Raw genomic sequence first — 142,660 nt, 5'->3', positions numbered from 1 at the left:
TTCCACTCACCTGCTGTTGCCTTTGTTTAGGTACATGGGTTATGCGAGGAGCAGAAGAAGGAATTCAGCCAACATCTTCAGGAGGCACGAGGAGTTCTCCTTGAGCCCCCTTCCCGAGGACCCGGAGCTGCCCACCTACGAGCAGGCAGTGGCCTCTGATGGCCAGCACGCCGTGCCCCCACCCCCTTACCCAGGGCCCCCCAGGCACCCCCGGCTCTTCAGAAAGTCCATGTCCCTCCCTGGCCCCTAGGCACGCACCTGCTGCTGGGCTCGGGGCGGGTTGCTGGAACATAACATGCTTTTGAGAAAAGTGCGCGCTTTCCTTGCATATTGCAAGATGATTTACAGAAATGTGAAAGATCTTCTGGACGACGAGGGAGCAGTGAAGTTCCCGTTTGGGAAAAGAGGGCACCTGGCACAAAGGCTGCAGGACTGTTCTTTGCACAAAGGCAATGTGCCAAGAGGAGAGAATGCAGAAAGAGCAAGTCTTGCAGTGCTGCCCTCTTCCTTATGAGCCATCTCATCAAACTATTGATTCTTCATTAATAGTTTCATCTTCTTTTTCTTCAGAAAGAACAGTATTTTAATTGCTCATATTGACACTAGCTATTTTTTGTGACTTAATATTTTAAACCACCATAGGAAGTCTACTTTGTTGTTTGACATATTCACTTCTTTGCTGGGTGAATTTTCTATTCATTCTTGTAATGGACTTGAGTGCAAAAATTATTTCATGGCTTGATCTGTCAAATATACATATATATATATTTATAGTACTGCTAGTGGATTACACTGGTTTGGTTTAGACATTGCTGGTCACACAACTTAATTGGTTGTATTTTTGTGTGATAATTTTGCATCAAAAGGAAGCACACTGCCAATTCTGGCAAAGCACACTTGCATCAAATTGTTTTGATGTTGAACAGGTCAAAGAGAGGAAATAGAATAGTGTGGGCCAGTGAATGTTGAGCAAAAAGCCAGAGATTTGTCCCTTTTTAAAAAGATACTCAGGTTTCACAGCTAATGTTTCTTTCATGGTTTAAAGACTGAAATGTAAAGAGAAACACTTAACTTTCAAACCAAAGCCCAACCTACCCCCAGAAGCACTTTAATAAATGTGTCTGCCACTAAAGGGATGACAAAATGATTCCTTTAAGTAGAATGAAACATCATATTAGCTCAAAAATCAAGAGTCAAGAACTCCAGGGAGTTATTGGTTCTCTGTGTCAAGACACTTTCTGTATCTACAGCTGTAGCCACCGTGAATTTTACATCTTCTTTTTTCCCCCCTCATTGAGTCAATGCTGACAACAGCAAATTCTATTTCAATTTGGTGCCTACAATCCACTTTATAAGTTAAAGGATTAAGGGTTGAAATGAATATGAAATATTTCACTGAATTTTATTTTTTTAACATACTGGAAGCTACTGTGTTGTTGAGCGAGATGCAGAAATTTGAGATTTTCAATCTGTAAATGTCTTTGTAATGATGGAAACACGTCAAGTCTTGGGATGTAAAGGGGGCACACTGACAGTGCTGCACAATGAAGTCTTCCCCTTGGAAAAACAAGTACAATGCAGTTGGTAGCAGTGCCATTGGTGTTCCTGTTCACAAAGCTTCACCATCCAATTTGGCTTTTGGTGAGTCACAAATCTCTCTCCACCTCCATTTTTTTGTTGAGAGATGGGGGAGTCCCCATGTTGGGATGTTTCAATTCACTTTTGCCCTGCTTGTGAAAGCATTTGGAAGTTCTTGAAGTTCTGTAAGACTGAAATAAATGAATTGTGTGAGGTCACTGTTGATTATCAAAATACAAGGTGATGACAAGCTATGCAATCATAAGCTTGCAAAAACACTCTCCCATATTTCCCTTTCATTTACCTAACAATTTTTCAATTTTTTTAATGTGCATTTTGAGCTCTAGGGCACACTTTTGCCTAAATTTTTCCTGGGACTCAAAAATTACTAACTTACGGAACTGACAGGAGCACTGCAAAGGAAAGGGATTTCACGGGGCTTGTGACCATTCAGAGATTCTGTAATGGTGCTACAGACATCTGGCAAAGGCAAATTTTAAACACACTACAGAAATCGTACAGAATCCCATTCAATCACTGGACATTTGATTTTTCTACTGTTCCTACAAATTATTTGCAGCTGATTCCATCAAATGCAAGAAAAATCTCATCCTTCATAATTAATAAAAAAAACTTAAGAGGGTGTAACTGTTAAACATCAATGGTGTAGTGCTCTGGGCAGTAAAATGCCCTTTCAGTAGAGTAAAACACTCAAATTTACTCAAGGAGTCTGCACCTTAGACCCTGAGAATGTGCAGGACTGACATTCAAACACTGGTTGCACACAGCATGATAATTTGGGAGACACATCCTGCCTTTTGCAAAGAAGGAACAAAGTTTAAAATTTAGTTGAATACAGTGTAAACTTACCTCTCCTTGCAGAGGGACAGAATTCCTTTGAATGCCACTTGTCTGGGTTGAGTTTGTTTTCCTTCTTTCATGCACTGACTCGTGGCCCCCTCTTACCTTGTATCTGGTCTCTCTTTCGAAATCATAATTCAACAGGGTTAACAGAGGCAAAATCAACAAGAGACAGACTATAGGGAGTTATGAATTTAGATTAAAATTCAAATTCATTTATTTTGCCACGCTTGCAAATTTTACATGTAGCTTCTTTTGAAAATGGAGTTGCTATTAGAATACATAAAGCAGCAAATGACCCTGACAGAGACCAGGCTTAGATTGGATATTGGGAAAAATTCCTTTACTGTGAGGGTGGTGCTGCACAGGCTGCCCCTGGATCCCTGGAAAAGTTCCAGGCCAGGTTGGATGGGGCTTGGAGCAACCTGGTCCTGTGGAAGGTGTCCCTGCCCATGGCAGGCTGTCTGGAACTCGATGATCTTTAAGGCCTTTCCCAATCCAAAGCATTTTGTGATTAAGTAGGAAGAGGAGGAGGAAGATTTTTGAGGAGCAAAGCAGCAGCAAGTTAACTTGTATAGAGATTTAAACTGTCAGAGTTTTGATTTTGGTGTTTCTTTCCAGGACCTTTAGGAAAGACAGTGGATTTTAAGTGATTTAACAGAGATCTACTATGACTGTTGGAAACAGAACTGTCTAAACAAAACACTGGTAAACACAAATATTCTGTTTTAAACGTGTCACTATAAGTGCTGTTAGCCATTGCCTTGAACAATTTTCCAGAACAACCTTTTCAGCATCACAGAAGATTACAGCATGCAACATTTTAGAAAACAAGACAGTTCATTAATTAGGGCAAATTATAAGGGTCAGGAAAGTGATCTCTGGCTGTGTCAGTTGAAAAATAAATCATTGAACCTGTTTACTGCTGCAATAATAAAGCCTGCTCTATGTTCTATCAATTATGCATTTATAGGCCAGGGGGTTGTTGGAGTTTTTGTGAATTCATTGGAACAGCAGAACCAAAGTACAACGTGGAAGTGCATTTCCTCACCACAGCTGATGAAAATGTGAGCTCTGAAACATTTGATTCTGGTCCTCTCAAGGTTTTTATTGGCTGCAGCTGAAGTGGGATTAGAGCAAGAAAATGAGATAACTGATCACTTCAGGTAATAAAAAGTATAATGCTCTGCCAAATTCTTTACCACAATGCTGTTGCCAAACCCAGTTCAGAGTATTCTATTGTTATAGTGATGCCCACTTCTATTAACTGGAATGTTTCAGTCTGATCTGCCCTTGAAAGTTATATTTGAAATCTGAAAAGCGTAGCAAAATTCCTTATCATTCCTCAGATTATCAGCTGTGAATAAGATTAATTTATTACCTGCAGCTTAGCAACACTATTTCTAGCTTTAAATAAACCATCAAAGTAATAAAAAAAACCAAAAACAAGCAACAAACCAAACTTTTCTATCCACAGTCTCTCCTGCCAACAGAACTTTTACTGCTGCTATCCTTGCTTGTTCCATGTGGTATAGAGAACAGGAAGGAAATTCTGGGTTTAGAAGCCATTTTCAAACACTTCAAGCACGGCCTTTCCATACTGTAAACACCTTTCAATTAATTCCTGTCACTACAAATTTATCACTATCATTTCCACAACAAAGAACTTGTACGTGTTTTCCTCTCAAAAATCTTAAGCAGGTCTTCTCAAATAACCTGCTCTTTATTTAGCTATTTTTGACTATTTCCAGTAATTTCTGAACTGTATAAACAATTACTTAATCTTATGAACATGTTTCCTTCTACTTGTCTGTCAGAACATTTTGAATGCACTTGTCACTGGCTATATTTAATTCTAACTTTGATTTCAAGTGCTGTCATATTTTGGGTGATGGGTAGCAATATTTTAAACTCTGCTAGTCTCTATATTATTTTGTAAAACAATTTCCAGATAAATGTTTATATAAACTAAGCACAGCAAAAGAGAAAATGCTAATTTAGCCTATGATTAAAAAATGAAAAAAAACTCAGACAACCCTTTTGATTTCTTTTAAATTGAGTTGGTAACAACTCTTCTGAAAGCACCTAAAGGGGGCTTAGAGGAAAATGGAGACAAACTTATTAGCAGGGCCTGTTGTGACAGGCTAAGTGGTAATGGTTTTAAACTGAAAGGGATTTAGACTACATATAAGGAAGGGGTTTTTACCATGAGGATGGTGAAACATTGGCACAGGTTGCCCAGAGAAGTTTAGGATCCATCCCAGTTTATATGGGGCTCCATCCATGAAGATTCTCCTGCCCATGGCAGGGGGTTGGAATTAGATTACCTTTGAAGTTACCTTCCAACCCAAACCATTTTAGATGGTTCTTAGATGATTTCTCATGCCATAGAGAACTTATTGCTAGAGAAAAAGGGCTATGGTTTGTTTTCTTAAACACTGGCAGTTTCTGCTCTGGACAAAATCTTCCTGCTCCACTGCTCTAGTTTAGCTGAGCATCTGAGGTTCATGAACTGCAGGCACTGAAGATGAACTCTTCAAGACTTAACCAGGTGTTAACCCTTCCATCTTCCATGACTTTTGTCAGGCCTTGGGTGAGCAGATTTAACACGATGGTATCACCAAAAAATACCCCTTTCCTAGGGGTAGTGAAGTAAGTGAGATCCCCCCAGTGAGGAGCAGAACAAAAGCAAGGCTGGAAGCAGGAGTTCCTCATGTGGCAATGGCAATTTCAATCTGAAGTGGAGGCACACATGATGCAGTGTGTGTGGAATTCCTCAGAGAGGCAGGAGGGCAGCTAGACAGAGCAAATATGGAGCACAGTGAATTTCATTAAATTAAGCCACTTTTGATTTACCCTCTGGAAAATAATTCAGAGCTGTGCTTTTTCTTCCAACCATACAAGAGGAGCTGAACTCCCCACCGACTACCCAAATCTCCTATATTTGAACATCCAATGAAGCTTTTTAACCAGATAACTGAACTGATATTTGAAATACGGCTGATGGGATAGATGCTTCATTCTCATGAAGTGTCTTGGGACAACAATTCCATCTTTCACTCCATTTATATAAATTAATCATGGCAAAAGAGAAAATACTAATTTAGCCTATGATTAAAAAATAAAAAAAAACCTCTGACAACCCTTTTGATTTCTTTTAAATGGAGTAGGTAACACTTTCTTGCATGCTATAGTTGGTAACACTAGGTGCTTTTCCATGGAACCCAGACTACTGAAGCACTGAAGCATTAAAGGCCATCAGATGCAGGCAAGCATCCCATTCTGGGAGCCCCACACTCTAAAGGGAGCAGACAGACTTCAAAGCACCTGAAAAGATATTTCAATCTAGAAAGTGGTGCAGTTAAACATAAGTTTTGAAATTTTAATTTCTGAAGCAGTGCCTACTTCATTTAAGAAACAAGAAACACCTCTGATTGCTCAGTAGGGCTCAAGCTTCAGTTTAATTTCTCTGAAGATCAGCAAGTATTGAATATATAAACATCCAACATTTCACATTAAACACCCACTATTGATAGGGAAATGGAGGAAAGGAAAGGAAAGGAAAATGTCTTCTAGTAAGAGTTAAAACAAAACACTCTCTATTAAAAATATGAGTTTGTTCAAGATCAAAGGTTTTATTTAGGTTTTTTTGTTTTTCCTATGTGCAATGTCATTGCACATTTCTCCCACTTACCTTATACTTGTTCTGGTCCTTACTGGATCCTTTCATAAATCATCCAGTGAAAACATAGACAACTTTCTCAGGACTGGGTGATTTGAGGCAACACAAGTGCAGTGGTGGCACCTTGGAAGGAGTGGAAGCACATGACCAGGAGGAGGATTGGGATAAAGAAGGAAATAAGATCTTCTCCTCATTGCTGCAATGAGCTTTGCACCAGCTCTCCATCATCTTTTGTCATGTTAGAAGTCAAGCTTTCATAGAGCAACTTTAGCTCAATAAAATGAATTCTGAAGATTTTGCTTAATTTGTTTGTACACATACTCAAGTTTTCAAATAAATGCACAGAGCAATGTAAGTGAAGAAATTCAAAGGGGGGCATTTGCTGTGAGGTTCCAAGACAGAGTGTGCTCTTTGAAAGGCAGCACTCTCTTCCCTATTCACACATATCTTAATGCCTAGCTTCATATTTAAAGAGACCACATGCCAAATTAAATGCAAAATCTAATCTGTTAAAGCAACTGCAATTTTCTGCTTTGGTCAGAAACCCAATTACAACAACAAACAACGCAGCCAGTGATTAATAACAAGCCTAACCAAAACTCATGTTATTACTGCCTATCTGATCTACTCACTCATTCCTGCTCCTGCAGGATACCACAGGCTGGCAGCAGCCACAGCCTGCACAAAGGTGCTGCATCCAGCATGTGTAGCTGTCCAACAGTGCTCAACAGAAACATGTGCTGCAGAAATCTCATTTTGGGCACTTTTCACAATGTGTTGATACATCAGACCCAATTCAGCTTTGGCCTGAACTTCTTCAAACTTCATCTGATTAGATACATTCAAGTCGCTTGATTGTTTTATCTTTGAAACATTAGTTTTTGAAAAAGAATGTCCTCAAGTCTCCAAAACACTGTTTCCAAACAATTGTGAAGATTCATTCTCTCAGCACAAGGCTATTCATTACATTTATTTCTAAATCTTTTGTTGACACATCGTTAGCCACTGAAAGCTAAGCACCAAGGTGTTTGTGTATGTTAGCAAACTATTTATGATACTGTGATAGTTCTAAAATAAAATACTATTATGTGCTGAAATACAATCCTTTTTGTCCACTTGCAACAACCAAGCTGTAATCTCAGACTTGCACCATTAATTGCACGTTCTGCCCTTAACTAATTTCTTCCATCAACAACAGGTGAAGCTGCTGATCCAGCATGTGCATCTGACTATTCTTCCATGATTCTCTTCAGTCCACCAAAAATTGCCCTAAAGCACAATAAGAATTTTGCTGCAAAGCCCAGTTTACAGGTTTAGCTGAAAGCCTCTTAAAGGAAGAGAAAAAATATTTTGGCACAGAAACGCAACGGAAGAGCCAGAACAAGACCAAAAGCAGGCATCATCTGTTATGGAAAAGCAAAGTACAGGAGCAATGCTGTCTGTGAAAGGAGGCACTGGGGATAGAGAGACATTGGAAAAACAGCATAGAGTCAGGTTTGTTGTACCTGCAGTGAAAAGGAAGTCAAAAGCACAGGCACCTTGTGCTGCCAGCCTGGTGCTCTGACACTCATGACACCATTAAAGCTGTACCATACCACGATGTTCTTCTGCAGAGCCAGGTATGGAGGGGCTTGACAGCTGGCCTGCAAGCAAAGCTGAGTTAATGGAAGAAATAACAATTGATGATTTTCCAGTGTATCCACCGCAAGGAAGAAGACAAGGCTGTCAGCATGGAAACAGATTAGAAAAAAAACATGGAAATTTTTGTAAGCTAGACTAAATGCATAAGTAGATGTTTATACATGTCTTATTAAATTTCTCTAGAACTTTTGCCAATTATATTGACATTAATTGCTTTGCACCAATGAATAGAATAAGTTATTGAGATATAGTTAACAACTTAAGATCATGTTTTGTTAAGAGTATATAAGCTGGAGAACACAAATATAAACTTTCTATCTTGGACCCTGATCACATGTGTGTGTCACATCTGACCTAATGGTGACAGCCAGTCTTGTACATCCCATCCTTCAGTGGTTCAGGTGACACTCCTCAAGGACAGGCTGCCATCCAGAGGGACCTGGGCAAGCTCAAGAGGTGGCCCATGGAAATCTCCTGTGGTTTAACAAGGCCAGGGCTGGTGCTGAACCTGGGCCAGGGCAGCCCCTGGTACCAGTCCAGGCTGGGGATGAGCAGATCCAGAGCAGCCCTGGGGAGAAGGACTTGGGGTGCAGGTGGGTGAGAGGCTGGACAGGGTCCAGCAGTGTGCAGCTGGAGCCCAGAAAGCCAATGCCAGCCTGGGCTGCACCCAGAGCAGCCTGAGAGCAGCTGGGGAGGGGATCCTGCCCCTCTGCTCTGCTCAGGGTATCCCACCTGGAGCTCTGCATGCAGCACAGCAAGGACAGGGAGCTGCTGCAGGGAGCCCAGAGCACAGCACCAGGATTACAGGGATGGAGCACCTCTCACAGCAGGACAGGCTGAGGGAATTGGGGTTGCTCAGCCTGGAGAGGAGAAGGCTTTGGGGTCACCCAGCTGTGGCCCTCCAGTGCCTGCAAGGAGCCTGCCAGAGCAGTGGAGAGGGACTTCACAAGGGCATGCAGTGACAGAACAAGGGGGAGCTTTACAATGAAAAAGAGCAGCTTTAAATCAGATTTAAGGGGTAGATTCCTTGCTGTGTGAGTGGGGAGGCCCTGGCACAGGCTGCCCAGAGAAGCTGTGGCTGCCCCATCCCTGGAAGTGTCTAAAGCCAGGTTGGATGGAGCTCTGAGCAGCCTGGGATAGCAGAATGAGCCCCTGCCCATGGCAAAGGAGTTGGAACTGGATGATCTTCAAGGTCCCTTCCAACCCAGGCCATTCCATGATTCTATGCCATACAATATAAAAAACAATCACACTCAAACACTGGCTTACATTTCTTCTGGTAACATATGTAATAATTCTAGCACACTGTGCAACAAAGAAGCTAATAAATAAATATAACAGTTACAAATAAATACATTGATGCCAATCATGAACTGGAGCATGATTTTTGGCCCTGGATCTGTGATTGCTATATTGCTTTAATTATGATAAAATCACAGAAAAGTGCCAACTATTCCTTAGCCTGATCCTGCATTTCATTTGGTATATGTTCACTCTAAACATGTAACCAGACCTCAAAAAGCAATATTGCCATTCAGCCTTGTGCAACAGTGAATGATTTAAAGAGAAGCAGGAAATTTTCCTTAAGGGGCAGTGTGTGTGAGCTCACAGAGTTCTCCAACAGAGCTGGCTTGATTCTGGCTGAAGTGTCACACAGGCAGAGGAGCCCAGCACTGTCTGCAGAGTGCACTCCTGGACTCCAGAGATTCCCATGTGGAATACACCACCAGCCAAGACAACATCTCACCACGAGATGTAAAACTCCCCTGTCATCTCCTCCTGGCTGCTCACTACAGCTGAGCCAGCTGACTCAGCTCAGCAACATTACAGAAAAATCACCTCTGGCAGAAAAAGGTAAAGGTGAAAAAGGGAAGCCAGTGGAGTGAATTCATTACTCACCCTGTGGCCAGAGCCCATCACTAGAAGTGAGAGGGTGAAGAAGGGAAGCAGGGACAGTCAGGCTTTCTTCTTTGAGTTGTCAGCAAGCAGCTGAGGCAGCCCAGCCCTGCTGCCACGCCACATCTGGAGGCAGCAGCACATGGAGATCATTCCTCAGACCTTAAGCAGATGATTCCCATTAAAGTGTAACCTTAAGTACTTATATCTGTCTCCTAGCTATCAAATTATATTTTTGATTCTATAAAGGATTTATTTTTTCCAAGTGGAGACTCATTGTTTAGGGAAAGAAATGAGAAACAAAAAAAATCAGTAGTGCTCCAAGCTGGTACACTGCACAGATTGTGTTACAGTGCTTCAACTTAAGATTTTGGTCTTAAGTAGAGAGAAAAATTGTATTATGTTTCAGCAAGATATTTTATTATATTAGATTCTTGACTTCAGAGAGAAGCACATACAATATCACTACTGGCCACAGGCACTAAATTATGCACTACAGTTCAGAAGGCATTTTCGCCCACTAAAGCTCAGTTTCTAAACAGTAAGTAACAGCTGCATTTGAAACAAAACCATTCCTTATTAAGACAAGATTCCAAGTTTCAGAATCATTAACACACCTAACATGACTACTAAATACAAATTTTAATATGCACACTTTAATCTAAACATTTTAAAAAAATCTAATTAACATGATCTATCAATGGACTTTTTCTATCCCTGAACAGATCCTTCAGAAAAGCTGCCTGTAAGTTTCCTGGGTACCAGGGTATTGTAAAAGTACTTACTCTCAACATACTCTATTGTTGTCTTAGAGAAAAGTGTTACAAAATACCCTTTGTTACAAAAAGATAAAATGCACAAGCTTGGAGGAAGATTTCCTAGACAGAGGACAGCAGCGAGCAGCAGGGGTCAGTTTAATGAGAAAGCCGTGGAAGTCTCCCTGGCTGATCTCAGGACAAGATTGACCTCATACACAGGAAAAGCAAATCACTGGATAAACTGACTTTATCTGATGGTTGTGGACATCAGTGATTAAGCTTTTAGTCTACTACACCTTTATTAAAACCATGTAGAAGAAATTAAACTTAACAACAGCTGTCACAAATTCTGTTTCGCTCAACTTCACTATTTGAATGCCAGCAAAAAGGATCTACTCCAGCAATGCTCAGGGAAGCACAGTGTCTGTGGTTCATTTAGTGGTATGAAGGCCCTGTCTGTATTTCCCTGCCTGCAAATCTGGATGGGTTCTTGTTGTGATTTCTCATGTAACATGATTTTACAGCCATGTACCCACCCCCACATTCACTTTAGAGCAGTTCTGTAATGGAAATAAACAACATAATGGCATTCTTTACAGTTCATGTTGCCATTACTTGAAGAAAAAACCAAACAAGACACTAGCAGTTTTACAATTTATTAACACATCCTTCCAAATTTAGGACAAGAAACTCCACAGCAACATGTTCACTCTAGAAAACCAGACACTACAAGTAGATGGAAAAGGCACTTCCTATCAGTTCCATGTATCACCCTGCTCTCAGCCCCACTTGAGGGAAGCAATGTGCTCTAAGTGTAATAATATAATGGCGATTAGTGGAGATCCTGCAGGGAAATAAAAAACTGTGGGTCCTTCCCCACTGGAAATGGCACTTTCAGCAGCATCAGCAGCGCAAACGCTGCACTATTAGCATACAACTGGAGTCATTTTCTGCCATCAGGCCTCGTTCATATGTAAAACAGCAACCCTCCCGCTTCCCGGGGAGAGAAAGTCTCCCACCCCCCTCACGGCTCCTCCAGCTGCAAGCAACACAGGTGCTAACTTATGCAAACACGAGGAAAACTCACTCTGCTGGTTTCTGGCTTTGGGGAGCTGCTGCTTCTCCCTCCAGCCTCTGCCCTGGCCTCTGGGTGACTTTGCTCCTCTCCTCAGTGCTGATGACTTTCACACTTACCTTTCTTTCCCTCCCCATCCATGGCTGCATTTCTTCCTGCTGCTTCTTGAAATTAGGCATGAGAAAAGCAGAACCTCAGCTTTTCCTCCTTCTCATTTAATACTGATCACTCCGTCTTTTCATTTCAATGTTGAGGTTTTTTGCAGCTTTTTTTTTTAACATCTAATCTGATTGGCTGTAGCCAAATTTCTAAATGCATTTCACTACAGAATTCATTTCAGTCTGTGGTTCAGAATTGCCTGGAGTGCTACAAACTGAATCTTCAAAAGACTTACTCGCTCATTAGCATACACCTTCCTCTTCTGAGCAGTGCCTTCAGGTGCAGTCACCCTCTTTCCAAGAGCATGTTCCTCATCTTTACCTCTGAGGCACATTCCTCCTGCTCATCTCGGCCTGCCTATCTTCAATCTGCAGGGAAAGCAAGACACCGCAGTTCACTCATCATCCTGATGTCTCCTTCGCTGCTACCCTGCTCTGTGCAGTTGGTGCCCGTCTCCCTTATTCATTGTTTTAACAACCATTCACCAAAAGACACAGGAATTCACCATCTACAAACCAGGTAGCTTAGGCTGCTCTAAATAAAAACAAACTGCTTTAGCCAGTCCTAGCTAAAGTAGAAAGTTTTACCATTTAAATTTAGACTAAATAAAAATAAAGAATAGATAGCTATTCTCTCTCTTCTCTTGCTAGCTGGCTTTTGGCATACATGAGAAAGCTGGAAAGAGATTTTTCACAAGGGCATATGGTAATGGACAAGGGGCAATATACAAGGGGCAATATACAAGGGGTAACTGACAAGGGGAAATATACAAGGGGCAATTGACAACGGGCAACGGCTTTAAACTGGAAGGATGTTTAGATGAGATATTAAGATGAGATTATTTACTGTGAGGAGGGTGAGACACTGGAACACCCAGAGAAATTGTGGCTGCTCCATCCCTGGAAGTGTTCAAGGCCAGGCTGGATGGGGCCTTGAGCAATCTGATCTAGTGGAAGGTGCCCATGCCCATGGCAGGGGGATCGGACTGGATGATCATCGAGGTCCCTTCCAATCCAAAGCACTCTGCGATGCCATCATACAATTCCATTCAGGCCTGCGGTGACTTCTCGATGGGGAATGCCCAGGTCTTTGGGAAGCTCTGACATACAGACACATAAAGAGGCGGTGGCTCGGCGCTCCCCGCCGCGGGGGGAGGCGGCCGGGCGCGGGGAGAGGCGTCAGCGCCCGGTGCCGGTGCCAGGGCGGGAGGGCGGCCCCACAAAGCGCCCTACAATGGGGCGGCTGCCGGGCTCCATCTTGGCGGCGGCGGCGGCCCCGGAGCCCGCGGCTGGCGGCGCTTCCCCTCAGCGGGAACAACATGGCCCCGCCCCGGTTCCTCCAACAAAGCGCCAGCGCTTCGCTCCACCGAGGAACCGGCCTCCCCCGTACCCGACACCGCCACCCCGCCCGTCCCCGCCTTCAGCCCCCCCACCCCGCCCCGGTGGCGGCTACCGCCCCCCGCCACGCTCCGCTCCCGCCGCCGCCGCTGCGCTTCCCCCTCGGGCCGCGGCCGCCCGTCCGCGAGTCACAGACCTCCTTCCTCCTCCTCCTCCTCCTCTTCCTCCTCCTGCTGCTCCCGCTCCCCCCGCCGGCGCTGCTGGCGGCGGCCCCAGCGGCCCCTCCGGCGCGGCCTCCCTGCCCCCGGCCACGGAGCCCGTGAGCCCCAGTGCGCTGGCGGGGGAGGAGCATCCTGGGAACGCGCAGCCCGACATGGGTCCGGCGGCCGCGCAGCCCCCGCCGCCGCCCGCAGCTCCGCCCGCCGCCCGCCGCTGAGCGGGAGCGGAGCGCAGGGGGCCGCACGGGGCCGCGGCGCTGCCCGCCCCGGATGAGGCGCCGCTCCCCCCCCGCCCCGCTCGGTCCCCGCCGCCCTCAAAAGCGCAGGGCCCCCGCGGAGCCCCCGCGGCCCCGATGATGGACAGGAACTACCCCGCGACCCCCGGCTTCGCCGAGCCCCTGGCCCCGGGCACCGCGCCGCCCGCCGCTTCCTGGGCCTACGAGCGCGGCGCCGGCAGCCTCAAGCCCAGGTGAGGAGGGTCCGCGGCACGAAAGGCCGGGGGCCGCGCCGGGGCCTGGCCGAGGGCGGCCGAGGGGGCCCCGGCGGCGGGGCAGGGCAGGGCGGGGGGCGAGCGGGGCCCGGCGGCCCCGGGGAGGCCGGGCCGGGCGGGGCGGCGGAGGCCGCGTCCCGGCGGGCGGGCGAGCGGGCGGGCGGGGGGCGGCGGCGGCGCGGGCTCCCCGCTGTCCCCGGCGGCCCGCGGCGCTGGCGGCGGGGCGGGCGGTCTCTCCGCCCCGGAGGCTCGCGTCGGGCTGCGGCGCGGGTTCAAGAGTTCACGCGTCCCTGGCCGGCTCCCGGAGCGAAGCGGGGCCGCGGGCACCGGCGCTGCCCGGCCGAACAATGCTGCCCGCCGGGGCACCGGGCCGGCCGCGCCGCGCCAGCATCCCCCGCGCCCGTCCGTTTCTCCGCCGGTGTGCGCTCCGCTGAGCCCGGCGAAGCTCTTCGCTCTAAAGCGCTGCTCCGGGGCGTGCGGAGCCTCCTCCTCTCAGCCAAAACTTGTGTGGAGCGATTCAGTCCCGCGGAGAGTTCTGCAAAGTTCCGGGAAGTGCGGGGAAAATACGGGATATCTTATTGGCTTCGGGTTGCTTTTTGATTGTGTAACTCTGCCAACTAAAAGGAGTATTCTCTAGGCGATGATATTTTCGTTATCGCCTGCCTTTTATGTCTCTCGCTTGATTTATCTGCAGTTCCCATCTCGACGGCGTTTAAAGGTAAAAGAGAATCTCGGGCTAAAAATATCCCATCAGAATAGGTGCGCTGATAGATGACTTTGCACTTGGTTCTGAAAGTGGTCAGACATGTCTGATGAGATTAATAGATTATCAGGTCAGAAGGACTGTTGCAATCATTTAGTCTGACCTCATCATAATGCAGGCCATAGAACTTTTCTTTTCCCCCTCAATCTGTGTTTGGAAATAGAGTTTACGTTTTAGAAGGTGTAGTTAAAAATTTCCCATGAGCCAAAATTCAGTGCAATTCTTGGTAAAGTATACAAGTGACTGATTTATATTGTATTTCTGATATGAAGAGGGCTGTCTTTAGTTTTTGGCCACCGAGTCCTGTTTATAGCTTCATCAACGCTGAAAATATGTCGAGTATGAATTCTTATGAATTCTAATTAATTTCTTGCTTTACTTATTTTTCTTAATAAAAATAACATAATCTTTTGAAGTTTATTGCCAGAGATTTTTTTCTTTTTTCTCTTTACTTTAGTTATTCTCCCAGATTTCTTTCAGATTTCCTCCAAGTTGTCCATTTCCTTTCCTGAGTTGTGCACTTTGCATTTGAGATGCAGTGAGAAGATCTCAGGAGCTCCCTGGAAAGTGAGTGAGGCGGTACATTCCCTGTTTCACAGAGAATTGCAGCTTTTTGGCCAAACCCTTGCCCCATCAATCCCTTTAGCCAGTTTCTCTGAGGAGCTGCCTGCATGGCAAAGTAAGGTCTCTATATAATTCTTCCCAATTTTTCTTCCTGACCACTGAAGTGCTTTTGGTGCTGTTGCTATGTTGATTTCAGTGGAAGTCAGTGACCTGTCCTTTCTGTATTGCTTTTGCCAGCTCCCATCACCTCTTGAGGGTCATGCCAGCTGTTTGGAGGTGATTTGGATTTCCCAGGTCATTTAAGAATAGGTAGTGCAGAAGCAGAACTTGGATTTTACAGGATTTTCTTTTTTAATATTTAAAATAATCCCCTGGTTTTACAACACATCTTGCAATTTTTTTTAATCGCTACTGTGTTAATGCAGTCTTAAATGTACATTTTGGGAATTCTTTAGGAGCAATGGCATGGACAAAAATCCCAAGACAAGTACCATGCAGAAGCTCATTAGATCACTGCCTGCTGCCTATACCAATCAAATTAGTATTATTGCATCCCTGTATGATATGGCAGTATTTATACTATGCTTCAGGAAACAATGTGGAGAAAACTTTTAGTTCTTTGAAATTTCATCTCCAGGTTCTATACATGGTGACAAATGATGCATTTAAAAATTGTTGGCTGAAACATTTAAACTTTTTTCTTTAACTGTACCAAGAACAGGGAAAATACTGAATAATGAATCCTATTTTGTGCTTGAAATTCTCCTGATGTAGCTTCTTTGGGTTCATGTCATTTTAACAAGAATTAACATACCCTGTCTTTGGCCAGATTTAAAGATATGAACCATGTTGGACACAGAGATGAGTAGAGTCTGGGCTTTAGGTGCTTGTGGATTCCTCTACTGCTGATGATAGCGCTTGTCTTTGTATGGATGGAGTTGCTGAGGAATGGGGATGGAAGAGTCATTCCTGTCACTGCCAAGGCTTGCAGCAGCCTGGAAGGAAATTGTGGAGGTATAGATGTACTGTAAAGGAATATGCTGTCCATGCCCTCGACTTGTGTTACAGATCACATCACATTTTTCACAGTGGTGTTTCTGATTGTGGTTGACAGGTAGTCATCTTAACAGCTGAAGCTGCATTAGCCTGATGTTAAATTAAAAAATGTGTGTCATGTTCATCTGGTACTTGCTTGAAAAGAATTCAGCCTTTAGGTGATATAGATGACAATATTTCATTCAAATCTCATAGTTATGCTCTTGCAGGCTGTGTCGTGGCAGGTTTTGTTCCCTTTGTGTGGAGAGCCATGTTCACAGTCTCAGCTCATCAAAATGATTTCTCCTCCCTACAAGCATTGCTCCTGTCTTCCTATGCTTCACTTCAGCCATCTGGTTTTTATCCTGCTTCTTATTTCTTGCAGGCACTGTTTTGTCTGTGCAATGCCTCTATTCTTATCAACTCAAAGGAAATGTGTGGTGAAGGGTTGCAAAGACATTTCTACCAGGCCTGCTGTGATATAACTCTTGCCATGGAATAGGAGATGGTGGATTGGGATGGAAGCTGATGGAAATCACTGGCATCCCTCTGGTACCTAAGCAGGGACACACTGGGATACTGCAGCCTGGTAGGAGGGGCTGAGGGGATGCTCCTGACCCCCAGACCCCTTACACAGCCTGTCAGCATCAGAAGGAATTGCTGGTGGTTCTAGGAGTGCCCTGCCACTTTTGGCCTTTTACTATAGTGTCAGAAAACCCCACCTCTGTGCTTAAACCCTCTTTCGGCCAAAAGCTCTTGAACAGCAGATAAGGTGTGCCATGCTTACTTGCTGCTTGTTCAGGAATTATTGAGTATTCAGAAACCAGCTGATGTGTAATAGTGTGAGAAACTGTTGTAATTGCTTGGAAAGAGATGTGGAGACACCTGATAATGGATGAGGTTTCTGGTTGAGTTTCTCTGACTTGGGGGTACTCATTTAAAAAAAAAGATTTTTACTAGTGGAAAGATCTCACTGTTCTTGTTCTGTTTTTACCACAGCTCCAAGACTCAAATCTGCTACATGTGATTAAAAGTCAGTCACAATTATTTTGTTGTTGATTTAAATTTTATGGTGATTGCCATGGTCTCTGATGTTCCTTTATGTCTCTATCCATCTCTGTGCTACCCAAGCATATGGGATTTTATGTCATTTAATTCAATATGGTTCTTTACAACAGATAGCTCTGGCATTGTTAGTGTGGCCTGTAACAGCTAATCTAAGATAAAGAGTTAGTTCCTGTGATAGTTCATTTGCAAACTTGCATAAACGGGAGGCTTACACTTATGATAAATGGTTATGATGGGTTTTTAAACTCATTTTTGCATAGCTGTCAAACTAATGCTTATTGTAACAGCTGTGTGATAATTGTGTTTTAGTTAAGGCTCAATTTTAAATTCTAATGGGTTTTTGCATAGCTGTAGGAACTCTGTGAGTGCAGAATATTTTAGAAAAGATGAGAACCCTTTCTTTCATCAAATGAAATTGTTCTGAAAGGTGAAACCAATGTTTGTTGTTAAATACATTCTACAGAAAGTTCCCTATGGCGTAGTATTTCAAGTGTGTGCTCATAATCTGGGAATATACTTAGAAATTTTGTATTAAAAGGCCCAGAAACATTAAATAAATTTTTAAAACATATAAAAAGGTAGGTCCCTTTTAAAATATTACCAAATTTTCTGTCATAGTTTAGATCTGAAACATTTATACATGCAAAATAAACACAGGTAGTCCATGGCATAGTGCAGATACCTGACAGGGACTTGCTGGCTTTTGTTTGGCTTCCTTTCTTTTTGGTTTTTTTTCACCTGCATTCAGCACACACTGAAATCACAGCTGTGAGAAGGTCAAAGATTGGCTGAACAGAAGCTGAATGCATTCTTGCTCTGTGTCCCACAGCTTTTCCCTGGTGCAGATGTGTGGTCATCTTGCAAAATCTTGACTAAAGTTTCAAAATGAGCCAGCCAGGCTTGTTTGGATTTAGATGATGCTTACCTGTGTGAGATTTAATGCCAGCTTTACGTGGAAGATTTCAAGCAGTGTGTGTCATTCTGCTGCAGTGAGAAATGGTGATAAAGAATTATCTGCAGAAGGAGTGAGCTGAGACTGAGTGTGAGGGTGCAGTTACCTGAGAAGGCTGAACTGGCTGCTCAGGCTCACTGCTGCTGGAAGGGGCTCCCTTCCTCTTCCCTTGTCTTTGGTGTTTGTGCAACTGCACAGGGAGCTGGTCCTGTTTGTCAGTCCATGAGAAAACTCTCCTGGCTGAAACAGTGAATGGCTTGAGCTGGATATCTGTGCTGGAGGGCTGGGAGCCAGAGGTGGCACCTGGGGACAAGCAGGGAGCAGAGCTGTGTGGCCTTGGCAGGGATTCTTGCCAGTGGTTCTGGACAGGGTTTGGATGGGCTCATTCTTGCTGTGTCACTGTCTTTGATGAACATCCCACAGAAATTGTGCTGCCTGCTTCCCTGGCAGGAAGGAGCACTTGGTGTCTGTTAGCTGGGTGCCACATCTGTCCTCAGATCACCTACAGTGACATTTCAGATGGGAGCCCTTTCCCATGGAGCCAACATCCTCCACGCAGGATACAGAATACATTGTTCTGCAAGAAGGCGACTTGTATCCTACCACCTATGCAAAAACTGTTTCAGTCCCATGTGTGTATTTTGCCTTTCATCCTGTTAACTTTAATCATAGGTGTGTTTACCTGACCCCAACAGAGAGCAACCTTTTCACCTTGTTTCTTCTGCACTTTTCCCCACCTTTTATTTTTTTCTTGGAGTTGCTGCTGATTCTGGCATAAAGCTGTCATAGGAAGGAGGCTGTTTTTGGAAAAATCCTTGTTCCTGTCAGGAAAAAAGCACCTATGCCTGAACTATAGTAATTCTAAACAATACTTGGGCTCTTATAGAGTGGGTGTATTTTGCATGGATATCTTTGTTATATTTTGTCAAAGCTTTCACAAATTTGCATGTCAAGAAGTTGCTTTGCATGGTGAGTGCCTATTCCATACATTAAACAAACAAAGAAAAGACAAACCAAAACAAAAACCAGTCAAAAGGCAGTACATTAATAGTCTCACTTCAGACTTTCCTTAGCAGCCTTAACTGTGACAAAAATAACTTTGAGCAGCATGCGGAGTTCAGCCTTTCCAGCACAGCATTTCTTGCTGTACCATGCAAGTGGCAGAGAAAAGAAAATTCTTTGAATTTTTAAGCAAAGAGAAATACTTTCTGAGAGGACAGAGTGCATGGTTATTGAGTACTAGATTTATTTGTCTCACTGGGCAGATTTCTTAGGTTTTAGGTTTACTTCTGCTTGCTATTCTGTCATTGTTACATGACTTCTTTTGTTTCATTGCCCTGGACAGACCTGGGGCCAAGTGGACACTTAAATTCTTTAGAGCCTCCTCAGCACCTCTCTGATGATGCTACAAAATGAGGCAGAGAGCTCTTATTCCTGGATTTCTGCACACTTGAAAGTTTCTTATTCCAAAACAATTCAGCAAGAACCTACATATGTTTAGACAAGCTTTTACTTTCCCATATTGCTTTTCTTGTTTTTCATCTTCCTTCTACATGCCTACCTGTGTTGCTTGCTTAGGACTTGGAAAAGTGCATCCAATTATGCTCAGCAGGAAGAAGGCACCCTTAGGCATCCTTATCTTGGAGTAATAGTGTTTACACAGCAGGATACTAAGGAGCATTTATTCCTTAATAATCCTGCAGGAGTTCTACTTAGGGCAGTCACACAGCTAGATTTCATTGGAGATATCCCTCCTTTTTCAGCTGGAGAAGAGTTGGAGGGCTCCAGTCCTTCGCGTAGCATTCCAGATGTCTGGCAAGCTGTTCTGAGAGCTTTTGGTCACCCAGAACGTGCCAGACAAAGGGTCAGAGCCTGGGCCAGGCTGAGTGTGCCAGGCTGTGCTGCACCTTCCATGCTGCCCTTTTTCCTGCCCAGGAAATCCCTCTCAAAAATATGGCAGCTTGGTGTTTCGCACCACATCCTGTTTACTTTCTCTGGTCTTCGTGTCAAAAATTCCAGTGCTAGACAGTGAATAATCCTTCAATCCCCATGTTCGGCCCATTTCAGGATGTTCTGCTGAGTCTGCCAAGAACAGGATTTCCAATAAGTTTTTCTTGAATCTGAACATTTGTTCATTTGCTGTGCAAAGAGTGATTGTAGAAAGCCAACTCCTCCCTGCTCTGAACACAGCCATGTGCTAACCACCTTCAGCTGCTGGCACTGGTGAGCTGGAGTTTGCTGATAGTCAGCACCGCTGGAAAGAGATGGGATTTTCATCTTTTCCCCTTTAAAAAACTCCCTTTTGTTATTGTTTTTAAGTTTTTTCACCAATTAAAGGATATTTTTTTAGTTCCTGTGTGTATGCTGTTTTGATCTGGATTAATACTTGGTTTTGTTTAGACATGATCATCATGAAAGCTCAAATCACTATCAAGGGCATATTCAATGCATTTGCTTAATATAGTGTAATTTTTCCTATCTCAAAGTAAATGCCATGTGGCTGTAACTGTCTTTCTACAGTTTGGAACAATGGTTGAAACATTCACAAGCAACTGGGTTCATCTGGTATTTTCAGCTAAATAGTGACTTGTGGCAAATGAAATGATAGTCAGGGTCCCCTTTGTAAGGTTAAAAATGTAGATTTAAACCTGTTCTAGGATGAGGAGAGCACTTGTGAAGAGGTATAAGCGCTAAATTCAAGAGCTATACTAATTTTCCTTATAAACTTGGTTAATAACACCCTGTGGTGCTTCCTTTAATGTAAAGGACTCTTTGCTGCTGTGTTTTATGATGAACTGTGTTGTTAATATGTTAGATCTTTCCTGGGCACACCTCCTAAATTGGGATGGAAGTGGTGTTAGTCATAGGGAAACTTCTTGTTATGAGTCTGAAGGAGCTCATGTGAGCTGCTTAGCTCTTGTGGTGTGTTGTGGGATGTGGAAAAAAATCTGTGCTGGCCACGTGGGTGTGCTGGGAGGCTTGGAACCCATCTAATGGCCCTGGATTTTTGGCTGTAGGGTGGCAGGATGTGTGATCTCAGATGTGGTCACTGAGCAGCTGCCCCGTTCTGTGCCAGTGGCTGTGGGCCATGAGCCCCCTGCTCTTCACAGGGGTGCATTTGAACTTCACCAAACCTGGAGAAACTGCCTTATTTCAGTACTGGGGACTCAGTGGTGAGGGCTGTAAATCAGAATGGTTATTCCTTGTGCCTGGCTTTCCCTATACTGAAGCACAAAGTATTCCATGGGTGGTGGAACTGCAGAGTGCTTCAAGGTTTGGTGATGAAGGGAACCCACTGACAGCATAAGATGGCTCTGTCAGTGTACAGCACACATGTATCTGCAATTCTTACCTATTTTTGTGACAAAAAGCTCAGCTTCAGCATCATCCTTTCCATAGAAATGGGAAATAAAGGGCTTAGTAAGAAATGGAGTATCAAGTATTCCTGTAGTACCCTAAAGGTACTAAAGCTTGCCACAAAATGCAATGCTGTGATAACTGGGAGGATGAGGGTTGAAAAGCATTTCAATAGGTAAAATGAGTTGTGATTTTATTAAGGCTCTGATGTGGCTAACCCACATCTTGAGATAATGCTCTGCTGATTTTTATATATTGAAATAAGATTTTGTTATTAAAAGTAATGGAATCTTTTTGTGTGTATCTCAGCTGTAATAGAGGATTATGCTGTGTGTTCAACCACTAGTACTGGAATGATCTAGAGAAGAGTTTTGAATATGCCCCAAGTACACTTTTGGCAACAGAATAGCATCACATATCAGAGAAAAAGTGTTAGATTTCCATTTACTGTCTGTTACACAAATCTTTTGAAATTGTAAGTAAAACTCTAGGAGAGAAGTTGTTTTTAAATTTAATTTTTAAAATCACAGCTATTGTCTTTATGCTGGGTAATGCAAAAGTTCTTTCACAGAAGGAAGGTAAGAGAAGAGAAATAAATGTAGTGACAAAATAATCCAGTGTCTCAAAAGGCAAGAAAATAAGATTGCAGATCTTAGAGTGGTGGAAGCTACACAGACCATAATGGGACTTCTGTTTCTGAAGGCACTGATTGAGTGGAAGCTGTCAGGGAAGATGTATGAATCCCCAAAGCACTGCTTGGCAAACAAATGTCTTAAAATTATTTCTGACAATGCATTATAATGCAAATTGGGAGGAATGTGTTACAGTGTCTGTTTAAATGATACTGTCTTAATAAGGACATCAGTTAGTCTTGAATATTCAGAGCAGGAAAGCACTGAAAGCTCCTTTCCAGACCTTGAAATCTTCAAACATGCATCAGGAGCTTTAGACTGACATTGTAGAGTAGTTTAATTTTAATTTCTGTTTCGGTTAAGTTACAAAGTTGTTTTGGTTTTTTTTTGGTTTTTTTTTTTTTGTCAAAGCCAAGAGAAGCGGTTCCAAATTTACCAGTTCTGATTTAAAAAAATTAATTATTTTGTTATATATACTGCATTTCAGCCATAAATAACCTCATAAAGAAAGCTGGTTTAGGTTGCATGCATTAAAAAATGATATAAAGTAGTTTGTCCAGTCACATAGTAGTAACTGGAGTTGAAGTTTAAAAATAGCTTGTTTTTATCTGAATATTAGTTTTCACATACATATTTTCAAGAGAGAGTTTAACTGATTTTTTTTTTTTTAACAGAATTATATTGTCTTTGTTAAGAACTCTGCAGGTTACTTAATCAGACAAGCCAGCACTTGCACTCAGGTATTGAAGTCCCAGTAAGACTATTTTGGCTTTCCTGTTTTTCATTTTTAAAAGGATCAGGCATAAGGAGTTCAGACACATTAACATGGGAATAAAAGGGAGATGGCCCTTTTGTGCCATAAAATCTCTTTATTTCCTTAAGAGGTGATATATATTCAGGTGAAGAATCACAGGAACAGTGTGAATTTTGCTTATTGAGGCAGCTCCCTGCATGTAATTTTCTACCTCAAAATCTATTTCTTAGAAGCTCCTTATCTCTGCTCCTAGAAAGCAAGGAAGTAATGAGAGTTTCCTCTCCCACGTACCTCCAGGCAATCCTTGGCCCACATTGTGGCAGTCTCAGCCACGCTCTTGGTGGCTCTGCCTTTGAGTTGAAGGGGAAAATTAACATTATAACTTCATTTTTAATGAAAGAGCGGAGAGTGATTGCCTTTGGTGTGGTAGGATGGAAAATATTCTATACTGGGTATGTAGTGTGTAATTGCATTAAAAGGGAGAATGTGCCATAACCAACAGACACTGGAGCTTGTCAGTAAAATGCTGCTCCTCTGTGCTTTACTGACTTCCCTCAGTGCTGCAGTCTCATTCTGTATTTCCCATCTTTACAAAAGTATCAGCCTTGAAGAATAATGTTAATAATACTTAAAAATATCAATATCTATTTTTTCTTGCTATAATAGAAGAACAGGCCAGGCAAATGCTAAAGATGTATGCTGTTCTTAAAAGAATGCATTATCTACCTTGAGGTCTTAGTTTGAGATGATTTTCTTTTGATTTTTCAGCAGTGGACTTTATTTTTCAAGTAGCAATTTTTTTTCTTTTTGTTTCTTGTAGTGTGGGGCAAACATATCTGTGTGCAGACAATCTCTGTGTTTTTAAATACAGTTACAAAAAAAATTCCACTCCTTTTCCTTCTCCCCCCTCTTCAGTCTCAGATCTAGGTTTAAAGGCACAAAACTGATTTCTGGGCTGAACAGATGAATGGGGATCAATTCAGCATCATAGAGTCACCCCAGGACACATGGACACTGGATTGTTAAATATTCTTTCTCTTTTTGCTAATATGATGTTAAGGTTTGTCTTGTATAATCTAAAGAGAGGATCAAGGGAATTAGATGCAGGGAGTAGGCTGGTTTCCTATTTTTCTTGAACCTGCCAACATTTTCAGGCTTCAGCCCAAATTTGTGTTTGCACTGTCTTCCCCCTCCCTCCAGTATGTCTGTGGCTGGGAAATAGAAGTGAAAAATCACATATTGTACACATTTAAGAAATATTTTGCACTGAAATGAGTTTCTGGGCTGAGAAGGCATTTGTTTTCCATTGGAATTAATTATTGAGACATTCTCCATTTCTGTTTTCTGTTGTTTTTAAGGGCTTTCTGTGCTTTTAAACTTCCATAAGTGTGTTGGACAGGAGTGACTTGCTGTTACTAATGGTATTGAACTTTCTTCTTGGGCAACTCCCTCCTCTGCTTCTTAGGGTCATGGCTTTTTTAAAATACAAGATTAAACCTATTTCTGGATTGAAGTAATCTACCTGTAACATTGCTTTTAAATTTTAATTTTATTCTGAGCTGCAGATAACCCCTGGGTGCTGAATTACATTCTAGCTTGACTGTAGCAAACAGGGAATTCTTGCTGTTACAATGAGCAGCTGAAGGGCCATATACCCTCCTTTTCATCTGTATTAAATTCAAGTGAAATTTTCAAATAATGCTCTTCCATTCTTTCTCCAGGAGATGTTTGAGTAAAGGCAAAATAACAAAGAGAAGTATTTAAGGAAAGTAATAAACATTATATCTAATATTAAAGCTATTATTCTCATTATATATTATAATATCTATTCGATATATACTGTATATTCTAATATCTGATATTCAAGCTATTAAATATTAATCCTAACTATGTACTTGCCAGCAGGTAATACAACCTGGAACTGCATTTTACACATCTAAAATCAAATACAGTGGACAAAAAGAGATGTAAGCTGTGTGTCAGTTTCTGTATCTTATATCTTGGATGACATTTTTGATATTTAGGAGTGCATTTGTCCGTTTTGTGGCTTTGCTTTCTGTCTCTGAGTGGAATTTGCTGTAGCACAGCTGAATAGCTGGTTGGAGAGAGCCTCCTTTGCTAAGTGTCTTTGCTTTGGGATAGTGAAGGAAGTTTGAGATTTCCCCTATTTCACATGTATCTCAAGTAAGATAAAATGCAAAGTGTGATTTTAAAGGTATTTTCTTGCCAGTATGAAGCTATCACTGTTCTTTTTAATCTCCTTTGTGGTGATTTCATTAGAAGGGGGCTGTGCCGAGTCATCTTCTCACAGGAGCTCTTGTTTTCAGTGAGGCAAAAATGAGATTAAATTTCTGCTCTGCCTCAGATCTGATGCCTCGTGTGCATGCTGGCTTGGTGGCTTTTGTTGTTTGGGCTTGGTTGTTTTGGTGTCAGGCTTGTGCTGGGGCACTGAGTTCCCTGTGCACCCTCTTGTCTTGTAGGTGTCCAGGTTCACTTTGAGCACAGCTCTGGAAGTGCTCTGGGATTTCATCTGGGGGTTTCTGTGGCAGTTTTCCTTTCTGTGAGAGGCAGGAGGTACAAGTGCCTAAGGACAAGGGATTGCACCCTCTGGTCTGCTTTCCATGGAAGCATTGTGTTTCCCTGGGACTTGAATGATCGCTGTTACTAAACTAAACATAACCCAAAAAACCCCCCAGAAAGCACCAAATCAAAATAATCAGTCAATCAGCCTTAAAAATTGATGAGCTGTAATGAGGATTTACCCAGAAAATAAAGTAGAAAAATGAAAAAATTTGCTCAATACCTAAAAGTAAAAGGAGTATCATTACATGGAAAGGGGAAAAAATATTTATGCAAAGTGTTTCTTTTCTGTTTCTGTATTTTATTCTGTGTGGATGCCTAGGAGAGCATGGTTATTTGAAGAAAGTACAAGAAATAAAAGTACTTACTTGTATGTCCAGTGTTTATTGCAGCTAAATTTTGCTTCCATGTAAAAATGATACTTCAATGTGAGTGCGAAGTTGGGAAATGCATCCCTCACTTGTGTGAAGCTTAAACCTGATAATTGCCTTGGCACCTGAGGAGGGTGGTGAGTGCAGTGGGACTGGATAACCTTTTACAGATGGAGACCTGAATTTGTATGGAACTATTGGATTGAAGAATGCTTTTGAAAAGAAATTATTGTGAGAATAGCAATGCAAACAGACGTGTGAAGGGTCCATTCCTGACAGGTTTAATCTGGGCTAACAAAAAGGAGTTGTAAATCAAGGTTGAGGTATTTTAGTAACAATGAGGTGCAATGACTGTACAGTTTTCTTCCAGAAATTTTACTGGAGAAGTAAAAATCTTTTATTAGCCCAGCTGATGCAGTTGAAAAAAAATCAGATTAATACTTGAATCATTTAACTTCCATTGTCATACACACTTTTTGATTGCATTATTACAGCAATGACAAATAACAACAAGGATATCTCTTACATTTTATTTTAGAGTAATATTTATCTTTTCAATGAAAAATACTTTGAGGGAACTCTTTTCCAAATTTGTGTGTCAAATTAATATTATTTCCTAGCAGTAATCACTCCATTGTGCCATTCCCTATGACAGTGGGAGTGGGAAATGACTGTGATAATCAGAGATAAGGGCCAAGTGCTTTTGGAGCAGAGCATAACAAAGTACCGAGTAATGGGAATGTTCCTTCAGTAACTTATCTGACATTTCAGGACAAGTAACAACTTGCACAACTGTAACAAACTTCCAAACAAGAGCATGCAGAGCTTGCTAGCCATGAGGGTGTTTGCCATGCTGGATGTATTTTTGATGTGTGAATTACATGCTGTGTAAATTCATCTGTTTAGAAGTTCAATTTTATGAAAAGAAACCTTAAGGCAGTAATCTCTCAGATTGCAGTGCTTGTTTAGGATAAGCTTATGTAAACTGAAGGCATATATGCAAGGCTTTTTGAGATAAGAATCTACATTCCAGCAAGCAGTAATTATACAATAAACAATTAACTGTTCAAATAAATACAATGTTTTTTATTGAAAGACAGATTCATTTTTGAGGTTGCGGTTGCATTAACTATGAGCTGGGAATTTGTATTAAAAAAAAAAAAAGCACCATCATATACTTAGAGTGTTCTAAGACGCCCAGCATTACTAGAATTTTGAGGTTCTGGTAATTAACAATGTTTCTGAGTGCTGATGTCTAGAGGTTATTTTGTATCCCAGTGCTAATTCTAGCACCCTCCTTGTTACAACGTCTTTGTACACGTTTGTTTTACAAGTTACTTTTATCTTCCAGAGGATTCTGCCTCTGGTCTGCAGGCTCGTGTTATGGTGTCTCGTGGTATTTGTGTGTGCTGTGCCTGCCCTTTACAAAAAAAGGTGTTTATTGTACAGGAGTGAAGAAGGGAGAAATTAATCACAGTCTTGAACAATCAGAATAAATAGAAATTTAAAATAAACAAACAACAAAAACGCAAACAAACAAAAAACCCCTCACAACAATTTTTTTAAATATCAGGTGATTAATTAAAGTTCATCCACTTTTTGCTGATGACTTTCTGCTTTTACAATTAAAGAGGAGGAATGAGGTGAAATTGCTTGATATACTGTACTGGGTTTGGGTCTTGCCTCATCTGGAGGAGCTTTTGGTGCCAAGCATAGCCCCAGTTGCCTGGACACCACCAAAGTGCCTCTCACCTGGAAATACAGAATGGGAAAAGGAAGCTGTGCTGCTGCAGGACTTTAGAGTTTGCCTTTAAAACATCTATGAAAGAGAAGTCAGCACTGCACGCTTTTATATAGGTAAAAGCATTAGGTAAACTTGCAAGAAAACCTAAATACAACCTATTGGTGTTGCAGGAAAGTTTCCACAAGCTCAGCATTTTTGTAAGTGAAGGTAATTTTTGTGAGCAATCTGCCATGCTTCAGTTTAGAAACCTATTTTCTCATGTAGTCCTTTTTTATTTCTTAAAAAGACCTGAAGAAAGCTTCATGTCCCTGAAGTTCTATGTTTGGGGTTTTTTTTCCCCAGCTATGCAAGTTTGTTCTAAAACTCCAAACTACTTTAAAATTTTTCTTGTGAAAATACTTGCACTTCAGTTGGCTGTCTTACTTGCATAATGTTTTGTGTGCAGAACACTGTTGCATTATTTTTTTTTTGTCTGGAAATAATAGAAATTGTTTAATGCTGTAAATAAAAAAAATAATCTACAGTGTCATGCAATCATGTCTGCCAGTTGTCCATAGCAGTGATGCAAATAGTTAGATTTCAGTCAGCATATAATAGAAATCAGTTGCTGATGCATAGAGTTGAACTGCACAAAGATCTGTCCTCTACAGCATAAGCACAGGGATCTGCTGACTCTGAATTTAGGTTTGGCAATTCTCTAAATTGCAATTACTGCTGTGAAAGGTGTTAAAGTGCTAGACAATGAGCACAACTGAGAAAAGCAGTAGCTGAGGTTCTTTGTTTTTTCAAAGGATTTTGGTTCATTCTTTAGGCTTGTGCTGTAGCCTGGCATGCTGACTATAGAGCATTGCTGAAGTGGAAAATCCATCCCCTGATAGTGCATCTCAGGCAGGAAAGTCCTGCACAGACAGGACTTGCTGCTCATGATGTGTGCAGGTCACAATGCTCTAAGAGGCTCATCTGCCTCTTACTGAAAATGAAGCAAAGCCAGCAGTGTTGCCAATTTTTATATTTTTTGGTGTCTTCTATAAAAGCTTCCCATGATGTCATGATTCCTGGCATTGAGAGTTTAATTTTTCCTGGTGCAGAGTGCCTGCCCCTCATCCCCAGGGATGAAAGATAAGGGAAGTCTCCCTTGGAGCAGGCAGCAGGGAGGGCTTTCCTTGTTTGAGTTCTTTTGGCATTTGTTTACAGTTGAATTTTCAATTTGAAGCAGTCTCACATGTGCATTGGAGTAAGTAGCAGCTACCCATAAGCCTGGTGTCCAAAAGCAAGAAAAGAAACAGGTAGATGGTTACTTGGTCATGCTGGCTTTCATTTTCTTCCATTTGACAGGTGGTATGCAGAGCTGAGTCTGGGGAAGCTTGAAAGTTTGGGGGTTTGTTTTGCTTCTCCCTCTGTTTTCTGCTTTTTAAACTGGAAATCATTACAGCTTTTGGCAAGTTCCTAAGGTTGCTTGGTGTTTAGATTGCATTTATTTCTTTTCTGCATTATTGGTTTTGCATGGACCCAGACAATCTATATTTTATGTGTGCTTCCATTAAGCCTGATTGAAACATCATGTTAATTTAGGTGACTCGCTTAAAAATGTTAAATAAAAGCTGGGAATCATTAACTTGCATTTAATGCTAGGAGGTCTGAAGATGGATTTGTCACTTGGTAGTGCTTTCACTGTCAATTCTATTAAATTGTACCAAAAGTACCAAAACCTTTTTAAAACCTTTTGGTCCTACAGCTTCCCAGTCATTTCAGCCTTTTAATTAAATGAGGTCCTGTAAGTTTCAATGGAATTAAAAATGGAAATGTTAAAGTGGGCATGTATTCATAGTTATCTGCTTTGCAGACTTGCTATCAGTAAATCATTACAAAAAGTGCCCAGTGAGTGCTTCTTACAGCTGAACCCTGTCTTTCTGACCTAGTCCTTTATAAACTTTTATGTGGTCAGCTTTGATTTTTGTAAGATTTTTCCCCATCCTAAACCCTTTGGCTTTTTAGGTTTCAATTGTACATTTTTAATCTGCTTAACATTTTTTGTGATATTCTAGCAGAAATAGATCTGTCTGATCTTGGGCTTTTGTTTCCCTGTATTTCTGTAACTTTTTGGCTTATGATTGATACTTCATAACTGTTCTTTATTTCTATAGGTGTACATTTTGTTAATAATGTTTAATTTCTTCCTTAGTTTAAGCTATGGAGGAGGACATTCATCACATTCAGAAACAGACCTTCACAGACAGACATACACAGCTTCTCATCAGCTTCCTGGATACTCAACTACCCAACATCCTGCTGGTAACTGTCCTGATCATGAGAATACTGCTAAAATAGCTACAGAAGAAAAAGGAAAAACAAACCAACTGTAATGTGATTTAGATTAAAGTCAATGAATTTTTATATAATCAAAGGGAGTTTGTCACGTAAGTGGTGGCAACTGGTATTAGAAAAGCTGAGTGTGTAGCAGGAAGTAAACAGTTGTTAGCTTTTTATTAAAATGTTGTAAATAGAAAGGAAAATATAAAGGGAGGTTATGCTTGGTATCTTGTTTTTTGAAACAGCTGTACTTATTTGTTAGAATACAGCTTTTCAGGATTTGGCCTATGTATGAGGGCAAACGTCGTGTACCTTCGAGCCAGTGGCAGAAATGCAAAACAAAAAAGCGAACAGCAGAACTGATGGGAGCTGGAGCATTCTGCTGCTGTACTGCCATGTGCACACTGAGACCCTGCTGGGGAAAAGTTAAAATTCATTGAAAATGTAGCAGTGACTTAGGCTGTGTTACAGCTGCATTGGGGTGGGTCTGTCTTTGATCCTGATGATATCTCTGGATCCCCCAGAAGATGGGGCTTGACCTCTTCATGCTCACTTTGCAACACAGCTTCCAAAGGAAGGTGTTTGAGCTCATGCACTGACGGAGTCTGTATCTCCTGGCCAGGTCCTTGATCAGGGTGATGGAGGGCTGGAATTGCAGTCTGGACATAATCTCAGTTACTCATAGCTCTGCATCTCACCAGGGCTTCCCATTGAGCCCCCTGCTATGGAAAGGTCTGAGCAATGGGAAACACATGGAGGTGTTTGCTGAAACAGGGAATGCAAATCCAAACTTCCATAAGCTGCCCAAAAGGGAGAAACTGGATATAGAAAAGTTGGACATGTTTCAGGAGGAGTTCTGAATGTTTAACCAAGTGAAAACAGAAGAGTGAATCTTCAGCTAAGGGTGTACCTAAGTACTGTTATAAGCATCATATTTGACATACATTTAATAATAGGTCTTAAAATGTGTACTGAAGTTTCAATTTACAGTTGTAACACTGCATAACAGCTAAACACAGAAAAATCAATGTTCTTGACTTTCTAATGTTTTATAAGGTGGGGATTTTTAGTGAATTATGAACATATATCTGTTATTTGATTTTGCTTCTTTGAAGTTCATCTGAATTATCTGTTTTGTTTCATTTCTCTCTGCTATCATCCAGGTCTTTCAGGAATATTTGATACCAGTATGCACAGTGCTGGAGGGAACACTAAGGAAACTTCTTCAGTTATGAATTTTCTCTCTGCTATTGAGTCTCGTACTGCTCAGGCAGTCTCTTCAGGATCTACCCTTTTACCACAATTCAGGGCTCCTTCCTGGCAGACAGGTGAACATTTTCTCTTTAAATAAATTTTGTCATTGTTATATTGGATGTTTGGGAGAATTTGAAACAAAAATATTCTGACTAACTGAAAAGGCTGCATGTTTTCTACTTCTTTTACATCTCCATATTTAACAATTTCAAAATCAATGAAATTATCTTAGCAAAGAATTTAAATGAGCAGAAGTTCTGGTTGTTTAGAAGGAATTTAGATGCATAGGATATTATTCTGTCTGAAGAGTCAAATTTATATCCCCAGTTTTGTTTGGAATTAGTCTCACTAACACTTTAGGCATTTTCAGGCACACTACCTATTCCTTCTAGCAAATCTTTCACTCTCAAACTCTGTTCCCTATGACAGTTTTTCTGTGCTATTAGTACTAAAATCTATGGGTAGCTTTGGCCCCTTTGTACACAGAAGTAATGAGCAAGGTGTTCTCAAAAAGAAGGTCTGAAGTGCATGTCAGATAGAAATAAGGGATCTAATTTACAACTGAACAAATGTGCCATCTCTTTTGGCAGACTGGCTGCCTTCCACAAACCTCCCCCATCTGTCAAGCCTTCTGTGCAGGGCAGGAAACTGCAGATTTTGAGCTTGCTCTAGACAGTCACACCAAGATAAGTGTTGCTGCTGCATCTGTGGGTAGCTTCAAGTTCTGGTTAATCTTCTGGAGTGATTGTGCAGCTGTGCAGTGAATTGGATCTATTCACTGATCTAGCAGAAAATGTTTGAGTGGCTTTTTTCCTTTGGTGGGATGGATTTCCTCTGTATCAGCAGGCTGATCTGTGTCTCAGTGCAGCTGTATGATTGCTGTTCTGATTTGGGGAGGAGGCACAAGGTAGCCAGAGTGGAGCAGTCCTTTTGTTGACAGTTTGCACTCATTCTGTGAAGAGCTGCTAAAAAGTTGAGACTAGAGACTGTGGCTTTTAACTCATCATTGGCAAAAGCATATATGTAGGAGCACAGATGAAGATGCCCACTGGTAATCTGTCAAACAACCTTAGTATAAATCAGTTGTGAGTTTAGAGTTTTGATGGCCCATCAGAATGTCAGCTGGGAAGAAATAATTTTCTCTTTGTCCTAGCATTTCTCCATTGCAGCCTGCCTAACAGTGAATTGTGAAGAAGAAAATTGTGAAGACATGCTGTGGGTCAGGTTTGATGTTGGTACCAATGATTGGGAGACTTCTCTGTGCTCATTACTAAGAGCTCATTAGTAAGCCCATTTTTCACTATTGCCAGTTCTCTGAGCTTTCTGTTGTCCTTTAATACTTTTGCTGCTTTTCTGTGACCCTCGATCCTCCCAAGTGTCTATTGAGAGCTTTATCTTCACAAACTTCTTTGAGGGAAAGCAAGAGCTCTTCACTCTGCAAAGCGACCTGTTTTCAGAAGGGTTTCTTACTTTGGGGTTTTCTCCAAACGCCCCACTGCTGATTTTGGGGGGAAAAAAGAAGAACATTGTTATGTTTGTCCTTCCAAGTGTTCCTTTGATCTGTGTTATCAGGGTTCTGATTTCTTAGGGTTGTGAGGGTGTGTCTGTGCATGCAACTTAGTACTTTTGCCATGCCTTTTGTCTGCTCCTGAACAAATATTAGAATATAAAGCCCAGCAGTTCTGCCATGGTAGTGCTCCTGTGACAGGCTCTTGTCTGGTTTGAGAAGTTAGAGGTATTTGGAATGGTTTTGATTTATGGAAGAAAAAGGTAAAATACAGGTTAGATGAGAAATGAACATCTGCAGTTAAAACAGGTTTAAATTTTACCCTTTCTAAGGGGCTTCCAGATGGCCCTTCCTTTGTGTTAGCAGTAGGTAGCAGTAAAAGAGAACCCAGTTGAACATGATGTTGCAGTTTTTTAGAATGGGGGGAAAAGTGCATTAAAACACTGATTATGCTTTCTCACTCAGAAAGACCTTATTGTTGACTAAGGAAAAATACCTTGGCATTCCTTCACTATCACATCTCTTCATATCAGTTTGTCTTGGGCTGAAAGGGAGAAACAAAGAATTTATTTCTCAGCTTCACCTGAAACTTCAAAAGCAATTGTATGATTAAGTTGCAATCAGCTTAAGAAGACTTACTGTATTGTAAAATTAAATATTTTTTTAACTGAAGTATTTGTTTCAAAACAAGCTTGATTTACTGGGAGTTTTTATTTGTTCTTGAATGATGCTAAGCTAAAAAGTGTTTTAAGAGTGCAAGAAGAATCTAAAAAGGTCAAGTCATTCCACTGATTTTAAGTTTTTTTTCTGATTTGCATACCCTGGTAAATTTCCCAGAGGAAACGGAATCCTTTGCAAAAATTTTAAGCTTCTCTGGGCATAAACTTGTCTTCTTTGCTTTTCTTGGTAGACTTTGGAAACAGTCCACAAACTTCACCAGTGTCTGCAAGTTACAGGGTGAAAAGCAAGGTGAATGATTACAGGGTTACAGGGTGAATGATATGGATCACTGCTCTAAGCCTCAAAGCTTGCAAGGGAGTTTTATACTCCTGTTTCAGCTGGAGTAGTGTATTCTGTTGAGAAATCTTGTTTAAGCCAGGGTGTCATACCCATGGCTGGATGCAAATAAGAAATATGCTTTTCATTTGGATAGTTGTTACTGCACCATGCAGATAATTGCTGTCTGAGGATATTTGGGACTCTCACTTCAGAAAGCATACAAATTATATTTACTGCTTGTACTGAAAGTCAAACCCCTCCTTTAAGAAAATGAATTGCAGAGTGTATAGACCATTAGCTGTCTCACTGTATGCTCTGAAATGTTTCCCATAAAGTGAGTTATAAAATTATTGGTGAGGGTAACTCCAGGAGATGGGATTGCTTCTTAAACTGTGTATGTATTACAACTGCTAAGGTGTAATTTTGCCTTTTTACTTTTTATTAAAGGTGGCTGGGGCTTTTGATCAGTTTAGTATGATCTTCTTTTTAAACTGAAATAAAAACTAGTAAAGAGCCTTCCATTTCAAAGCAGAATTAATCTTGTACAATTTTTTTAATCAACAATTTGCATCTTAAGGATATGAGGTTTCAGCAATTCACTGCAGGTATACAGTTTGGCATTCTAAAAAAACCCCGCATTTCCATTTTGAAAATTACCCATGATAAGTGCCTCCCTATTTATGTTTGGGTTTTTTAAAAGGGTGGTGATTTTAAAGAACGTTATATTTGTAAATGCTGTAAGAGCTTGCAAGAAGAAATGCAATGTTGTTATTTTTAAAGCTCTCTTATGCTCCTTTTTCCTCCTTGTTTTGTTTTTGTTTTTTCCAGGTATGCATTCCTCGACAGCCACAGAACTATTTGTTACTGGAGCTTTGCCAACCTCTGGAACATTTCCACCAACCTCTGCTTTGTCAGCGTATCAGCATCCCAACACCTTCAGCAGCAGAAACTTTGCTACTACCCCTTCTCTTACCCTTCAAGATGCCACTTTCAGTGCTACATCCAACGGTCTCTTAAGTGCCCACGATCCTTTATTGCAGATTAAAACATCCCAAGGCACTGTTCCAACCGCTTTGACATTCGAGCGCCTGGGCAGCTCCGTTCTGAGTACCAGTGTGCCCCCCCAATCATCAACATATCGTTCTGCTCAAGAATCTGCACCCCATCTTTTGCAGCCTCAGTTCAGTTTGTTGCCTTCAACCCTTGGAGGAGCCCAGCAGGTGTCTCAGGCCTACAGCACATCTGTGTTCACTGGTTCCACTGCTTCCATGGACAGAGCACTTCAGCGAGAATGTAGTGTTATCAAACACCACCAGCGGCCTTCGAGTACTCAGTCTGTCCAGCCTCAACTGACTGTTTCACAGCATTCCTTACACAGCTATTTAACAAGTACAAGTGGAGTTAACTTTCAGGATACATCTAGGCACTCGGCGTTATCCTGCAGTCCAGTTGGAGATGTTACTCAGGTGAGCAATGGAGGACCACAGCAGAAGACTTCTCAAGTCACAGTGGAACTCGCTCAGTCGTACACATCTGCAATTCCATCGCCTGGTTTTCCCTCTGCTTCCACTGCAAAAGTGAAAAACTGTTCCATGAAGCAGCCTCCGAGGTCAACAAAGACCCCCAAACCTCAGAGTGTAGCTCCCGCTGTGCAGACACAAAGCTATGCCAAAACTGCACAAAACCAGAGTTCTGTCATTACAGGCCAAGCACAGATCTATTCTACAGCACAGCTCCCCAGCCTCTTGTCCGTCAGTCAGTCCCAAAACTACGTTTCATGCCAGGCTCAGAATGTGCCACCTGTCAGCCACTCACAGGATTTCTCATCCAGTAAGGTTGAGAAGCTGCCCTCACTGTATAAAACGTTGACTTTTTCTGGGCAATCACAAGCTATTACTTCTGACAGTCAGACTTTAAGTTACTCCTCAGAGGAACAGGTATTGACCTCAGTTCCAAATGAGAACTACTCTGGGCAAATGAGGGAACTCTCTTCAGTCAGCCAAGCTCAGAACTACTCTTCTAGTCACTCTCAGGGTTTATCTCCAGTTACCCAGTCCCAAGTTAATTTTTCATCTCAGTCACAAGTTTTAGCAGCTGTTAGTCCTTCAGAAAGCTATTCTTCAGGGCAGTCTTTAACATTAACGTCGCCTTCTCTTTCCTTTAACGCCTCTCCTCGGGTACAAACTCTTCCAGCCTCCAGCCCTAATCAGAGCTATATTTCTTTACATTCTTCTCAGAACTCTCAGTCCCAAGAATCCTCCTCTCCACAGTCTCAAAAGTTTTTGCCATCTGTCCAGTCTCCTTTTGCATCCCCAGCTCACTCCCAGACGCTGCAGAACAACAGACCTTCCTCAGAAACAAAGTCCTATGTTAAAAGGAAGTCTGACTCTAACTTATATGCCTCATCGAAACAGGAGGAGGAATTATCAATGCAGGACATGCAGGCATTGCAACAGCAAGCTGCTCTCGAATCTTCCACTCAAAGCCTAACAGAGGAGGAGATCAATGCTCAGGATGCGTCCTACAGGGTCTCAAAAGCAAATGACAGATACTCTCAAAGTGTAATCAGAAGCAACTCTCGTCTTGAAGATCAGGTTGTTGGACTTACTCTTCAAGGAACAAAAAAAGATGAAAGAATGGTCAGTTCTGTGGAACAGCTTTCCCAACACATTGGCCATATCAGCAGCCTAAGCCATGATATCAAAAAGACAACGAATTTAATGAGAACAACACAGGGAGCTGTGAGTGCTAAGGAACTAAACCAGCAGCATTCCCTTATGCATAAGGTACATGACAGTAAAGCTCAAGAGCAGCAGGGCCAAGTCATTAGCACGCCACCACAGGTGCAGCCTCATGCTTTAAGACATGGTCATCAGCTGTGCTTGCCCAGTGCACAGGTACTGCTGGAGTCAACCTGTGACTTGCAGATCCTTCACCAGTCAATCCTGCAGTCGGGTTTAGGACAAGCAAAGGCATCACCACAAGTGCAAAGAATACAGAGTCCTCAGCAGGTGGCACATGCGTTCCTTCAGATGGATGGTCACGTTGTTCAAAGTAATGGGGGTCATTCTCAGCAGCAGCTTCATAGTCAGAATTCAGAAGTAATGAAAATGGACATTTCTGAGTCTTCAAAACCACTACAGCAGCATTTGACAGCAAAAGATCATTTTACTCAGACAAATCAACATGATGCAAAAAATCAATTTGTTTCTCTTAGTTCGATATGCTTCCCAGAATCTATGCTTCTCAGTGATGAGAGGAATATATTATCCAACGTGGATGACATCTTAGCAGCAACAGCAGCAGCCTGTGGAGTGACACCATCTGACTTTGCCAAATCATCCTCTAATGAAGAGGAAATCCAAACTGTTGAAAATAGTGAGGAGTCTAAAACACAGTTCCGATCGCTGGATTCCAGACATGTGTCTTCTGTTTTCAGTGCCTCACCTACTGTAGTTGGAAAGCCAGCAAGCAGAAATAATATTTCTCTGAATGGAGGCCAAATTACTCTAAATCTTACCCCAGTGTCAACAATACAGACAAAAGCTGTGAACCTGGATCAGCAGCACCTTGAATCTTCTGATCAGACTGTACCAATAAGAATGACCTCTCCCACCCTTGGTCCTGGTCAGGAGGAGCAGGAGGCTGTGCGAGTGAAGAAACAATCCAGCATCAGTCATGAGTCTGAAGAAGATAATGAAGCTTCTGTTGATGGTGCACTGAATGCAAGGGAGACAGATTTTGTTTCAAGTGGTAGGAGCCTAAGTGAGGAAAGTGCTGCTTCAGAGAATGATTTCAGTGTGGGTGGTGATGATGGTACAGTGTCAGGTAACCAGTCAAAGGTTCCATTGCAGCCTCTGTCTGTGCCCCAAAGTTCAGATGGAGCCATTAATAGAACTGAAGAAGAATGCCAAGATTTAACTCAAGGGAACCTTCAGAAGAAAAAAAGCAAAGGAAAAAGCCAAAACAAAAATGCTGCAGAAGATGACAGTGCAACTCAGAAACAGGTAAAAAGAAGTGGACAGTGTAAACGTCAAAATTCAAGAGGAAATGATGCATGTTTCACATACTCTTCTCCTGTTTCTGAAGGTTGTTATGATACTTACCAACATCAGGAAAGAATGAGGCAAAAAATTAAAGAAGTTGAAGAAAAACAGCCTGAAGTCAGAACAGGATTTATTGCATCTTTTTTAGACTTTCTGAAGTCTGGGCCTAGGCAACAGTTTTCCACTCCAGCTGTACGAATGCCAAACAGGACTAGGAGACCAGTCGCACAAATAGTTCGTCCCCCTTGCCTGCAGCCCTCTGCAAAGCCTCAGCCAGCAGCAGCAGCACCTGTGGCTGCTGAGGTCAGTGGAGAAAGTCCAACCAAAAAAGCTGATGAGGAACTTAAGAAAAATTTAGAAACGCTGCCTTCATTTTCTTCTGATGAAGATGATTCTGTGGGTGGTAATCATGATCTTCAAAAGAGCATCTCTACTGCATTGTCAGCCCTGGATGAAACATCTGAGAAAAAGATCAAATCAGGTAAAAGGGTTACTACATATCCATATGTTGAAGGAGATTTTGGTAGCTGATGGGACAAAAAAAAAGAATAATTTTATCTCTCTTCAGGTAAAGGTTTTAATTTGATTTGGTTTTGGTCACAATTAAGAGTTTTCTTCAAAAGATGTATTGACTATGGACTAAAATAGTGTTTTCCCCAATTAGAAAATATGTAAATAAACTTTTTCATGCTACTTAAATAGGACTAATGCCAAAAAGTTATTTTAGCCTGGAGTTGGAATAATGTGTGTGTTCTCTTCGATTCTGGCTTGAAGCACTAAATATGATTTTCATCTGGGAACATCAACAAAACATGTCAGAGGTTCTAAACCTATTTTTAAAAAATTCTAGCAAGGGAATATATTCATAATTGCCATCAGCAGGTGATAAGCTCTTGCTAGGTAAACACCCCATTTTCTGTGACAATGAAGTTGCACTGGATAGATGTGTGGTACAACTTTGGCTCTTGTAAACTGCACTCATTTATTTGTAAACTGCTACTCATGGTGCAAGGTAGGAGTTGTTTGAGCCATATTGATCAAGGGTGTTGTAGTTCAATGTTGATAGGTTACTAACAAAAGAACAAAACCTGGGAAGGACTGGTTTGGGCAGGGAGGGGCAGGCAGCAACCACTGATCACAGCAGTAATTAGTTTTTCCCACACTTTGCAGTTTCAGTTGTGTTACATCCATGCTGTACATCCATGTTCAGAGCTTTTAACTGAGGGTGCTTTGTTTTGAAGTATTTTCAGCATACAGAATGTTTTTGCCTGGACAGGTCTCTTCAGTAAAGATTTATATTTTTTTTCCCCCTCTGGTAAGCAATTAGAAACTATCCAGGCAATCACATAATTGTACTAATTCCAGAGACTTACCATTGTCTTCCAAAATAATCACAGGGAGAAATGAAACATTTCTTTAACTCTTCTGAGGATTCAGAACCCATGACCTGTAAGCTGATTCTCAACAAGAGAGAGTGAAGTAATGGTTTCCCTTTTTAGATTAAAGGAGAAAGGGAGAATTTTTTTTCTCTAGGTGTGACATGAAAAATACGTGGCAAAATTAAACTTGAATTGTAATAATCACATCTAAGATACTGGGAAATCATTGCAGAATACATTGAGATGCTGAACAATGCTTTATCTTAATTACTATTCCGTTTTTTTCTTTGGCTATTTCTATGCAATTATGTTAAGTGCATGCATTTCAAAAAGGCTTTTACAGAGGATGAAGTTCCTTCTGCGTCTTTCACTTGAATATATATTTCAAACAAGAAAGCACTGATTGTTTTTCTTACCAGAAAGCTGAAATCTGGACAGTGCCAAGGCATGAGCCTCTTTCTGAAGTTTGTTAATTTTAGTTAAGCCATTTCTGTGTACAATGTCCAAAGAAATATTTCAATTTTTTTTTTTTTTTTGTTGGGTGAACATTTCCATTAGTGAGCATTTCCATTACTGTTTTATTTGCAATTATTTCTTTTACACTATGATTGTATCTTCTTTGTTATCCATAAGGATGTAAAATTTATGTCATCAATTTCTTGAATTCACCTTCCTGTTTTGTGACATGCAAAATTGTTTGTACAAGATGCTTAACGATGACATCTTTCTTCCTTTCTTGCTGGTGTTTTGCAGGTTTGCTGGTAATACCCTTTTCTGTCTGTTTTTGCAAATAAGTATAGACAGACAAATATTAAAACATGGTCTTTTGTTGATGGTATTAAGTATACATGTACCTTTATCTGCTGTTCTGACAAATATGTAAATATACCTGAGCAACTCATAATGGTGTGGCTAATTAAAGCTGTCAGAGCTCTCTCTCACTGAAGAAATTGAACATATTTCAATAATGTGAGGTCATGTATCTGGAAGAACACATTTCACATTCCAAATTAACAATTTTATTGAATAGATTTAGAGAATCTTCACTTAGTTAGATATATAGCTTTTGTATTGACACATTAATTTGACATTTAACTCATTTGTTTGGAGTCACTTTTGTTAAAATATGTTACATTATCTTTTGTATAATTTTTCAAGTGAAAAAGTCAACAATTAGCAGTGATTGTAACAAAATTGTGAAGTGGTTTAAGTTTCCTGAGTGATATTAGTAATTGTATTATTGTTAATATAACTTGATTTCTTTTAGATCAGCAAGTCAATGTTAAAACTAACACGCATAGAAGATTGTAAAGTAATATCTAAAAAGGATTCTAATTTTTTTCAGGTGGGAAAAAATAATTTTGAAAGGTGGGACTTCTCTTTGGCTCTTTGGAATAGAGAAGGAAAGGAATGTTCTTTTCCCTTCTTTGTTTTGTACCATCAGTTCTCATTGCTCACCTCTGTTAATATTAAAAATCATTAGACTATGGCTAAAGTTTTAATCTGGAACTTCCAGTTACATTATCACAAATAATAATCACACAAATAATCACATAAAAATTATAAATGTCCAAAAGTCACACAGAAAATATTTTCATATTTCATGTGTATTTCTCTTTCTGCAATCCAATTTCAAAATATTTCTCAGCAGATAACAAGATTCAGTGTTGCAACCTTTACTGTTGTATTTGCTTATCGTCACAAAGTACAGCAGTATTACCTGGTGATCGTGTCTGTAACCATCAAATTGTTTTCCAAAGCATTCAGTTTTGTTAATTCCAGATGCTAACAGATGTAGCAGTTTAATACAAACAGAGGTATATTAGCTACAGTATTCTGGTTTTGTTTAAGATTTAGTTGTGGTCAAACACTGCTTCTATTTTAACTCCTAGAACAGGTGTTTTTCCTAGAATAGTTGCTTTTATTATAAATTGTAATAGAAAAGAAGATAAACCTAGCTCCATATTACATTGCTAATCCTTGATAATTTAACTGAAATTTGGATTTTTTTCTTCAGAAACTGAAAAAGTGACAGTTGTTACTGCTGCTGCCACCACCACCAGTGCTGTAGTAAAGCAGGAATCTCCACAGACAGCTGCTCCTGTAGGCAATGTGCAGGAGAAAATGAATCCAGCTGACCCCTTAAAAGTAGCTCAACAGGATGCTGTGACTTCAGAACAATTGGCAAAAATGCAGGAGACTGTTGCAATAGAAGGATGTACTGATGAGGAGAATATGGACAGTGAAGGAGAGGGGATGTACAGAGAACGTGATGAATTTGTAGTGAAGATTGAAGATATAGAGACACTAAAGGTAATCTGAATATTTGCTGGGGGGGAAACACAGCACAAAACCCCTGCATATGAATTTAGCCTCAAGGAACTACCAGAAGAGGAAAGGCTGCAGATTAGTTTTCTCTTTCCATTCTAATATTCCCTGATTGCTGCCAAAAAGCCTTAAAGGTGTCTTTCTAGTGCAGATTACAAACAGGTTTTGAATGTACATGACCCATTTTATGCTACATACATAATAAAGTAAATCTGTGTGCTGGTAACCTCTGTTAGAACTTGGAATTACCTATTTTAATATTAAACAGCATAAATTTTTCAGTCTCTTGACTACTTTTTTTTTTTTTTAAGATAGGAGTAGACTTTCAAATGAAACTTTGCAAAAGAACTTGAATGGAATTGGCTTCTGGTTCTTTGTAAGAGGTTCTGCTTTGTATTTCAACAAGAAATTATTGCCATAAGCAACCAGTACAACTCTTCACATGAGTTTATGTGAATTTCCTTGTTGTCTTTGATTGTTTGGTTTTGTTGCTTCACCATATTTATTATTCTACATGTTGACCTTTCTTTTTGTTGCTATCATAGCCAGCAATGTTCTTACTGTTAGAAAATTTCTAATATTTTTGATTACTTGTCTCTGTGCTTGTCCTCTTAGGGTGCAGTTTTAAATTAAGTAATGCTGCTTTGTCACACAAGACAAGTGTTATCAGTTTGAAATATTCCCTTCTCACTTATCAAAGGGATTAAGGTACATTAGGAGATGTTTTGAATTTTAAGTTTGTTAGTTCAGGAGTCATGAAAAAGTAATGAGTGTTTGACTACATTTTCCAAAAGGTTTATTTGAGTTAGTGGTTTGTTTGTAGGATCTACAGAAAATTCTCATTCAAGCTAATAATTACAAACTTGCCTTGATGCAAACAGAACTTAATAACGATGGTGTTGGAATTTTAAATGACTTCTTTACATTTTATCCTTGGGTTACTTCCTCAAAAACGTGATGCACAAGCACATTCCTGGAAGAAAAATAAGCACTGCTTTCAGCAAACAATTTTTTTATGTTCTTCCAGGTTGCTTTGCAGACAGGAAAAGAGCCTCCAGCTATTTGGAAAGTACAGAAGGCTTTATTGCAGAAGTTTGTTCCTGAAGTGCGTGACGGCCACAGAGAGTTTGCTGCTACTAACAGTGTGAGTCCTCAGAATTCCTTGGGAAGCCTCATGGGAGCTGCTTTCCTTCATGCAAGGCTAGGAGAATAAATTGAATATGATTCTGGCATACATTCTTAGCAATCATCCTAGTGGGGAAAACCTCCTCCAGCTCAAACTCTCCCTAAAGACATCCATGGACTGATTTTCTGCTTTCTAGCATGGGGTCTTTGGTATCATTTTGATATCACTTTGATATCTTTTGTAAAGGAACAAGTTTTCCTGACCAGAATAAAATCAGTGGAAAAAAGCTTGTGAAGGATACAAGAGGGGATACAATTTTAACAGGCAGCCTTTTGCCAGGCAGATAATGCTTTTGGGATAACACATGTGGAGAATAAAATAAAGGAAAAAAAAAAAGAAGCCCAGAGTACCTCCCCTTACCTTATTGTCTTCAGTTTTAATTATTATCTGGAAATCTGATGGAGAATTTTGTTTAAATTATAAATGCTGTAGAGTGGCTTGTTGTATAAACATGGGGAAGATTAAACTGATTTTTTTCTTTACTATTGAAATTTTTACTTGTTAAAACTGACAAATTTTGCTTAACATAAACACTTGTGGTTTGGGTTTTTTTCTTTTTAGTATCTTGGGTACTTTGGGGATGCAAAGACAAAATACAAACGAGTTTATGTGAAGTTTGTTGAAAATGCAAACAAAAAGGAATATGTCAGAGTATGCTCAAAAAAGCCACGAATCAAGCCTGTGCAGTCAGCAAGGTATTTTATTTCAATTTGTTTTTCAATTTGCCATATTGTTTTTGTATTAAGAACACACCTGTTGAAATAAACAAGAGTTATAACTTTCAAGTGTATTAATTGTGCTTTAATATGGAAACTGAGAACTGTCTGGTTTGCTTTAAGAAATTAAATATAAATTACTGCCTTGTTTTCCTTACTCTATTCTGTTCCATAATCAGTTATTTGGGAGGTGTTAGGGTTCTACATGCTGTTTCTATGTCATCCTTTGCCCTACAAGCCTGCTAGAGTGATGATTTTAATTTTCTGTGTGTTGTTTTCTCATATCCTGTGGACTTTGCTAGTTAGGTAGTTTTTTCTGGGTTGCTTTAATGACCATTCTGTCCTGGTATACTGAAGTACCATGCTTTCTTCACAGTCCTGTCAGATGTTCATGACAGTGCTCTTTATTCAGGAAAACACTGGAGTTTTAAGTCTAGTTTGCTCTCAAAGAAAGCAGTGCCATCAGATGATCAATTTGGTGAAATAATCCTCTTTTAGTAAAAGTAGCTGGGACTTTGATGCTCCTTTTTTCTTGGGCTGTGGAAGGCTGTTCCAGTACCTGTTCTTGCAGTGCTCTGAGGCAACCCCCTCTTTTAACAAAACATGATTGTGATGAGCTTGTTATGCTTCTGCTGTTCTCTCAACACAGCTTTTGGCTTTTCTTTGTTTGTACTGCATGTTGTACTTCTGGACAAATCAATCACATCCCACCTCTGTGTGTGTTTCACTGAGCTCATTAAGTGAGGTCTTTCAGCTTCCATTGCTCTCATCCTTCTACTGTCTGTTGTCTCCATGCATTTTGGTTTGAAATCTCCATTTCTGACAGATGTCTAGAATTATTTTCAGTGTTCTAGAAGATACTGGCAATGTTTCTGCTGTACATATCACTGCTTTCCCATCCTGACAGAACTCTAAGATTGCATTCCCTGCCATGCTCTCAAAACTGTATTGTGTTATCACTCCTAAAGTACAGAACTTTGTGTTTCTGATATTAACATTCATGTTTGTTTCCTGTTCTGAGGGGTGGGAAGAGAATGGCGTTGTTTGGTCAAGTGTTATTTCAAAAATATAGTAGTATATAAAATGGGTACAACCTCATACCCAGTTACAGTGAAATAAGTGGATATCATCAGTGGGGAGTATATTCTGGTTAAATAAGATTATAGCTATATTTTATTACTGCTAAAACCTGGGTGGTAATTATATTCATTAACATTCTCCTCATAATATTGCAGAACTATTCACTGCAAACCTAGTAATAGCAACATCAAACCCCCTGATCCACCAACACCAAAACCAGCAGCAACAAAAGTCTCTTCTGTGAAACCCAAAGCTAAACAGCCAAAGGTAAAGGCTGAACCACCACCAAAGAAAAGGAAAAAGTGGAAAGAAGAATTTTCATCTTCCCAGTCTGATTCTTCACCTGAGGCCCAGAGTGAAGAAGATGGTGAGTGAGATACCATTGCTGGCACCCAGGCCCTTTTGAACTGAACTGAGAAGAGTATTATAAAATTAAATTGTTTGATCTTGCACATTTTTCTGTACAAGCCTCAGAAAGAAAATATAAAATCCAACAATGCTGTGCAAAATTAGTTTCTTAAAACTTTTCAGTTGCTGTTTGGTGTTTAGGCAAATGTTTACAACTGAATTTATTTCAAATGTAGTTTATCTAGATGAGTACGTATTTTACCCCTTGCTGTCTGTGTTGGGTATGATTGTAGGAGGAGAAACCAATTTTTTTTTTTAATAAATCTTAAGGGTGAGATTCTTCATTAGTTTTCCATTGCAACTGAATGTCATGTCTAAAATAACATTCCTGAATTGTTTGCCTGCATACAGATGTGGGGAGAATTCAGATGCTGCTGTTCTTTTTTCAGAACCAAGGGGAAGAAACAGTTTTTGGCTGCTCCATTGCTTGTCTGAATGCCAGCTGTTCAAATGTAGCCTGCTGAGCAGATTTGCTATTAAGACATTGGTACAACATTGAGATTCAATGTTTGCAGGAGCTCTCCATAAGAAAAAGGGATTTCTGAAGTTTACAGTGTTTATAGGGGTTACCTTTGCTGGCAGATGTACAGTGCATTTTGCAAGCTTCTATTTCCTGTGTGTTTGAAACAAAGCTGTGTATTGCTCATACTTTATTATTGCTGCATTTCTAAAGCATCCTGGTGACTTTTAAATATAGATACACCATGACTGATGTACTGGCACACTGCTTCTGTGAGGACAACACCTTTAAAATAATTTTCAAGCAAACTTGCCCAAATAACTGTCTCCATATTTAAGAGCTCAAGTAACCTGGTGTGATTATGGTCATCCCTGAGGGAGTTGAATAGCCTTGCTGGCTGAATCACTGCAAAACCCTGGTGTCAGACATAGAGCCTATAAAAAGCTGCAGAATGCTTCATAGTTCTGATGTGCGTGTTAAAATAATTGCTGTCTATGAAAAAATAAAAGCTTCCTCAGAGTAAGCATAAGTATGCCTGTATCTCTTCACCTTTTTTTTTTACCTTTTTTTTTTACCTTTTTTTTTACCTTTTTTTTTTACCTTTTTTTTTTACCTTTTTTTTTACCTTTTTTTTTTACCTTTTTTTTTACCTTTTTTTTTTACCTTTTTTTTTTACCTTTTTTTTTTACCTTTTTTTTACCTTTTTTTTACCTTTTTTTTTTACCTTTTTTTTTACCTTTTTTTTTTACCTTTTTTTTTTACCTTTTTTTTTTTTACCTTTTTTTTTTACCTTTTTTTTTTTACCTTTTTTTTTTACCTTTTTTTTTTACCTTTTTTTAACCTTTTTTTACCTTTTTTTTACCTTTTTTGTGAGTTTAAAATTAGGTGTGATTGATTCAATGGTATGCAGGCTCCTAGATGACATTAGTACTCAGAAATTCTTTTTCCCGTTGGATGACTTCAAATTTTGCAATTTTGGGAGGTCCTTGCCTTGAGGTGAAAGTTAGGGCACTTAGGGTACTTCACTTGACTGAAGTTATAAATTTTCCTGTTTCTGTGAACTTTCATCTACACTAATAGGAAAATGTTTTAATTCCTTAAAATATAATCTAAATACTGATAGTTAAAAATGGAACCATTTGTGCCATATTTTGTGTCTGCCCCTGTTTTTGACTTGTAACTAGTTTATTGCAGTAGAATGCACTGAATTTTCATCTCTTGGGATACCAGTAGGGGTCACTTTTGTTTTAAGAGAGATACCTTCAGTTTTGAAAAACACAAGTGTTTTTAGGATATCGAAGGGGAAAAACTCATTCTATGCTGTTGACTTTTCAGAGGTTGTACCTCCAGCTCCACTTGTTACTCGTTTTTTGAATACAAGAGCTATGAAAGAGACTTTCAAGAGCTACATGGAGTTGCTTGTGAGCATTGCCTTGGATCCAGACACAATGCAAGCCTTGGAAAAGAGCAATGGTACAGTATGTTTAACACTTGTGTGTTCTTACTAGATTTTAAGGTTATTAATCAGTAAAGTAAGTGTTCTTTTTAAAAACACCATTTTTGTTCTTTTAAAAACAAACGTAACAAAATTCGAGTTACACAACCTCAGCTGAAGAATCTGCACGTTATGTGTGTATATATATTTTTGCATTATCTCTTTGAACAGTCAAAGTAACTTGGAAATATTGTTTTATCTTCTTTGCTGCATTAGAACTTTGCTGTGAATGTCAGAATTGAGCTATTTGTTCCTGCAGTTACTGTACTTCAAACCTTAGCAAAGATTTATTTAAATTTAGAGTTTCAAGTCTGTTTGCTTTCTTATGAAGAAATAGGCATATAACTATAAGTAGATATGATTCCTTCTACTATTAAAAATTCAGCTTTTTAAACTCTGAAATCTTGAAATCCTGATCAAAGAAAATGATATTAATGCACACTTTTTCTTTGAAGACAAAATATTTAGATTTGCTTATCTTAGTAGATTCCAGGGTACAAGTCAAAACTCCTATTTCTCAAAATTTAGTAAAACACATTCAAAGATAAAGGTTCCAAAAGATAAATCCTTTCATGTATTTAGTTGCCAGCTGTTGTTTTGTACTATATTCTGTTTGACTGTGTTTTAAAAAATCTTTTCTAGCCTCTCCTCTCCTGCCTCTCCTGATTTGAATGTGCATCAGTGCACCCTTATCTCAAGATTTCAGACCCATGCATTATGTCAGTAGTCCCACTAAAATCAAAGTAATTGAGTTTATTTATAAAATGCTCCATACTGAGCTGTAAATTTTCATTCCTGGCCACATGCCTATGTTCAGCTGTATATTGTTCAATTCACAGTGGTTTATCAGATAACTTTTAGCAGTAAGCACTTCCCTCAAATTTTTTTTTTTTTATTATAAATGCCAGCAGGACCATTTTTTGTAAAATGGAATACCAAATGTCAAAACCACCTACTTGTCTTCATAAAACGGCCAGCTGTATTGCACAGAGGAGGATTATCTAGGAATTGGTGTAAAATTGTCTCTAATATTTCTACTCTGTATTGCTCTATCTGAATTTATCCTTGCAGCAAAGGAAACTCCAAGAAGGAGCAGGATTGCACTCAGCAATTAAACTTCATACTATCAACACCATCTTAGTGGGCTGATCAAAAAGAAAAAAGATTTTTCTCTCACATTTGAAATTAGATTATGTGGCAATTGCTTTATTTTTTACTCTCCACATTGTATGTTAATGGGTCAAAGTTTAGAATTAATATGAATCTCATTATTGTGCATCTCTTAATAATCAGCTACTGTGGGTTTTTGATGTGTCTTTTAGATGAACTGCTTTTGCCTCACATGAGAAAGATTGATGGAATGCTGAATGACAACAGGAAAAGGCTGCTGTCCAAATTGCGCTTGGATCACGCTTTCAAGGTACTCTCTTTCAAATTCTAGGCTTTTAAAAGTGGTGGTTTGGGTAAATCAGTGAATTCATACCATGCAGGAACAGCTTAAAACTCATTTGGAACAGCAGTTATAAATTTAGTGCTTGTATGTGGCATTTGGAGAACATTTTGGGATGGAGAAGTTCATACTTCTCCAAAGGTGAAGTTCTAGTTTTGCTCCCCATGCTTTCTGCTTTGTTCTCAAGCATTTTTTTCCATTAAGGTTTTCCAGTTTGCCAAACAAAATCTGTTTCCTGTCCTTCTAGAGCTTTTGGTTAAGTGATTGTATTGCCTAAAAATAAACTTTTACGTGAAATAGCTATGCTGTGGAGCAGATGTCTGAACCTCTTTGAAGTAGAGAACATGATCAGAGGAGTTTAAAACCAGGACAGAGGGATGCAAGAACAACTCATTTGTGTGCTCTTTCATGTATCTTCAGCATGGAAGGTTGAGAAAAGTGTGGATAACAAGCCCATATTACAGCAGCTTTGGCGTGGTAATAAAAAATCAGGTCTGGATGTGGCCAGGGAAGAGAGAAGCCGTACCATCTCAGTAGAGAGAAGGTAAACAGGAGGATAATCTCTGTGCTTCCCACTGTTCCCACCCACCCTCCAAGCAGCAATGCAGAGCTTGCAAGTGCAGCAAGGTGATTTTCACTCGTGTAGGTTAGAAAAGATCAATTCCAGCTGTTAAACCAGCACTGCCAAGCCCACCACTAAACCCTGCCCCAAAGTGCCACCGCATCTGCTGCACGTGTTTCAGAGCCCTCCAGGGATGGGGACTCCACCACTTCCCTGGGCAGCCTGTTCTGGTACTTCATAACCTTCCTGGTGAGGAAGTTTTTGTAATATCCACTCTAAATATCCCATTTACTCTTGTCCTGCTGCTTGGGAATAAAACATCCTTTTGTCAGTGTCTGTAATCAGACTGATGATTTGTTCTTGTAACAGCTCTGAGGCCAACAACAGTAAAGCAGGCCTGGCTATGAACACCACCACCAAACTTGTTCTTTGCCTGATTTTCCCTGTCCCCCTTTCCTCTGAACTGTCCCACAGCACAGAGACACTTGGAGAGTGAGTGCTGTTCTTTGTACTGCTGTGAGCTCATATCTGACAACTAGGTGAGGAGGGAGATAATAACAGACTTGAAAGTTCTGCTCTTTTCCATCATGAAACCTTTTCCCCCATTCCATGTCTGGTAAATTCTGTGGGACATAAGGGGGCTTTGTTTCAGGGAGGAGACCACCATCAACCAGAGAAACAGCTACAATTCACATGATTCTTGAACTTTTTTAATGTTAGTTATGGTGTTTTCCCAGCAGCTGAACGATTTGTACCTCCTTGAACAGAATTACTTGTGGTTTCTTCCTTACAGTAAAAAGGCCTGGCGAGGGCTGTGTCATTTCAAATGCACAGAGCCTCAAAGAGGTGGCATGTATTAACCCTCCATTTCTTGGGGTTTTTTGGTCATGGTAAGAATTTAGTGTTAATAGTTATTAATATAGATACCTCTTTTTGACCTGCCTGTGCAGAGAAGATACAAATTTGTAGAATTTCAGTTACATGCACAGTACACAAAAAGTGAGAGGTAGTCACACTTGATTTTTTTCCCAGTTTAAGGGGGAAAAGCTACTATAATTCTATGTAATACCAACATGAATTCCGACATGTAATTAAGCTGGAGTTCATAGTGAATACAATAGCTTTGCTTTGTGTTCACTTAGCAGCAGATTATGTATCTCTGAAGTTAACTTCAGACTGTATTCCATCCTATCATCTGCAAGATGTTAATGGAGTTCATGGATGTCAGGAAAGGATCTGCTTGTGATGTCATCTGCAAGACAGAAAACCTTTTCTGTTTTTCATCTGATGTGACAATGCCAACTGGTGCCATCCTTGGGTCGATGTCTTGGATAAAAATGAAATGCCTACTTGTCATCATAAGTGCTTGTGTTGGTTAGGAAAATGTGTTTGATGCTCTTTAAGATACAGAAGGTTTCTGTTCCACCTTTAATGAAATAATCAGTTCAGATATCGGAGTTGAGTGAGACACTGAAGAAAGCAATAGGTTGAAAGTATAATTTGTCATTCACTGATACCATTCAGTTTGAATGTTTTTACTGGTTTGCATTGATAGGCAAGGATGAATTCAATACTGGATACAGTTAATATGGAATATGTTAGCACTGTATTACAAACCAAAGCAGACACTGAAGTTAGCAGTCAGTTGTTTGGTAGTTTTGCCTGTAACATTTTTGTAGTTCTGACAGTTCATTGCATCATTTGGGTAATAGTTGTCACAAACAAAATTATGAAATATTATTGTTGCTTTAGTTGAAGATCAGTAAGTGAAGCATCTCAGCTGAAATGTGTAAACTTCATTTGAAAATAATGAGGTGGCATTTGGGGAACATTTTGGGATGATCATCCAAAAGATGCAGTAATCACTAGTATTTACTTCTTCATTCCAGTTCACTTTTGTCTGGTGTAAGTCAGTGGTGTGGCCACAGAACTGTTCTGGTTCTTAGGAATTCTCCAGAAGGGGCCAGAGCCCCTTGACACTCCAAATCAGCCTTGAGGAAGGCTATTTTAGTGGATCGCAAAACTAAATAATTCAAACCTGTGTAAGTTGTTCCACTTTGGAAGTACTGCAAGGAAGACTGGATATGCACAGATTGGCTGGTCAAGGTTCCTGCTACCACTGTGCAGCTGTTTACTGAGAGGTTTGCTTAATAAAGTAAAAAATGGCTGATATAGATAAAGAGCTAATAAATTATAGGCAGGGGAGGTTGTTGTAGTCAGGTACTGTTTATTAAAAGAAAATATAAAAATGGAGTCAACTTCATATTTTAACCCAATAGTCCCAGTAAGGTCCTTAAGCTGCAGTGATTCATTTTTCCATATGTGTAGTTTTCTGCCTCATGGTGGAGTGTAATACAAAGATGTATGTTTATTTAATGTGAAACATATTGTTCAGGGCCAGATTATGTAGCATAGCAGGACTATTTCAAAGCAGCTGCTAACATAATGCTGTATTTGTTCAACAAAATTGGATTCAAATTTACTCATGCAAATAATATAGAATTGAAGCTGACAGAAATGCAGTTCACGCTCATAAGTTAAAATGTCTTCAACTTGTACTTTTTTGAACGAGCCTTCTACTTCACTGTGCAAACCATTTCTGCGTTACAGATCTGATGATATGCAATTAGTTTGTAATTTGCAAAATCTGGAACAAAACCTATGAAGATATTTAGGCATCCTATCCCCACGTGCCTGACTATGCATGAAATACTTAGAGATCTTCAAGTAACTTAGCCTTAGGAATTCTTGTGTAGAAATGGAATGGAAAGCAATTTAGAAGTTAAAAATTGCCCTGTGGAGCTTTTTTCCCTCCTCTCTTTCTAGTGAGAGAATCACAGATGTTAATCTGATGTACAGTGAAAGGATCTGCTGGTCTTGAAAAATTACAGTAGTCAGGAGCAGGTGGTCATGCTTTCCAAACCAGATTTGGTTGTATAATCTGATAAAGACTTTATCAGGTCTTTGTGGAAGAATAAATTTTTTCCTAATAGGCTGCACTCTAATCTTTTCAAAGAAGGCCAATTTATCACCAATGTGGCCATTCTTGATTTTTTCCTAATCCTTTGTCTTTCTGTGCTCTGTTGAAGAACGCTTTGGAAAACTTTCCTGAACTGACAGTGGTCACTCGGGATTCCAAGACAAAGTGTGGAGGGACATCTGTGTCCAAGATAAAAATGAATGGTAAAGCTTACAACAAGAAAACACTGAGGGCTTCTAAATCAACCACTAAATCAGCACAGGTGAGTGCTCACAGAGTTTGTTGCTGCCACCATTTGACTTGTGCTGTGATAACCATGTTTATATAAAACACTGCTTCACGTGTTAGCTGCTTTGTTTGGTTGATCAAAATGTAAAATCTTTGAGAGAGGTACTTTTTCTGTAGCAAGGGAATGTTAAAAACCAACATTTAAGGAAGTACATTAAATCATTATTATAACTCATATGTGAAAGATGGTTTGTCAGCTTCCTGGGCTGTTGCTGGAGCAGCAACAATTTGCCTTCACCATTGCTGCTGTAGATCATAATAATAAATCATATTATAATAGTAACATATATAATAATCATAATAATAGCTTCTTACACTTGCTGCAAAGTAAATGACACAATGACTTCTAGATCAAAAATTTAGTAAAAATAGTGTTAACCCTGTAAAATTTGAGATCAGATAACACTTCTTAAAAATTGAGCTCTATCTTGTTCCAGTCCTCATTTTCCATGGTGGAATGAAGCTGTGTGTCTTAAATTAAAAAAAAAAAAAAAAAAAAAAAAAAAACAAACAAAAAAAAATCAGAAAAACAACATGGAAAAAATTTGAGAAGCACATATTGTTTATTTCCATAGAATTCCTGGGGAACACTCTAACTAGATTTGGCTTTCTTAGCTTCATCTCCCTGCAGTAAATAGTGGCTTGACAAATGACCTGTACATATAGCTCACACTCATATTTCTGGCCAAATTAACCTAATTTTTAGGTAAGCACAAATCAGCTTTCTCAAGCACAAAGTCTATGTCTTTTGCAATGATAGCCATCAATCTGGTAGAATAATGGTTAAACTTTGGTAGTTCTTGGAGTACTTCTTGAGAAGGGTGTGTCTTACCCATTTTGAGTTTGCAGTGCATTCAGGATGACTGAAAGCATTCTCACATCTGGTTTTGATAAAACAACATGGGAAGTGGAGATAGGAGATAATTAAGATATAAAGGGAATCAGTTTGCCAGGTATGTCACAATCATTATTTGAATGAAGCACTCAATTTCTGAATTGCTGAAAAAAATTGTTTACAGAAGAAAATATCTGTCATGTCTCCTGGTAAATAACATGAATTTGCCTAAAATAATTGTTCTTTTTGCAGGAGTTTACAGTAGATCCAGAAAAAATACAGTTGTATTCTTTGTATCACTCACTCCATCATTACAAATATCACATATATCTAACATGTAAAGAAGAGGTAGGTATTGCTCTCATTCTTTGCATTCACTGAGGGAATTGAGTCCAACTTGAGAGGTTGTTCTGTCATTCTTGGTAAATGAGAAAACAACTATTTTGTTCTCTCCTATTTTAATTATTTTTTTATGGCAAGCAAAGGCTTCACTGACCACATGGGTTGCCCCTAATGGGAGCTGCTGCTTAGAACATTCAGATGTGAGGCTTGCAAGGTTTGTGGGATTCCCTGAAGTGTTCTTCAGTGTTATCCAAAATAAACAAAACAAATATTGACAGTGTATTTAACTCCTTGGATCTAAAAGGGATTTTTTGGTCTTAGAATGCTGTGCCTTTATTTCTTCTGCAAATCCTTGCTGGAAATATTTCAGGTAGCAGAAGTACAAGAGTTGAGCTCTGTCTTAGTTGTTAAGAAATGCATTTTGGGGGGCATTACCCTTGTTTTTAAAACTCAAAGATTTTCTGGCAGAGAAGGTTTATATTTAACTGCAGAATTTTATAAAAATGAAAATTCTCCAATTCTGGCAGCCTAATGTGTGTGTACATCTCTCTCCCCCTCCTTATCTTTTTTGAATAGATTTCTTCTGTTCAGAAGACGAGTGCAGATCTAGGCCAGGAGGAGATCGTGCAGCTGTGCATGAAAAACATAAAATGGGTGGAGGATCTTTTTGAAAAGTTTGGTGAACTCTTGAATCGTGTCCAGCAGAAATGCTCCTAACAGAAATGTGTCCCAAATCCCACATTTTTCTATGGCACTAACCTGATGGAACAGAAAGCTCAGAGAGAGGCTCTGATTTCTTTCACAATGCCAGACTGCATTCTTGTTCGTAGCCATTTTTATTTCTCTTTATGGAACTCTGTGCCTTGGCTCGTGCTAAGGAAAAGTGATGCTGCCAAGGAAATCAGTCCTTTGGAGATGGAACTAAACATAAACCTAACCACATTTTTAACCTGAAGAGTTATTTTCGATTTTGTAAACTATTGGATAACTTAGTTTTATTTTCAGAAATGTTTTTGACAAGTGATGAAGCATGCACTACATATACTTTTTTTTCTTTTTTATTGCTCAACAGATAACAACACTTAAAATACTACAGATTTTTCCATCCCTGACTAAGTGAGAGAAAAATCAGCGTTGGGGCGAACTAATTTATACATGTCTGGCCACCAAATTTAGAGTTTTGTACATTTTGTGAACAGAGCTGGAGTGACATCAGTTTCTGCATACGTATATTGCCATCATAAAATCCAGAAATTTCATTATGCTTTATGGACTCCTTTTACTATTGTCATGTTTGGGAGACCAAACATGGAGTTGGTGCAATCCTATGACTGCTTTTGTGTCAAATTATATTGTAATGAAAGACAATGACCTTAACTATTTTCCCTGTTTTGAAGAAAAAAATATTTTCCTTTATACTGTGGTTTTTTTTTTCTTTTGGAAAAAAAAAAATCAATTGTACATTTTATCTCACTAATAGTTGTATTTTTCACAGAGGAAATATTGTGGTTAAAATTGTTACATGTATCTTTGTAATACACTTCCCATTGTTTTCAGTAAATCCTATTCATTTATATGTTGATTTTATATTGTAAACTATGTATCTCGAGGTAACCCTTTTGTTTATACAGGTTTGCTTCAGTGTTAACCAGAATAATGCATAATGCATACTAGACTAGTTTTGCTTTAAGTGTAGTTGTGTTAGACACTGCAATTATTTCCTGGTATGTGAAAATAAATTTCTTACTGAACTAGCACTTGATTAACTGAGAGTTTAAATGAAGAGCTACTACACTTTATCTTGGTCAACAAAGATTGTTGATTGAAAATAGACTATATGCAGTGTTAAACACAGCTTACATAATTGTTTGTAGAACTGGCAGTTGCAGAGCTGTTCTCTTTTTGGTGCCTTTCAAGTCTTCAGACATCTTTGTAGCTTTTCTCCCCCCTCCAGGTTGTTAACACTTGGTAGTGCCACTAGTCACACTCAGACAATGAATGTAATGGGCTCTGATCAGGAGAACATTTTCTTTGAATTTGCCAATAGAATGCCTTACTGAGTCATTCAGAATGGAGATGTACTCTACTGGCATCCTAAAAAAAAGTCATGGTGGTCTTTTTTCAGAAACTGTCAAAAAACCCCTTCATTCCTTTATCCTTTTACTGCCACTTAGTGCCTTAATTTCAGCCAAGAGAGCAGGGTTCACTATTCATTGGCCAAATGAAGTAATGTTCATTGCCATGTGACCTTTCCCCCATGTTTTGATCCTATTTAGTTGTTAAATATTCATTAGACTGTAGAACTATAAAGAGTTTAATGAATAGATGTGAAAATGAAATTATTTGATCTTGGGTAAGCAAATAGAGGTTTGAATATTAAAGTATGTACAGAATTTTAGCTGGTTAGATTTAGAACCTTGTAGGATGTTTACCGTATTTCCAAAGCTTTTCATCTTTACAAAGCAATAATTCTCCTTTACAATTTGTGTGCAGACTGCTATGAACAGAAATGGGTACGTGCCCTTGCCTTTTTTCAAGCCCCTTCCTGGTGGTTTTGCTTTAAAAAGGGAGGTCACTGTCGTGTTAATGACACATTGTGCTACTGCTGTGTCTGCAGTTATCAAGGAGAGGAGGTGGGTTTGGGGTTAGGCAGAATGTGCAGATGGTTAGAGCAATCATGGAGCTAATTAATTCCCACGGTGCAGAGAGGGGTAGCTGTGGGATTAAGGAATTTCTGTAGTTTCAGTCCTGTGAGTTTAGAGATTGAAACCCAACCAGCAGAGTTAGCAGCCTTGGCAGCAATCAGACAAAATTATTTTAATGTAAATGTGCACACTGGAGTAGAAACGTGCCTGGTACGCTCCTCAATCACCAGTGGGCATTCCCAAATTTCCATCCCTTACTGGGATGGCTGGCAATGCCTGCAGGTTGATGACAGGGAGTTACTTGCCCAGGCAGAGTTCTGTGGTCACGTTACAGTTTGGAAATTCCTAGTCTGTGGTTTTAAAAATCATGAGGACTGAGGGAAGAATGGAATCAGCTCCTTGATGGTGTAGTAAAGAGCTGGTCAGGCTTTGTCTCTCTCACACCCCTTCCTAATGCAGCAGAGAGTTGAGAGGGTTCTCTGTGCTTTCTAGAAGATTACCACTACTGTGTACTTACTCTGGATTTTCTAATCTAGAAGTAGCTTTAGAAAGCTGCTTTCAGTCCTTAGAAGCTAAAAAAAAAAATAAATGAGAGGCTTTTGGAGTAGCTTGTCCCTGTTTAAAAAGGAAGTAATTTTAGCAACAACCATTTAAAATAAAAGGGAGGTGGGGGGCCAGGATGCTCTGCACTGCCATAGAAAGTGACCTGGCTTATTTTTGGCTGTTTTGTTCCCAAGGCCAGTTAAACAAGCACTGTGCCTGTAGAAGACAGGAAAAACTTGTCTTGAATAAAATTAACTGCCCCAGACTATTAAAGATTAATATAATGGAGCTTCCATCTTTGTCTTGGGGTGCAGAAATGGTGGCTAGATTGTTAATTTACCAAACCAGAATAAGTAAAACCAGAAACTCTTGAGTGTGTTGAAGGGTCATAAATCAAAGCAAAGCTTTGTTAGTAGGATTGAACAGGTTTTTTTATACTGAAGCAAACTTAATGAAAAAGTCAATGTACAAATTACTTTTTTTTGCACAAATCCTTTGTTTTGTTGCATTTTAGATAATGAAGTCTGCACCCACACCTCAGATTTTTTCCCCTTGGAGTAACAGTGAGGTCTTCATCCCTTAATATGACAGTGGAAATTGAGCAACTGATTTGACTGCAAGAGAAGATGCACTGGGAAGGAACAAAGCCCTCCTTAGACTATGAATCAGCAGAACAGGAATGAAACAAATTGCATAATCAGTTATTTGGCTTTTAATTCCTCTATTCTATCCTTTAGTGTGGCATCCCAATTTACACTGGGTTTGGTTTTATTCAAATACAGCATTGCCCTTAAAGGCAGGTTTGCTTTGAGATGCTACTCCCAAAGTTTTGCTAGCAAAAAATCAGACACAAATTGGATTGAGAAATTATTTCTGAAAACAGCTAAGGACTTTAGGGTCTTGGAGGTTCTGTGGCATGTAATGTATTCATATATTGTCAAAATGAAATACTGCTTTTTAGAAAGTCAGATCTTACAGGCTGTCTTCCAAGTAAATGATTCCCATAGGAAATATATTTTAAATATTATTTAAATATTTACTACTATTTAAAACAATTTTAAAGCAGGAAAGCTAATACTATGGTCACAAAATGTCAGTGTGTCACCAACCATTTCTTATTTTGTTGCCAGCACTTGACATTTGGTCTCTCTTTACCCTATTATGAACCTGTGCATTCCACAGTGCACATTCTGCCATATTTTATTATTTAAGCTAATATTAACATGTCATTGGTAATAAATGCATGTTTTTCTGCATATCTGTTCTACGTATGGCAAAAATGAAGCTAGGGCTAATTAAGAGACACTATGCATTCTTAGTCCAGATTTTCAGGTGGTCCATAATACAATGTATGGAAATGTGAAAAAGGACAGTTTTGTACCATTCATGATGTTATTAACTAAACCCATTAAAGTGAAAACACTTTTTAAACAAAAACCTTATAATGCTTAGTCATTTGTTATTAAACCACAAGTCTTGAAAAGTCAAGATTGTTGGAAACAAATTGGCAATTTGGAATTTTTCCTATATTTTCTGCTTGCAACATGAAGAAATACAATTCTACGGTTGGGTTTGGTTGTTTTGGTTTTTTTCCATTATGTTGACTGAAGTGAGCATGTCTGGTTGATCTGGATTTTTTAATTCTGGGTTCTGAATTAATTCTTAATTCTGAATGAATTTGTACAATACATCTGCTAGGTCTTCCACTGCTGTGGTGAGTGAGGAGCCTCACTGTTGGGGCAAGAGAGAATCTGCTGCTGTGATTCAGGTGGGGTTTACCTGAACTTCACTCTTCTCATTTGTTCTCTTTCTTGCTGGATTAGGATGTCATCTCTGTGTGCCTTAGAAGAAAAGGTGCTCACAGAGTTGTGGGATTTTTGCCCGCAGCCACAAGGAATTACCCTGGATATTCTTAGCACTGCTTTTCCCTCACACAGAGGGCTGAACCCCCATCCCACGCTGTGGATATTGGCCATAAGATCCACAGCAGCCCTTCTCTGGGCAGCTTGTTTGCAGAAAAAGGAGCTTCTGGAGGCTGGAATATTTATTTTTTTTTTCATGGCTCTCTGTATAAGCTTCTTCCCAAACCAAGATGAATATAAAATGAGTCATTTTCCCATGAAATTGATTGTTGTTTTCTCCAAAAAATACTTTGGGAAGCAGGTAGGCAGAGAATGTCCGGCTGCAATCCTGAAGATTTTAATGCTGTGTTTCTGATACGGCTTTTAATTTCTGAAGATTATTTTTTTTTTTTCAAAAAGAATAAGGAAGAAGCTGAATGCACACAGCTTTTTAAGAAAGGAAAGCAGCTCCTACTATCAGCAGTTTGTGGGTAAGTATCTTAGGCAATCAAAATTACGTGCTCTGCATTAGCTATATGCCTTTTCCATAGATAACCTAACAAATCTGTTTCGTTTCTAGAAACTGAAGAAGAGAAAACCATATTAAAATTCTTTTCATTTGATTTCTTAAAAGAATACAGGACAAATACAGAGAACAAGCTTTTTATAAAGGAGCAAAATAAACGGTGAGTCAGGGAAAACAGCAACAAACATTTCAGGGCTGTATTCTCTCATTTGTCCTGAGTATGTCTTGGGTTCTTGCTTTTAAAAGTTCCACTGGGCATTTTCTTTTCTTTGTGTGTGCTTAATTTTGGTTGGTTTTGTTTGGGTTTTTTTAGCTACCTGATGCCTAAAGGGTAGAGGGAAGCAGCAGAGCCCATGAGCAGGACTGAAGGAGCAGCTAAGGTCCTTCATTTTACTTTTTATGAATAAATGAGGTTTTTATTTACATGTGTTGTTTGAAATTGTAAACTATATAATTGGGAATACATGTAGCCTTCTCAAACTCCCAGAACATGTGATTGAAAGATCTTTTAAGTAAAATTATGTTGGCTTGCATCATCCTTTCCTTTCTAACTCTGCTGGCTGCTAGAGTGATTTGTCTGTGCATTATTTATGTATCAGATATTGTTGCTGTGGCAACAGAAGGTAAGTGATATGATAATTGAATAAAAGCTGGAGCATCAATGTTTTATTATGTGTTTAGGTCAAATGGGCATCTTGCTCAAAGCTCTGGGAGAATGAGGATTTAGAGCTCTTCCCTAAGTAAAGTAGCTTTGGTGGCTGCTGAAACCTCCCAGATTTTTGTTGTTGGTCAGAATGCAGAAATTGCTGTCCCTACAGCTTTCCTAGCAAACAACAGTAAGGGAACACTTACTTGTTTCAGTGCAGCCTCCAGCAACTTTGTTTAGAGGTAATTTGACCACAGCCAATGGACTTTGCACTGAAGGAGTTGAAGAGAGTGCTCACAGGTTCTGTGAGAATCCAAGTATTGCAATTCTGGGACCAGCTGCCTTAAATAAACCCCACAAACCAGGTAAAAGGAATGCTCAGCCAGGGACTGTCACTTTCTCTTTGACGTGAACTGTACAAGTTCCCTTTGAGTTTAGTGGGGTAATAAAATTCTGCAGGATTCTTCTCGGGACATTTTCCTATCCTAAACCATGGGCCTGGCAAATATGGCATAATTGAGTTAGGTGGCCTCAGCACATTGTACAGTAATATAAAATGTAAATTATAGATTCCTGCTTCTAACAGAAACAATAAGCCTGATTCTCTGCCCCAGAGCGTATAGGATATGCAGCTGTTTTCTAAGAAAATCAAAACAAAGGGTCAAAATCAGGAATTCACTTTTGCTCAGCAAATCCATTTAGAGTTCTCACTTTTCTCCCCCCTCACCCACTAGCTCCTGCTATCCCATTAAGCTGGTGCCACTAGTGAGTGCTTGTGGGATTATGCCCTTTTCTGACCCAGACATGGGGCAACTGAGAGCTGTTTTAAAAACTTTCATTCAATTTTCAGTCTCATGTGAAGGGTGAAACAATACAAATGTTATAATTCACACCATCACAATCAGAAATGAACTATTTCCTAATTAAAATACATCATAAGTGTTTCTTTACGTATCAACTTTTACTACAACATGCTATAAATACCTTAAAATCAATCATCTAAAATTATCCCTCCTAAGTCCCACTACATCTTTTATAGTTCTATTTCTCTAAAATATCTAATCTTATTTATAAAACCCTTCTTTAAAACTTGTTTCTGGTTCCATTTCTCTCTCAACAATGTCTATTCTATTCTATAACGTTTCTAAGTCAACATTTTTTATCTCAAACTTTACATACAGTACATACTATGTAAACCTTCTGTCAAACTTTAAGGAATTCTCTACAATTTCTTACGAGTGCTCACTGGGGAGGAGGAACATGGAACTTGTCCCACAGTGAAGTTAACACCTGTATTTATTTTGGTTTAGAGCAAATTTTGGAGAGAACTTTTTAAAGGTTTTTTTTTAAAGAAAGTAGATTTAATTGGCTTTTCTCACCAACTAGTCTGGGAGAAAATACTTGGAGAAAAGTGGAAAAAACCTGTTTATTAAATAATAAAATTTAAACAATAGACATAGAAACACAAGAAGTTTCAAGTGTGTTTCCTAGAGGAGCCTGTGGTACAAGAGAGACTCCTCTCTTCTTGATGAACTGAGAATTGATTATCTGAAGAGTGTTGATAGACTGAGAGTTATCTGAGGAGTAGTAACTGAATTGAGAATCCAGTGTTTTGTCTTACTGTGATGTGTTAGAAATTTGGTGGGGGGGAGGAGGAATGTTTTCATTCTGAGTTCTGTGTGTGTTTCTTTTTACATATAGTTGTAAGTTAATAAAGTCTTTTTCCTTTATTCCTAAGTTAAACCCTGCTTTGCTCTATTCCTGGTCACATCTCAGAGCAGACACTAAAGAAAATATATTTTCATGAGAGCATCAATTATTCACAGTGTCTCATTGCACTTCTGGCTGAGCAGCTTTCTGTCCTGCAGAGGACACTGAGCCGTCACTGTTCTGAGAGGAGTCTTTGCATACTAAATAGTTTTCTTTACCAGCCAGGTTCATGGCATGATCAGGGCTATAAAATTGGTTGGGAGAGGTTTGCTGTATAGTGCAAAATTTTTTTTGAACATGAAAAACTTATGAATAATTAAAGAAATACAGATATTTAAATTTTCTAGTTAATATGTGTCATAGTTTGACAATATGGTATCAGTGTAAGCAATATCCTTTTCTTAGAAGTTAGAAATTTGTTACTGATTTTAGTAGGTGTCTTGTAGGTTTTTAAAATGCTGACAGGTGCAAATTCTTAGTTAAAAGACTGCAGCTGAAATTTGCTTTCAATATTAGTAAATTCATGTTCCATGTATACTTTGGACCTAGAATGTTTGGATGATTATATTCTTTGAATTTTCTAGGTCGTTCTAGATGTATTACAAGTAGAAATATTAAGAGAAAACTTATTAACATACATTCCAGGATCTCTTTAATACACAGTAGCCCACACCTGAGACAGAAGTGTAATGTCTTCTTAGGAACTGTAATTCAGACTACAGTGCCAGGACTCATTTAGGGACAGTGAAGTCAGTCTCTGGTCACAGCATCTAATCGTGCTTGAAGTCCCAGGAAACCTCCACTAGAGGGAAAAGTAGGAAAATCCACTTCAGACAAAATCTTTTCTCTTTATTAGGATTGAGAAATGGGGGCTTGTGACCTCACAAGTGTGGTGAGGTTGCTTCATTCCCACTTCCTTGCCCTGAGGCACCTGGAGGATCAGTGTATGCCAGCTACTGTGGCTCCTCCTGGAGCGTGGGAAATGGATTTGTAGAGAGCTCTAGGTCAAGAAAATAGTATTGTCCAAAAAAAGTGACAATACTCTTTTCTTCACCTAGAGATGGGGCAACTGAGATGTGTTTTAAAGACTTCTATTCTATTTTTAGTCTTATGAGTAAAGTGAGACAATACATACAGATGTTGTAAAGTGATTAAAGTGAGACACCATACAGATGTTGTCATTCACGCTATCACAATTAGAAGCTATTTTCTAATTACAATACATTTACAAGTGTTTATATCAGTTTTTTACTACACTGTGCTGTATATGCCTTAAAACTAGTCATCTAAAACAACTCCTTGTGAGTCTTACTACAATACATCTCTTACAGTTCTATTTCTCTGAAGTATCTAGTCTTATTTGTAAAACCATCCTTTGAAACTCTTTTCTAACTCCATTTCTGTCTCAACAACATCTATCCTAATTCCGTAACATTTCTAAGGTCAGAATTTCTTATCTCCAAGTTGACATACAAAAGTGTGAACTTTCTAGAAGCTCTGTACGAGTGCACTCCGTGTTCCAGTGGGGGTCAGTGTGCAGCAGCACGGCTCAGCCTGCCCTGCCCGCCGTGCTCCCGCAGACGCATCGCTATTCTAGCCCGCCACTGCAAGCATGGAGCTCCTGGACAATGCTCCCTTTGTTGCCAGAACCTTCTGTCCTGGCAGCTTGTTCATTGTTCTAGGCCCTTCAGAAAGGCCAGGGTGGAATCCTTACAGATTTCACTTCACTTAGGGTGGAATCCTTACAGATTTCACTTCACCGTGACATTCCAGAGCCACCCTTCAGGAGTGAGTGGTGCCCTCACCCAGGCCAAGTGTGCTCTGTGGTCACTAGATGGAATCATTGTATCCCTCAGAACCTGCGCCTGCCATCTTGGTTTGGAAAGACAGGAGTCTGCTAAAGAAGGCAGGAGCCTCCCCTGAAATGGAGAATGTAAACCCCCCCCACCCCTCCCAATTGCTATAAATTTTAAATTAAGGGGCTCTCAGGTAAAAATATAGGAACAGGAAATAACAGTTCTTTAATAGGGAAGAAAAATAAAAGGATAAAATAAACAATGCAGTACACTAGAACAACACTGCCGGAGTCAGAACCCAACCTGACACCCTGTGGGTCAGGGTGTTGGTGGCAGTCCCATTGGAATTGTGGCTCAGCCCTCCTGCAGTGTCAGGGGCGGTTCTGCTGGAGCAGGGATCCTGTAGAGAAGGATGTATTCTTCCTCTGAAGATCCAGTGGAAGGAGAGGCAGCTGCTGCTCCTCTGGGGAAGCCAGTGGAGAAGCCGTGCTGGTGTCTCAAAAACCTCTGGATTATATCTGGGTAGCAATGCTTGGCTCCTCCCTCTGGGCTCACATCTCCCAGTGGGATGTTATAGTTCTTATCAGCCATGCAGTGACATTCAATAGTCTGTTATCAGCAGGGAGGTGTGAATGTGGTCACTCAGACAGAGAGATAAGGCAAACTGCCCACTTGACAAAAGATAATCTGCCATACAGATGGTAATAGAATACATCTTGCATTGCAATCTGGAACACCTATCCATGCAGGGCGACCACAATGTAGGGAATGATGTGCTCTGACTCCATGGTTCAGAAAGCTCAACAAATGCCATACTATGAGCTATATACTATAGAGCTATAAGTATATAGCTCATAAGTATATAAACTAGAAGTATATAGCTATAAGTTATACTATATTACACTAATGCTAAACAAAATTACATACTAAAGAGATGCTATACTAAAGAATACTAAAGAAAAACCTGTGGCTGTCTCCAAACAGTCACGACACACACATGGATCCAACTGGCCAGTCAGTCCAAACAACCCTCAGCAGAATCCAATTAACAAATCACTTTGGGGAAACACGCTCCATAACACATTCCACATGTGCCAAACAACAGGAGCAGCAAGTAGAGATAACAATTGTTTTCTCTTCTTCTCTGAGCTTCTCACTGCCTTTCCCTAGGAGAAATCCCTGGGAATTTCTCCCTGCTGCTCTCTGTGACAAGAGCTGTGAAACTACGCCATCCTCTTTTGTAATTCCTATGAGGATGGGAAATGGGACCAAGCAGTGAGTTTGTGAGTAACCTACTCTGCATCCTAAGGGAGAGTGTCTGTGCTCTGCAGCCCGTGGAGCTCAGCCCCAAGCAATGCTTCTGCTCTGAGCTGCAAATGGCAGAACCTGTTTGTCAGTACTAAGGGAGATCCCCTGTGCCAGCCCTGTAATCCACCCTCAGATCTGTCCAGCTTGTCAAACAGCCCTTTGCAATCTGCTATTCTGTGTGAATAGCTGTTCACGTTATTGAATTTGAGATTACCAGATGTGAAAATTGCGTATTTTATGATTGGCTTTTTGCAAATATTAAAATGAATATTATATGTGTTGTGTTAGAAAGTAATGCTGTATTAATTAAGTACTGTGTTAAATACAGTTTTAGGTTATAAAAAAATGTTAAAATAGAAACTATGCTATCTAGGATAATTTTTTTAAAGAAAGGACTCGCAGCAAGACAGCAGCCACAGGACACCTGAATCTTTCAGAGAAAAAGAATTTATTGCCCTCTTATCAGAAGAAATTAACTTCTTCCCACCTCGAAGGCACTGTAAAGATTAGGAGGAAGAAGTTGACGATGACCAGACAGAATCCTGTATTTGAATGGAATTTATGCATCCTGTATGAGGTGTATGAATATGCAACAGGTTATTGTTTTTAAGGGTTAACGTGAGTCCTTTTTCAGGCTCGTGCTGCCCAGAAAAAGGTACCTGGATGTCTGTAACTCTTCATCTCTATTGTCTCATATTGTCCTAATTCAAATTGTCCAAATTATTATTACTCTAATTGTATTACTATTTTTATAACCATTTGATTACTATTAAACTTTAAAAATTTTAAAAACAAGAGACTGGCGTTTTTCACGCTAGAGAAGAGTTTTCCCATTTTTATAGGTCCCTTTCATTACTGAAAACCTTTTGCACTGGCCTTTGTATCCTCAGGCATTGAAGTAGAGCAGATTTGACAATGCCCTGATAATTGTATCAATTTCTGTACCAGAAGCTGTTGATTTTCCCTTCCATGAGGATCTCTGTGCGACAGTGAACCAAATGCTGAACTTTAATTTGTCTCGACATTTGTCAATGGAATGGAGCAACATTTTAAGCGTTACTCTTTATAATGTACTCCTTTCATCAACTTCACCACTGTAGTGAATACAGGCATTGTTGATATTTAAGTGGGGAAAAAACAGAAGTGTAACTGTTCTAAATAACTGGAATATTTTTCCGAATTTTTATGGTAATTATTGCTTTGCTTTTTCAGAAACAGAAAACTATTGGCTTCAACAGATCCTGATGACAATGGCAATAAATTTTATGTACATATACATTTAAGCTATGTTGATATACACTTAATCTTTAAAGCTTTATTGTTGAGGGAAGGCATTTGAAATCTAAAGAATAAAGTTTGGTATAGAAGAGAGAGCCTTCTGACGTGGTTGAGATGTAAGAGAGGCATGTGAAATGCAGAGTTCTATGTTAACCATTCAAGAAAGTGGAATCTGAATTCATTTGAAAATAAGAAATTGGATGGTACTGTTCTGCAAAAATCCCTCTTTATTTCCTAGTCAATTTTCAGTGATAAGTCACTGTCTGTTTTGGTGTTTAAAATTTGAATACTAATTGGAACTCTGAACAATTCTGGGTTTTAGAATAGCTTATGTTCCAGCTTTGGTGTCCTTCCATTTTTTTATTTTAAGTTATGAAATTAAAACTTTCTCCTGTGTTTTTTTTCATGAACACAAAACATTTCCCAGTCACTTAACCAAACATTCATCTGTTGCAGATAAAACAGCAGCACCCCTATAGAATAGAACAGCACCCCTATAAAATAGAATATTTTCTATTGATACGCCTCTCATGTTTTTACTTTGTGTAAGGTCTTATATCCAATTAGATCTCCTTTGTTATCTGGAAGAACAGTGCTCAGAATATCTGGAAATTCCAGGTGCTGTCACTTCCCCATCCTGGTTGGCAGCCCAGATTCCAGGTTCATTATGGGAAAAGCTTTTTGCATTTTGCACGCAGGTGTGCATCATTGCTCCCTTTGTGAGCTGCAGGTTTCCATTTTGCCTTCTCTCCCTCCATGATCAGACAAGACCTGAACGTGGCTCTTTATCCTTTACCATCTTTATCCTTGAGCAAACACTTAATTGACATGAGGAAGTTAATCAACAGACATGTCTGAAATTGTGGCTGTTGAATTTAAATACTCTTGTTTCTGCTTTATGCTTCTAATTAAACCCTACAGGTCTTACATGAGACTCAGAAATTCTTGAAAACTGAAGTTTTTAAGTTCTTCAAAACATAACCACTCTCTTGATCCTTTTGTAGCTGGTAGGAGTATTTCTAGATGACCTGGAAATAAATGAAAATAGATTTTTATTCTGCTGTTCCTTGCTATAAAAGTCCTTTGCAACAGTTGAAAATAATTTGACACAACTGTGGCTTTTGTTAGGACTAGGACTTCTGTTAAGAATACATTGGTCTCAAACGATTTTATGAATAAATTAACATAATTTAGTGTCTTTGTAATTGGCATTCTCTTGTGCATCCCGTGTTCAGGTTTATGGAGGTTAATTGGGGGGAATCTGCTGTGGAAGGGGAAACCAGACACAGGGGGTTGTACTTTTATCCTGAGCTCTTTCCACTATGGTCTGAGGAATTCCCCCAGCCAAAACCATCCTGGCTGCATGAGGCTGCACTATTTAGAGTGACTAAATAAATCTATAAACGAATTATTATATTGACAATAATTATGTATATATTAAGTTTAACTGTGCTTTAGGAAAGCATTTTACAATAATATTATTTTAAGAAATAGCAAAAGATGGCATTTCTCAAATCCTGTCTGACCAGCCAGTATCTGCTGCCTGCCCCGTCAAAACTGGGGTGCCAGGGCTGTGCTCACTGCACGAGGAGGAGCTTCCTTGCACCGAAGGTGACAGCGCACTGGCACAGACACTCCAGAGCCCCCCGAGCGCGTTCCTGTTGTGGGAAGACACTTGAAATCTAAAGAATAAAGTTTGGTATAGAAGAGAGAGCCTTCTGACGTGCTTGAGATGTAAGAGAGACATTTGAAATGCCTCGCCGGGGGATTACACCCGATGATCCGCATAGGTCCCTTCCACCCACGCCGCTCACGCCGCGGCCGCTCGGGCGGTGCCGGGCCGGTCTCTGCCCTTCCCGCCCGGTCCCGGGCGCCGCCCCGGGGCGGGGGCGCGGCAGCTCCGCCCCCGCGGGCCCCGAGAGCCGCCTTGGAGCGGCAGATGCGCGGAGCAGCCGGCGCTCGCCATGGCCACGGTGCGGGAGAAGGCGGCGGCTCTGAGCCTCAGCGCGGTCTGCAGCCCCGCCGCCAGGCCCCCGGGTACGGCCCAGCACCGGGGATACCGGGGAGCGGGGCAGGGAATGGGAGCGGGAGCGGCGTGGAGTGGGATGCGGCTCCCGGCGGCGGCGGCTGCTGCGCTCGGCGCCTTTCCCGGCTCCGGGAGGTTCAAAACTTGGCCGCGCTCCGGGAGCCGCTTCCGCGGGGATCCCGTCCCGGCTGTGCACGCTCCGGGCCGGGCGGCAGCGCCGGGACCCGCGGGACCCTGCCCTGCCCGTCCCTTCCCTGCCCTGCCCTGCCGTTCCCTGCCCGCGGAGCTGCCGCCGGAGTCGCTGCCAGGGAGGCTCGGGCAGCTCCGCGGCCCCAGCTCGGTTTAGGAGCAGGTGCCTCGGTGGCGCAGCCTAAGCGGTGACAGGGCGCGCTCGCTGGAAAGCGGTTTTGCCCTTTTTCTTTCCCTGCCTTTGCCCTTTTTCTTTCCCTGCCTTTGTCTTTTTCTTTCCCCACCTTAACTTTGTGGAAAGTTGTTGTCATAATGGTACACTTCATACCGCTTCCCTCAGAAAAGATCCGAAGCGCTGGTAAGGCTGTGAGTGGTAGTTAGAGCATTGCAGGTGCTTGTGTTTATTCTAGCGCTGGAAACCAGCGCGGTTGTGTGTTTGGTGGTGTCGGGTTTGGGGTTCTTCCCTCCCAAAGAGCATAGCTGGCTGTTGGAATGTAGGGCAGGAAGCGAATTCCGTGTTCGCTGTGTTTGTTCTGCCTTCCTGAAGGTGTCATCGGGTTAAAGTGTCAGCAGTTCTGTACCTTGTCCGTCTTGTACTTTTAAAGCTTTGGAAACTGGAGGTTCTGGGAGATTTCTCACTTGGCTGGTTCAATGCTGTGTGTTAGCTGCTTTGCTTTACTTTTCTCTCTTTTCTTTTTTTTTCTTTCTTTTTTTTTTTTCTGGCTTGAATCTTTTCAGAAACAAAAGATGCTGTCTTTCTGAAGAGTTGCTGTGTTCAGATGGTGGTGTGTTCCTTGCTTTCTCTCCCTCTTCCCAGTCTTCACTGCCCCTATACCTTTCCTTTTCCCCTTGCTTATTTGCCAGTGTGGGCTTTCCTGCAGCTGGGGATCAGCTGAAAACTGATTGGTGATTTGGTGCCTCAAACTGGAATACACCTCTCTAGCTAAAGCCACTTCAGACTAAACAGAGCAGAAACAACCTTCTCCTGCATCCCTGTGGAAAACGCTCGTGGTAATATGTTCCAGAAGGAGTTGCATGTTGTTGTTTTTTTCAAACACTGCCTTGCACTGTTAATTCATTTGGTTTGAGGTCTGTCACAATCCCAGCTGGCTTTCTGTAGGATTGCTGCCAACTCCTCCTTCCATATTTTGTCCTTCAGCTTTTGATTTCCCTCTTCTTCCTCTGCTTTCACTCTTAGTAAATTATTCATCTGACTTAGTGAAAAACACGTTCTAATTCTAGCCTCCCTGGTGGCCGCAGCTCTCCCCAGTTGGGTGCCACCTGCTCAAAAACAAACTTTCGTGTGTTTTTGAGTCCTTGTGGAGGCTGAGTGTAGCCTCAGGTCAAAATGTTGGCTGCTGGCATTTTGTTCTAATCAGACTGGTAAATGAGTAATAGTTCAGTGGTTTCACTGGGGGAGGGAGGGCAGACGGGCTGGCTCACGGGAGTGGCGCTGGGTGACAGAGGGAGCCGTGCTGGCAAAGGGCTCTCTGGTGGCATCGGTGTGGAGTCAGTGCCATCTCCAGAGGATCCATGCACTTGTTAGTGGTGTGCTGAGCACTGTGTTAGGTAGCTTGTGTGTGTTGTGTGCACAGTCCTGGAGCAAGCAGGGTTCTGAGGTGTCTCTTCATCCCTGTTCCCTGCCCAGCTGTGTTGTGGAGGAGCCGGGGTGTTAGGAGTGCACGCAGCTGGTTTGTGGTTGTGGGACTTAGCAGTGGCTCTGCAAGGGTGACCATTAGGTGACCAAGGGACACAAAAGGACAAAGTGAGAGGCTGACAAAACAGGAACTCCTGGTCGCAAAGCTTTAGGCTGGTGTAGCGAGGGGAAGCACCAAAGAGAGAGAGGGACAGGGGCGCAGAGCAGGCAGACTTGCTGAGGAAGTAACACAGTGTTAATGCCTGAGCAACCCGAGCCAAAGTGGAAGTCTGACAGATTTTTAAACCCTTACGAGGTTGAGGAAAGCTGGAAGCCAGAGAGGGGGCTGTTCTCTGAGGCTGCAGCATGAATTCAGGCTTTGTGTGTGTTCTCAGGCTTCAGCCTGGCGCAGAAGCCGTTCGGAGCCACCTTCGTCTGGAGCAGCATCATCAGCGCCCTCCAGACTCAAGTGGAAGTGAAGAAGCGCCGCCAGAACCTCAAGAGTTACCACGACTGCTTCATCGGCTCGGATGCAGTGGATGTTGTCTTTGCCCACCTCCTGCAGAACAAGTATTTTGGGGACGTGGATATCTCCCGGGCTAAGGTGGTGCGGGTGTGCCAGGCGCTGATGGACTGCAAAGTGTTCGAGGCCGTCTCCACCAGGGTCTTTGGCAAAGACAAGCGCTCCGTGTTTGAGGACAGCAGCTGCAGCCTCTACAGATTCACAAACGCCCCCAGCCAGCCGGAGCTTGAGAAGGATTACCAGCAGTGTACCCCGCAGAGGTTAGTACGGGGAGGTGAAGAGAAATTATTTACAAGAGGAAAATATTATGTGTTCTGGGGGAGAGAAAAGCGAATTTGTTCGTTTAAGGGGTAAAAATAGACACTGCATAGATGTTTGTGAAGATGTGGGTGGAAGACAGGTAGGAAAGAGCAATTTGAAGAGAGTAAACCACACAGCCTACATGGCTGCTTGTTTTCTCTGTCTGTTATCACCTCGCCTCGGGGGAGGGAGGTGAGAGGGTAGAAATTAAGTGCATTTACATACTGATCTAAATCAATATAACCAGCTGGAATGCATCAAGCAGGCTAATGCAACAGGGCAGTCTAGTCACTGCACATCTAGCTCTGGCATAAACCAGTAATCCATGCACCTTCTAAGAAAATGTTTTCTCCTTTCACCATCTTCGCTTTGCTACACTTCCAACTTTACTCTTTTTTTTTAGCTGTTTCTTTATGCATGTATGACTTGTTCCCAGGCAGGGTAGCAGGCTGTTCTGCTGTTCTGCTATTGCACTCCATCCTAGAACCAGAGGCAAGTGCAATGGTGAGGTTTTTTTGTTTCCCTGTCCCTTTAGGAGTGGGCAGAGAAATCCCTGGTGCTAACTAACCCCACACAAAGCACAATGTGTAGATGCCACTTTGCCACATCACAAAAACTGTTGAAGGGAAGTTAAGTGTTCGTCTCTTCACCTATTCTGACATATTCTTACAAGAAACTCTGGATGTATTTAATGCAGCAGTTTTAGCAATGTGCAGTTTTGGAGATTGTAAATGGTATTGACCCAAAATTCCTTATTTGACTGACGTATTCATGTGAGTAGCAAATGTGAACTTGAGTGCATCAACCCTGATGAAAAAAGTAGAGGAACAGAGATTAAAAATATTTCCTTTGTTCTGCTTCTCCCCTTTCTCCCACTGGCTCTTGTTCTTTCCTGAAGCATACTGTCCCAAGTCTTTATTTAAAAAGAGAATTCATGAGAAATTAAAATCACTTTAATTATATGTGGTATTTAAAAATACTTCCATCACAAGAGCTGTTAAAGTGAGACTTAGAATATATTTAACAAACAGTCATTAAACAGGATTATTCCTGTTTTATTAGTGTAGAATGAAGGTGTTTTTCTTCTGGGCAGGGCACAGATCCATCGGGTTACATTTCTTCATTTAGTCAAAGAAGCAGCTCTGTCAATACATGCATATCCATGTCAAAGGTAGTGGACATCAAAAAGATATTGCAGTGCCCTAAAACAAAGAGCTGGCAATTGAAATCATACAGCTCTGCTTGGAGAAACAGTAATTTTGTGGCTGGAGTGGTTCTGTTACATGCAAATAATTTTTGCAGGTATGATAGATTCTCTTGGGTGACTTGGACAGAGGAAATGTCAGGCAGAGGAGATGAGGGGGATTATGTAAACATCTATACAGGAGAAAATTTTTGATCTTGAGACAGTTACCCATATCTGTATGTTGCATGATATATTTGGTTATACATATACATGTATAAACTGGTTTTAATCTCAGATACGAGAACAGCACGTTGCTCTACAATACCCCATTCAAACCAGAAAGCTTGGAGGATCTTTGGGAAAACCTGAGTCTAAATCCTGCAAGCAGCCCTCAAGTAAACATCTCAGACAGCTTGTCCTGGCGAGGTAAGCCAAATAATGTCCCAGTCATTGTCTGTGGGAGAAGGAAAATCCCTCTGCAGGACTTGTGCCCCTCGGGTTGGAGAGGGAGGCAAACTGACACTCACAGTATTTTGGTTTAACCACCATGTCATGAAAAGGCAAATTATATTTGTTGCAGGCTTGCCTTTTGCCTTTTTATTTCATCAGACAGGAGGCATTATCTCTTGATTGAAATAAATCAGCGTTGACTTTTGTGGAGAATACCCAATGTGTGGAGCTTGATTTGAGTTAGAAATATTCGTAATACTCAGTTACCTGCACTACTTGTGCTGGTATTGAGTATTATGAGCTTGATTCGAGTTAGAAATATTCCTAATACTCAGTGACCTGCGCTGATTGTGCTGGTTTTAGTCAGGGCAAATAGTCTGCTGTTAGCTGGAAGTGAATTGTGTATCTGCATGTCCAGCACTCCTTCAGTGTTGTGTGAAACTCTTCTTGACAATTCACTGCTTGTCTTTCAGACCAAACTATGATCTGATGTGTTTTTTCCTTTGGTTAAAAGTGCTAATGCATCCTAGAAACTGTGGTTTCATCATAGGGAAATATTCAAGGAAGCTGTGATAAGGAGAGTGTCACTGTTGTGCTTTATTTTTCATCCCTTATCTAGAACAAAGATTGTTTGCAAATTAGAGCACAAAGAGTGTAAGGCACTTCAGATTTATTCGAAAAGCAGTTCTCCCACACTTGTAGCTAACTAAACAAATGGGTAATTCTTGCCTTTTTGTGGTGATAAAAGGCACTTCAAGCTGATAAGAGCCACATGCTTTGCTACTGCAAGTCTCCGCTTTGGTAAAGTCGATCTGTTAGGTTAGGCCCGATGGGAGGAAGGGAGTTATCTTCCTTGGGATCAGTTTTTGCACATTGCTGAGTCTCCCTGTGCTTTGTCTATGCACCTTCCCCAGTTATTAATGAAGTGTGGCAAGAACAAACAATTGCTCGCCTGCTGCAGCTGGTGGACCTCCCTCTGCTGGAGTCTCTGCTGGAGCACCAGGAGATCAGAGCTCAGCTGCCAGAGCCCAGGAAGGCACCTGGCTATGTCATCACCAGCAACTACCTGGACAGAGAGATCCTCAAGGCTTTCAGTGACTCTCAGTAAGCAATCCTTGCTCTCCTCTGCAGCTCTGAAAAACTTTCTGCTTTCAGGGGAGTGTAAAGCACAGTTGGGCTTTGGGGGGATGTAGCAAATGTAGCAGTCTCAGTGCTGCAGAAAGGATGTGAGCTTTTTTTCCCTGTTGGACTTGACTGGAATAACTGGTAAATATCAGTTGCTTGGTGAGAATGTCTGCTGAGCACTGGGATGGGTTTTGAATGCAATGACAGTAGCTGATGGTGTCCAGAGGGGAAAATCTTTGTTGCGTTGAGGGAAGGATAGAGGGTTTGTAATCATCATGAAAGTTTTTCCTGGAGACATTGCTTGTGAGGAACTAGTTTAGTTTCTCCTACTGTATTCAAAGAGCTAAGAATGTTGAGCTTGAAACTGTGCATAGAGGTGAAAACATTCTCAGAAAAACTTGTACCAGTCTGAATCAGATCAAGGTTCATGTTTCTGTTTATCCAGCGATAATTGTGTCCTTATCTAACAGTAGAGGACATGATTGACTTTGGGTTTTACTGCTTGGGCCTGTTTACTTGTGGGTTACTAATTTTTCATCTTGATTAAATATATAACAAAGAGGCTTATGGCTGTGATCTGTCCCAGTGTGTCAGGTGAAGTGTCTTGTGTGTGAATTTCCAATGGGTTTTAGTGCCCGCACGCTCAGTTTTCAGTGTGATGAAGGAACCAGTCTGCCTGCTCTCCGTGGAAAGCATTGCAGCCAGCTCTGAAGGGCACCCACAATTAAAGGTACAACCCCAAACCTCTCTGTCTTCCAGGACAGACGAGTGGCTCTCTGCAGCAATTGATTGCTTGGAATATCTTCCTGATCATATGGTGGTGGATATTAGCAGGAACCTGCCTGATCAGCCAGACAAAGCAGATTCCTGGAAGCTGCTGCTGTTTGAAAACATTGGGAGATACTACAGCCAAAAAAAGGAGCCACTCTTAAGCCATGCATCTGAAATTCACTTAGGAATTGCAGAACTGTTAGGTAAGTAAGATAGACCTGTGTTCCAATGCTTATGTGAGATATGTACTAAGAAACTGAGTGTTTACCTCAGGAGCTGAGAATAAAAGCTGACTTCTACAAGTGGCTTTTTGTTTTGGTTTGGGTTTGTTTGTTTGAGGATTTTATGTATGGTTGGGTTTTTTTTTTTAATTTCTAGTCATAAAGACTGTTCTTTGACATTTTGGTTCTTACTGCATGCAGCTCTGTAATCATTGTTCAGGTGTATGTAGAATGGCTGTGAAACCAGAGTGTTACTATTTGGTACTAGCTGGTATCCATGGAAGTCAGATATCCAAGGGAAATGAAATATCAATATAGCCTAATAGTAAATATTTAGGCTGTAAGAGCTAAACTGAAAGCTATACATACTTTGTATCCCATTGGCAACTTTTAATTTTTCTTCTTTACTTGTTTTTAAATTTTGTTTGGACACCATTTTAGAAAGCTTATGATGTTTTAGTTCTGAACATTTTATCCCAGATCTTCTTATTTTTCATAAGTTCTCTGCCTTGATTATTCTCCTTTTTTCATGTTAACTGGAATACTTAGCCTTTATATCCCATTCTTCTTCTCTACATGATAAAGGATATTAGCACAGCCTACTTCATTTAAACAATTCACAACTCTAAAATGACTATTCTGCATAGTAAGGCAAATTAAAACTTAGCAAAGTTCTACAAAGTAATTTGCAATTAACTCATCAAACTAGCCCATGTATCTAGGACATATTCCTCAGGTTTTCTGAGGTCTTTATTACCACAACCAGTGGTCATTCTTTTGTTTTGTTTTATTTTTAATAGAACCATTTTCCTTTTTCTGTATTTCTCACCCCCTTTAAGATGGCTGAACTGTAATTGAACTTAATTACAAGGGAGCTTTAATGCCAGGCTGAAGGTCTGTGTGTGGGGTGTTGTCAGAGGCTCTGCAAGCAGCTCTCCTCAGCCTGGGAGAGGTTTTTGGGAGAATGGATTGCTGTGTTTGGCAGGTTCTGTTTAGAGAGAAGGGCATCTCTTTAGTGGATAATTCACGTGTTTTATGGTAACATTTATTTAAATGAATATGGCAACGGATCCCTTTCTCTCTCCCCAGTGAATGGGAAGATGGAGCAGTCTTTAGAAGCTGTTCAGCTCTATTTGAAGCTCCTAGACAGCCAAGTCAGGGAGGAGTTCAGGAGACTGCTGTACTTCATGGCTGTTGCAGCACATAGTTCTGAGCTCAAGCTACAGAAGGAGGTAAATCTGCATTCTTGACAGTTGTTTTGCTCTTTCTGAAATCCAGATTGCCCAGGTACTGGTCAGAAACCACCTTTGTAGTTTAAATTTGTGACTACAGGAAAAGCCATGTCTCAGAAGAACAAAGGTGGACACTAACTCTCCTCTTCTGGTCATTATTTCCCTTTGTTCTGTAGAGTGACAACAGGATGGTTGTGAAAAGAACATTCTCTAAAGCTATTATCAACAATAAAAACCTGTCCAGAGGGAAAACTGACCTCCTGATCTTGTTCCTTGTGGACAACCAGAGAGATGTGTTGAAGGTAGGAGCTGGAAAATGGCCAGGTTTTGTTTGTCTGAAACTTGATGGAGAACTTTGATGGAAAAGCTGCTGTTGCCTTGTCCTCTTTTTCTGTTCCAGGTCCCAGGGGCACTGCACAAAATGGTCAGCGATAAACTGCTGGCCCTGCAGAAAGGCCAGGATCCCAGCAAGATACCAGGTAACCCTTCCCACTGAGCTTTGTCATCTTGTCATGCCCCCAAATGCAAAAAAAGTTTGTAAAAATGGCTGATGTGATCTAAAGGAGGGTGGGTCCCTGGAATCTCGAGAGTGGGTGGAGTGTGGTGATAATCCTCTGAATATTTCACCTTTCCTTTCAGGTTATACCTTTTGCCAAAAGCTGGATGAGAGAGAGTATCGCTCCAACACAGAGAAGACCACAAAAGATGAGCTGTTCTCTCTATTGAAAGCTATTGATGAAGATTCAAAGCTCTCTGACAAAGAGAGAAAGAGGCTGCTAGATCAGTTTCATAGTAGTAATCCAAGTATTTTTATGCAGTATTTTGGAGACAGAGTTACTAATGTTTGTAAATATTGATTACTTTGTATACTCCAGCAGTGAAAACACTAATATATTTGTAAATCTTTTATATTCATGTATCTGCCTAATAAAGTTATTTTGTGGAAATTGATGGAATTTATGCAATTATTACCAATGCCAACTGTAACTGAGTTTGACCTTTATTTATAGTTTAGCTTTTCTCATTGGTAATTGCTGTAGGACCAAAATAATTCCTTTTTCTCCCCAAAAGCCAAGTATTCAATATACTCTATTCAAGTATCAAAATCACTGAGATGGAAGACACCATGAATGAAATCTCTCTGCCACCTTTTGCCCCAGCACTGAGTTTTATGGGGGTTTTTTTCCCTAATTTGCCTTAGATTATGTATTACATAACATTGATCTTTGACTTGCTGTGTGCTGAAAAGAGAGCTAAAAAACATGTTCTGCTTGATACTGCACAGCTTTTCTTCAGGCTTGCCAGCCAACTAACCCATGTGTGTGCTGAATTACTGTGCTGTTTTAAGCTCAAATGGCACCACAGTGAGGAACTGGCTCTCCTGGGGTGGTGAATGCAGCCTGGATTTTTAAGTCAGCCTGGCTTTGGTTGCCACAGGATGTGCTGTCAGTGGCTGGTTATCTTCATCCCTGCAGGGTTTTGCTCTGTCTGTAACTCTTACTGATGGCACCAGCTGTAATTAGAAAAGTGCTGGAGCAAATGAAGGGCCTGTGGCATTTTTTTTCTTCATGGCTGGTCTGCAGTGGAAATACCAAGATTTGCAACGTGGGCAACTGCAATCACATGCATATATATATATATATATATATATAACATGATCAGTTATCTAATTTTGACTCTTGTGCAGTTAACTTTGGAATGGTATCACCAAAACTTCATTACAGCTGCTGTTGGGAAAAAAATACCAACCAAGTTTTGTTCAGTTTAAAGTGTTGAGCTCTGTTCTTTTATTTAGGAGCAAAAACTAATTTAATTATGATAACAAAGTAGTAATAACTGTTACAGTCATATGTGGTGAGCTGTTCTTAAAAAGCATCATCTTGTGTCAGACTTTCATGTCTCACTAACTAATGCTTCAGTGATTACTGGTGTCTGCTGCCAGGGGCCAGAGGGTTTCTCTGAAATGGAGCTGAAGGACTTGGTGTGCAACAGGACAATGTTTTACTGTGTCCTGATGGGGGATGGAAGGCAAAAATGTCAAAAGCTTCTTCTGGTTAATTACAAAGGACTTCTAAAAATAATCTGTTCCTGAAACCTAGCAGGGAAGCACAAGCCTTTATAGTTATAGTTCTTAGTTTTAACTGAAAGGGTTTTATTATGAATGCACTTCCTCAGAAAAATTGTCTTTAAAATGCTGGAGTGGAAATCCTAACTTAGTGGTGGTGTTGGATTGGTTTGTTCTTCGGCAGAAGTATTTTCCCCTTTCCACCTGCTGCCTGCTGTAACATCTCGGTCAGGAGGATGAGATTCCTATCTGGAAAATGAGCTGCTGCCGGTGGGCACCGCCTGCTGCAGTCCCGGTTCACTGGGCTGGCCCCGGTGCCAGGCTGGCTCGGGCTACGGAAAAGCAGCCCCGGGGCACTCAGAGGTGGGCACAGGGCAGGGTCAGCACACCCCTTGCTCTTTTCGGGCTGATTTAGGGAATCTGAGTGCCTCAGACTCCTCTGTAGAGGAACTGGCGGTCACTCCGTGACCCGTGTAAGGACAGCAAGGACAGTCCAGGACCGCGTTCGCGGGCTGTTGGGGGTTTGACCTGAACCAGCGCAGTGTGGTGGGGCAGACCCCGATCTATCCACCCACCCATCGCTGTCGGGCAGCCCGGGGCTCTGCTGGGCTCGGGCCCCGCTCCCCACACGGCAGCCCCGGCACCGGGCAGCGGCCCCTCAGCCGCTCCGCCGCGGGGCCCTCGCTCCGCCCCGCAGCCGCCGCGGCCCGCCCAGCGCTGGGGCTGCGGCGCCGGCCCAGCCCCGCTCCGCGGCCGCAGGAGGGGCCGGGCCCGTCCGAGCCGGCGGCCGCGGCGGCTGCTCCGAGGGCGGTAAGGCGGGGCGGCCCGGGGCGGAGGGCGGCCCAGGGCTGAGGGGGGCGGCGGCGGGGCCCGGGCCCGGCAGCGCCGAGCGGGCGGCGCGGAGGCTCCGGGCCCGGCCGGGCAGCGCAGCGCCGGGGCCCCGGGCGGGCTCGGCCCCAGCGCCGCCTCTTCCCCGTTCGGCCTGCCAACCCACGGCCCCCCGGGCTCGTTCTCCCCCTTCGCCCATTGATGAAGCCCGGGGCTCCCGGGCCTTGCGAAGGGAAAACGTGGTGGGAGCAGCGGCGCTGCTGCAGGGCCGGTGGGGATGGGGACGGTGCCGTGTGAGCTGCCGGTAGGGATGGACGTGCTGGGCCTCACACGGAACCGGCGGCGGAGGAAAAAGCGGGATTCCACAGCTTTCCTTCAAGTGGGACGGCGGACAGGCTGAGGCTTGCCTGCTAGCGGGTTATGAGGGAAATCAGCTGTGGTGTGGCAGGGGAACAGAGGAAGGGAAGAGTTCAGCGCCTGGGGAAAGAGCCGGGAGTGCTGGGCCGGGCTCAGCGCAGCCTCAGACGGTGGGGACAGCGCTGGGAGCCGGGAGCTGCTGCTCCAACCCTGGTGTGTGTGTGCTCCAGGGCAGCACAGTGAAGTTTATTTTATTTAGTGCCCACCCTGTGTGTGCTTTAAGGCAGGTTGTTTCGTGCAGGTGCCCATCACATGGTTTGAGGAGCCCTAATGAAATGAAGCTGTGGAAAATGTTTCGTTTAGATTTTAATTTGTTGCGTTTTTCTCCTCGCGTTTCTGTTCTCATTACAAATAAACGCGAGGGAAGTGGCAAGAAGTAGAGTTTGCTCTGTTAAGAGTTGGAATTGTTTCTGTGAAAGGAGGGATGACAGTCATGCTTCTGGAAGAGGTATTGTCAAGCTTATTTACCCCGTGGAAAGAGGATATGTTCTAGATGTGTTCTGGCAATAATAGCAGTAATCCATCAGGAAAGAGCAGACTATTGCAAACTAAACAACTAAACAACTAAACCAACAAGTGTGCCTGTTTACATCATCTGCTGAGCAGTCATTTGGGAGAATGGCCCAGGAGTTCTAATACCTGCCCTCCATAGCTGTAATAGGATTTTTTAAAAACAAATGGTAATTAAATGAAATTTGGGCTGGGTTGGAAACCGTGGCTCTTGAGCTGCCATTTTCTGGAAGGTAACACTTTAGGGTGTAGTCTGCATGGTAGGAATGATGGCCTGCTGGGCAAAGCTGGGGCCAGGAATCATCACACTGATGATCTTGTCCCTGTCATTTATCTTCTGTGAGTCCTCAAGCAGCTGAACTCAAACCTCAGTTTCCCCTCTGTGAGATTTATTGTTTTTCTCTGCTTTTCTCAGGGTAGTGAGGATAAAGTGCAGTGAGAGATTGCAAGGCACTAGGGGTTGTTGTGTGCATTAAAGACTGTAGTGGGGCTTGGTTGAGTCATCTTTGTGGTTCAGATTTGACTTCAGGGGATGCTTTGTGGAAGAGAATGGATGGGAAGAACGACCATCCAGTCTGGAATGAGTGTGGAAACCTTTATGATAATGCTTTTATCCTAGCCAAATTCAACAACAGGTCTCTCTCTCTCCCTTTAACCAGTGCTATTTTATATTTTATATTTCATATTTCATATTTCATATTTCATATTTCATATTTCATATTTCATATTTCATATTGCAGTGGTTGCTATGCTCTTTTCTGTGAGCAGCCCTTTTATTACCAGAGCTCCTCATCCTCCATCTGGAGCGGGAGTGAGTCTGACAGTACCTGTGCTGGTGCCTGTGTGCCAATAACTCTCCTGTGTTATTCGTCCCAAGCTCCTCATGCTGTTTTCTCTTCTAAAATAGCAATGACACAGTGCTGTGGGCAATGTGTTGCATGCTGTTGTCTCTCAGGCACCGAGCAAGATGATGATCCTGAGTCATTGCTGTAGAGCAAAGCTGTTCCTTACGTGCCCTGAGCTTTCCAGCTGTCCTGGAATCACATTGTGCAATCAATCTAAGCCCTGGTGGAGCAGGGTTGGTTATTACAGCTGTTGTATGAAAATAAATCTCAGTGCTGCATTTTATATTTCTGCACTGTTGCTTGCTTCCTGCTGCATCCTCTCCAGGGTAGTTTTTGATGCTGTGTTTTCTCTCAGTGGCTGTGAGGTGCCTCTGGAGACTTTCTCTTGCTAAGAACTTGGTTTATTTCAAAATGTGAAAGTAGAGATGGTGATGTACTAGCAGAAAAAGGAAGTTGTTATTTTTCCAGGAGCTTTCTTTTATTTTGAAAGCAGGCTCTTCCAGACTCCCACTTCACAGAACATCTAAGTTATTTAATTTAGAGACATCATATGCTCTCTGAGAGATTTCTGTGAAATTAAAGCCTGAGCAGCAGCTTCCTGTGTGATAGCTTTCAATGGTGGATGTAGAAATGACATTCTTGATAGGGAAATCTGAGAATGAAATAAGTGAAGATAAGGAACCAAGTGAGACATGGTTTTCTATGGTCATTTTTTTAGTGTAACTTTGGGTACCCTGCAGGTGTCTGCAATGTGATATAAATATCCTTTAATATGTAATGTCTCATAAACCAAGATTTTAATTACAAAAGCTATTCTTTACTGTCTTAATTAAAAAACCTAAAGAACTGTGATATTTTATGCATAAATCAGGACTCTTGAATGTAATGAAAATATGGGAGTAGAATTTTATAATAATTTCTTTCTAGTTCTTTTGCTGCTTCTTAATGCTTTTGGATGGCTCAGAGGGAAGTTTTTAAGGTGTGAGCAGTTGGGACAGACCATAGTTCAGGGATATGTTATGTTCAGGAAGATTTATTGCTGTGTAATAAGGAAATGTTGCCTCATCATCTTTTGTAAAACATGTTTGTGGCGTTGTTCTGAAGGTGTTTTTTGTTGTTCTCTCAAAAGCAGTGCTAGGAAAGAAAACTATATTTTTCTCTTGTCTATCATTATGGCAAGGGAACAGTTTGAGATTTTGGAGAACTGACTAGGACTGCAGATTAAATAAAAATGAAAACATCCCATTTTGTGGGAGATGGGAAGTGAGTCACTGAGTCCAGGTCCCCTGCCATTATGGGGATGACATCATATAACTTCTCATAAGAATTCTTTCATTCTTAATTTTTTTTCTTAATCAAGAGGACTCTTGGTAATGTTTACCCTCTCAGCCATGTCAGAAAATGCTTATTCATTCCCTTTTTCCTACGTTTTCTTTTTGTAAAGAACCAACTGAAAATGTCTCAGAATCCTGACAAGCTAAATTCAAGTGAAGAGAAGCTGAATGCTTTGGAGGAGGATGAGGAGGAGAGCTTGGACAACTCGGATCAGTCTGACCGAAAAAGGATACGACAGAGTGCTCCAGGGTCCCACAGAGATGATACACCCAAGTGTAAGCAAAACTGCTTTATGAAATACACCAAAAAACCCTAAATTCTCTAATTGTTGGTGGGGGCAATCCTAGTGTTTGATAGCATTCTGTGCTTGCAATTAAATACAGTGGGACTCTTGATGTTATGCCTTGAAACTGTAACGCTTTTCTCCCTGTTTTCTTTTCATCTCCCTAATTGTACACACAGTGTGTACATTTTCTTAATTGTACACAATAACCACATTGCTCTGAGCCACATGTGTCCTAAATATCCTGGTGATATATCCTAAATATCCTGGTGAGTTTGTGCTCTTGGAATGGATGAACACCACCCCAGTGTGTTCCAGCTAAACCTACTCTGCTGTTTGCCTCATCAGCTGACCCTTCTGCATTGCTGCAGCCCCTGTTCCCAGTGCAGGGCAGAAAAGGCTGTTATCAACAAAGGGATGTCCTGTCAGCCCCCTCACAGGATAGATGGAAAGTTGTATATTTAATCCTACTGCTACTTCCATATAAGCAGGACTGCATGTTTTTCCTAAGGCATATTTTCTTTGCCATTCTGCTTTTAACGTGAAGGTCTTGGATGCAATATGGGAGCCAATATTTCTGGCAGATCTGTAGATAAAACCAAGGGGAAGTTTTTTGGCTCCAGGGATTCAATTCAAAGAAGCAGAAGTGCTCAGGCTTCTGTATTTCTGTAGGGAGTAACATTTTGTTTGTTGCATTCTTTTTATTTTTTGGTTGTGTTCAGTGTGGTGTTAGTCAGAGGAGATGTTCTGAGGGAGTTTCTGTTCCCATGCCTTGCTGGTTGCCTGGTGGGGAATGGGGTGTTTGTGTGGAGAGAGGCCCTGAACACGTGGAAGGAAAAGGCATGGCACAGTCTAGCACTGCCCTGTACCACAAAGAGGTGGTTTGATCTCAAGCCCTTCCCTCCTGCAAGGGAGCAGGTACGAGAATGAAGTGATGTGATTTAGGAGCAATCTTTGGCCAATGAAAGAGCCTTTGCTCTCAGAGCCCCCAGTGCTGGAGTGAAGTCATTTGGTGCTTGGACAAGAGCACTGAACTTTGCTGTCTGCTGGTTCTTCTCAGACTATCAATCCTTGCTGTGTTCCCAGAGTCACTGTGCAAGGTTCAGCTCCAAGCAGAAGGAAATAAGGATTTAGGAGGGCTGCATGAAAAGAGCAAGACATTGATGAAAAACAAGCACATTGGAACCCAGCTGTATGAACTCAGAAAAGCTCTGCATGGCAGACAAGTGATGGACACTTCCTTTTGAAAGACTTTTCTGTGGAATCACTTAAGTCAAATCAACATGGAATATCAAATGAGATGGTCATAGTTTGCCTGAAACATTTCTCAGGGAGAAATGGAGATGCCTGCTTGGTTTCTTTCACTTTTGGGATTAATGTGTTGCTCCCATGCCTGTAGCTGAAGTGAATGAAGTACAGAATGGAATGGATCCACCAGGGCACCAGCCCTGTCACCCAGTCTGAGGCTGCTGGCCCATCCTGCTCACTCCCAAATGCCTGCCAGGGGAACAGCTCTTCAGCATTGGTGCTGCCACTGCTGCTGATCTCTGTTGTTTGAGTAATGGCCTCTGGGGGGAAAAAAAAAGAGTTTGGAGGAGTGCCATTTGCATTGGAAGTAGTGAGAATAATTAGCTACTGGTGTGCTGCTGCTTAACAGTGATGGTGATTGTTGACTGCTTTAATGATGAAATCACTTCCTTGAAAAATGTAAAACTGAAATGGCAATATCTGCACAATGCTTGTGGAATTAGTATGGTGAAAATGGTGCTGTTTGTAATTATTTCTTGCTGCAACATGGAGAAAGATTCCAAGGTGCTATTAAAGCCATCCTAAAGAAGTATTGGTTTGTGTGGGGGGTTTTGTTTGGAGGTGGTTTTTAAAAGAGCTTGATAGAAGCAATTGACATATTGAGCCCAGAATATCAACTGGGATCCACTCCTTGGGTTTTTGAAATACTCCAAACTTGTGCCATCCACCAGATGGGAAAGGAAGGGAAGGAAAGGAGGAAAATCTTCAGCTGATGCTGTCATTTGACCCTGTGTGCTGTCAGTAAGGTGGAAAGGGTCCAAAAGACTCTTTCTGCAGCTTTTGCTGAGAGCTGTCTGACAGTGTCATTGATGTTGCAGCCAGTCCCTCTCGGCCTGTGTCCATAGAAGAGCTCATGGAGACAGCCAAGGGAGTCACCAACATGGCACTGGCACATGAAATTGTGGTGAATGGAGACTTCCAGATAAAGCCAGCTGAACTGCCAGAACACAGGTAAGGTTGGTACCAAATACTAATAAAATTGTGTTTGTAGAAACTGCAGAGCAGCTCTGGGGGTTCAGGTAAAGGCTCTGGTTGGTGGAGGAAGTAGGAAAGAATATAAGAAGGTGGTAAGTGTGCAGTTCTGCTTCCCCAGATGTGTGTGTGAAAGGAGAACCTCCTGGATTAATTGGAGATGTGTGGTGCAAACCCCAGAGTGCTGAGGTTTCTGTTGTTTCCCCTTGTCCCAGCACCCAGAGGCTGCAGCCTGCCCAGAACCCCAGGCTGGCTGCAGATGTAGGTGGTGCTTTTAGCAATTTTTGAGCTTTCATTGCCTGTGGGAGTAAGAGGAAACTGGTTATTTTAGCTTTTCCTGTCTGTTTCTTCAGGCATATTTTAGACAGAGATTCCTGTGTTTTATTAGGTTGCTCCTTTCAAGTTGGAGGCCTTTCCTTGTCTGTGTGAGTCTGCAGTAATTGTGTGCCCTGCTGAGAGGGGAGAGGGAGAGCAGAGGAAGCTTCATCTTCTGTTTTTCCCTCTCTCACACACGGTGAGGTGTGACTGACAGCCTCCTGCCTTGATTTGGGACAGGGGGTGCATATTTCATGGGGGGAACTTGCTCTCCACTGGGGCCAGTGTTGAAGTTACACCTGGTGGGAACAGGAACTGTCACTATTTTGAATTAAGAATTGGTACTGAAGCAGTGGAATTCATTTATTTTTTGTATACAGACTGATCTGGGCCCTTATCTCAGAGTAGGTGCAATACTTATGTAGTGAAACCGAAGATTTTGTGTCAGGGAAGTCACTTAATTTCTGTTAGGTTGACTACTGAATTTTGTGTAGTGGAATTGATTTTACTTAGTGGGGCCTTTAAAAGGAACATGAATACTGGTCTTTTGAAGACAAAATGTAATTTTTGCTCTTTTTGTTTTGGTCCAGTTTTCTAGATGTAGCATGTGATAAATACTTTGAAAGGTTTTACTTTGTAGCCACCTTGGCTGGTGTTTAACCTTGTATTAAGACACAAACCATTCCAAATCCTGTGTCCGGTTTTTCCTGCTTTTCTGAGTAACTTTAAATGATGGATCTCTGTTAATCATCACATCATTACTACTACATTATATTGATTTTATTACATGCTGGGCTTCAGGAGCTGCAGGTTATCTTTGTAAGGTGGTGAAGAGACCAATATCATTCTTTTGAACATGTTTTTCACAGCTTAGAGAAGAAAGTCAGAGATATTGTGCATAAAGCTTTCTGGGATTGTCTGGAAGCTCAGCTGAAGGAAGATCCCCCAACATATGATCATGCAATTAAGTTATTGGGAGAAATTAAAGAGGTAAGATGATGTGATATGAAGGGAAATGATTGAATTTGAGTAGCTGCACTGATATGAATGAGCAAAAGTGGATGGAGTTTGGCTTTTCATAAAAAATCCTCTTGTTCTTTTTCATTACTGTATCACTGTGAACATATACAAGCTGTATAATCCTAGAGGAGAAATTTGAATATAAAACCAAATGTAAAACCATGTAAGGTGATTAACAGGTAAACAATACCAGTTCCATAATTGCAAGCTTCCTTCATGTTATGGCACTGGTATTAGTCATGGAATCAGTGAGATGCTCCAACCCTGGGCTGATAAAACCAAGCACAACAGTCTGAAGTTTATTCTGTGCCACAGAGGGTTTGCCACTCAGTAACTTCAGCGTCACACAGTGTCAGGTGAAACACTTGGACTTGGTGAGTGGTTGGTGTAAAAATAAAAAAATCAATTATTTGTTGTTTAGATGAGAATGCCCCCAGGTTGGATGGGGCATTAAGCAAACTGGTTTGGTGGGGAGTGACCCTGCCCCTGGCAGGCTTTTGAAACTAGGTGGTCTTTAAGGTCTCTCCTGACCCAAACTATTTTATGATTCTGTAATTCTGTGAGAGGTGGTTCAGTAACTGTTTGGATCCTTGTAGTCTTGGATGTAGAACTAATGCGCTGTTAACTTGCCATTTCAGAGTCTTCTGTCATTCTTGTTGCCTGGTCACACTAGACTGAGAAGCCAGATTACAGAAGTTCTTGACCTGGATTTGATAAAACAGGAGGCAGAGAATGGGGCCCTTGACATTTCTAAGTTGGTCAAATTTGTTATTGGCATGATGGGGACTCTTTGTGCTCCAGCTCGAGATGAAGACATTAAGAAACTGAAAGATATTAATGAAATAGTTCCTCTTTTCAGGTACTGAAATGTATTTATTAGTCATGTTCAGAGCCCCTTAAATAATTTTAGAAGTGGAGGGGGCAACTTGAAACTCCTAGAAAGAGAAGAGTAATAGGAAAAAAGAGATAGCTGTGGGTGTGAAGGGGAGAGATGCTCCAGGAGTGATTAACAAGGGCCATCTCTAATCTGGTGACTTGGAGGATTTGTCTGGCTCCTGCATGGCACTGAAGGACATTTGCTTAAATGTCAAATGCAAATAAGCTGTAAGGTAGCAGATGAATAATCAGTTTGTATCAGAATTGAATGTCAGCAGCAGAAGGTGAAAAAAGCACACAGGGGCTTAGGGGAAAAGCATTACTGGTTTCCAGCCAATTTGTCCTTTCCTCCCAGTTGGAACTCTCTTTACCCCAGTCCCTGTGGAATTCCCTGTCAGTTCCAAAGGCAGTGTGTGTTCCACATCTGGAGCATCCAGGCTTCTGCTTTGCCACCACGTTCTCATGGAGCAGCTCAAGGTCTCAGTAGTTGGGAGAGGCTTCATTAACCTTGCTGTTTTCTAATTTGAAAAGCTCCCAGGAGTTCAAGATTGACTTGGCAGAAATATTGCCAGCAGGAATTAGGTTGCTTTGAAATGAAGGTGTTTTTCTTTGGTGTGTGTTTGTTTGTTTTTTCTTTTTTGCCCCTTGGGTCTGATTATTCACTTCCCACTGAGGTTGGCTTTCCAGGCTGCCAAGAGCCATGGCATGCAAGGAAACCCAGATATCTTTTCATATACAATACTGCACATCCTGGGAGATAAAATCTGTGGAGCTAGTGAACTTCATTCCATGGAAGCTTTTTTACAGGAGAGCAAGATTTGTTTCCCACTTGGAAGAGGCACATGCATGCATGTACATGCTTGCTCCAGCTTTCTCTGTCTCATGCTCTGAAGTTGTTAAGCTGTTACTGTTTCCCATGCATGTTTTTGCTCTTTCTTTAGACAACCTGTAATAAATCTTGTAAACAGCACCTCTGAAGCATCTGCAGCCTTGAATAACTTTTTCTGTTTGTTTGTTTAGAGCAATTTTCTCTGTATTAGACCTAATGAAAATGGATATGGCAAACTTCGCTGTCAGTAGTATTAGGCCAAAATTAATGCAGCAGTCTGCTGAATATGAAAGAAAGAAGTTTCAGGAGTTTCTTGAGAAACAGCCAAGTATGACTTTGTTCCTTTCTTTCTTCCCCCCTGACCTCCCAGTAAACTGCGTGTCTTTGCTTGTAGATCATGAAAAGAACTCAGATATTTTTATAAGTTCTAGAATTCATATGGTAAATGACATTTTGGGACTTGTGCCCCAAAACTGGTTGGAAAAAGTCTGCCAGAGCAATAGTTGTGCCCTTGCTACATTCAGTTTAATTTCAGTACAGTGTAGGGCATGATTACCCAGCATCATCTCACCTCTGATTTCCTGTAGCTGTGTGGTTTTGTTTTAGATGTTCTGCTTGATGCAATAAATGAAATGCATGTCATACCTGAAATCATGGGCATTAGTCATAGTAACTAATGGGATTGTTTGGAAATTATTGCTGGAAGAACCTGACTCTGAAAATGAATTTTCTCAACAAGAGTTTTTTCCCCTGCTCTTCCAGATTCTTTAGACCTTGTCACAAAGTGGTTGCAAGAAGCAGCAGATGATCTTGCAAAGCTGGGACATGAAACATTGCCTCCCCACTGTAATGATGGTGCCACTGGTGGAGCTTCTGCCTTGTGCTTCACTGCTGTACAAAATCAGGCCTATCTGAAGCTTCTGAAGTGGGATCACGTGAACAGGCCTTTTCCAGAAGTAGGTATTTAACAGAAAAATTGGTTCTGTGCTTCTTCCACTCCTCTATTCCCAGCACACAGCAGAAGCTGTTGGGATTTGTAGCTTGGCAACACGTACAGTGCTAAACCATTGATGTGTGACTGGGAGATGGGGCAGCTCTAACTTGTCTCAGTGCTGAGAGCTGCTTAGCTGGGGGAGAGGAGCCAGTGCTCTCGCTGTGCTCCTGATGCTGGCCTGCTGTTCCCTGGCCCTTTGCTGACCCTTCCCAGCCCTGCAGGCTGACTCCCTGCTCTGCTGGCTCCCTGCAGACGCTGCTGATGGACCAGACACGCTTCCTGGAGATGCAGCTGGAGCTGGAGCAGCTGCTGCTGGTGGGGACAGTGCTGCTGGTCACCTTCAGTGCAGCAGGCCCAGCTCTCATCGATGTGCCTGGCTTTGCAGAGAGGATCAAAACCATCGTCAAGGTGCTGCTGACAGGGATGCATCTCCCGTGAGTACAGCACTCCTGCTCTCAGGGCAGCTGCAGGAGCTCTCCTGGCACCCTGGGAAACGATCTGCTTAAGGCACTTTCTGGCTGGGGACTGCAGGAAATGCAATCTTTTTATGAGTCCAGCTTTTCTTCAGCTAACTTACACAGAGCCGTCTTTCCTTAATCTGCTCTTTCATGGTTTGTACAAACTTTGTGTTTTTCATGGTGCCAGGCTGGCACAGGAGAGTGCCAGCAGCTGCCCCTGCTCAGAGTTTGGGCCAGGCTCCCCAAAAACCTGGGATATAAAAATATGGAGCTAGTGAAGTTCATTCCATGGAAGCTTTTTTATAGGAGAGCAATGTTTGTTTCCCACTTGGAAGAGGCACAGTGAGCTGCCTGCAGAGTCAATGATTACACCTCCAGGTTTTGCTCTAGTCAGAGCTGTGCTCAGGCAGAAAGTCAGCTCTTATGTGTATGGATTGTTCAGGTTTTAAGTCTTGAATGATTTCCTACTTCCTTGCTTTAGATCTCAGCTTTATTTTTCATGTGTATATAATTGGATTAATCTTTATAATTGCCTTGATCTGCATTGTGCTTTTCCCGCTACATTTGCTAAGTAAGGCAACTCTAATTGAATGATTTATTTTTAAAAAGTGGGAAAACAGTGAGTAAGTAATACAGTTGTGCTGTACCTCATGTTTTGTAGCTCCTTTAACCTGAAGGAATCCCTGGCCACCGTGGGTGAGAAGGTGTGTGCTGAGGTGAACAGCTGCCTTTCCCAGCATGGCTTTACCCCGTTCTCAGCTGAGAGGGAGGCTGTGCTGAAGGGGCAGATCCAGGCAGTGGGCAGCCCAGATAACTCCATCTCCAAGCTCATAGGTGGGTCTGGAGAGTGCTCTGCTCTGCCTGTCTGTGGAGCTGGGGCTGGGGGATGTGCAGGGCTCCTCTCTCCCTGCTGTTTCCACGTTGTTTCCATGTTGTCTTTCCAGTTGCTGGCCACCTTCAGGCTTGTTGCATTTCACATGAGGTGATGCTGTTTCTAATTCACCATCTCTTCTGCAAACAAACCAACCAACCAACCCCCTTTTTTTCCAGATTCTCGAATTCAAAAGTTTCTGGAGAATTATCTTGCATCCAGTCACCAGAAATCATTGCCTGCCATTCCTGGAGGATTAGGCCCCATTCAGAGGGAGCTGGAGGAGATTGCTGCCAAGTACATTCGTCTTGTCAACTACAACAGAATGGTCTTCAGCCCTTACTATGATGCAGTCCTTGGCAAAATACTGACTAAGGAAGAATCCCAAATTGTAGGGAAGTCAGAAGAATCATAAAACCAGTCTGTGTGCTATCACTACAGTATTGTCAGCTATTAAATAAAACTTGTACCAATATTTGTCTAGGAAAAGAGCTTTCCGTGTAAATACTGGTTCCTTTAACCCACGAGTGCTGACTGGTGAGGGAAACAGAGGAGATGCCAAAAGGGTTCTGAGCTAAAAGATGAGAGATGCATTTCTAATATAATTATGCAACCTGGGGAAGGGGATATCATAGGAGTTTTCTGGCTGCAATTTTTAGATTTTTGAGCTGGTGATAGGTAGGGCAAGTTTAACAACCAAACTTTGTATTTAAGTGGCTCATTTCAGGGCATTTAACTCTTAATTTACAGTGAACTTAATTTATCCAGAGCTGATTAGCAATGGTTCTTCCCAGAAGGGGTGATTTGGTTTTTTTTAAAAAAAATCTTACTTTAAAGAATTAATTAAGTTAAAATCCTAAAGATGAACTTTAGCAGACAAAACACCAAGCCAAACAGCACTTTACTGTAACATTATGGTGAGTATGGTAGGCTTACTAGTTTTTTTCTGTATTTTACTGCATTTTTAATAGTATTTTTTTGCTGTTTACCTGCAGATGTTACAAAACATAATATATTTTTGTAGCAAATTTTCTGGTTATTGGGTAACTGTCCTCTGCTATGTACAGTACTCCCAGAGGTGGCAATCTTATAGATTGCAGCTGTATTTATATCTTGTAAAGATTTCAGAAAGGGCAGAGCTAAAACATTTTGATAAAAGTGGCATTTCTTACCTTCTTTTCTTTTGCTAGTAATTTACTCCTTTTTAGGTGAAATACTAATTTTAAAGTAAATTCTCATTTGCAGAAGGTGGATTTAAAGTGTGTGAAACTTTAGGTTGAAAATTTTGGGCTTTTTTAAAAACTACAGCAGGGGATGGTTGCATATTCAATCATGTTTTCAAAAATGTTATGTGCAGGGCACTGTGGGCAGTATCAGTGATTTTAATGTACTGTGAGAGGTGAATGGTTTGATGTTAGTTTGAATATATAGGGAATATTTTAGTAGATTTTTTCACTTTCTAGATGTGTTCTTGAAACTTAGAATATTTGTAGGTCTCGAATTTAATAAGCTACATGTTGTAGAGAGGAGAAGAGCCCAGTGATCATACATTGCAATCTCAGGCTCAGCTGGGAGGTAAGTGAAATTTTCCTCTGGTTGAGCACAACTGTGTATTTCAGTAATCAATATTTGATGGTTTTGTGAGAGCAAAGTTTGTAGTTACTCACAGTAAGTGGCCCAAGTATGAGGTTGTCCAAACCAGAACGTGCTGTGTTTTTTTTAAACAACAAGGTAGGTGAAATAAATGAATGAAGGGCCCTTGTATTGCCAGCAGGCAGGTTAATTTAGGAATCAGCCAAACAGAACTTGCAGAAGCACTTGATTATGATCCACTGTTGATGCTTCCCTTTCCAGTTTCCTTTGAATGTCAGTGTGGATAAAGCTGCACCAACTTTGTGTTTGGAGGGGGATGGGAGAAATAAGACCTTTTTTTCTATATTAGCCTATGCAACTCTAAACCAAATCTTTTCTCATGCATTACAAAGCCCCTTCCCCAAGGGAAAAACCCTGTGAGAGTTCATCAGCTCAGACAAGGGATTTTTCTCTTGGCCAAATGAATGTCCGTCTTTGAATCCTCCTTTGAGAACTCAAAAATGAGGTTGGTTAGCCAGAAAAAAAAAAGGGTTCTGAGTAGGATCTATTTCACTGTTTGGATCAGCAAAGGATTCTATAGAGGCCTTCAAGGCTGCTGCCTCAGCTTGCTGGGCTTTGCTATTAGAGCAGGCTCTGCTCCCATCACAGCCTAAAGCTCTGCAGCTGCACCAACTCCCTCAGCCTGTGCTCAGTGAGCTACCAGAGCCCTCACTGCTGGAGGTGATGGCACCAGGACAGATAACCAGGCACAGCTGTTTCCATTTTCCTAAGTGAGAGCTGCAGAGGTCAGGAGTTGCTGCTGTTGTTTTATCATTAGTCCTGCCTAGGAGCTGCCTTTAGAGGCACAGGAGGAGCTCGAGGGTGTGGGGAGGACAAAGAGAAGCCCTTGAAAGGCGTGTGACTGATGGCAGGGTGCAGGGCACTGCTCTAGCAATGGATAAAACCCTGACTGAGGAGATGGCTGCTCCCAGGGCTGGGATTCAGGGGTCAGGCCCACACAGGGAATCCCAGCTCTCCTCACAGGATGGGTTTGATCCTAAGCCTTTGTGTAGCAGGAAGATCCTAGAATGAGGGAACAGAGTGCAGTACTCTCCTGGCTCCACTCTCACCTCCAGGGCCCACACAAAGGAACAAATGCCCCTGGCACAGGTGCTGGGGGCCTTTCAACAGGAAGGACCTAAAGGAACTGCAAAAACTTCCCACAAGTGCAAGGTAATGATTCTCCCAGGTTGTTCTATTTAAGGAGAGTGTTTGACAAACATCTCTACATCCTCTCTAAAGAAACAGGGAGCTGCAATTGAGTGGCAAAGCAAGGAGGACATTCCAGGATGGCCAAGGCCAGCCTCATCTCCAGGGGCAGCTGTGCTGGGCTGGGAATGGCTCCATCTGCCCCAGGCTCTGACTGCCCTCTAGTCCAAGGGCTTCTTAGGATCTTATCAGAGTCAATCTTATCACAGCCAATTCCAAGTTAAAAGCTGAAGTAGGCGTAGAAACTGCTTGGAAAGCTCACATAGTGTTTCTTTAGCTTGTTTGAAGATAAGTGCAAGGATGTAGCCGATTATTAACATTTAGCTTTGTGCATTATGTGGAAGAGCAGTGCAGGTATCCAGGACCAGGCTGTGTGAGCCAGTGCTCCTGGATTACCCACACTCAACTGAGTTAGTCTTACAATGCTGTCTTCTTCAAACAGTCCTGGAATTACAAGCCAAAGTGTGCTGTATCCTCTAGAAAATGGAAAGCAAGCTCCATTCTAATATGTATGCTCAGATCAATTTCCTGTGATGGTATAATTAGCATTGCTTTTGAAGTGGCTGAGTAATATTTAAGAAGTACCTTGTTGTGTTTGAATAAAACCAGAATGAGGCATGATGTTATGGATATCCTTTTATTTTAAAGGAATGGTCTTTTGTTGTCATTTTGTTTTTAAATTTTCAACTACAAAACAGATTCCTTACATTCTGCCATAAATAAAAACGAACAATAAGGCAGGACACTACATGAACAAACTGAGAACAACTGTTTTCCAGAAAATGTGAGTTAAAAATGCTTCACAAGTATAAGCCATCCAGTTTTTAAAATAAAACTGTTGAAAACCCACAAGAGTTCAAGTGGTAGATGTGTACACCCTCGAAGAACAAAATACAGTTTTGATATTTTGCACTTTTGGTTTTGAAAACCGAGTTTTGTTCAGAGCACATTCTAAGGTTGTTCGGGCTGTTTTCAGATCAAGAACCATATGGGAGAAGAGGCACCACAGTAACAAAACCATGTTCAAGGATTTTTTTGTTTGCAGCTGTCCCTTTTAAATGCTTGACTTTTAAGAGACTGATTCAATGCAAGTCTTTGTCTGTAACAGCAGAACTCCAAACTTGTTTCACCGGATTCTCTTTTGCTGTCGTGCTCTGTAAATGTCATGTACGGGGGGAACTACAGATCCTTTCTCCTCATCATCATCAGAATCCTCATGTGATCTCTTCACAGCCTTGTTGAGAATGGTGTTGTTTTCCACAGGTCCATTGCCTTCCACAGCTATCTCAGGCAGGCCGCCCGTGATTATCCGTACGGCTTCTTCAACAGCTTCAGGGAGAGACACACACAGAGCCACTCAGGGGGAGCTCAGAGCCTGCCCAGCACCCAGCAGGGACACCCCCACACACCCTGGGGACTTCTGCAGCATCAGACACTTCTCCTGCCCTCTTGTACAAATATTAAGCCTTGGCTGTCTGAAACTCTGAGCACCAGTTAGAGAGGAAATGCTGCTGCTCTAGCTGGAGCCCTCCCCTCCCTTTACACAGGAATTGAGGTCATTTGAGAGCTGCAATAAAACAGGAAGGCCTTTTGGGAATCAGGGTAACTAGTTCATGATTCACCAGAGAGGCTGCACAGCAACTCAGTTTCTGCTTCTCAACAGAGGAAGCCTCAAAAATACCCTGTATAATTTAAATAGATATTTTAGTTTCACTCGAAGAAATTAAATCCTACATTTCTTTCTCTATGATAATTTTTTTTCCTCAAACAAGGAGCATGAAGAGTGGCATATTATCATCTGCTGTAGGATCTGTGCTTTTTCTCTGTTCCAGAACCCTCCTTCCCCTCTTTGCAGGGGCTCAACAACATGCACTCAGAGTTATCCCTCACCATGCTGCAGATTTGGAATTTCATGTTGCAGCTGCAATGCTGCTGGAAACGCTGCCTTTAAAGGGTATTCTCAAAGTCTTAATTTCTTTCTTTCAGTTGATACCACCAACATATTAAAGAGCAGCTGGTGATGTGCAGATTTTTGACTTTTTGTTGCCTCCCTGCAGGTAAAAGTGCAAACACCTCTATGCAGATTCCAGTGCAATCTCCTCTGCTCTCAAACACTGATTACAATTTGTAAATGAGGTCTGGGTTTTAGACACAAATATCCATATGTAAAAGCAAGTCTCATGCAGCACTAGCACAGCCTCCAGAGAGGACAAGTAACTTACTGTCTGGCAGTTTGCATCTTCTGAATATCTCCATGAGCTCATCCACTTGAACAAAGGGACCCTGATTTGTTACCAAAGGGAAAAAAAGAGTTTAGAAGGTTATTTTCAATAGAGTGATACACACTGTGGTTCTGTCATGACAGAATGTCTTCCACAGCTTTCTGAAATGTTCAGAGCTCTTTAAAACAAACCTGAAAACAAATAGGAGGTGGCAGGAGCTTCATGAGAACTACAGCTGCTGGTGGAACAGGAAATACCCCGCCGGGGACAGGATGTAAACCTGGAGCTGTGGGGAGAAAAGCTGGGTGAAGCCAGTGCAGGACAGCTGGGCCAGAGCTGCTTTTGCACTGCATTGTTATTTGATACAAATAATTAGTACCTTGTCCCTTTTGCCTCTACTAATTCCACACTGTCCACTCAGCCATCTGCTCTGTGATGTGTGTAACAGCTTATTACCATTTACCAGACCCCAAACTCCTTGTACTTATTTCCATGTGACCTTGGCATTAATTAAAACACATGTGCCTTTAGCAAGCCAGTGAAATGACAGCCTGAGAGTTAAGTACAGGTTTAGATGGCTGAGGAGCAGGAAAGCCTCTGATGAGGCTGAACAGCCAGGTTCCCAACTCACCACAGGTGAAACACAACCACTCCCCAAAGCCTGACTTACGTGCTAAGTGTCTTGGCTGGAATGGAATCATCTGCTGGGTGTCTGGTTTGGGATATTCAGGTTTCCTGTCTACTTCATCCTTGAGAACAGGCACGATGGAAGGTGCAACCACAGGGTCTGGAATTATTGCTGCTAGCTTGGCACGGGAGACATCCTGTGAAAGCCAATTAGAGAGTGTGAACTTGGCAGGATCACACTGCTAGCTTCAATTACAGAACAAAACCTCGCTCTGCACCAGTTGCTTTTTCTCACTTTGTCTTCATTATCATCTCAGATGGCCTCTCACAAGGCCATCTGGGCAAAACTTGCATGGTTTCATTAAAGATTTGAATCCTACAGCGACCCAATGGGATGGAATGGAAACACTTGTTTCTCTTCCTGAACGTGCGTTTGTCATTTTGGAGTGGCTCCTTTTTTAGGTTAACAGGATTTAGGTGAACAGGTGCAGACCACTAGGCCTTCACAACTATCATTTCTCCCTCATTTCATTCCTAGATTGCTTTAGCTGGAAAAGAAGTAGAGCATAAGGCAGTCAGCAGGCATGCAAAGCATCAGTTCAAACAGGATTATGTTTTGGCATGTTCCAAGCAGCAGGACTGCACCATCTTAGGTACACACTGCCCTGCATGCACTTAGCAAAATGTACTTGTTGGTAAGCTCACATCTAACCTCAAAATAACTTTGCCCCCACTGCATTCAAAGAAAAGTATTCAGTGGCTCAATGTGACTCTGATTTCCACCTATCAGATTATTTTATGCAGCTGCTTTGTTAACTTTGCTGACATCTGTATTTTTCATACATTATTTTTCTGTGTAAGAAGTAAGTGGAAGCTGAGGCATTGCTTTAGAACCATGGATTGAGCGTTTCTTCCTGTCCATGCAAATGGCAATCAGCTGTTTCTGCTTCTCTGGCAGCCTTTAAAAATTGTAAACCAACATCCTGTTCTGTTCTAATGATTCCCCAAAGTGTTAAATGACAGAAATAGTAAAAATACATGTGGTTAGAAACCAAGGAGACCACCAGATACAGGGGTCTGGCCTAGACTTTGAACTCCACATGGCAGCAAAAACTGAAAAAAGAGGCACCAGTGCCCCCTGCCAAGAGCTTTCCTCAGCCATTCCCAACAAACATTGGCACTGCAGCATGTGGGCTTTGAGGCAGTTCCCACTGAAGTCAGGGGAGCTCTGCCACCCCAGAGCAGAACGACAGCCAGCCATATTTCATACAGGTGACCTGATCCTACAAATTTCCCACAGAACTCTGGTTTTTGAAGGAGCCCAGATATGGAGTGGAGGCCTGTAGCTGCAAGGGGATGGCATTAACACACTGACCTCTCCATGGGAAGATGGGAGCTAACCAGGAACACCCAAAACCGCAGCTGGTACTGATGGTCCCGACTCCTTTACTGCCCAAGGAGACCAGGAGGAGGAGGAGGAACAGGCCTATTTTACCTGCTTTTCTAGCAAGGGGAAGGACTACAAGGCTAGTCCTAAACAAGGAATTGCCCAAGATTGCTAGGATTGAGAAGAACACCAGAGAACTGAAGTGTTCTTAGCCACTCACCTTATAACCAAGGGCCTTCAGCTCGCTGGCAGAGCAAGGGTACAGATCCATGAACTTGTACCTGTCCACCAGCAGAGCTGTTTCTTTGCCCTCATACTCTTCCTTGAAGGCTGTAAACCTGCGTTTCTCCACCTTCAGGATGCTGGCCAGATCCCCAATGTTACTTTCAAAGGCTAAAAACCGAGCCCAGATCTCCCTGGAACAGAGCAGGACACTGAGAGTTACTGAAGGAGGAAGGAACACTGAGCACAACCCAGTTACAAACCCACAGGAGGACAGAGCCAGAGGAGCCCATCTAGGAGGGCATGGCCATTTCTGTTTTTTGCTTTAGGTGCATCTAAAACAGGCACTGCCCTCCCAGTGCCTGCTGTATTTCTGTAAGAGCCCTCAGCCTGGTGGACTGCAAAGTAATTTGTTACAGAAGGGAAAGGAATTCTGGTGTCAAGGACTGCAGCATTTGAGGCGAGCTTTCATCAAACATTCTGCTCCATCCTGTACACACAGCTTCACTCTGATGCTGACATGGGAAGGTATTTTTACCATGCATTGTGATCACAGAGCAGCACATTCTAACTGGCAAGACCACAACAGGCAGCACTTCAGAATTGTATACAGTCCAAAATATATAGAGTTACTGCTGATTTCTCCATGGAAAATCTCATATATAACTTCAGCAACATCTGACCATATTTCTGGACTTGATTCAACTTATATTTTAGCTTTGGAGTTCACCTTTGAAGAAGGTTCAGCTTTTAAGCTCTTGTGTTTTGTCACTTTTAAATTGGGTATAAAAATATTTCTCACGAAAGATCAGAACTGAAGTGCAGAACAAATAGGCACAGCAGTGCCATATTTGATTCCTTACTTTTGATGCTTTTGTAATAATGGTGAAGTGAACCCTCAGACTGCAAGGCTTTGGTGAGTATTTTTTTTGAGAAGGAAACTTAAAAAGCAGTAATGCAAATATGGCAGTGAGTGGTTAATCCAAGTCCTTTCTGGTTCTTTTCCTATTTTATTTTCATGGCTGGGAGATGCTCAGCACCCTCCTCAACAAATTCCTGACTCACCTTCTCAGCTCAGACCACTGAATCCTTACTGTACAGGAGGATTTTGCACTCTATCCTCAACAATCCTGCATCAGTGAGACTTTAATTTATTATTAAAGTCAATAAATTAATGAATTTCACTAGAGGTGGGATAGGGACTTTCCCAGATCTGTCATAGCTGTTGCTATTTTGGACAGCATGAAGAGGGGAAGGAACATCTGTACCTACTTTTGTCCTGCTGTTCATGTTTCTAATTTCTTTGGGATATTTACGGTTGAAAGGGGTTATGTGTCTTTTCCAGAGCAGTGAAACTGCTTTTGCAACATACCCAGATTTCTCAGGTGGAAGGCTCCCTGAAGTTAAAACACGTTCAAACAAAACTCTTGTATTGTTGTCCTCTTTAAAAATAGAAAGAAAAAAAAATCACACTGAGTATAACATATTAAAGACAAGTTAAAATATGTCCATTCAAAGAGATGTGTACATTGAATTAAGCATAAGGCTGACTTTCATGGATTTGAATTTCAGTAAGTATAAAGAGATCTGAGTGCCCACATAAAACTTCCCTGATGTTAAATTCTCATGTGAATTTGTTCTTTGGGAGTCTGTTTTATTGATAGTGACAAACTTATCCTACTACAGGTTCTTTTATAAGACCACAGCTATTACTTAGCATCTCTTCAGGATTTCTGGGGGTTTTATCAATTTTCTTGAATTATCTCAGTAGCATATGTTGGCAAATGTAAATTTGGCCTTTCGATTCATTATTTCCCTTTTAAATCAGGGCAATATTAATATGCTTGTATTATCAGAATCCTCCCAAAATTATTAGAGCTGGCTCCCAGCAAGCAGTCAGTCTTTGCACATTGCCAGCTGGGGGGATGGAGAGGTTGGTGGGTTTGTTCCTAAAGCTGCCAACTCCTGCCCTGTGCACTGCACCACCTCCTGCACTTACAGCTCAGAGATCAGTTCTCCTGGCTTTCAGGAGTTCTGCTGGGTTATTAAAATAGACCAATAAACTAGGGAGTTCTAGGAGAATTTTTTCTCATGGCATCTTACAGAAAGGTATTGTCAATATTTATGTAGACCCTCAATAACTTAGAGCAAGATTAAATATACTTAGATAAAATCTTAGATAAAATCTCTCATTTTACAGCTCACAGGAGAAAAAAACCCTCAAAAATCTTTAAACTCCCAGTGCCTGAAAACCCCAGGAACTGCAGCCTGACAGATGAATGAATGGTGCCTGGTGCTGCAGAACCCACACAGCAGCTTGGGTTTCCTTTTTAAGGAGGCCATTCAGCCCCTCAGGGAATCCCACCCAGAGCCCTTCCATCACCACCTCTACCTCCAGCCCCTGTCCCTGCTCTTTCCATTGCAGCTCCCCAGCACCTTCCAAGCATGACTGACATGCTCAGTATTGATTTTACATCTTGCTCATCTCATCTGCTTGGGGAGAATGAGTTTAAATTCATCCTGATCAGGACCAGCTAATCCCTCACTCCTCTCATGCTGACTGTAAACTCCTTTAAATCTTTTTCTTCACGATTTAAATTCCTCAGTGCACTTCCCACTGTTCACAGCAGATGCTGTAAAACTCCTGCACTGCCAGTGAGTTACAATTTGGAAAGTTCACTCTCTTCAGCAGAATCCAGATTTAATGTCACCAGACTTCTGGAGCTTCGGTTCAGACAAACCAGCAGCAGGTTTTGTGTTCAGATTAACTGCTGAGCTTCATGAAGAATTTAAACACCAAGAACCTGGTCTGAGTAATGCTTCATTAGACCTCTCAAAGCTTACCATTAAGGTGGGAAAGGTAGTCGATATATGCCAGTACATATTCTGGAATGTCCCCATATTTTTTCAGCCCTAGCTCAAAAATCTTAAAGGCCACAGACTTATCCTGCAAACATTAGGGGGGGAAAAAAAAAGTTATTAGCTTCAGTAAGCTGTGCAGGCTCCTGGCACTTGTTTAGGTTCAGGGTGAGCACCTGTGGTTACCTTACTACAATAATACTCCATTAAAGCTGCAGTAACATAGACATGGTGGCGGGTCCGGGCATCCTCTCTCGCTTTCTTAAATATCGTCCTTCCGGATTTAATGCCTTCTGCTCGCCTTGCAAATTTCATGTACTGGATATAAACCTAAGGTGCACATTAATATTTAAATAGCATCAGTGCTAACAAAGAACACCAGGCTATCATTAAGGTTTTTACTATGTCTAAAGTAATCATGACTCACAATATACAGCAGATGAATCCTAATAGAAACAAGGCTGTCTTGTGCCTCTGTGTTGTTTTGCTTTATAATACTGAGGAAAACCTTTTTATAGATTTTTTTAAAAATAAAAAATGGGATACACCTAAGACTGATCTCATGAAAAGACAGTAGTGAATACATAGATTTTTCAAGGAAGGGGAGGTAAGGAGATGAATGTCATTGACGTTAGCCGGTGCCTTCAGAGAACTCAAGGCTTGTTGTAAAAATGATAACTTTCCAGTAAAGTTAAAATGTCCATAAAGCCAAGGAACAGCCAAAAGGCCTGATGAAGCATTTTACTGTACATGATACAATCCAAGATACAAATCCTCCTGCCTGCAAGTATTTATACCTGATCAAGGAAATAATGAACGTGCTACTTGATTCAGCAGCCAATTTGTGATTTGCATTTCTTTGGGGTTCAACTCTCCTTCACTCTGAATTAGATCATGAATAGCAGCATTCCTTAGCAGGAGGAACTGGCACATGATTTCCCATACAATGTGCCTTTGGGAAGCATTAGGATGTCTCAAAAGGATGGCAAGTGTCAGTGAATGGATACCTCTCCTCTGACACTGATGTGATGTTTAGTGTTAGGCTTCACACCTTCTTTTGCCCCCTCATGCTTTGTTGTGTCTGTTTATAATAAACTAAACAACTTTTTGAGGTTGTTGTGTTATAATAAACTAAACAACCTTTTGAGGTTGTTGTGTTATAATAAACTGAACAACCATTTCAGGTTGTTGTGTTATAATAAACTAAACAACCTTTTGAGGGCAGGTTCCTGCTGACACCACTTGTTCAGCACCACCACAGCTGGCACACGGACAGTGTTCACTGTGTCACTGCAGCACAGGTACAGCAACACTCTGCTACCTACATGATGCATTGCAGATTTATTTGCAAACTACACGGCCACAGGATGCTTGTGAAATATTTTACATCTTTTATCTTCATTACTCGTTGTAAAAGAGACACAGGAGGAAAGTGCACACGTCTTAGGGTATTTCAATGGATTAAAGATTGTAATTCTGCCACCTCAGTACTCCATGCCTGTGACCCAAGGAGTCCTGGAAGAGCTTCCCCACTCTGTGCATGCACTGGGTGCCAATCCATGGGGATGTGGAGGCACTGAGGATGATCTTACCAGCGTGGGGTCGATGTCCTCGATGGCCAGGAGCCGGTTGTAGATGCTGTGCACCTTCTCGTACTTCATCCGGCTCTGGGGGAAGGCAAGCACACACTGCTCGTTCACCCCCTTCAGATCACCTCCCAGAAGGCAAAACTCAAGCTGAAGACAAAACTAGAATTCTCCTGGTCCCATTTTTCCCTGGCTGAACACTGTATATGTCAGCCCCTTTACCCAGATGCATATTCTGTCTTGTGCAGACATTTTTTACTTCCCACACTCATTTCCCACTACATGCTTTTCAGGAGTCCTTGAAGTCTTTTTCTAATGCAGTAATGCTGCAGCAGAACTGCCATTGGAGGTGTTTGGCACACAAAGACTATCCTTTACCTCTGTCTAAAAGCAATGTGCAGATAGGTGGGAACACCATCTCTTTAACTTTCCAACCTACACATTTCCAATAGCCCATTCTGTTCCCTGCCAGCTGCAGCCCTCCAGGCTGTATTGTGCAGCCTTGAAAAACCAGGACACAGCACTGAAAACCAAGGAAGGATTTTTCTTTTAAAGGCAAAGGCTTTTTTCCCCCCCTCTGTTGTCCTGAAGTTCTCCCTGGAAAGATTCTTTCACAATAAAATAAGTGGGCAAATTATGCCCCACAGAAGACTCCACAGTCCTCATGTGCCCAGTGGGAAACAGCATTTATTCCTGGTGGAATAAACACCACTGGGGCACTGCTCCTTGTGGAGGCTCGCTGTGGTCTGGGGAAAGAGATTTCTCCAGAGAGCTGCAGCAAAGGTGGCTCCATCTTCTGTCACAGCTGCACAGCTGTGCCAACAAAAACATCACCTCCCCAAGAATCAGACAGGAAAGCTGCCCTTGATGCCCACTTTAAAAGTGAAGAAGCTGATGCTCTGGGAAATGGAAATTTTTAAGCATTTCACCCTTATGATAATTTCAGAAATATAGTCAATATTGGAATGGAAAGAGAGTGGATTTTCATAGATTTTCCTCTCCATTTTGTCAGCTTCCTCTCAGAAACACTGAACGAGAATATGGCTAGAAGAATCAGTAAATTAATTCTACAGAATTTTGTGCACTCAGGATGTTTCAAATAAATTACAGTATTAATGGGAGATGTTATTTGGATTTTAATTTCAGTACATCGCTATTTTTGCTCACCTCTTCATAATCTGCATATGCAAAATAAAGAAGCATATTCTTCTTTAACAAAGTGCTGATCGCTCTTTCATAAATATTAGCAGCCTCATCACTGAAAAGTTTAGCATTGTTCATGTCCTGTTATAAAATAAGTATAATAATACAATTGTTCAGCATCTGTGACAATGAAGGCCAATTTATGGAATATCTTCTGTGTGTGACAAGCCCCAGTGAATTTCCATTCAATGCTCCAACAAAGAGAAAATCATCTCCCCAGTACTTAAGGAATCACAGAATCAGGCACAAAAAATCCCCCAAGCCTAAAGCTGGCAAGATTGAAACAATTTTTCACAATTCTTGTCTAAAATGCAGACATTTTTATTTCTTAAAATTTTTAGTTTCCCCATTTCAAAATTCTGAACATGTCGCAACTGTGTTTTCACACCCCCACTCCCTGATTCTGAGGAAAAAGTGAGAGTACAGCATGTCAGAGCAAGGAAATAGGAGAAAGCCAGTGGCAAGCTGCTTACCCCTTTCTCAGCCAGCAGCTTGCTGGACTGCTCAAGGTACTGAGCTGCTTCATACCAGATGTCTGGGTGATGGCCCAGCACCAGGAGACACTGCTCATAGGCAAACATCACTGTGGGCAAAACACGAGAGGAACACTCCTTGGAAATGGTGCCACCATTGTACAACCCAAGTGTGGAATGCAAAATTCATCAAATAAATCAGACAACATCAACACTAATTGGCTTTGAATACAATGGTCACTGCTGCAGTTCTTTTATACTGCCAGGAACTTCACGAACCACAACCAGCAGCTAAAATCTGCCTTGTCCACAGAGGAACAAGCACAGATCACTCAAAATCAGCCATAAAATCAGGCTGCAATCTACTGTTCCCTGACCTGCACCAGAGGTTCAGTGGCACAAAACTGTCTGCCAAAATGCATTTCTTACTTCCAGCTTGCCTTTAGCAAAATCTAGATTGTTTTTTATAAAAAAACCACCCACACAATTCAAGAAACTCCACCAACACCTACTCCAGCACGATCCCTGAACACCGAATCACATCGTGGCTTCTGCTGGAGCTGAGAAAAACAATTCTCCATGCCCTAGAGACATCTCATTACCTCTTTTTGTTATCAGAGTTTGATCTTCTGTTCGTAGAGGGTTGCTCTTTTCCCACTGGATGTACTTCTTCCACATGTCCACCTGCTGAGCCTCCTGGGGGGTGTTTTGTGGGGGCACGGAGGGAGCGTTGCGGTCCAGGCCCTTCATCACCGTCTCATATTCCTGAAACACAAGCAAGGCTTTGAATTTAAACACATTGAACACTTCCTTCAGGTTATGCTTCCTAAAAGAAATGGAAATATTTTAGCATGCCAGCCTTACTAGTCTGTGCACACTTTTATTTGGTGTAAGAACCAAGCTTAATGCTGGCTTGTGGTGTTAAATAGGACAAAGAAAATTCAACAGAAGGTTGTACCTTTGCCACACGTCGTGCATTCATGTAATCTCTACTCCTGTCCTCGATCATCTTCTTGGCTAAGTGAATATTGATGCCCTGGAGAAGGGTGAAAAAAGGCATTGGCAATGTGCAATTTCCCTTCGGACATACTGAATCTTAATTTATGCAGGAAAGAGCTTGAAAGGGGATGCAAAAGTGACCAAAGACAAAGTTATTTAAAGATACCAATCTCAAAATATTTATTTCGCCTAATAAATATATGGGCAAGAACTTATACCAGAGGATTAACTCAGTACTAAAATTCAAGTGCCCTGAAGCACCTCAGCTTATGTTTAATCCCTTTCAAACATAAAATGAGCTCCACATGAACTGTTGTGGGTGAAAGTGGGAAAATTTGTGATTTACAATTTTGCTCTAAAATGATGGTCAGTGACTGAGAGCACATGAGCAATTTGATTTTCTGGTACAAGGAGTAGGGATTGACCTCCAGGCTCAGAGCTCTGCCTTCTCTGTTCCTGAAGGAACTGACAGCTCTTAGAAGAGGTTCCATGCAGCACATGGAACGTGGCTCCCTGCAGAGCACCTGCCTTTGTCAGCTGGGGCTGAGATGTGTCAGCACTGCCTGACACCCTCCAGGCCTGCACACATGTCACACTCGTGCAGAGGGCTCTGCTGTGCTGCTCTGCAAGAGCAGCAGGGGCTGGGGGCAGCCAGGCCCTGGGCACAGGGTCCTGGCAAGAACAAAACCTTGGGCAGGAAAAGCAGCCCCCCCTTGGCTATGCCTGTGTCTGGGTGGATTTTGCTGCTGTATTTGCCAAGACTGTGCAGAAGATGTGCACAGCTTTCAGCCCAAGTGCAAAGAGGCCCCTGAGCTGGGAAGCAAAGGGAGCTTTGCCCTCACTGCAGAAGCCAAGGCACTGTCTGGGATGGCAAACTGGGCCATGTGGCACACAAACCCACAGGACCAGGCTGAGGGTACAGCAGCACTCTCCCAGGATGCACCCCCAGCTCAGCAGCCATGCAGGTTTGTGAGCCAGATTGTCACTTTGTCGCTGAGCCACGTCTCCCTAAAAGTTTTACCATTTAGTTAATTAAAGACTGGTGACTGACAGGCTGGTATTGTTACCTGGTGGCTACAGCTGAGCTGAAGGAAAGCTCAGATTACAGGAAATGGCCATCACCTTTCCATGCTGAGACCTGCATGAAGTCTCTGTGCTGTTGGGCAGCTGGGCAATCACCTCCCTCTCAAAGAGCCCTTCTGGTGAGGAGAATTGCTTTCCCTGTGCCAGGACACCGGTGAGCAGCAGCCCTGCCCCTGAGGTCAGAGTAGCCACAACAGGACAGACAGATCCCTGTGGCCCAGCAGAGCTCTGGCCCTCAGCTCCCAGCTGCTCAAACAGTCTGAGGGGCTGCTGAAGCTGCCTCGGGTGGGACAGCTCTGAGCCATGGCTCTGCAGCCTCCCCATGTACAATGAGAGCAGGAGCAACCAGCAGCGAGAGCCTTTGCTGGCTGTGTGGGAGGGGAAGGGGTGCTTTGTGGGGAAGTTGTGGTGGGGATTTTCCTACACTGGAGAAGGTGTGTCCTGGGCATCCTCCCTGGGGACAGCAGTGGTGTCCCCAAACACCTGTGGGGCAATGAGCTGTCATGGTACACACTCGTGGCTGGGGATGCCTGGAGCTCTCCCACCCAGAGGCTCTCCCACCCAGAGGCTCTCCCAGCAGCTAAGCACCACGGCCTTATTAACATGAGAGGGCACCAAGCTCACAACTGGCCTAATTAGCAACAAGGAAAGAGGAACTGGCCCTTCTCTGCTGCTCAGGACACAGGGAGCCACAGCAAGCACGCCTGTGCACAGCCAGCAGGAGCTGTATGAGCATCCCTGCAAGGCAGGGCTGAGCACCAGGGCACCCACATCAGCTCTGCACTCACGCTGCTGCTGGCTGGGGCTGCTTGGCCAGCAGATGTGTTTAAAAACACACTCTGAGGGTGCAGCTCCAAACTGGCCTGAAAGGGCAGAGAGCTGAGCTGGAGGCAGTGTGGGAGCAGACTCACCTGAAGGGGTGCTGGGATGGCTTCAGGTGGAGGATGGTGAGGAGCATTTTTAAGCACTGAGAGCATGTAACTTGATGCTGTGCAGGAAGCCCAAACCATCCCAGCTGAATACCATTTGAGTCTGAGTGGAAGGAGGGGAGTGCCTCCTTGGGGACACAAGTCCTCACTGCCAGCTCAGCTGCTCCACTGATCCTCACTCACTCACTCACTCACTCACTCACTCACTCACTCACTCACTCACTCACTCACTCACTCACTCACTCACTCACTAGCATTTACCAGCTGAGAAATGGGACAGTCAAATGAATCTCATGGAGGGTCTTTGAAAGAAATTTAAAAATCACTCAGGAGTGATTTTTTGCCACAGGAGTTGGTACATACTGCACAGAAAAATGTGTTTATACGGCTGGTCATCTCTTTTATACATATGTGTTTAGAGGATATGGCTTGGGCACCATGTTTGATTACAGGATAATTACTTCTTTCTGAATGTCACAAAGAATCAGTTATTGGTTACCTCTTCATATTTGTTATAATCTCTCCAGAGCTGCTCTATGTTTATCATGGGGTTGACACAACCACGCTGGTAAACCCTACGGACAGCTGTGATCCTCTGGTTTTCTGCATAAGATCCTACTGCTTCTCTAAACAGTGGGGAGAGAGAGCAAGGTCAGCTATGACAGGTCACAACTGGCAGCAACATCAGCATTGCATCAACTGAGCTTAAAAAAAGTGAATTTTCAGGTACTTACACGCCTTTCAAAAAATTGATGTAATCCACCCAGATCTAGGTGAGAAAAAATATTACATATGGTGAAACCAATGGTTAGCTGTAGTTGTCACAAAGTTAGAAATAAAATGGGTTTTGATTAAGAAAACATACCTGGTATGACATGATTTCCATGCCAATCTTATCCAGAGCAAAATCATATGCCTGAGCCATTTTTTCTCTGAGGGAAAGAACCACAAAGACCATAAAGCAAGTGTTTAGTATTTAAAAAATTCTTTATTTTTTAGTGTATTCTTTTGTGCAGCAAGTTCTAACCAAACATCAAGGAATCAGAAACATTCAACAGGTGAGAGAAAAAATTGGTATTGAGATAGCTTTAAATTCCTTATTCAGATTCTGTTGGGGTTTTGGTTGTTTGTTTTATTCAAGAATTATAAATTCATTGGTGGCAATCCAGCATTTTAATAGTTCCTGGCCCACCCCAAGTCAGTGGAAATCCACAAATATGCCATGAAGCTGAGAAGAAACCAACTGCTCTCCACATCTTCTCAGCTGACAGAAGCACCCATGGTTTCTTACTTTTTCCCCCTCAGAGCTCCCCAAACCTTTTTGTAATTCTCCAGGAGCCCCAAAAGGCTGGGACAATTAGGAGTAGCTCCCTTGTGTGGAAACTGCCCAGAATACTTCACACTATTTATTTCCCCCAAATTCCAAGTATTTTTCCTCAAATTTAAAATGTTTACAGAATTTCCTTGGTTAAGTTTCAGTGAAAGCTCTTTTTTTTTCTCTCCCTAACTTTTGTCCTAGCTTCCTTTACTCAAACATACTTCAGTACCTGATTGCCTCCTTGATCACATTTACAGGAGAAACAGAGGAAAGGCAAACTGAATCTCCTAAAACTGTTTCAAAACAGTCATGTAAAAATAAATTAAAACCCCTTGCTTATTTTCTTTGTTAATGCATTACTCATTTTGCTAAGTATAGAGCAAAGAAATTATGGTGGGCTGGGGAAGAAACAGTTTATAGATGCTGGAAGTCACTGGTAATTTTTGAAACTCAACCCACAGGAATATAAACAAGCAAAATGTAATAACTGAAAAGGGATGAAGATTAACATACCCCAAAATTCTGAATTTTATGACTTTTTTTATGCAAAACTTCCTCCAATTCCTGAACTCTTTACTACGACTGGTCTCAGCTGGAACCAGTGCTAACTTTTGTGGAGACTAAACAGGACATGGAGGGCAAGGACAAAGAAGAAGAAATGTGTTTCAGGAGTTTCAGGCTTTTGGCTTAAGCACCAATCCCATCTGCAGGGAACTGGCATTGATACACCAGCCCCTGCACTGCTCTTACCCCATCCTGTTAGAGGAATCCAGACTCAGGAACCAGTTTTACCCAGCAAGCCCAACTAGAGAGACTTGAATGTTTTCTAAATGCAGATTATATATTAACCCCCCCCACCAGAAAATCCCCAGACAGATTTGTCACCCAGGTTCTTCCCCATCCCCTGGTCAAAAAATCAAGAAGAGATCCACCATAAAACTAGAATAATTCAGAGCAACTCTGGGAACTTACTTGTAACTAGGTAGCTTCCCCTTGGTTTCTCGTACATAGGAAAGGTAACATTTCCATAAATCAATGTGTAAAACCTTCATAAGGCAGCGCTGAAATAACTGTGCAATACAGCAAGAAGATTGATCAGGATTCCAGACACAGAAATTAGGTTTCTACTTTTAAAGCTATACAAAATGGATTTAAATAGCCCTTCTAATTATGATTCAGATTTATAAGGAAGAAGAAGTTAAACTACTCATTCTTTTGTTCCTGTGCAAGGGAACTGGAGAGAATTAAGCAGAGGAATCCCCCTGCACATTTCACTGATTAGAGCTTGGCAGCAACAAGTCAACTTTAGTGCCACTTTTTATCTGTGTTTCACATTCAATGACAGCTACAGAGTTTTTTCAATCTGATTTAGCCCAATCACAAGGTACTTGCTCTTGCTATAGAGATATATTACATATATTAATATGACTCACCTTTTCCACCTTGTCATAATTTTTTGCTTTAATCTACAGGGAAGCAGAAAAAAAACAAATCACTTAAGAAACTATTTTAGAATAGTAGGAATATATTCTTCATACAATACTATAGCATTCCAGTTTGTACTTTGTCTGCCTAAACCAATTACACCAAAACACCCCATAACGTTGCAAAAATATAATTAAACATACAGAAGCCATGTAAAATTAGCAGATTTTTTATTTTTATTTTTAATTCTTCAATTCCAAAATGTAGGTACCAGTAGGCAAATTTGCTTTCTGGTTTGAACCCCCAGACTTAGCCTTTTATTTCAAGGAACCTGATGCATTCAGAGCAGATATAGATGTAGAGCTTCTAGACCAAGATTTAGTAAAGGGTAAAACACTTATTTACAAAACTACTAGGCTAATAAATGTATTCTTCTTGAATATTCATGTCTCAAAGTGCACTTTGCTCCAATCTGCTGATGCTGAATAAGGGAATAACACCCATGGAGAACCTGTTTGTCCCAGCCCCGGTGCTCCCTGGGAGGAGGGAGCAAACACTCTCACATGGCAGCAGCACTTTCATTCATCCACACACACACACCACAAGGGCAGGGGTGAAGTTCAGACCCCAGCTCACAGTTTGCCTTTCAGACAGGACAAAGGAAAGCACGAGATTTTCTAGCATCCTGCATGGATTTGTTAGCTCCAGCCATGGTAGCAGGCTAGGCAACCTCTACAGACACACCCTGGTGACACAAGGAAAATCAACAACACCCTTAAAAGAGGCCTTGAAAAAAAAAAAAAAAAAAAAAAAAAAAAAAGATTTTTTATGCTGTGTTGCATTTTTGTAAAGCATCAAACTCCCCTTTAAGATCTCACTGCTCTTTGTTCACTTGGAGGATTCCCAGCTTTATTGTGGTATGAAGCACAAGCACCTCTCCATCTCCCTGAGGAGCACAGTGTAGCAAACAGCAGCACCCTCTGCACCAGGGATTATTCAGGATTTCAGTTTAGAGCATTCCCACTCCAGAGCACAGCAGCATTTCTAATGGATGCACCTAAAATAAGAACACCACGCCTCCTCTCCGCTGAGTGTCTCTACTGCTGCAACACCCCAGCACTGAGAGGCTTCAAAGAGCCATCCCCATCTCTCTCACTCTCAAAAAAAGGTCAATGAAAAATGAGAGAACTGAAAAAATATTGAAAAAAAACTTTATTGGCACACACAAGGCAGACTGGACCCTTGTGTGTGTACCATACTTGAACTGGAGCAGTATCCCACCCAGGCTGAAAGAATTCCACACAATCCAGATAAATCTCATTGTGTATTGCAAGAAGTCCCAAAAAATTTTTTAAAAAAGACATTTTTACTTCATCCTTCTTCTCCCACTCCCTAAAATCTCCTGAGTGAAAAAGAACAAATGAATCTTGGGTTCTATGCCTTAGCACACAGGACAGCTGCCTGCACCTTCTTTCCCTTGTATTAAGTTAAACATTCAACAAGATATGCAGGATAAATTATTTTTTTTTAAAGAGAGTGAGATAGGAGATAGTACGAATTCTTTTGTGAAAATCAAATAATTCATGGCTCTGCCACTGACAAATGCCATCACCCTCCGATTATTTAGTAACAAGATGAAAAATAATTTTTAAGAGCTCAGAAGGAAAAGCTGTAGGCAGAGAGGGCAAAAAAATGAGTTTGCCTGCCAGGTGCAGCCAGGAAAACAGTGTCAGCAAGTTTAGTAGCTCCAGGCAGCACTGTCACCAGGCAGCATCAAAGGATGGAGCACAAGGAATACACATCAATTAGACTGCTTGCACTTCCCAGGACCAAAGACCTTGAAAAGAAAACTACTTTGCTAAGAAAAGGAGGTATATTCTTCATTTGCATGGGTTATGACTCAAAGCAAAATATTTGCTATGTGATTATCATATATATGAAAAGCTGCTGACCACATCTGGACTTCAAGTCAGCGTTCTGTATTTGTTAAATGCACACAAGTGGTTTGGTATCTAAAAATTCAGAAACCATGGTACCAGTGAAGGCTGGCAAGCAGGATTTAAGAAGAAAAGCAAAGCAATATTGGCCAAAGCTTACTGGATTTCTCAATGGAAAAGTGTGGAGGAGGTTTTACAGTGACTGCTGTGAGCCAGAGAGAAGTTTGATAAGAGGATCCATGTTTACCCCTGAAAGAACTTCCTACCAAGGTCATTGACATAGAAACCAAGAAAAAAAGAAGGATAAAGAAGAGAAATCTACAACTGCCTATTCCAATGAGCATTTTGTTTGTCTTTCCTGACCTATGAGTAAAGTGTAAACTCAGGGGTTCTGTAAGAATGTGTAAAAAGCATTCATGCTACAATAAAACCAGGTTTGAAGCCTTCTGAAAATGGAGTGGGTTGCTTTGTACTATGACTGTCTCAACTATGAGAGAAAAGCATCTCTCCTGCAGGAATCTGCATTTCTTGGCTCACCACTCCCATGCCAACAGCCCTGCAGCCCTGGCTCAGGGAAAGCCCAGCACCACCCCCAGCAGGGACCCAGCACACATTTCTTGGTTTTCCTACAACAGACACTGCAACGGGCACTGATGAGATGTGGGAAAGCATTAAAGAACTGACATTAATACTGTAATTTTGTCCTTAAAAGACAAACATAAAGTCAACTGTAAAGATACAGCAGCTTATCCTCCAGTTTCTAAGGCTGCCAGGAGTCCTGTTCTGACTGCTTTAATTCAAGGGGCAGGTCTAACCCTCACAAGCTGACACCAAGGAGTGGCTCCACCACAAATCCATCTCCTATCTCAATGAGATGAGGGATATCCTCATTCCAAGGTAAAATCCATGTAATGAATGTCTCCCCTCCATCCTTGAGGACTACAAAACACCACCCAGTCTGACTAGCTCTGCTTGGACATTCCTGTAGCAAAACACACCTGAACCTGCCCTCCTGTGCCCATGACAAGGAGAAATTCCACCTGCTTTGCTAGAAGAGTAACTTTAGATTTGATGCTCCAATAAGAAATTTAAGTCACTACTGTATCACGTTTGTACAAGATTAATTTGCAATATAAGTCAAATTTCTTCCCAGAATACACAATGTAATTCCCTATAATGAGCTTCACAAGCATTGAAGGGCAAATCTTAATCCATAAATTACACAGCACTTCATCCTTTTAAACAGACTTTTACAAGCCACATGAATCATTTCTGATTATGCAAGGCAAGTGATTTTACTAATCTAGAGACTTAATACTAGTTCTAGTTGTCTGGCAACATGCATCACCAGCCTAAAAAACATCCCTGTTTTATTTTAACCTCTTCAGCTTTCCATCAAGCTCCCAAGGAAGCACAGTTAGTATATGATAATTAAGGACCAGCATGGTTTCATTTATTTCTATATCCCAACTCCATTTTCTTTCTAGCAATTGTTACTTTCCAGGGGAAAAAATATTTTCTCCAGCAGAAAATTTGATGCTCCCTTATTCACTCCCTGCAGCTGTTCCTTGGTCAGGCAGATCCTCTTGCTTTCTTTACTGCTCCCACTGCCCCTGCACTACTCTCCAAGGTTTTTTAGAGTTCTTTTTGGACTCTGCACCCCTGAGACTGCAGCAGCTGATGAGAGACAAATTGGGAGAGAAGAAACACCACAGCTACACAGGTGTTACCTTTTTGAGGATTTTCCTAAAATCTGGTTTTGTTACAAACACTAAAAGGTGCACACCATCCTTATTGTTTGGGGTTTTTATAAAAAAAGGACACAAAATCTGTTTCATTATATGCAAAATTACAACTAGAGTCTAAATATAAGTATAAATATTGCTTTTGTTTGTTAACTGAAGGGAACTCATTGTGAAAGACCTATATTCACTGACTGAATTAATTCAGTTACACGACTGGGTGTTAAATAAATAAATAATATTAACATTTAAAAAATAATATCAGACTACACAAAATTTATCACCACTGAATCCATTTGTGTCTTCAGCACATTCAGCCTTTTCCTGCTTGCTGAGGCTCCCAGACAATGAAATGTGGCAAACTCCTTTGGCTCCAGCTCAGGGAGCAGCAATGGCCTTTGCAAACAGCAGCCCAAGCTCTGCCCAGACACATGAAATGCAGCAAAAAGGCAGGGCTAGCACTGCACTTCCCTGTGCTCATTAACCCAAGGAGGCTGGACTATCACTGTCTAAAGAACTGGATGCAAAACTTCTTTTATGTATGCTGAACAAAGCATATATTTCATTTGGGCCAGATATTCCGAATCCTTTCTTCAAAAGCATTAGTATGTGATTGCAGATACAATTTCTGTAATGTATTGTTTTGCTAAAATTTGTACCAGATAAGGCTTGAATTATCAGGTATTTCTGCTGTCTTCATTCAGAGTTTTAATATTCCCTGTGAAAATACAGCTTTTATCTTGCTATTAGTAAAGCCTGCAAGGAAGAGATAAGAGTACACTGACCATGGGAAAACTCATTTTCTCAAAAGACAGCAAGATGAGATTCTACATATTTTCATTCAGAACTGTAATTTTTCACATTCACCTGCTTATATGTTTCAATTTCAAAGACTGCCATAAAAGTTCCTTAAAATTATTCTAAATTAAATGCCTCCAACTACTATTTAGAAGGACTATTTCTAGAGCTTCCAGAACCATGGCATCAAAATTTAAAAGCCATGTTGTTTCCACTAGATATATCACATGAAAAAAAGGATTCACACACAGCTGCCAAAAAACCCCATCTGTAATGCAGAGGGGAAAATCCCCACTATTTTGCAATCTGCTTCGGAGAAAACCCAAGAACAGAATATTTCAGTGGGAAGGAACCTAGGCTGGTCACCCAGTCCAACTTCAGGGCTGACAAGAGGCTCAAGGATGTTCTTAAGGGCTAAATGACACTTAAATGTAATTTACATGTCCAAATGACACTTAAAGCCCAGTAGGCTCTGGGCCACCTCTCTGGGAAGCCTGTCCCCGTGTTCCACCCGCTTCCTGATCCCCATCATCCTTGAGGTGTCACATACACTGTATTTATAGCTAGGTACACTTTCTATTTGCTCACAGTATTTAAGAATAAAAAGCTTTACACTAACTGAGAATATTGGCTCTGTTAATGAAGCAAAGCTGCAGTTCTGTAAATCCAATTACCAGTTCATATCCTGCACCCAAAAATAGTTGAACAGGCACTTACTGAACAGATAGTGAGAAAGCTGACTTTTAATAGCAAAATTCTGAGCCACATTACCATTTTCAACAGAAAAAAGTGGTCATGTCTACAGGAAAAATGATAATTAGGAAATGAAGGGCAGTAATTTTCATGGGGAGCTAAGAGGCAGCAGGAAATGGGGACAAGGCAGTGGCAAAGACAGAGCCACTGCATGAATGGGCAGCAATATACAAAACTGCTCCTCGTTCTCTTAACTTCTTGAAAATTCTCATTACAGCTTCATCACCCCAAGCCTTTAATAAAACCTGCAACAGCCTTGAGAAACAATTAACCACAGCATATCAAGGTAACACACTCTACCAACATCTCTCCTCTGAGGGGCAGCAGCCTGGAGAATCTCTGCCTGCGCATCTCCCTCACTGACTAACTGCAGAAATTACACTGAGGACTTGAAAAGGCTATTTCTGAAACTGCAAACATAAAACTAGATTTATCTGGAAGTCTGGGAAAGAAAGGAACACAGGGGGCCTGAGGGTGAGGAGGGAGCAGCTCAGAGCAGAAGGCTTTGGAAAAGGGTGCAAAAGAAGAACTTGTGAAATGCCCCTCTGCAGACAGAGTAACATTCCCCAGTTAAAGTGTTAAGAGTCATTCTTAATTAGAAAACCTATGTAAGCAAATAATTACCAATTGAAAAAACTGCAAGTGGAAGATGTCTTTTAGTTTAATCTATTAGACTGAAAGACCCAATACCTTTCATTTTCAGAGGTATCAGGAAAGGAATCAATCCATACAAATACTTGAATAGAAAGTGCTGAGGTATGAGCAAACTGCATTGCAGAAGTGCACGAATACAAGGCCTGAGGATGTTGACAGCCTGTTTTTTACTTACAGCAAACATTGATCTAGAAGTGATGAAGGATTAATGCACCACAGTAAATAAACTTTGCTACTAATCATATAGTTTGGAATATAAAAGAACTACCTATCTATCTAATTCCTAAATACCTACTCTAGTGTCAAGGGCAAATGCTTTGCTAACAAGTAAGAGCTCAGAGACAGAGCTACTAAAAGCAGCAATTGTGCTTTGGTTTACACCTTAGTGCAATTTGATTAATTTCCTATTAAACAGAACATTAGAAATAGAAATTTGTCTACTTCTATGAAATAGAGAAATCTGCAGGAGCAGCATCTGCCCCTACCCCCTTACAAAAACTGCTGGCTCTTGGTCCTGCAGAGAAGGCCTTCCTTCATGTTAGTATTTTGAAAAGAATGCACAATTTTCAGGCACCACTCTCAAGAGACTAGATAAAAGGTGTGCAGAGAAATATTTATTTCCAGGCTGCCTTAAAAAAACCAAACCTGCAGTGACAAAATTCTTCAGTGATTTTTTCTGGTTGGAGAATGATTCTGAATTGCAATCACTGATTCACTCCCTACTTCATTTATTTCAGACATCAAATACATCTATTTTGTTTTTCATGTGATTACAAAAAATAAGCAATTTCTCATGTGTCATTTCTCTTTCTTCCTATCTACAGCATCCTATTGTTCTCTCTTCTCATTTTGGAGTTTTACTTTGTTTCCAGAACACACTTTCATTTAAAAAAACCCAACACACCCCCCACCCCAATTGGGAGTTATGTTAAAAACTAAACCCATCTGTTATTACTTGCATTGATGTTCTTCCTGACTAACTGGGCCCCAGTACTGCAAACATCTCTCACACATTAGGAGTGAAGTGAAGCTGCAAAACCAGCCCTGTTAAATCATGATGAAAAGCAACTCTATGTTCTTCAAAACAAACACAGTGTCACTTCTCTTTTACTTTAGCACCCGACAGCTCTGGCATTTCTGCCCAGAAATTGGGGGTGAAGAAGAGAACTGCTCCATGTCTAAGTTTTCTTTTTCTGTGAGTCTACTGCACTGGCTGTTCTTTGATGAAGCTCCCAGATACACAGATCACATCATCACTGCCAGCTTTTTTCCCTTGCTCTGTTTTTACCCACTCTTTAATATATTCTCCAACTTAGGAAAACCATTATCTTTTTTTATTTGGGCAATCTGCCCATTATGAAATGGAATGTAATATTAGCTGTATGAAGTAATTCACAAATGCTAAGCACCCACTACGTTCTAGCCAGATTCTACTTCATACCCAGATTCTCAATCTCATTTTAATGAAAAGTCAATTTTCGACATGCCCCCTGGCTTGTAATTTCCTCTTCAATTTCACACTCCCTTTAAGGCACAGCAGAAAACACCATCCCACATTCACAGCCCTGCAAACTTGCTTCCTTCCCAACTTAGGCATTTCAGTGTTTCCTGTGTGCTTTAGTTCACTTCTGCTGTTCATCCCTTTCTCAATGTCCCTTGTACCTTACAGAAGCAGTGGGATGTTCTAGGATGTGTTTTTGGATAGCTAATACCCCCAGATCTACTGGGATCCTTTGCAGTTCTTAGGAAGTATGCAAAGCAGCAGTGATTTTCCTCCTAGAATTTACTTTTTATCATTTAACTCTCAAATTATAGGATCAAAAGCACATCTAGCACCCATGGAGTGCATGATAATCTCTATCTAACATGACAAAATGCAATGAGATAAATTAAAGATTTGCAGTCTTAACTGTTGGCCAGATCACTGAAGTTTTAAAGTTTCATTAAGAGGGAAGACTAAAGCCAAGGTATTTGGCCCATCTCATTGGGCTAGAGATCCCTAATTTGTAAAATCAGAAAATTACACCATTTGTCTACTTCAATTGCTTCTCAAAAGAGAACAGTCCCTCAGCAGGGCCCATTGCAATTGAACACAGGCACTCCTCTAATGCTTTTTCCAGCTGATTTAATAAGATTATAGGCACCAGTGCCTATTATCTGAGGAGCACAGACCCACTGAGTCTGCCAGTGCCACCACAGGCCCTACCCCAATAGAGATAGAATAATAATAATGATAAGCACCCATTACATTCTAGTCAGATTCTACTTCATACCCAGATCCTCAATCTCATTTTAACAAAAAGTCAATTTTCATAATAATATAATCCAAGCTAGATAATAATCCAAACTGGAAATTCCTTGCTACACTCAGACCTAAAATCAAGGCAGGGATCAGAGCACTGCAACAGATTACATGGAATAAAGGGTATGTGAGGCATCACTACCTAGGGGAAAAAGGCCAATTGCTCCTCTCACACCTTACAAGGCTGTGACCTAAAATGTAATTTATTAAGACTCTTAATTTGAAATCATTGTGTTTTCTCATGTCTATCAGAAATCAGTGTCCATTACAGTAATGTACAGCTATTTTAAAAAATCATTCCTGCTTTCATTTTGCTATCCTCAAATTCTTTAAGAAAGTGGCCGTTTACTATGTCATTTGAGGTTATAGCTGGGGAAAATGAGGTGTTTTAGGGGGCACAGAGTTCCCCATTAGGTTTATAGTTTTATAATTTCTCCCTATACTCATCAAGTGCCTACAGTTTTGACACATTCTTTTCAGATGAAAAGGGTTTGCATAAAAGGGCAGAAAAGAGTAAGTTTGATAAGCAAACTGTCAATTATAATATTTCAGACAGTTTTTTTAGTAAAATATGGCTATCAAATAATAATTTTAATGGAAGAAATCTGTTCATTCACCAATCATATGTTAAAAGTACACCCGAGCAATTTACAATTTCAAAGAGATCTTACTTCTTTAAGAGATCCTAGAATATAAAATTTTTTAACAGCTACTCATCTGTAAGGCAGCCTCCACAGGGACTTAGCAAAAGGGCTGCTAACCCAAATGAAGATATCTTAAGACCAGAAAGAACTGCTGCTCTTTGGAGTGGTCAAATTCATTCAGTGGCCATGCATTCATGGCTCACATTTTCTAGCATGGAACTGGTCTCAGAAAGGCTCTCCCTAGTAAATCCAGCCAAACAAGCAATTCTCCTGAGGAAAAGGAATACAGGTTATTCAAGGAGTTAAAAATAGGTTAAAAAATATATGATGTAATTATGTCATGCAGCATAATCTTACTCTTATAATATTAGCACAAGACCAGCTTGGCCTGTTAGCAGAGAACAAATTGTTCTTAATGTTTTGCCTCTGTTCTTAGAACATAAAGAGCAATTTTCCAATAATTTGTAGCAGAAATGGCCCAGAGAATGGTTCTCAAAACCATTAGACTGACCCTCAGCCTCCAAAAGTGCCTAAGGGCTCTCATGTCTGACCACAGGAGCCACTGTCTCATCACAGGAAACCATCAATCAGAAATGTTCAAGTTAATAGTGCAGAATAATGCTCAGGCACAAGCAATTCTCTGCAACTGCATCCCAGCATCCATTTGCAGCTGACAAGATGTTGTATGTTGTACATTGCATTACAAAATAAACCCCAGCAAAGGTAACCCACCAATCCCAAAGCAAGCACACTCAACTGCAGTGCCATGAAATGAATCTCTAAAGGAAGGGATGTGGTTCTGGCTTTGCCATGGATTTCCTATGAAATCATTAACAGGATTAGGTCAATCGTTTACTAAAGCAGGATAATAACCTGCCTCAGATGATGACTGAGCTGCTTGGGTTTACATGAATGAAGTAGTCCATTAATGAATTTCTTCCTGCTGAAGTTCAGGGAAGTTATTTTTCTAATATAGGCAGCTGCCCTCATCAAAAATCTTTCACATGTCTGTCAGAAATCAAGGAAATTCCCCCATGTCTTTTTTGAAAATGCATATTCCTAATCATAATTACTGGGAAATCTCATCTACGATTTATACTGGAAAGACTCTATCTGAAGAGTCAATCACAGAATAAACATCCAGCTTTCTGTCTTTTGGCCATGAAGAGAAAACAGACTTCACTATAAAAACAGCATTCAGTGGTAAAACAGTTTCCTCCAAGACAGGAGTTTTACTGCAGGGTCTCAATATCGAGCAACCAAATCTGGACTGATCACCAACAACCTCATCCATAATTACATGAACAATGCAAATCTTTTTGGTAAAAACTTGATCCAAAACTTTCCATGGATAGGCTCTGCACAAGTATTCTGGATCCTCTTTCCAGAATAGTTGAATTTGAGTGTAATTACTGTCCTAGCTGATGAGACTGCATTACAAACCCCTCAAGTTTCTAAAATATTTAAATGCTATACTGCTTTTCCCCTTAAACACTGTACAAGTTGAGTTTTTGAAGTGGGTTTCTCTTCTCCTTCCCTAAATTTCAGCTTCATGCCCTCAAAGGTTAAAGCTAAGCCTGCTCAACTTCCTTCATGGGAACTTATTCAAGAACCAGGATCAAGACAAAAATATTTGTATAGCTATTTTAAATCTATGAATTGATGTTAGTGCTTAGATAACTTAATAAGTGACTTCACACTTGAATAACTGGCTATGCAGAGATGCACTGAAGTTGGAAAATAAAACCACAGATCACACATGCCCATGCTTAGGTGACATTGCCACTGAAATGTGAGAGGGGATAGCTCTACATTGAAGTCTTTTAATTTTACAGGTCAACTCCAAATGACTGACACTTTATGTGAGGTTCCTGTCTGCTTATGGGCCTTTTCCTATACACTCTGTATATAGGAATTATAAATCAGAATTAAAGGATTCAAATCCATTTAAGCCAGCTGCATTAGAAGACAAAAGACTTGCAAAGACAATTCATTATGTTGCTGCTATCTGAAACTCACTGGTGTTGGGTTAGCAGAGAGAAGAGCTGCTCTGATGGCAGATTTCAGTATCACAGTGGTGCTAACACTCATTTCCCATGCAGCCTAGGTAGGTGCATTTGCAGCTTATTTCACCTCTTAGGAGGAAGATGAAATGCAGAAACCCATCATAAAAGCAGTACAGAAACTCACTTGTAGCCTAAACAAGAGAGGTGGAACACCACTGACCTCCCACCTTCCTCCCACCTATCCCCCTGTCATTATACGGAGAAGAAATACCAGGAGTTAGGGTCATGTATTTAAGCTACAGCTTCTGATTTTGGGGTCATGAAGAGAAACTGGCATAGGCAAATCCCCAGCCTTGCCAAAGGTCAGCCTTGACCCACATGCTAGAAAGAACACCAGCTTCCTGACCAGAATGTGCCACTTTTACAGACACCAGTGCACAACAAACAAATACTGCTGGCAGTTCTGCTCCCCCACGAGAGAACACTCAGAACAATTACAGCTTCTTTGCAGTGAAGCCCTGTTTGGTACTAATAATCTCTTTTTTGTTGCTTTTCACAGAGAAAAGTGTATTTTCCTCTGCACCCCATCAGCACCAAGTGCTGGCCATGCAGAATGAGACACATAGCAGGGAACTGCTGTTTTGAGAGCAGAACATCTGTTCAGTATGATACTTCTCTCCCCTACCCCTCTAACCAAGCATTCTGGGGCTTTTCTGCTGATCATTCAGAAGCCCATGGTAAAGTGTTCTAAAACCTTCTACAGAGAAGAGCCTCTTTGGTAGATGAACAGCAGGCAATTATTTGATTCAGGACTTGACTTTGACTCCTAGGTTAGGTGCATTTTTATGTAAATACAGAATACATTCAGAGAGCACTTGCATTATAGAATGCTGCAAATGCCTGCAAAGAGAAAATTAAAGCCTAGTGTTAAAAATGGTATGTAGGCTCCTAGCTAATTTAATTTGCATGGAAGCACATAAGGGATCTCAGAAATCCCAAGACAGCTCTTTTTTCTTCTATTTTGCTGCTTTAAGCTAGGATGCCAAGAGCAGGTTGGATATAAAAACACCAAGTACACGTCAATACCACAGCACTCTGGGCACGTGTCATCATGGTGATGCAGCAGCCTTAAAAATCCATTCTGAAGGCTCAGCAACACAGTGAAGCATCACCACAAAAGCTCTGGGATGGACTGAGTCAGGCAGCACCTGAGAACTGACTTCCAGTACTGACTGAAAACCAGCATTTTCTAGACAGTTACAGCAACTCTGCCAGCCTGGGAGGCAAACACAGCCACCAGCACAGGGTTCAAGCAGCTGCAGCAACTCAGCAGGTGCTCAACATTTGGGTGCATTGCAGGCACAAAGGCACACTCCAGGAGCAGTGAAAAATGTTTGACTGTGAAGCTTGTGCAGAAATGCCAGACTGCTGGAAGTCTAAGGACACCTCCTCAGTGCTGGGTCTTCAATTGAGTCAGAGAGAAGATCAACCAGAATTATCAAACTTAATTATTTGAAAACACCAGTGCTTTTCTCACTGACAAATTACAAAAAAAAAAAACCACAGCTGACCTTATTCACAACTTTTCTAGGGGTAAACCCAAACCTTGGGAGCATCAGTCCAATGACATACTTATGTCATCTCTAACTTTGTGCCTTTTTTCTTTTGTAAATAGCCAATAATGCAACAGTGATTTTTTTAACAGCTAAGACCCACTAGCACGAAACTTACCTCCATTTACTTAGTGCCAGAAAAAATATTCCTGAATTCAAGCCAGCTAATTTTAAAGTTCTACAGTATTTCTAACACCCATCCTGTACACATACAAAAAAGCATGTGCTTTTGTGTATCAATCTGAAATTGAATTCCCACCCCCCCCCCCCCAAAAAAAAAAAAGTGAGGCCTGAATTAAGTTTAGTCACACCTTGTGTGGGAGAACTTAAATTTTTATCCTGTAACAATAAATCATACAGTCTGTTTCCTGCTCAGCCTTACAAGCACTGATATTTTATCAGTAGGAGATACTGGGGTGCCTGCCCATCCTGCTCAAGGATTTCTGTGCAGAATTTCACTTGAGCTACAATTATTGATAATATTGCCCTGGGGAATGGTAACTGGTGGATACAATCATGGGCAAGTAAGGCACCAGGGCAGCAATTTCTTTCTTAGTGGGTGCAGTAGGGATGGGGACCCTGCTCTGCATTTAGCTTGCACCCACTGCACTTCTTTGGGTGACTTGGACCAACAAGTCATGCATTTGAGACTATTTTAAGAGTGCATTTTTACAAAAAATAAATCCTTAAATAGCTAGTAGGGTTTTCCAGGGCATCTATGTGTGCTTTTAAACATTTATCCCTGTCTATTTAGAACCAGTCCATTTGAACTTTATGTTTTTCATTATAAATGGACTGCACTTTCTCCTAGTCACTTTTTATCTAACCATTGGCCATCATCACAAGGAGTAAGAATATTGAGCACAATCCTTCAACTAGACAGAACCTCAAATTCCCCAAGGCACAGTCAGTCAGGACCAGAATGACAAAATTCCCCCAGTGAAATGAACCCTGCCAGACTAAGGCTCTCAGTGTAGGGCCTGCTGCTCTGATGTGCTAGGAAGGAAATGTTTCCTCATGGAGGAACCTGGCTGCACTGGCAGGCTGTGCAGGGACACTTCCAAAGCCCACTGCTGGGAACTAAAACTGTTCATTACTGCAGTGCCGTGGGAAAATCTTGAGAAGGGCTCAGTTGACAAAGCTGGTGGAAGGAAAACTGCAAGCTAAGCTTCCAAAAGCAAATGTATTACAAAAGCAATTTTTTGTGAACTTATTCACTGTCACTCATGTTCAGCTTGTATGAATTGTATATTAGAAATGCTTAACACCTCTAAGTAGCAGCAAGCCTATATATATATTAAATTCCCATCATTCTAGCCCCTGTTGCATTAACATCAATAGCAAGGCTGCTTGGACCTCAAGCTCCTGCATGCTGTAATACAATTTTCTGTGATCCAACATGAAAGAGTAACCTACAGAGACTAACTAAACCATGTCTCAGGGAGTTTAAAAGAAATTAATTCAGAACTGTTCCTACAATACTGTGCTCATCACAGGCTGTTAAATGTACTTGCACACTTTACAAATGCAATACCATTACTAACCAGCAGCTATGCAACTGCATAAGCATAATTTAGAGATAGCAAGAATACCAGATTTTTTTCTGCAGTAACTGCAATGTTAAATAGTCTGTAGGGGATTAATTTGAGATCTTTTTGATCAAATCAGTTCCATTTCAATACTAGGGAATCTCCCCCCCAGTGCCCTTGCTGCCCCATCTCAAATGGTCAGCACAATTGTGGCACTGCAAGAACACGTCTGAGCTGTGCAGTGACAGCTTCTTGCCAAGGCCTCCTGGGCCTCCTCAGCATCTGAAAGATGAACTGCAAGCCCACATTGCACGATCCAGTATCCAGCAAGAGCTGAGATTGACAATTCTTACACTGAGTGACAATTCTTACACTACTGCATCTGCCCATAAAAACACACAAGCACAGGACTGTGAGGGGTAGGTAAGAATGGAGAAAAGGCAGGCCAATACTGGGATGAAGACAACAAAAATGAAGAGGAAATCCAGCTCTATCTTCCCACTCCTCCACACACAGCACCAAGGCATGTGTTTGCACCCAGGCTGAAGCTGCAGATAATAAAATCCTTTTCACTGAAATTCGAAATATATTCTACATACATTATTTTTCTAAGTACCTATACACTTTTAGGTAGCGTGAGTAAATTACCTGTAGACAATTTGCACTGATAAGCTCACCCACTCCTATCCTACTCTATGATTTAAAAAGAACATTATGCTGTGTGACCTTATAATCTAAACATACACAAACACACACAAACAAGGATGCATATGCATAGTCTGAGAGATTCCTCAGGAATCCACAGGCATAGAACCTATAGTAAGTCTGCACTTAACCATAAAAATTAAAATAATCAAAATCCTAAATTAAGAGTTTGATGTTTAAATGCAGCTCCACTGAACACAATGAAGTTAGCTAACAGGCTAACTTCATATCTGTTTTATCTGCAGAACAGCAAATATACAACTATACATCTGCCACCCCATTTCTGCAAATCTAAATTTCAAAATGAGAGTTCATTTTAATTTTGTTTAAACAGTAAAAACTGTGTTTGAAAACCCATACTTTGAGGGTGAACAACAGCTAAAGGAAGTTGACTTTGTTGCAGTCTGGACATAGAAAATAATATAAATTGAACAACTAGGCATTATTTTAGTCCAAATGTAAGACCTGAAATGTATTTTAAGCAATGTATTCATTCTCACAAAAACCAGTACAGAAACATCAGTTGTTTATAGCAAGAATGTACAGTCATCTCTTGTTCTAGTTTCACACACTGGTTATTTCTGACTCTCTATTTCAAGCACTAATGCAAAGCATAAAGAACTGGACTGAGTATCTTGTCCTCATTAGAATCTCAAAGTTTCATCCAGATATATTATAGGAATCAAAGGAGGTAACACACTTTATCCTCCATCACAATATTAAACTTCCCAAATTAGCTGATTGAGAGGAATAGTTTGAATTAAGGATAAAAAACTAGGTAATTTAAACATATGTACAAGCTGCTTTGCTGATAATCAGAGCCAGGGTGAAAGCACAAGTAAAATTAGCACACATCCTCAGTGCACTAACTCTTCTCCTTTTGGAGGATGTCAGAGATGTTACAGCTCTGAAAGCCTTGAGCCCAGCAATCTACAAGAGCACTGGGTGCAGCACCTGCCAACAGATCAGCCCTGTGTGCTCAATGAAATGGGGCAATTTAAGATTAATGCACAGCCCCTGGCACGGGGCTTGTCCAATCTGCTTTTAAGGGAATACGGACAGCCCAGCTGTTCACACTTCAGATTAACAGTGAGGTCTTGTCTCAAGATGCAACAGGACCCCACTCTAAAGAAGTTATTACTGAAAACTGTGCACAAACTCAATTAAAAAAGAACATCTTTCTACTTATCTGCCTATCCTCAAAATGTTACATTTATGATGTTCCAATGAACCCAGAAATGCTCCCATGCTTTTGTACTATATTTGTCATTACCAAACCAGCTAAACCCCACTAGAGATCAGACTGAAATTACTCAGCTTATTAGAAATAACAGAATAAGAAAAATTCTATAGAAATAATAGAATAATTTCTAATAATTATTTAATTACAAATTAAAATTTCCTCATTTGTAGTTAACTACATGTACATAATGTGCACAAAGCAAATGCTACCTGTGCAATGTTACACAGTTATGGACCAGCGGATATTTCTTCTCACTTTTGAATTGCTTTATGTAAGAAACAAGAAAAAAAAAAATCACAGGATGTTAGGTACACATGCCATTGCAGAAATCCAAAACTGTCACTGGATATGGAGCACCTATCATTCTGAGGCCACTGGTGAGAAAAATCAAGAATAAAACAAGGAGGAAACCCAATGCACTCTTGTAAATGAAGATCACTGGTGCAAGGAGGACACAGGAATGCCATGAGGAAGGACTTGCTTCCACAGAGCTTCCAGCTAAGAAAAGCCACTGGATTTCATCCCAGCTATGACTCAAAGCCTTCCCACAGTCTGTAAAGACATTCTGCAGCACACAATATTTTATGTAGTAGCACTAGCAGAGAAGGTTTAACAGAAAGTGTTCTCTCAATCATCATGTTTCTCAAAATCTGAATAAAGATCAGGAAACTCAACCAGCTGGCAGCTGGAAGAGATGTAGAAAAGAATCAAAAGATTACAATTCCAGTTTCCCTCTCCCAGGCAGATGGAGAACCAATCCATAGCAAATACAGCATACACAAGAAACCTGGTTTTACTTCTGGTTCTTTCAGGTTCTGACATAAGAAGCCCAAGTTCGTGCCTGACCTGACACTCAGATTCCCCCCTCAAAATATCAAAGAATCAACAAATGACTTCAACAGAAGAAAACACACACCTGAAGTGAGACTTCAGAAGTGTTGTGAACAAGAGCACACAGCTAGCACAGCTAACAGGGAGATATTTCTGTTGCCCCACATGGAAAGAATACAACAGAACAGGAAGTAGTTTGTGTTTATTCACGTGTAAATAGCAACACACTACAGAAGAGGGTTCAGAGTAATCTCTTCATTAGGCAGCCCTTCCACTTCAAAAATGTCCTAAAGCTTCCCCATAGTATTTTTAATGATCAAATACAGCAAATAGAATTATGAAAAAACCCACTAGTGTTGTACTGCATGCATCTTCCCCAACTACAAATGTCAGTATGTGGGCAATTTTCTGATATTACACAGCTTGTAGGAGCAGGGGAACTATGCAAGATGTAGACACACCTGTATTGACACTTGGAGCAGAAGAGACAGGAAAAAGGTGCATTCACCTTCTAGTGCAAGTCTACAATAATCACACAGACAGAACAACATTTATTAACAGGAATGGAACAAGTCCACACATGAATAAGAAAAGATCATAAATAATACAGTTGTAAAAAAGATTGAAAATCTTAGACTGAGGCAGTCAAGACTGTGCAGTGTGGGTATTTGTACAGAGCACCTGTACAGCAGTTTCTCAAAGCAGGAGATTACCATGAGAAATGTGGCTGGCTAGTGGGGTGGGCTTGGATTATCATGGGGATGCCTTCCATTAAGAAATTCACTAAGATCAGCAGGTGATACACACAATATATTCAGTTGAAAGTACCACTAAACAGAATCTCAGGCAAGAAACCTATTCTACTTTGACTTCTGATCACTCCAACTTCATCCTGACAGAAGGCAGTTCCCATTTTTCCCCAAGCAGAGTAATTTTGGTGATAGGTACAACATTCTCCTTTCATAACCAGACTAAAGTAAAACAGGGGAAGAAAATGCTTTGAAAAAACACAGACATTTTAAACAAAAACAATCATTTTTCTAAATGGTTTTATTTACATTTTTCATATACAGGTATGTTAAATGATACATTCTGACTAGTATCCACACCAGTGTGAATTAATTACATGGATTAAAGCTACTGATGTATTGCATATGATGAAATGCAAAACAATCAACCCTAAGCTGTGGTCCCACCCCCTGCATGTGAGATGCCTCAAACAGCATCTGTTTGTTACCAAGACATTTAAAATTCAAAATGTCCATATGAAATAGAAGTTATCTAAACAAATGTATCTGGTTGCATTTCTTTAGGACAAGCAATAACACAGGAGTCTTGCAAAATTCTCAAGACAAAAAAATACATATTAACAGCCAAACCTTTTACATGTATGTTACCAGCTTTGTATTTATTGTTTCTAGACTTGGGCTACTTGTCACAACTGTTTTCTGGATCTGATTTTTATGTCTTTAATTATGGCAACCTTTCAACCCCTATTAACAATGTTCAAAGTGACCAGGATATAAAGGTAAAGGCTGTGGTGTGAACTGGCCTGAAGCATTCAGGACAATTACAGAGGAAAGTTTCCATTCAGAGTAACTAGAACTAAAAATTCCTTAATCATAAAAAAAAAATGTTGATAGTATGTGAATACAGTTTAATAAATGTGCCTAAGAAGATTTTCAACCTGGTGATTTCTCAAAGGAAACTAGCAGAGGAAAAAAAGGCAACTTCAAAAGCTTCAGAACTACTGAGATTTAGGAGACTGGTAAAGTAAATGTTCTTTCATGAGCATGAAAAGCATTATCAGGTCTTTCTGTATCTAAAAGATGGTTCAATCAAAGTGACAAAGGAAACAGCAACAGACAGGTGGGCCTATGGGATCACAGGGTATTAAACTGGATTTATTTGCACATTTCTGTAGCACCTTTTAGGCAGGTGCCAAAAGCACTTTAATCACTAGAGCAGCCTCACAACAACCCTGTGAGGTAGGTAGGTAACTGTTAAAGAACAGGTTAAATAACTTACCCAGGGAGACACAGCACATCAGCAGAGCAGGCTAGAGTCCAGAGCGTGTGATCTATGGATTTAATGTTATGGCACAGTGGGGCTGACACTTAGGCACTCCTTTATACAACTGCCATTCAACAGAGTCAAGTTTCTGAGAGGAGGTTTTTATGAGAAAGGTTATCAGAAGAAAAGTGTGCTTTAAGTAGCTAGAGAAAATAAGAGTTTGGGAAGAATAGCACTACTGTTCCACTTCCTAAATTTTAAGAGATGCAGTTTATAAAGTTAACTATTTTGCTTGCTTAAACACTTATCAAATCCAAAACTCTACTTAGATGTTCAAATATTATGACCCAAAACCAGCTGTGAACTGGGAGTTGTTTCATCCACTTATATCATTTCTAAGTCCTGCAATTCTTCTTTGAAGGTCAGAAGAAATAAGAACCAGTGCAAGAATCCAAACTTGTTTCAACAATTTCAACTTTAATAGTGTAATTCCCATTAACAAACTGTCAAAGCATGCTCTTCCTAACTAATCTCCATGTTCTACTGCCTACCTAACCAGTCACAATGCAGAGAGCAGAGCATCTAAACCAGTGCTTGGCACACAAAATGCTCAATGTGAAGTATTTGGTTACTTGAGCATGCTCTGTGCACCAGGTGTGGTGAGCTGGATGAACACTGAGTGCTGAGCACTGCTCCCCACTATATTCCACCAGGGAACACAGTCACACACAGAAAGCACAACAGTCAGCAAGCTGAACAAACACAGCCATAAAACCCAGAGGCAATCACAGCAGCAAGGCCTGCACTTACAAGTTATACATTACAGAAAGAACTGGCACATGCACTTTTTGTGCAGATAGTTTATCAATAATTCCTACTGAAGACTGGAAGTGACTAAAGAGAACACATTTGTTAAGTCAGACAAAGGGGAATTTGAAGCCTTCTAACAACTTTGAGAGTACAGCTGTGTAAGGGCTAATTTCTTTTTTTGTAAGGCCCTTTTCATAACCCTCACCCTGGCTCATCTTGCAATACATCACAACTAAGGAACATTTTTGAGCTCTGATTTATGTCTTGCAGAGGGCAAAATTCTCTAGTGAAAGACAACCTGGCAGAAAAGAACCCCCACTTCCCTCTCTCTTTCTGTCTTTCTGGGATGCAAAGAGAAAACGTTTTCATGTTAAAGAGTAAAATCCTTTTTTGACATCAGAGGAAATGCAGGTAACAGATGACTGAAGATTTTACAAGTTTCAGATTTCAATAATGAGGCAGCAAAAGTAAATTGAAAGCAGTGCTGGAGATCTACCATGGGTTTATTTAACTAAGGCATGGCTAGAAAGTTATATACTTCTAAACAGCCCAAGAAAAGTTTTCTAGCAGGAGGAGACTACTAAAATTGCCAAGGAAAAGAGCTTTTGAAAATACTTTCCTCATATTCCTTGCAAAACTTAAGGCTGCAATAAAAAGAAGCCTGAACAGAATTCCTCCACTCAGCCTTCAAAAATTAACTGAAGTCTTTAATTTAACCACTGGGTTTAAAGAACATTTGATAAAGCATTTTGATTTGAATTCACCCAGATGGACTGCACAAATGATATGCAACTGAAAACAACACTGACAATGGTGCCCAATTGTGTGAGCATATCTGTTTTTAGAGAGGAATTTGGAAATAAGTTATTTCAACTTACAGCTATGTATGCTCACATATGCTTTAAAAAAACAGAGAAAAGCATATTGCTTTGTTTGGAAATTGGCCACTGTCAGTTGGAACATGTCACTGTAAACAGGAAAGTTGAAAATTAAGTCATAACTGAGATTTTAAAAATTTGGCTGTTAAGATAAAAGATAAATTTCTGAAAACTACCTTCTTACATTTCTTTCAAATACAACCCTCTTCAGCTGTAGCCTCTACCAGAAATCCACAGTTCCCATTTTTGTTTTGAACTACAGAACTCTATATTCCATTTCTCTAATATTTGAAGTGTATTAATAAGCACACACACAAGAACTAGTGAAGGTTATGAGAATTCTTTCCCTCTCAGAGTTACCTTGTGTTCCCTGGTACCCCTAACTGCTGAGGTGCTGATCTGCTCTCCTTGATGGAACAGGTAAAAAACTCTGCCCTAGACTGTTCCAAGTTTGCCACTGTTAAGGTTTCTAAATAGTCTTAATTATAAATTAGGGGAGGTGATGTCTGTCAGTTCATCTCTGAACGTGGTTTAAGACAGGGAGCTTCACACTGACAACAGGACTTTCTGCTGAAGGATGCACAGTGTGGTACTGGCTTTCTGAACCTTACTCAACCCTTAAATTTGAGGCATGAGAAAGGTAAAGGTTTTAAAAAAGTGCAGAAATCAGGCAATTTAATGAAATGATGAAATAAGATTAGATTCTAAAAACTAGAACCTGTAGCAAAAATTTCAGGGTACTCGTGTACTAATGGATTTGGCTGCAGGGTTCGAAAAGGAAAAACTTGTATTTGTATGTTAGTCCATTTGCAATCTCCCAAACATGAATAAACATCAACATTCTAACTACTGCTACAAACAGGATAGTGAAAACTCCAGATATTTAATTTGGTAGCATTCAATTTAGATGGCACTCACTATTTTGCACTGTAGCATCTTTCTATGAGCTGCAATATAAAAAATTCTGCTCGATTCCCATGATCCCAATTTTCTCTATCTTCAAAATTTACTGCCAGACATTTCTGGATAAGTAATTGAATGTAAAATAAGATATGATAACTATGCAATGAAATTTCACAGCAAATGGAAGAAAAAGAGAGCTCATTTCTCATCTACAGAACACAGGTCCCCACCCCTGAAGTTTAGCATATAGAAAATCTGTCTCAAGGAAGATGTGCAGCCAGAGGATGCCCACAGAAACCATGTGTATTAGTAATAAATATCAGCTACAGAAAGGACTCAAACCAAAATGAACACCACCACCACCCCCCCATGATTATACAGGGAATTTCATGGCATGTCATTAGAGACAGTTCAGTGACCAATGCACCTAGTGATAAGTCTTACCCAGTTATGGAAACAATCACAATTTGTTGGGATTTTTAAAAGCTATTGAGTTGGGCTAATGCATTTTCATTCCAGAAATTAGCTTCCATCCCCACACCCTCCCTGCAAACACTGTTCACAGAAACATTCAATTCCCTAAGAAAGCAAAAAAAAATAAATAAATAAAAGAACCAAATATTCAGAGAAAGTCACTCAAATAAGTTTGTATGTGTAAATAAAAAAAAATTCTCTAAGTAAATGACACGGGAGGCAATAAATTGACACGACAAGCAAATAAAAGGCTAAAGCACTCCAATACCATTGAAACAGTTTTAATGTTGTTGCAATTCCATAATGCAACAATCATCAACTCATGAAAGACCCAATACTTTAGAATTCATTTTAATCATTCCTTTGTACCTATTTTACAAAATAAAGGCAAGGCATATTTAAAATCCCCTTTCCCCTAGATATTATGTGCCTATCTTATTCATGCTTATAAAAATAGAAACTTAAAATCCTATGAAATGTTATGTAAGAAAAAATGTAAAAATATTAACCTCTGCTTCAATGTACAGTTTCCAGAATCTGCCAGAACTGGGGAACTGGGCAACAAGGCGTTCATAGGTCTTCCGTGCTTTGTCTATAGGCTGATTCTAAAAATTGAAAATCAAAACAGCATTTACAGTATTATGATTCATGTCAATGAATATGCTGATTTTACTCCAGAACCAAATAGTGTGAGTGGACCATAGATAAGGAAATGTAATCCTATATCACTAAACCTGTGCCTCTCGAATGAGAATGCTCCAAGCGTCAAGGTCATATGGATTTTCTTCTAGTTTCTTTTCAGCTTTCTTCACTTTTTCAGGGACATATTCAGCAGTCTAGAAAAATTAAAAAGAAGACATAAGAGATCACAAGCAGCGTTTGAAAAGTTCTGTCCCACCTACACAGTCAAGCAAAAGAACACATTTCAACAGTGGAATATTTTAAAATGCAGTTTCTAAACTGGAATTCAGCTGGAAAAGAAGTTGTCCCAGGAAGATAATGCACATTTAGCACAAGTTCTACATGTTATGGACATCGACCAAGATGTTAGACTAAACCAACTCAATGTCTCTAAAACACGAAAACAAATTTGACTTTGCTGGAATATTTACTGCACTATGAATTTTAAACATTTTTACCAACCTGCAACTTTAAGATGTAAAAAATAAATTCAGCTCATTATTTCTATCACAGCGCTCAGGCAAACAAAGCCAGTTTATCCAGGAGTCATTGTGGACTTGGAGAACAGAAGGTATTGGGTATCACAGGTTTAACAAGCAAACCAGGAGATGATGTTCAGCAGAAACACATACACACTATCCAAGCACAATTCCTTTGCTCACTTTCTGACCTCTCAACCCTACAGATGCTCTCCTGTAGTTTTGGCCCTAACATCACCTTTTTTTAAAAACACTCAGACATTCTGATTGAAGTTTAAAAGGTTTTTTTCAGGCTAAAAGCTGTACCAAACTGACTGCAAACTTTTTAACGCCGTTACTTTCAAACACTTTTGGAAATAACTTGCTTTATGATTTTCAGGGCTTTTTTCCCCTAGACCTAACACTGTTAGCACAAGTAGAATAAAAAATTACAGTGTGAAGATCACATACAGACACCCTTAAAATACATGCTTGTTACAACCCTAAATGAACTGAAGTTTATTAGTTAAGCCTGAAATATTGTTCTGACCTGCACTCCAAAGCAGTTACTAACTTTGAAAACCTGGCTGATTTTAGGCAGGTAAGAGCAATACAAAAACCACACCAACTAAATCCTTGCCTCTGTGAGATGTAACAATAGTAACCCCTAAATCATCACTGTAAGACCTTGCTGGTGAAATTTTATAATTTCACTACATAATTAAAAATATTCATCTCTAATGTACCGTGCAGTGTGACTGATTTATAAAAAAATAAATTCTAAAACTTGCAGAAAATTCTAAAAAAACCCCAAACAACCAAATTCTGTCATTTGCTAGAAGATTATTTCAAGGAGTTTGCTACACTAGTTCTGAATAAATGAGAAGCAGAAGGTAACTACACTAGTTCTGAATATTTTTCAGCATCACCAGTTTTTGTGTCAGTGCCACTAGCAGGATATAATTCAAAGCATATCCCTTTAAATACATCACTTAATAAAACTACTTATAAAATGGGAAAAGGTTCAAAAATATTGCAGAACTGTTAAATGGACATATCTGATATTGCAGATATACAATAAAGGAAAAAGAAAAAAAATCAGTAGCTGAGCTTTATAGGAGGCTAAACACCATTACTTCTTTTGATTCACTTTTCAAGCAATTCTTAACACTAATGCAAAGCAGGGTAGCTTGGAAGGCAAACATCAAATCCCACATTAAACTATTATAAAATTAATTTGATTAAAAAATCAAAGTAGCACTAAGCTGTCAACTCTGAAATAGTAAATTTATAAAGTGCCATATGAATAGTTTTACATTCCTAAGTCCATCAAAATTTGGCTTAAGATGTAAAACACTATAAAATGATCTGGTGGTTTTATTTCTTCCCAATTGACATGCATAAACATTATTCAGCTTCCAGAAGCAGCACTGCAGCTGAAATTTCTGCATTTAAAAACTATTTCTGTAAGCTACCCCTCCAGGTGACCCAAAACTGAAATGCTGCTTATTCAATGAAGCATTAATTCCAATACACCAACATCAGAGGGAAATTTACTTGTCTCAAATAAATTATTCTGGGTACATGAGACAGAAGGGTCTGGCAGATGCACCATTAATGTCTGCTACAACAAAAGGACCCCACCTACAAAAGCACAAGGTCCTGCCCTCTAAGTACTGACTTTTAAACAATATTAAACAGAATGGGCCACTGAGGCACCTTTCAGCTATTACATCAGTAGCTAAATTGTGTTTCCTCAAATCTTTCCAGGTGACACAAAAATATTCATCTCATGTTAAGACTTCCAGGAATTTCATTCATCTAGGCAGATACAAGGTCATAAACTCAAACTCAGAAAGGCAGAAAGAGCTCAGGAAAAAAACAGATGGGGATAAGATGCACAACCACAGCAATCCTACATTAATTTTATGTATTTGATACACGAATCAAACTGTGCAAGAAGCACAATTATTTTACTGGAAAATCAAAAGGACTGATTTTTTTAAGTTGGTAAATAATTGTTCAGCAGCAGCAGATGAAGTTCCCCATTCAGTTGTAGAAGACAAAAGACAGGCACTGTACAGAATGGAAAATAACTCTGAGGATCAGTTTTGAACCGGACTGCCGGCACTTGCTGTACCTTAGGTGAGCTCAGGGAGCAGTCCCTGTGCTGTCCCTGTGCACCTCCAGACATCTCAGGACACTGCACTGCAGGCAAAGCACAGATGGGGCCTCACTGCATCTTCCCAAATAACCACTCCTAACACCCTGCAGGAATCAACACTCGGGATTTTCTGAACATTTTTCCAGAGCTGGGTGTGTGAACAAACACCCGTTGTGAGGACCAACACCTACAGCAACACACAGCAAAATGGAACCACGAGCCTGACTCTCAAGCACAGGCAGGAAAAATGTGATCCCAGTTTTGAGAGTTGATGTTAACTGCAATTTGTGCTTGCAGCTGCTGCTATCACAGTTCAAGGGCACACTGAAATTATGTATTTCTCATTGCAGTGCTTGCACAACAGCCAATATCCAAACTGGGAACATGGAATTCCTGGGTGTTCACTGCCATTATCCTGCCCCTAGATAAGCATTTCCAGGGAAGCTCATCCTGTAGCAAACCACTTCAGGGAGTTTAATCAGCAGAAAAATAATCCTGTTGGAAAAGGGATTAACTTTCTAATAGTTCAATCTCCTGGTTTCGGGATCAGATGCAGCAAAAAGGACACAAAACCATTCAGGACTCCAGCAGCCTCAACTTAGACCAGCTGAAACACTATCCAGCTGAACCTAACCAGATACTGGCTTTTAACTTGTCTTGGCTTTAACTTTTCTTTCACACAGACTGTAAAAACCCTTTTTCCCTCTGCTTTTGTTAAGTCTGTGCAATAGATCTCTATATCATCAGGATCCTATCCCATGAGCAACTCTCTGAAGGTCATGGAATTATTTCAGCTCTTAGGCTTTTCTACAGATTACCACCACCTAGTCCAGCTCACAACTACCCTTTCATTATTTATACACTGCCAAACAGCAATAGAACTGAAGTCTCACAGATACTAGAAGTATAAAAAGATCTTTCCAAAATCTCAAGAGACCTAAACCCACATTTCTAGGAAGGGATCTAGTAGCTCCTTCCCACAAAATCCATCAACTCCACAAAATCCAATTCTGAAGTCATAAAGGATGCCTGAGGGAACAAAACCAGAGGAAATAAAGTCCACTTTTAGTATTTGCTTATTTATCAATCATCTCCAAGGGAATATTCTTGGTTTATATTATATTCCTAAAATCAACGGTTTCCTCAAGCCTCTCAAATAAATCGTCATGATTCCAACCAAAGTGTCTAAGAAAATACCTAAATACCTTCATATTGTTTGCAAAACTAAATACATCCAGTAGTTTAAGGTATCCTCCTGTTTCCACAAAAGGATCCTCTGCAGTGGAAAGTAAATAAATGTGTTTACAACACCTGCTACATCCAGGGAGTGGCCAGCTCAAGATGCTCTAAAAACTACCATTAATGATGAAATAAGAACTTCTACAAACCAAAGCAGATTTTTCTTGCAGGATTGTGTGGGTTTAACATCAACAGGAGGAGCTGTTGGATACAAAATGGCAGGAATTGTAATGGCTACTTTAGTCAAATTGCTTTAATAGCCAAAAGGAGCTTTCTGGCCATTCAGACACAGCCAGTTTGCTGGTTTGGCACACTTCAGCACAGCCTGAACTGTGAATGGAATTTCAAATATATTAACATCCATTATATTAACTTGACAAGCATTGGTAGTTGTTCAGTTTGCTAAATTTACAGGTTGGTTTAGTCTAAGGCTTTTTTCCCTTTAAGCTTATTTAAAGCTGCATGTGCAGAGAAGAACAAGTTTTAAAACCCTTTCCTCAGTAACACAACCCTTCACTGGGGGAACTGTAGTTTCAGCTTAGCAACACTTGCACTTTCTTAAATGTTTTTAATGCCTTGATTTCTTCTATTCTACACTAAACCACTTGGAAAAAAAATGTGTCCTTTAAGGCTGGAGCAGACACAGCCCAGGATATTCATCTTGACCAAAAAAGGAACTTTTGTAAGTACTGCCCCATCCCAACATCATCTGGGCTCAAAACTCCAGAGAAATTGAAATTTTAGATTAGTAATGATTACCATTCTTCCCTCACAGGACTATTTCCCAAATGTTGCACTGACACATTTTTCACTTGAACTTCTTATTTGCATACCTGGAACTTACTGACTCTGGAAATACACCTAAATGACAGTTTTTACACAGTTGTAAATAAAGCACTGCATTACAAACTCAGGAGCTTTCCTTCAGCAATACTTGCACTTATTGTGTCTACTCTTAAAGAGCTTTCTCTAGAATGGCTCCTCCTGTGATGTTAAACCCACACAATCCTGCAAGGAAAGTCTTCTTTCAGCACTGCACTCAGTGACATCTATTTTTAAAATATTAAACTGAAGTTAACTGCAACTTTACAACATTTACTACTGTCTTGAGCATGCAGAAACTTTCATGATGTACCACATCAAACAGACACATGACAAAGAGAGGAAGGAATCAAAAGGGACAAAAGTACCTGAAGAAACCAGAACAAACTGGTTTTGAGGTATTTTTATAGTCACAGAGACAATACAGACATTTTTTTTTTCCACAGATCCATATTCATGGAACATAAAAAATGCATCTCAGACTGGGGTAGCATCTTAGAAACTCTAACTGGGAGTGTGAAATGCATGTTGTAACCTTAAAAGACTGGAAGGTAACTAAGGCAGGGGCAAAGCAAATGTTATGTGAGCATCAGATGCAGGTGATGCCTGGCAAGCATTTATTAAGTGGGGAATGGAGGTTTTGTCACCAAGCCCATGAAACAAGCACCGTGACTGACACGAAACTGGATGTGCACACAGAGGAGCACAAACATGTCCAGACATGCAGAGGTGCAAGCATGGGCTTTTTGTAACCCTGGGCAGAGCCTGCCATGGAATTTTCTGGCAAACAGTGGCAGATGCAGCAGCCCTTCAGTCTACAAAAGTGCATTTCTGTGACACAGACAGGCTGAGTGCTTGCTATTCCAGAAACTGAGCCTGGAAATTCTGCTTTGTTCAACACCATGAGGCCTCGGGAGAAATCTGGCAGAGGCCTGATGGATTTGAAGTCCTCACATGATCCAGCTGGTTCTTTAGGACTAATCTGGGCGCAGCACAGAGCAAGAATTTAAATACACTCCAAGAGTTGTGGCTGCATTGCATTTCTCTGTCCTCCTGCTCCAGCTTGCTCTACAGTAACACAATGAGGAGACAACTACATAACACAGGAGAGGCTCCTGTCACACAGTAACAACTCCTGCAGCTAAGCCTGGCCTAAGGTTGCAATGCCAGCCTCAGTTTCTACAGGCAGGCACAGCCAGAACCCTGTGCAGGTAACTCCAGGCCTTTCATCCAGCACCAGGCTGGCCCAGAGCAGCTGCAGTGAGGGTGCCCCAGGCTCTGCTGCTCCTCCCTCCAGCAAATCAGAATCCACAAGCCTTCATCAGGAGGATGGAGCAGTAGAAATAAAAACATAAAAATTAACCCAACCTATATGAATGAGCAGGTTTTTTTAATCTAAGTGCACTCAACATGAACACAGAAATAATAATGGGCAAAAAAAAGGAACCTGATTATGGCCCAAAGACCAAGTAACTCAACCTTTTGCTTATCAAATCCTCCCTTGCAAAAGAATAAAGTCTAAAGTCAGCAGGACTGCAGTTAAATAGTAACACTTTACAAGCTGTAGAAACACACGTGCCCTTTCAACAAACAGCTTAACTGAGCCATGAAACATCAAAGTATTCCTGAAAACATTCTGGAGTGGGGAGATGAAACCTGGAACATGCCACACACCAGCACTAACAACATTTTGCTGTGGCACATTCTTACTTCTCTGCAGCCATGCATCTCATGATGAAGGGAACCATCCTGCAGGATGCCCAAACACACTCCAAGCACACTGAGCAGCCTGGAGCACACAGGGAATGTTGGGGCATGACCCTAACCAGGCATATCCTGAGTATTTTACACTCTGAGCATCACATTTCCTATACCCACCCCATCCACCAAAATAGTGAGCTTATAGATAAAATTGACACTCCATCCTTTAGGGGTATAAGGCACAGGCATACAGAAATTCACCAGTTTGGTAAGAAACTAACATTCTACAAAGAAAAAGCCACTTCAAGAAGCAACTAAGGCATCGGCTTGATTTTAAGTATTTCTAAAGGCTAAGACACGTGGCTGTTATCAATAACTCTTCCCATGTGGCTGTTATCAATAATTCTTCCCTCAATCAGGAATTTTCATCCCCACCCCTCCAACTGATACAGATTTTAAACATAATCCCAACTACTAAAAAAAGCCATTTTGGAGAAACTCTGCCAGTAAATCAGAAATCGTTCATAGTAACACTAGATTTAAAAAGGTGACATACAACACTGCGGTAGCTCTCTATAAATTAAGAGATTAGAGTAAATACGGACTTTAGCCTATTAAAAAAAAAACAACAAAAAAACCCAAAAAAAACAACGAAACAACAAAACCAACAAAAAACAACCAAACTGCAGCTATTTCACAGAATCCCAGAAGGATGAGGTTTGGAAGGGACCTCTGGAGATCCCCTAGTCCAACCCTGCTGCCCAGGCAAGGTCACCTGCTGGAGTAGGTGACACAGGAAAGGGTCCAGGTGGGATTGGGATGCGTCCAGAGAGGAAATTCCGCGCCCTCCCTGGGCAGCCGATCCAGGGCTCTGCAACGCTGAACCTAAAGCAGTTCTTCCTCATGCTGAGCTGGCACTTCTGGGCTTTTAATTTAGCTCCCTACTAAACGAGACGAGCGCTGTACTGTAAGAAAACCCTTTATCAAGCAAACGCGTGTTTATCGTTTCTAGTTTAAGGATTAAGCGTATTTTAGCAATGCTTTATTCTGAAGGTGTCGTTGGAGGCCTTCGCCATGAAACGCCTGAGTTCGGCCAACGCTCGCTTTACATAACACCGCAAGCTGCCTCTGTAAACAGCCCGTCCGAGCTGCGATTCGCTCCCGGAGTGCGCTGCCTTCAGCGGCCACGGCCGACCGGGACCGGGACCGTGACCGGGCCGCCCATTGTCCGGCTGGGCCTGAGAGCCGGAGCTCCGGGCTCATCACCGCCCGGGCCGGGCCAGCTCCGCTCCCCGCCCGCCTACGGAGCACACGGAGCTCCTCCGACGGCCAGCGGGGCAGGGGAGCCCGGCCGGGCTCAGGGCCGCGCTCCGCTGGGCCCCGCCGCACGCCCGCCCTCACCGAGCCCACACCGCCCCGCTCCCTCAGGGCGCGGCCTGCGCTCACCCTGCCCCGCCTCACCTGGTCGCCGGCGGTTCCCTCTCCGGACATGGCGCGTTCAAAGCGGGCTGGGGCGCGGGGCCCCGAGCGGGTTAAAGCTCCTTAAAAATCGCTCGTCCGGCCGCAGCCGCCGCGCCCGGAGAGCGGCAGCGAGAGAGCGGCAAAATGGCGGCGGCACCTCCGGGCCGGGGGCGGGGGAGCGGGGCTGGCGGGAGGAAGTGCGTCATCGCGGCGCGCGGGGGCGGCCGGAAGGGGCGGGGCCGCGCTGAGGGCGGGAGGCTGCGCTGAGGCGGCGCTTCCTCTCCCTGCTCCTCTTCCTCTCCTTTTTCCGGCCCTTCCTTCCCTTTCCACGTCGTGGGGACACAGCTGGCTCCCCGGAGCCGCTGCTGCCCCATACGGGCAGGATGGAGCGGCGATGCCCGGCCCGGCCATGAGGGTGGGCCCGGGAAGGCGCGCTGAGGCGGCGCTTCCCCTTCCCGCTCCTCTTCTCTCCCCGCTCTTCTTCCTCTCCTTTTTCCTGCCCTTTCCCTGCCCCTTCCTTCTCTTTCCACGTTGTGGGGACAGAGCTGGCTCCCCGGAGCCGCTGTTGCCCCACACGGGCAGGATGGAGCCGCGATGCCCGGCCCGGCCATGAGGGTGGCCCCGGGAGCCGCTGTAGCCGTGCTCATGGCACCCCTCAGAGGGATGGAGGCAGCTGCGGGAGCTCGGAGACTTCCAGCAGCTCCTTGCCGGCGCTTTGCCTTCGCTGAGGCAGCGCCAGAGGCGGCTGCCAGCCGCAGGGCCGTCCCTTGCACCTCACAAGCGCTTTTGCTGATTGAGACAAGTTCAAAACCCAGGCTGAGATCGCGGTCACTAAAGATGTCAAGGGCGCAGGAGGGAGCTTCCTCTAAAGCTACTTAGTTTTTGTGGAAAATGCCAGTCATTTGTTTTTAAAATGTTCAAAGTTTAATAGTAATAAAAATGGCTATAAAAATAGTACTATAATTAGAGTAATAATGTTTTGGACAATTTGAATTAGGACAATATGAGACAATAGAGACAAAGAGTTACGGACGTCCAGGTACCTTTTTTTTGGGCAGCACGGGCCTGAAAAAGGACCCACGTTAACAGAGGATTAACCCTTAAAAGCAACAGCCTGTTGCATATTCATACATCCCATCCATGATGCATAAATTCCATTCAAACACAGGATTCTGTCTGGTCAGCGTCAGCTTCCTCCGAATCCTAACAGTGCCTTCCACGTGGGAAGAAGTTCGTTTCTTCTGATAATGGAGCAATAAATTCTCTTTATCTGAAAGATTCAGGTGTCCCGTGGCTGCTATCTTGCTGCAAGTCCTTACTTTAAAAAAAGTATCCTACACAGCATAGTTTCTATTTTAACATTCTGTTATAACCTAAAACTATATTTAACACAGTACTTAAGAGAATTAATACAGCATTGCTTTCTAACGCAACACATATAATATTCATTTGAATATTTGCTAAAAGCCAATCATAAAAGACACACTTTTCACAGTTTTGTTTACAAAATACCCACCAGCCAGAGAAAAGAGCCTTGAGGCAGCCAGTGCAGGGAAACTCTGCTATATTTAAAAAAAAAATCTGGGAGGAGGCTTGGCACATACCAAGGTGATTTAGCTGCCTTCACAACAGCAGTGTAAGTGATGTTAAAATTGTGTAATGCATGAAGAACTTGGTGTTAGTGCTGGGGTTTCTTTTCTGCCTCATCTTGCAGAAGTCACTGTCTTAAACCACAGAAATGTGTGGCAATGGGACATAAGGAAAACATGTGCAACCTTCTGAACCTTCACCTGGGAAAAATAAAGGCAGCAGAGAGTGGAGAGTCAGTTGACTAATTGTGCAGTAACATTTCTCAGAACTTTGATTCTTCAAAAGTGAAATACAAACGTGTCTTGGCTGATAGTAGGCCCTTGGAGAACAGGGACTACAAAAACCCTGCAATTTTCCAAGTCATTCTTGTAATGTTTTTCCACTTCCTACACAGGAACTAATTCCTTCAAAGCAATTGCTTGAAGCAATGCTGGGAAAACTTCTAATTAGACAACACTTGTGTCATTGCAGGGCTGCAGAGTGTCAGCTGCCTCCCTGGCCTGGCTGAATCTCTTTTTTTTCTGGTTCTTCAGGTTCCCATTTTGTTGTGAACGCCAGCCTGAGGAAGCTGGGGCAGCCAGGACATGATGACAGGCCTGGCTGCTGCAGGCAGGGCTGCACTTGAGCTTTGTGATATCAGACAGGAGGATGTTGTTGGTGCCTGCTGTGATTCATGCTCAGCTCAGTCACTGATGTGGAACTTCATGAATTAACAAGGAAACTCTGGGTTATGCTGCTCTGGGAGGGAATGGGGCAGAAATCAAAAATCCAGAGCTGCTCAGGAATTAAAGGCTGCTGTACCTGCAGGGACTTGGAAATGGAAGAAAATGAGAACCTAGATAGATGTTGAACCTTAGAGGCTGCCAGGGCAGGATCTTGGTGAGCTGTAAGCAAAGCAAATTTGAAAGGAAGCTGCTTGCAGAGAGTTGGGGTTATCAAACAGGCCTGGCATACCTGCCTCCCAAGGCATTTTAGCAGCTAGTTATGAAATCATGGGTTCTGTGAAACTAAAACCACTAAAAACATTGTTTGCAACCTAGTTCTCAGAAGGATTCAGTCACAGATGTAATGGTGTTGATTGTGTCTGCTCAGTGCTGGAAGGACAGTTTTAGCCCCTCGGATTTGAGCTGCCCTGGTAATTTCTGTGTGCCAGTGCTGAATCCCACCAGAGGGCAGAGGGTGCTGAAGATTGTCACCAGTGTCACCACACTTGCTGGAGGCTGTGGGCTGTCTCCCCTCCTCTGAGATGCATTTCGGACACAGGTTGAAGGTGAGGACCTGGAAACGGAGAGATCCCACCTTGCTCTTGGCCAGGAGCGTGCTGGGGCCTGGTGTTTGCTCAGCTGAGACTTCTGCCCTACAGAACCCACAATCACCCCTTTGGTGCTTCTAAAGTGACAACACCCTGGGGATCCTGTGAACCAAAGAGGAGAAAGCAGCCTAAATTTACATTCTCATAGGTCATGATTAAGAATGAATAAATTAATCCTTCTGATGGATCAATCCAGACTGGTGTTGCTCCCCACTTCACCTCCAGCGAGCTGTGTCTTACTAATCAAGTGTATAAATGAGGAAGGAGGCAAAACCCAAACAGGCTTTGCTGAGTTTGTTTTCTTGGGCTCTGCACTGGCACTGCTGGGCTTTGTAGTCAAGAAGGAAGGAAGCATCTGGGGGGGATTTGGGTGGTGAGGAGAAGGCAGCAACAGGATTGAAAAGAGTTTGGAAATCCAGTGTATGAGCAAGAAAACAGAGCTGAATGGACCAGTGAGCAGCTAGAGTGATCAGTAAAAAATAATTACAGCAGATCACATAGTTCCAGTAATGTATTTTAATAGTGTAATAAGAAGTTAAAATTTGGGGTTGAATTCTAACCTCCTCACCATCAATTCATTTGCTTGAATTGCCTATTACTTAGTGCTATTTATTACATTGTTGCCTCACTTATTTTTTGTTAGCGGCTTTTTCAGGTTTTCTAAGGAAAGTATAAATAATCATCATGTCAATCAAATCCTGTTCTGTTTTCAATGCAGAATTATTTCCCAGTGCAAGTAGTTGTTACCTTCCTATAACACTTCTTGCTGTTGTGGAGCATTATTAGTATTCATCAATGTTTATTTATATTGCCTTGTGGATTCTTGGGAAAATTTACCATAATGAAATGAAATCTGAAGCTCGATTTCTGTGCATCTCTCTCTCTCTGGTTACAGCTGTACTTTAAGCATGAAACACTAAGCAGTGAACATAGTGCAGTAAATTATTTAAGCCAACAACTGGGTATCCTCATGGGCAGGGTTACATTGGTTTTTTTCCTTTGAGATTTGTGGTCAGATGTTTCTGTATGTCAGATATTTACCCTTTATAGTGTACATACAGTGGGTCTAACATGTCCTAAATGCTTTGTGAGCAGATCAGCTCCCCAGGATGGGCACAGTCAGCCCTCCATGCCCAGCAGCCATTCCTCTGGCATTCCTGCAACAGTGTCCAAGGCTCTGAAAATCAGAGGGGCTGATACCCACC

At 41.3% G+C, this 142,660-nt stretch overlaps 5 protein-coding genes across 8 annotated transcripts in view; 4 read left to right on the top strand and 1 right to left on the bottom strand.

The window, feature by feature from the left end:
- PRRG4 (proline rich and Gla domain 4) overlaps nucleotides 1-250 on the top strand; it is a 7,046-nt gene extending 6,796 nt beyond the window's left edge. The window contains exon 5 of the mRNA XM_058025456.1: nucleotides 31-250. Coding sequence (XP_057881439.1) covers nucleotides 31-250 — 220 coding nt within the window. The remainder of the gene's footprint in view (nucleotides 1-30) is intronic.
- Nucleotides 251-13,543: 13,293 nt separating this feature from the next.
- Nucleotides 13,544-54,894, top strand: QSER1 (glutamine and serine rich 1). Its single transcript, XM_058026287.1, has 13 exons — nucleotides 13,544-13,674; nucleotides 29,698-29,807; nucleotides 30,989-31,153; nucleotides 34,414-38,112; nucleotides 41,028-41,323; nucleotides 42,366-42,482; nucleotides 43,086-43,219; nucleotides 44,476-44,687; nucleotides 46,524-46,661; nucleotides 48,006-48,103; nucleotides 51,785-51,937; nucleotides 53,051-53,146; nucleotides 53,717-54,894. The coding sequence occupies exons 1-13, from the start codon at nucleotides 13,559-13,561 to the stop codon at nucleotides 53,855-53,857; spliced, it is 5,475 nt and encodes a 1,824-aa protein (XP_057882270.1). The 5' UTR covers nucleotides 13,544-13,558; the 3' UTR covers nucleotides 53,858-54,894.
- A 13,066-nt stretch (nucleotides 54,895-67,960) lies between these two features.
- DEPDC7 (DEP domain containing 7) lies at nucleotides 67,961-75,961 on the top strand. The gene is made up of 9 exons (XM_058026708.1): nucleotides 67,961-68,006; nucleotides 69,680-70,067; nucleotides 71,589-71,719; nucleotides 72,658-72,847; nucleotides 73,628-73,842; nucleotides 74,950-75,092; nucleotides 75,269-75,394; nucleotides 75,493-75,571; nucleotides 75,732-75,961. Exons 1-9 carry the CDS (start codon nucleotides 67,961-67,963, stop codon nucleotides 75,947-75,949), a joined length of 1,536 nt encoding a protein of 511 aa, XP_057882691.1. The 3' UTR covers nucleotides 75,950-75,961.
- Nucleotides 75,962-77,894: 1,933 nt separating this feature from the next.
- TCP11L1 (t-complex 11 like 1) lies at nucleotides 77,895-90,734 on the top strand. Of its 3 annotated transcripts, none has more exons than XM_058026925.1 (10): nucleotides 77,895-77,967; nucleotides 81,202-81,367; nucleotides 83,502-83,634; nucleotides 84,840-84,960; nucleotides 85,629-85,849; nucleotides 86,887-87,023; nucleotides 87,458-87,651; nucleotides 87,942-88,123; nucleotides 88,809-88,981; nucleotides 89,198-90,734. In XM_058026925.1, exons 2-10 carry the CDS (start codon nucleotides 81,214-81,216, stop codon nucleotides 89,431-89,433), a joined length of 1,551 nt encoding a protein of 516 aa, XP_057882908.1. In that variant the 5' UTR covers nucleotides 77,895-77,967; nucleotides 81,202-81,213; the 3' UTR covers nucleotides 89,434-90,734. The 3 variants fall into 3 exon arrangements, with proteins under 3 accessions (XP_057882908.1, XP_057882907.1, XP_057882909.1); XM_058026924.1 differs by lacking the exon at nucleotides 77,895-77,967 and adding an exon at nucleotides 79,645-79,723; XM_058026926.1 differs by lacking the exon at nucleotides 77,895-77,967 and having other exon boundaries at nucleotides 81,277-81,367; nucleotides 83,506-83,634.
- A 90-nt stretch (nucleotides 90,735-90,824) lies between these two features.
- On the bottom strand, nucleotides 90,825-138,731 carry CSTF3 (cleavage stimulation factor subunit 3). Of its 2 annotated transcripts, XM_058026922.1 has the most exons (21): nucleotides 138,554-138,731; nucleotides 130,762-130,863; nucleotides 130,537-130,632; nucleotides 108,201-108,233; nucleotides 107,740-107,837; nucleotides 106,315-106,381; nucleotides 106,184-106,218; nucleotides 105,949-106,075; nucleotides 103,397-103,474; nucleotides 103,041-103,203; nucleotides 102,439-102,548; nucleotides 101,930-102,046; nucleotides 100,769-100,843; nucleotides 99,363-99,506; nucleotides 99,162-99,264; nucleotides 97,690-97,759; nucleotides 96,316-96,511; nucleotides 94,752-94,905; nucleotides 94,273-94,367; nucleotides 94,082-94,142; nucleotides 90,825-93,188 (listed from the first exon to the last, which is right to left on the bottom strand). In XM_058026922.1, the coding sequence occupies exons 1-21, from the start codon at nucleotides 138,581-138,583 to the stop codon at nucleotides 92,986-92,988; spliced, it is 2,157 nt and encodes a 718-aa protein (XP_057882905.1). In that variant the 5' UTR covers nucleotides 138,584-138,731; the 3' UTR covers nucleotides 90,825-92,985. The 2 variants fall into 2 exon arrangements, with proteins under 2 accessions (XP_057882905.1, XP_057882906.1); XM_058026923.1 differs by lacking the exon at nucleotides 101,930-102,046.
- Nucleotides 138,732-142,660: the final 3,929 nt, after the last annotated feature.

Source organism: Melospiza georgiana, chromosome 6, assembly GCF_028018845.1.
Source record: "Melospiza georgiana isolate bMelGeo1 chromosome 6, bMelGeo1.pri, whole genome shotgun sequence".
Lineage (NCBI taxonomy): Eukaryota > Metazoa > Chordata > Aves > Passeriformes > Passerellidae > Melospiza > Melospiza georgiana.
Note: the sequence above shows the minus strand (reverse complement) of the source record. Positions and strands in the feature narration are given on the sequence as shown.

What these genes read in the sequence shown, in the direction of transcription:
- QSER1 (XM_058026287.1), top strand. Translation starts at nt 13,559, where the DNA reads ATGATGGACAGGAACTACCCCGCGACCCCCGGCTTCGCCGAGCCCCTG. An exon ending in GCCGGCAGCCTCAAGCCCAG is followed by an intron (nt 13,675 to 29,697) that starts GTGAGGAGGGTC and finishes TTTCTTCCTTAG; the next exon opens with TTTAAGCTATGGAGGAGGAC. An exon ending in TGAGAAAAAGATCAAATCAG is followed by an intron (nt 38,113 to 41,027) that starts GTAAAAGGGTTA and finishes TTTTTTCTTCAG; the next exon opens with AAACTGAAAAAGTGACAGTT.
- DEPDC7 (XM_058026708.1), top strand. Translation starts at nt 67,961, where the DNA reads ATGGTACACTTCATACCGCTTCCCTCAGAAAAGATCCGAAGCGCTG. An exon ending in AGAAAAGATCCGAAGCGCTG is followed by an intron (nt 68,007 to 69,679) that starts GTAAGGCTGTGA and finishes GTGTGTTCTCAG; the next exon opens with GCTTCAGCCTGGCGCAGAAG. An exon ending in AGCTCAAGCTACAGAAGGAG is followed by an intron (nt 75,093 to 75,268) that starts GTAAATCTGCAT and finishes TTTGTTCTGTAG; the next exon opens with AGTGACAACAGGATGGTTGT.
- TCP11L1 (XM_058026924.1), top strand. Translation starts at nt 79,661, where the DNA reads ATGCTCTTTTCTGTGAGCAGCCCTTTTATTACCAGAGCTCCTCATCCT. An exon ending in CAGAGATGATACACCCAAGT is followed by an intron (nt 81,368 to 83,501) that starts GTAAGCAAAACT and finishes TTGATGTTGCAG; the next exon opens with CCAGTCCCTCTCGGCCTGTG. An exon ending in TATTGGGAGAAATTAAAGAG is followed by an intron (nt 84,961 to 85,628) that starts GTAAGATGATGT and finishes TTGCCATTTCAG; the next exon opens with AGTCTTCTGTCATTCTTGTT.
- CSTF3 (XM_058026922.1), bottom strand. Translation starts at nt 138,583, where the DNA reads ATGTCCGGAGAGGGAACCGCCGGCGACCAG. An exon ending in TTCTCATTCGAGAGGCACAG is followed by an intron (nt 130,633 to 130,761) that starts GTTTAGTGATAT and finishes TTCAATTTTTAG; the next exon opens with AATCAGCCTATAGACAAAGC. An exon ending in ATTATAACAAATATGAAGAG is followed by an intron (nt 103,475 to 105,948) that starts GTAACCAATAAC and finishes ACCCTTCTCCAG; the next exon opens with GGCATCAATATTCACTTAGC.